Below are 114,321 nucleotides of genomic sequence, written 5' to 3' on the forward strand. Positions count from 1 at the left end.
TATTGGCAGGGGGCGGAGGTGGCTTGCTCCTCCGCAGCCTCAGTTTCCTCACCTGACAGGCTCCCCTAGGAGCCGCCGAGGCCCCGCCCCGCCCGGGTCCCGCCCCCCGCCCGCCCAGCGCCGGGAGTCTCAGCCCCGCCCGCACCGCGGCCCCGCACGCTCCAGCCAATCGGCGGCGACCGGCGTCGGGTGCACTCGGCCTCGCCCGCGGCCCTCCAGCCCCGGGTTGTCGCTCGCTGCGCTCTCAGTCTGCTGCAGCCTCCGCCGCCGGCGCCGCGCCTCCGCTCGCTGACTTGGTAAGGCTGGGCCGGGGCTGGCTGCGCGCGCGGGGAGGGCGGGCGAGCGGGCGCGGGCCTGCGGGCTGCAGCGGGCTCCCGGCTGGGGCGGCCGGGGACTGCCAGGGCCTGGACCCAGGCGGGAGCGGGGGCCGCGGGCCGCGGCGCGGACAGGGAACCCCTAGCATACCTCCCCCCCCCGGACGGCTGGGTTCGTCAGGAGCCCGAAATGGGAGCGCGGCAGGAACTCCCCACCTTCCGCCGTGGATTGGGTCGGGGGGGGGTGGGGTCCGCCCGGGAGCCGATCTGCTCGCGGGCCTCCCGTGCGGGTCTGGTGCGGCAGCGGGAGGGATGCTCAGCTTTCCGGACTTAGCAGGATGCGCCAAGTTCGGGACTCCCACTCCCCAGGAGTAGATTGGGTCTAGGGTACGTCCAAGGGTCGGTCGGCCCGCCCGCCGGCACAGTGCAGGAGCTGGAGGGATGCTTGGGTCTCTGATTTGGCAGGATGCCTTCGGCCTGGGGCTACTAGGGACGCGGGCTCCCTTTTCCTCTCATCCCACCCCTCTCTTAGGAATGGATTGTGGCTAGGGGTCCGTCCAAGGGTCGCTGAGGCTGCAAGGGGGATGCTCGGCCTCCCAGACTTGGCGGGGCGCCACCAACCCCCTTTTGATCCCTCCGCATCCCTTCCCCCTCTGGGGTGGATTGGGGCTGGGGGACCGTGCTGGGGTCGCGGACTGGTCCCAAGCGGGAGCCAGAGGGACTCTCGAGCCTCGGGACTGCCCGGTGCACCGTCCACCCACTTCCCCGGGGCTGCCCCCGCATTGCAGCCGTCGGGACACGCCCTTGATGCGGGGCTCCTGGCGCGGTCCGAGAGCCTGCCGGGAACGAGGTAGGGGCGCCTGGCCGGAGTTCCCGCTTGCGAGCGCCCTCCCCGTCCCCTGGTGCGGCGCTGGGTGCGAGGCAGGTGGGCGCGGACAGTCCGCCCAAGGTCGCGCCGGGCCCCCGAGACGCCGCGCGGGGCTGGGGGAGGGGCGTCACGTGACCAGGCCTGGGCTCCCTCTCTGCTCGCGAGCCCGGACGGCGCGGTCAGGGCGCCGGAGCGACCCGGGCTCCCCGGCCCCGACGGACGCAGCCCCTAGCCTCCACTCCCTCCGCGAGCCTACGGCCGGGCCACTTCCTTTCGTTTTGCTGGGAAAGGCCGTGGGTCAGCGTCTTTGTGATGTAAATTGGTGGTTGGCGTGCGTTCTGCTGCGGGAACGCAGGTGGGGGCCGGCCTTACTCCTTCCACGCCGAGCTGAACCCCGAGGAATCGGCCGGGTTCCGTACGGAACAGCCTCGGCACCCCGGACTCAGCACCAGGCTCTCGGTCCCTCTCGTGCTCCCTGTGTTGGAAAAATATTTTAAGGGCAGATTGTTGTGGGAAACTGGTAGCTTCGTAAGTTACCGGACAAAATGAAAATCCGTTTAACCTTTTGAGACGTGTATTGGGTTACACCACCTTCGGGCACCGGCGTCCGGTTTCTGGTCATTCCAGATATTCAGGCGCGTTTCTTCTCTTCCGAACCTCCAACCAAGTGACTAAAACATGGCCGAGCTCCCCGGTCTTTTGGTGCCAGCAAGCATCACACCCCCTTCCCGGAGCACTGAAGGTGACTCCGGGGAAGCGCGGCGTACGGAGGGGGACGGTAATGCAGATCGTGAGGCGAGGCAGTGCCCGGTAGTAAGTCATGTGGGGCCATCGTGTCTCATACGAGCTGGATGCAACCCTCAGACCGCGGGGTTGGGGGGGGGTGTGCCTCCGCGCGCCTCGGGGCTCCTCTTCGCCCAGAAACGACCGGTTTCCTTCCGGTGATGCACCGTTGGACCTGACCTTGCGCGCTGAACTCAGTCTGTTGGAAACCCAGCAAAGGGCCATCTTTGGGCGTGCACACACTTTGGATCAGAGTGGCAGAACTGGCATCACGCACAGGCCGAAATAACCTTTCGAGTTTGTACTGAAAACAAGTGGCCCAACCCAGAGGCCAAGGGAATAAACCTGGCGTCCCTGCTGCTGCCGCCCTTGGCCTGACCCTGGACCCGTGGTAAACCGGCGGTCAAGCCTGGGCCTCCAGGGAGCCCTGGGGGAGGGCCCGCGCTTATGCAACCCCGGCCCCTCGTGCCCATTCATAGAAACACTGTTACTGTTTCCTTGGGCTTCCCTGCGAGTCCCTTCCGGACACGCTTGGGGCGCGCGTGGGCGCGGTGCCGCGGTGCCTCCGTGGGACGGCATCGGGCGCGCTCAGCCCTTCCCTGTCCCCAGGGTTGGCCGTGCGGGGCTCGGCCTTCCCACGGAGAGGCGCTGCGTGTCGCCGGGGGAGGAGGTTGGCAGCGCCGGCGACGCGCGCCAGCTCGCTCCGGAAGGTCTCTCGGAGCGGGGCGGGTGGAACAGGATCTGAGTGCCTGGGACGCGCCAGGCCGGGGGCGGGGCTCGCGGTAACCTTTCCCCTACTTTTCGCAGCCGTCACGTGACGCCCGCGGTGGGGGCGGGGCGGGGCGCGCCCGCCGCAGCTGCCGGCCGTGCCCTCGAGGACGCGTTCCAGGCGAGCAGTTAAAGACGCAGCCGGAGCTCCGGGGGCGGTGGGGCTGTGGGGCGGTGGGAGGCGGAAGCGCGCGCGCGCGGCGGCGGCCCGGGGCTGCTTCTGCACTTTGATCCGGGCGGTGTTTCCTTTGTCGGCGAAAAGCGTTCGTCGTTCTGCGTGGCTGCGGCTCCGCGCCGGCGTTGGGCTGGTGGAAGCCCGACTGCGCTTCCGGAGGGACTGGTGCTTTCAGAGGTCCAAAGAAAACCGGCCTGGTCAGGCTGTGTTTCGGAGTCTCGGTCTTCTCCTTTAGCGAGGCCCCTCTTTTCCGAATGGCCTGAGCCTCTCCTGGGCTTCTGCTGCGGAGACTTTGCTGTTTTAAAGAGAAGTAATACAAGGCCACGTCCGAAGTGACATCAAGGCGCAGAGTTGGCCTCCCCGCCCCGGCCCCCGCTCCCCAAACTACCCCACCCCCCTGACAGTCCTTTTGATGCCTGTAGGAGGACTCTAGGCTGTACGGGGCCGGTTGTTTGTTTTTTAAAGTCTGTTAATTAACGCAGGTGAGAGTATGTTCTGTTGATTTCTGACTTTCTGTTGCCCCTTCTGAACTTCACCTTTTACCCCGTGCAAATACTGGGAAGACCTTGGGTTCTCAGCAGACTGGGCGGAAGCCAAATGACCTTTTCGTGTGAAAGTGATTCGGACCCTCAGTTCTCCAGAATGTCCATCTTTAATGTTGTCTGGGTTGTTTTTCTGCTGAGGAATGTTTTTGGAAGTTAATCATTGAAAGAAATGTTGCTGCTGCAATAGGCCAGGCTCTGGTGGTGTTTGCACGTGGGGGGCTGGGGCTGGGCCTGGGACGTAGGGTGGCTGCTGCTCTCCCTGGGAGAGATTATCCAGTAGTTGTCAGACACCAGGTTACTTAGGTAAAAAAGAGAGGATCCACAGTCCCAGGGTGGGGATCCCCCCACCCGTCCCAGGAACCCGAGTGTCACCCTCGATTCTTTCTGACTGTCCCCAAGTCCCACCTGTTACCTTTGCTTCCCATGTGGCTCTTAAACTCACCTTTGTCCTGATTCCTGTGAGCCAAAGTGGGTATTCAAATTTTATCTAAGGGAAGAAGGTGTGAGACCCTTTCTCGGAGGGATTGCTGCAGTGGTGGGGTCCTTTGGGCTGTGCAAGGGAAGCAGGGAGCAGAGGAAGGAAGCCTTTGGGTTCTTCTACTCAGGACCCTTGCTCTACAGTGTTACTATGGCTGGGGGCTTCTTGGCGGAGGTCTGAAAGCTCGCTCCTTCCCACCTCAAGGGACCAGTGACCCCCCCCCCCCAGTATACTGGCTTCTTCTGGGGTTCAGGGTTCTTGATCTCCAGCGCACACACCTCTGTTCTGTTAGGATGCCCTGCTGGGAAATCAGTCCCATGAGGACCGGGGATGTCCAGTTTCTGAGGAGTCAAGCTAGGGGTTAATTCCTTTAAAAGAAGTTCCTCCCTCCTGCTCCCACTGCCCCACTAAAAAGCAACACATGCTTATATTAAAAGCAAACAGAGAATTGCCTTTAAGAAATTGTCTTAGGCTAGAACCCAAACTCTACTTTTTATGAAAGCCTTCCTCATTTATGAGATAATGCATCTGTCTCTAATTTTTCTAAATGTCAGCTCCTCTACTGCCCTTAAAAAGATTTAACATGAAGAGTTTTGGTTTCTTTCTGCTTTTTCAAAAGTGCCCTGTTGCATCATGGGAGGTACAATAAGGTATCCTAGAGATGAACCAGGAGCACTGCTACAAGCTGAATGCCAAAGTTAGATGCTCCGGGAGGTATCAGATCCGGAGGGCGTGGGGGGAGCCAGGAGAGTGAGCGGGGTGCGGGGGGGTGGTGTCTGGTGGAAAGATCCCCACGGAAACCCACGTTCCTGGAGCATGGGACTGCCTTTGGGAAGGTACAGTGTGTTCCTGCCTTAAAGGCATCATGTGGCGTTGGGCCCATCACTTTGCGAGGGGTGGACATTCTGCATGCTTTATGTGCCAGGAAACAGTCTTACAATAAGGTGATGACATTTGCTCAAGGTCTCTCTCTCTCATACACACACAGGCCTGAGTAAGTGGCAGATCTGGAATTCGCATCCAGATCTGCGTTCTCCCAAGCTTGTGCTCCGTCCCTCTAACAGGCTTCCTCCCCAGACCCTGGTGCAGGCCAAGCCCTCACCCCCCCACCCCACCCTGGCCCTCGAGCAGGCTGGATGTGACACTGAATCAGCCATGTGTGTTTCTCGATTTTCAGTTCCTCATCTGTCCAGTGGTGCCTCTGACCCCGTCATTCTGTCTCACAGGAGGAAAGATCGGGTAAGAGAGGCTTCAAGCATGCAAAATGGGCGTGGGTTCTAGCAAATAATACTGTGGCCCCAGGCAGGTTTTATGGACCCGACTGAGCCCAGCAGTCCCTGGACTGGACCTGGGGCTTGACAAGTTCAGCTGCACTTCTGGGTGCAGAGGTGAAGGGCACACATGGGACATCCACCCTGCCTCTGGTTTTAGGAACATTTGTGGGAATGATGTCCTGGTGCGAGTTGCGGTTCAGGGGTTTCTCCTGGCCGTGGGACAATGGCCACTGGTGTGGCTGGAGGCAGGTGTTTCTGGGTATGCAACTGGAGAAAAAGATCTGAACATGTAGTGCAGGAAATGGGCCTGCCGAGGCGTCCTGTATGTTCTTTATAAAAATGTACCCTTGGCGGGGCTCCTGGGTGGCTCCGTCGGCTGAGCATCTACCTTTGTCTCCGGTCCTGATCTCAGGGTCCTAGGATCGGGAGCCACGTCGGGGCTTTGCGGGGAGTCTGCTTTTCCTTTTCCTCTGTCCCCCCACCCATCTGTGTTTTCTCTCTCTCTCTCAAATAAATAAAATGTTTTTAAAAAATGTGACCTCCAGTAACATTTCATGAATGCTTTGTTCTGGCTCAGCTCCTGTTTCTCAGTATTTATCTGATCAGCCCTGACTTACTGAAGTGGGGCAACAGCACGTGAAAATTTGAACTTGCTGGGGGCGCCTGGGGGGCTCCGAGGGTTAAGCCTCTGCTTTCGGCTCAGGTCATGATTCCAGGGTCTTGGGATCGAGCCCCGCATCGGGGCTCTCTGCTCTGCAGGGAGCCTGCTTCCTCATCTCTCTCTGCCTGTCTCTCTGCCTACTTGAGATCTCTATCTGTCAAATAAATTAAAAAAAAAAAAAAGAAAATTTGAACTTGCTGTATTTTTATAGTAGCTCAGTGGGCAGAAGCTGCGTTTTACCTGGAGCTGTAAAACAGAGTACAATGAATCAGAATTCCCTCTATAACCTGCCTTGACTCAGCATATTTGCCCCATAAATGTGAATGGTGTGTTATGGTAGAGTTCACCGCAATGCATGAACTGTATGCCCAGTTAATTAATGCAAATATTGAATGCTCTGTCACAAATTCAAGAGACAGCATTTCACAAGCACCTGGTAACTCAGTTGTTAAGCGTCTGCCTTTAGCTCAGGTCATGATCCCAAGGACCTGGGATCAAGCCCCCGCATCGGGCTCCCTGCTCAGAAGGAAGCCTGCTTCTCCCTCTCCCACTCCTCCTGCTTGTGTTCTCTCTCAGATAAATAAGCAAAGTCTTAAAAAATAAAGAGAGAGAGAGAGAGCATTTCCTTAATGACCGTTCCTGTACCTTTCTTGTCCATGAAGCCTTCCCAGAGACATCAAGTGAGTTTTGAGTCTCACATTCTTGGTTCTAAGATGCCTCCGTTGGGTTAGGGAAATGACGTGTATCTGTATAGCACTTACTGAGAAAACACAAGAGCACAGTTACGGAGAATCCCGTGTGGACACAGCTCAGGGCGTGTATGTGCCCACATATAGGTGGAGAGGGCCTCTTTTTTTGTATCTTTCTGTTAGTGCTAATTTGTGCCTGTACCTTACTTCTCACCCTAACTGTGAACCCGATAGCAGGAATGCTGAATACCAAAGGAGCAAGAAGGAACCTGAGCAAAGTCATGAGCCCTGCTCCACATGCAGGTCTGGGGAGACCCCTGGGATCTGCGATAAGCTTCTAGAACCTTCCAGGTATTTCCCTTGAAGTGCCGTGGGGAACAACACTGAGGTTGGCCTGGGTGCCCCCTCGGTAGCCCTACTTGGCAGGAACATTAGCCATCCTGGAGGCAGAAGCCCCTCTGTGCAGCTGGGCAGAACCCTCCCAGGCCCCGCTTGCTGGACTGCGGAAGAATAGGGCGTCGAGGACACCGGCTCTGTCCTCCAGGAAGGACCTGGCTGCAGGCTCTGCCCGCGGTGTCTCCTCCCGAGAGTTTTTCCGGGGGCGGTGGCCTCCGCATCCTCCCGTCCCAGCTTCCTCCCAGGTTGAGGGATCCAGGTTCTGCTCCGGGAGACCCTGCCTGGTGTTGATGCTGTGCTAAGCCGTTGCTTCCTGTGGGGCCCCTTTCCTCAGCGCAGTCCCCACGCGGCAGCTGCCGACTGCTAGAGGAGATGGGCCGCTCTTCCCCGGATTCTGGTAGCAGGCAGGGCCCACTCCCGCGTGCGAGTAAATTGTGCAATTCTCGTGGCGAGGCTGGTGCCTGTGAATAATTTTAGCATTGGCACCCATCACGTTTGTAGTTACTGTAGTTTTATTGCTGACTGCAAACACATCGTGTCGGTTACAAGAGAGTGACCTAATTTTGTATTTGTGTAGCTTTCGGATTCCTGCGTGGAATTTTTACCAGAGTCCCTACCATTGAACTCGGCGGGTTGAGCACGTGGGGTTTGGAGCTGGACGCGGGTCCGATCCCCAGCTCGGCGGTGTGCCGACTACGACCTTGGGCAGGTGTCTTGACACCCTCACGCTGGTCTGCTCCTTGGTAAACGAGTGCGCATCCCCTGGCTTCTAGCGGGAGTGACGTGGGTCACGGGGGTGAGATGCCTGTCACCTTGGTCACCTCGTCCAGCCTGTGCCAAACAGTTTGGTAGGAGGAATGTATTTTTACCTTCCTGGTGGAAAGCACAGAACACCACCTGTGTGCCGTTATCTGTCCATCTGCCTGCCTACCTTCCTCTCTCCTTATCTGTTGGTTTTGAGGCTGGTTTGAAAGACCTGGGACTGCCCGTAATTACATATTTCACTTGGGTGTCACATGCGGGCTTTATTGTTTGTTTATTACGGGGGTGATTTCCACATCTGAATTTTCCCCGGGCCTGTTCTAGAAGCTGGCTAAGCACTTCGCATCATGCCAACCTTTTACCCCAATCCTTAGCCTGCTGCCTGTGGCAGGATCGGAGGGGTGGGGGTGGCGCCGGGCCAGTCTTCTCCTGGAGGGGCAGGGGACCTAGCTCAGGGATGGCTGGTGTTACGGCTGGCAGGCCGCTGACCTTGTCGGCAAAGAGTCCTGGTGAGGAGGAGGATGGAAGGACAAAGCAGGCTCCTCTGGAAAACAGACCAATGTATTGGCCAAAGATTCAGTGAGTGGCCTTGGTCAGAGTTCTCAAAATTCATCTTCCTGAAAGGGAACAAGGTGGTGTAAGGTCGCCCCTTCCAGATCCTTCACACAGCATCTGGTGTTGGAGACTGACTGTCCGTGCTCCTCACTGGATTCGGGGTGGAAGAAGGCGTCGTGTCCTGGAGACGCCCCCCACTTCCGCTGGGAGATTCAGTGAAGGATGGATTGAAAGTCACCTGCCAGCCAGGTCCAGGAGAATCCCCCGAAGCAGCTGGTGGAAATCCGTTCTCTGGGTACATGGGCTCCAGCGGGAGAGGAGTTTGGAGCTCGGTGTGAAGCCGGGGGATGGGGATGGAAAAAGAGCAGAAGACATCCCTGCCCTGGGCTGGAGTTAGCAGGCCCTTTGGTCATGGTCAGGGTGGGGGAGGGGGTGGAGTGTGGGGCTGGCCCAAGGCGGGGAATGGGAACAGCCACGTAATAGACCAGCCGTGTGAATGCCTGAAGCTTGCGATAAATAGGTCGTTGCTCTGAACCAGAGCGCCTCGTGCTGGATCTTGGTGTCTGCCCGAGAGCGGATTAGGGTAAGGTGCTTAAACCTTCTGGGGCAGACCTTGGGGAACCTCTCCCCTGTAGTGGCCTTCGTGATTCCTAGAGTCGCAAGATCACAGGTCGCTGTGCTCAGCCTGGGGGTGGGTCGCCCAGGGGTGTTGCCGGCAAGGAGGTCTGTGGAAGCTCCCTTTGGCTGGGACTCCAGGGGGGCACGCAGCACCTGATGCGGCCCGAGGGGATGTCTGCAGGGCCCCTGAAAATCAGTAGGTCCACGGCCTGCCAGACCATGCAGACGGGGGGTTTCTGTCTTCTTCCCCACGTGCCGGCTGCTGGCGGTTGCTGCCTCAACCGGCCACTTCCAGTTTACCCCTCAGTGTGACTGGCAGGTGCAGAGTAAGCGGTGGCCTTCCATCCAGAACAGTCCCCCAGGAGCCTTCCCCGTGTCCCAGCAACCAGCCTGCACTCCCGGAACGTGCTTCTGCCGGCAGTCTGTTCCCTCCCACTCAGATTTCTTGTCCGAAAGCCTCTGATGCATCGATAGTTGCTCCTCGGTGATGATTCGAGGGAAGAAATGAGTGACCGAAGGGGGGGTTAAGCTCCCCTTGCAGATGTTTTCTTTGCCACCTCTGCCTCCCCCTTGTCTTCTCTGCTTCTCTTACCCATGTTCTCTTCAGCCGTCTGAGAACTCGGGGCACAGGTGGCTTGCAGCGGGGATGCCGTGTAGACTTGGTCCCCGGAGAAGCCGCTTCTGTCCGCCCAGGTAGCTGGGTGTTCTGCAGGGGTGGGGTGGTGTGGGGACAGCGTACCTTTCCAGATGACCGGGTTCTGCTGCTTACGCCCAGCACGGGGGAGAGGCGTGGAGCAAGGACATTCCAGCCTGTGTGTGTCGGGGCCTGGCAGCTGGTGGCGGTGTCACAGCAGGAGAAGCTGCGGCAGGGAGGGGTGTGAAGCATGACGGGATTCAGCAGTCCGTTCGCTTTGGTGTCAGTGGAGATGCCGTGTGTGTCGGTGGAGGTTAAAGCCCCAGCAGGGGCCTCTGGCGGGGGGGTTGACTCCTGGGGTGCAGAGGGGCTGCAGGAGGAGCTGGCGACCCCCTGCTCAGAATCCCGAGAATCCCGGCGTCGGGGGAGTGGCCGGAGCCGAGAAACTATGAGACTGTACGCGCCGGGTCACCTTATCCAGGAGGAAGAGGACAGGGAGGGAGGTCAGCACCCGGAGACTAACGGTTCAGCTCTGCCCCGCAGGCGAGACGTGGCCGAGCCCCCTGACAGCCCCAGGAGGCAGGGAGGGGGTGCTGCCTGCTCGCCGCCCCCCCCCCCCCCCCGGCACTGCTGTGCTGTGGCCTTCGCTGTGTCCTGGGAGGTTGAAGGGTTACAGAGAAGAGGCCGTCCCGTGTAAACGGCCTGCCAAGTGGCCCAGGGCCCTTCCTCTTCCTCCTCGGGCGCTGGGTTTCCCAGCGGCGCTGACAGAATGGCGGGACAGCCAGGCCTGGCCAGGGACTCCACCCGGGAACAGAGAGCTGGACACCAGGCAGCGTCCAGTCCGCGTGGCTGTCCACAGCTGCGGTTCTGTACTTAGCTGTGTGCCCGACCGTCTTAGGATTTAGAACTTGTGGGACAGAAAACAGCCCTGCTCCGTAGCCCAGTAAGGTTCCCTGGGGCTCTTTTGAGGTCCTCCGCCTTCCTGGTTGTCTGGCATGAATGAATGGCTTCCCTCCCTCCCCGCAGGGCAGGTGGCTTCTCCCCTCCCCCAGCCTCTGCGAGGTCAACCTGAGGGCAGCGACGGTCACTGTGTCTTCATCAGTTCCTCTGGCTGGCCTTTTGGGGAGACTCGGAGGTGGGGGAGGTGGCCCAGGGGGCAGGCTTCTCCCACACCCACCTGGGTGAAAGGGGAGGGCGTGCCCCGCATCCGGGGCTGAGGCCGCCCCGCCCGCCAGGGTGCGGTAGGTCCGCGGTGCTGTGATCCGACGGAGACGCTCTGCTGTTGCTTTTCTGGGTGTCGTTGGGTGGGTCGGGGAGACGCCTCCATGTTGCGGATGCCGAGGAATGCAAGGGCAGGCTGGGGGGCAGGCCGCGGCTCTGGAAACGGACCCCTCTCCTGATTTCACTTGGTCTCCGGGCGTGGGGCCGGGGGCCTCCCCTTGCTCTGTGGGGGCTGGCTTGTGGCTTGTGGGGCTCGCCGGGGGGCAGATGTGCCCAGAAAGGCGGTCACTGCCAAGCCTTGGAAGGGTTTGGAAGCTTTGGAAGTGAATCTCCGAGTGTCGGACGAAGCACTGAGCTACAGCGGACAGCTGTTTTATTTTGTTCAACATATTTTAAAGAAATGATTATGAGGGGGGCACCTGGGTGGCTCAGTGGTTTAAGCCTCTGCCTTGGGCTCAGGTCATGATCTCAGGGTCCTGGGATCAAGCCCCGTAGCGGGCTCTCTGCTCAGCAGGGAGCTTGCTTCCCCTGCTCCCCCTTCTCTGCCTTCCTCTCTGCCTGCAAATGAATAAACAAAAATGTTAAAAAGAAATGATTATGAGAGGATCACAAACCTACAGAAGAAAAGAGACCAGCATAACAGACCCCCCCCATATGGCCACGCCCGACTTCACCAGTTCCCACGCATGGCCAGACCGTCCCTCCGTCCCTCCACACCCAGGGGTTTGGAAGCAGACCCTGCACCGGACGAAGGATGAAATTGTGTTGATACGTTATTTCGGTGTGCATTGCTAAAAGATGGTGGCTCTTTTATTTTATTAAAGATTTTATTTACTTACTCGAGAGAGACTGAGTGAGCGAGACAGAGCGAGTGAGTGAGAGAGAGCACGAGCAGGGAGCGGGCAGAGGGAGAGGGAGAAGCAGACTCCCGCTGAGCAGGGAGCCCCCCACGGGGCTTGATCCCAAGACCCTGGGGTCATGACCTGAGCCGGAGGCAGACGCCCAACCGACTGAGCCACCAGGCACCCCTTTATGTGCAGGTCTTTTAGCAAGTAACCACCATATCCTACACCCCCTAAAAAATATTTAACGTCTTCCTCGGACGCCGCGAGCTGACAGTGGCTGGGAGCAGGGAGTCCTCACTGCGTGGGACACCGGTGGCCCCGCCCACCTGCATGATGTATTTGAGGAGAGAAGGTTTAGGTGCGTTGCTGTTCAATAGACAATACTTCAGTTTCAAGGCGGCCTTCTTTTTTAGTAACAGCTCTTATGGCGATGCGACTTACCGGGCCGTCCGATGCCCATCTTAAGTGCACGCATGCGAGGTCGTGAGTCTGTTCCCAGACGGGCACCCAGCACCGTGGTCGGGTTTCTTTTGAACATTTTCATCACCCCAGAAAGAAGCCATCCCTCCCCTCAGCCATCTGCCCCTCGCGGTGCCCGCCCCCCCCCACGCCCCGTGGGCCCCAGCCCCCTGTTCTGGACACTCCGCGTACATGGACGCATGCAGCAGGTGGCCTGTCCGTACTAGAAGGTTCTCGAGGCTCTAGTCGCCTGTGACATGCTTCGTTCCTTAGTTACAGTCAAAGAACACTCTGTTGCTCTGTCCGGTGGATTGTTACGTTTTATCGGCTGTTCGTCAGGGGAAGGACGTTTTGGCTGTCTTTGTGTTTTGGCTATTGTGTGTCATGGCATCTCATGGACCTCCACATGCGGGATTTTGAGCGGACACGTGTTGGGCAGCTGGGAGTGGAAGCGTGGGGCTGTGTGCTAACAGAAACTTTTGAGAAACTGCCAGACCATGGCCGGCCCATCGCACATCCCCACCCATGGTGTGTGGGGGTTCCGGGTTCTCCGCGGCCTCGCCAGCACCTGTTACTCTCAGTCTCATGGGTTCTGGCCGTCCTGGTGGGCTAGTGGTGGCATTTGGCCTTGGCTTTGATTTGCATTTCTCCTACGGCTACAGGAGGGCGCATCAGAAGCATAGATTGTTTCTTTTTTTTTTCTTAAGTAGGCTCCATGCCCAGAGGGAGCCTGGGGTGGGGCGTGAAGGCGTGACCCTGAGATCAAGACCCCCGCTGAGATCAGAGTCAGATGCTTAACCGGCTGAGCCATCCAGGTGCCCCTGTAACCGCTAATGTTTTTAAACGTGGGCTGTGGATGCTGGGAAAGGGGGTGGGATTTTCCCTCTGCTAGATTTGCAGGGGGAGTTTTTCAAACCTTTGTCAGGCGGTTCACTAGTGACTGCGATGGCTCGAAGCGGAAGGCCGATGCAGGGCAGTGGCTTGCCTACTGCAGAACTAGAGGAAGATTGTCCATTTAGGCCTCTTATCTTTGGTTTTTACTGTGAACCAATCCAAACGAGCAAATCCTTAGTAAAGTCAGGGTTCTGATAAGGCCACTGACTCCCGGAAGGGAGACTACACATCCTCCGCCCACCCACGGTCCCCAGCAGAGCGTAGATCCGTGAGCGAGCTCTGGACCCGTGCCTTCGGATCAAATCGCTGCAGACGCTCTGTTTAAGTTCTCTCTCCTGCTGTTAATAATCTCTCGTGTCTGGGACGCCTGGGTGGCTCAGTTGGTTAAGCGGCTGCCTTCCGCTCAGGTCATGATCCCAGCATTCTGGGATCGAGTCCCACATTGGGATTCTTGCTCGGCGGGGAGCCTGCTTCTCCCTCTGTCTCTGCCTGCCATTCTGTCTGCCTGTGCTTGCTCTCTCTCCCTCTCTCTCTCTGACAAATAAATAAATCTTTAAAAAAAAAAAATAATCTCTCGTGTCCATATAAAGCCCTTGCAAGATCTTACAGACCATCAAAAGGGTGGCCAGTCTGTAACTTTGCTCAGCTTCCTGCTCGGCAGAATCATCCCTGTGATGCCCAGCTCCTGCGGCACGTGGAGAGGGGTCCAGGGTGGACCTGGAGGCTCCGGCAGGATCCTCGAGCCACTTGGGTAGTTTTTCGAGAAAAGGATTCAGAGCTGTTGGGGTGCCCTCTTCCACATCCTGAGCTCTCCGCAGGAGGCATTTGCTTGGAGGTCTCCCTGCTTTCAGGCTCAGGATCCGTTTCCGCGACGCTGGCCGGGCTACAGCGACGGGCCCCGCATCTGCGGAGTCACACCTGGGTCACCGGGGGACACACTGCAGGTCCCGTTCAGCTGAGGTTATTCTCAGCGGATTGCGGTTTGGCTGACTTGCTCCTTCCCTTCGTAATAGTCGAAGTGGATTCCTAGGTTTGTGTGCGGACGCTGCCCAGGGCTGCCCACCCCAGCCTCTCCTTCTGCCCCCAACGACGTCAGATGTGGTGGGTCCACACGGCACCTCTCCCTTGCTACCCCCATGCAGCGACTCTCCTGTGGCGGGGAAGGGGCTCCCCTGAGCGGACAGTTCGAGCCAGAAGCCCCAGGGTGCTGCTAAATAAAGCCTGTCTGGGGTGGCTTGTCCTCCTCATGTCCCCACTCATGTCACTCTGGGCCACCGTCTCCTGGAGGACCGAAGCCTCTGCTTCTTACTGTCTTGCTTCCCTGCCCTGCCACCAGCCGTGCTGTAGCCAGAGAGCTCTTCTCTTCTTAAAGATTTATCTACGTGAGAGAGAGAGAGTGAGCGAGCAGGGGCAGGAGGGGCGGAGGGAAAGCACGCGAGAGAGAATCCAGGCAGACTCCCCGCCGAGCACGGAGCCGGCATGGAGTCTGATCTCACAACCCCGCCACCAAGAGCGGGATGCTTCACCGACGGAGCCCCCCGGGCGCCCCCAGAGGGGACTTCACGAGAGCAGAAATAGTAACTTAAAGCCCTTGGACGTTTCTCCTTTACCTTTGGTGTAAAACCCAGCAGCCTCCCCTGGCTGCCTCTGAGCTTTCGCTTGCGGTAGGAGCCCATGAATGTAGGCTGTGTGTGCCCCTCGGGGCCTCTGATGGGGCGTTTGTTCCAATCGGCCGAAGCGAAGCAGGTTTGGCTTTTTTACTGGGCGTGTCTGACCGCGGGGCCCCTGCTGGTGTGTGGGGGTCCTCCGCCCGGGCCCCAGCAGGCGTCGGCAGGTGGGAACGGGAGGCATAGCTGGAGATAAGAAAACACACACACATTGGGGCGCCTGGGTGGCTCAGTGGGTTAAGCCGCTGCCTTCGGCTCAGGTCATGATCTCAGGGTCCTGGGATCGAGTCCCGCATCGGGCTCTCTGCTCAGCGGGGAGCTTGCTTCCTCCTCTCTCTCTGCCTGCCTCTCTGCCTACTTGTGAACTCTCTCTGTCAAATAAATAAATAAAATCTTAAAAAAAAAGAAAACACACACACGATGGTGGACTTTTGTTATGGTTCTTGGAAGCTTCCACCCGCTCTGCTCGCTTCCTTGGAATGGCGGGTGGCTCCGGCACAGTTTAGGAAGAGACGGCTCGGTCCCACGGCTCCAGAAGGTGGCAGAGGCGCCGGCTTCGCGGGAGGGAGGCCATGAGGTGTTCGGGAGTCCCCAAGGAAGAAGACCCGGCTGTGAAGCTGTTGAAAGGAAACGGTTCTAGTCGTTGGGGCGGGACAGGAAGCCCAAGCGGGCCTGCTTGCAGGGGGTTAATGCCCCCCTAGTTAAGGTTCCACCCTATGGGTTGTTGACCCAAGTCAGTCACAGCCTCTGAGGAGGAGGAGGAGGAGGAGGAGGAGGAAGGGGACTTGGCTCCATCCGTAGACACCCTTAAACACCTATTCCCGAGGATTCCATGCCTCTCCTTTCCATGGAGTCTTGTGGTGCCTGAGATGGTTTCCAGAGAGCCCCACACGCACCCCAGAGTCCTGTGCTCCTGCCTGGAGATAAGGGGTTCAGGGCCATCGTGGACTCATCTGGGGACCCTCTGGGTTTGTTCTGCACCAGCCTCCAGATGGCTGGTGGGTGGGGATGAGATTGGCAGGCGATGAAATGGCCACCAGCTTCCAGCGTCGGCTGGGTGTGGCCAGGGCTGCTGGCCTGGACGGATGGTTCGGTAGGACGGCTGGGGCCGGGGATGGGGGTTTGCGTGGGCCTGGGGCCTGGAGCCCTGTGGTGGCCATGGGGGGTTCCACTCCTGGACTCCCAGCAGAGGCGACAGGGGGCTGTGTAGCGCTGGACGGGACGGGGAGGGGGCGGCGGGGCCCATCGTACCGGACCTGGGTCTGTGAGTGGAACATTAAGTTTGGGAAACGGCCGGGAAGGACGTCACGCGGGACGAACCCCAGGTCCGGGCGACGGGTTTCCTAGTGTCCCGTCATGTGCCGGCCCCGTCACACTCTCCCCCCCACCTCCTCCTAGGACGTTGCCGAAGATGGCAGAAGCCCACCAAGCCGTGGCCTTCCAGTTCACGGTCACCCCGGACGGGATCGACCTGCGGCTGAGCCACGAAGCCCTCAAGCAGATCTATCTGTCCGGACTGCATTCCTGGAAGAAGAAGTTCATCAGGTTCAAGGTGGGCCAGCCCTTGTCTCAGTCTGTGCGGGGCTCACGGGGGCAGGCGCTGGCGCGGTGGGCGGGTTTCGGAGAGCCGGTCCGGCGGTCCATACTCCCAGGGCGCTTAGGACACGCTTCCGCTTACACGCCCGCGGCCCGAGTTCTGGAAGAAGTGCTGTAAGGCGGGCCGGGGCTTCGGCACGCTCTGGGGGTGAGTGAGGGAGCAGAGAGGGCGAGTGACCTGCTCAGAGAAGCGCAGGAAGGACTAGAACCCATGTCTCTGAGTCCAGAACTCTTAACACCTTCTAGAAAGAGGACGGTCTCCCAGCCGGGGGAAGGCGGGGCCTTATCTAACAGGTGCCTCGCTGATAACACGGCCGGATGGCGAAATCCCAGCGTCCATCCGAACAGAGGCAACTTCCCTGTTCTCAGTTCTGTTTCCCTGAAAGACTGGAAAGGTTTTCACAGTTTTTAATCAAGCACGAGTCTCGTTTTTTCACTTGTTCGTTGTTGAATTGACTTCGAAAATCGCAGGAGGAGTAAGAGGCGCGTTTAGAAGGAATTCAGTGGGGGAGAGAGTTCAGCGTTACCTGCCTGGGGAATGAGGAAAACGGCAAACTGCAATTGTTCTCCAGTTTCCTCGTGGCTACGAGGAGGAGCCAGAATAGGTGGGAACAGTGAGTCAGAGAAGGGGGACAGGCCCTGGGCAACCGGCCCGGCTGGACAGGCGCTGCCCTCGCAGCTGGTGGCCCCCACAGCGGCCCCTGCGGTGGAGGAGTCGCCACCTACAGGAGGAAGCCCGCATTGCCACCTGACCTTGCCCAGAGCAAATCCTTTTTACCCTCCTATCCCGGAAAAGGGAGACTTGGGTGCAGAGCTGTGGCGTCAGTCCCTGTAAGCCACTGGAAATGTTCATTTAAAGACGTTGTCTCTATCTCTATCAAATAAATAAAATCTTAAAAAAAATTTTTTTTTTTTAAATCTACACTCAGCAACTTTCCTTTAAAAAGAAAAAAATTCGTTGGTAGGCTGAGGGGGCAAGAGCAGTAGGCTGGAAGAGAGAAGATAAACAGTTCACAGCCACGCCTGACCGAGTGGTTACAGAGCACCGCGTGGCTCATAGCTTAGAGCGGCTGCAGGGGGAGGCTGGGGTGAGCGGGAGACCTTTTATCTGGGCCCTTCCTGCCTCCACTTTAATGTAACGTCACAGAGTAGGTGTGTGTGTCTATCAGAGAACACCAGGAGAACTCCGACTTTTTAGAAGATGTTTTTTTTTTTTTTTTAAAGATTTTATTTATTTATTTGACAGAGAGAAATCACAAGTAGGCAGAGAGGCAGGCAGAGAGAGAGAGGGGGAAGCAGGCTCCCTGCTGAGCAGAGAGCCCGATGCGGGACTCGATCCCAGGACTCTGAGATCATGACCTGAGCCGAAGGCAGCGGCTTAACCCACTGAGCCACCCAGGCGCCCTAGAAGATGTTTTTATTACACTTCTAGACAATAGGAAATCCAGGGAAATGACATGTGAAGGTCCCCGTAGCTCCTAAAAGAATTCAAATAAGCTTTGAGAGTTTTAAAATCCATTGTCTTAGTCAAATTGATTGCTTATTTTTTTTTTAATTATTTATTTGAGAGAGAGACAGAGTGAAAGAGCATGAGAGGGGAGGTCAGAGGGAGAAGCAGACTCCCCATGGAGCTGGGAGCCTGATGTGGGACTCGATCCCGGGACTCCAGGATCATGACCTGAGCTGAAGGCAGTTGCCCAACCAACTGAGCCACCCAGGCGTCCAAATTGATTGCTTATTAAGATGGCTTTAGTAAGATATATTTTTGGGGGGTGCCTGGGTGGCTTGGTCATTTAAGCGACTGCCTTTGGCTCAGATCATGGTCCTGGAGTCCTAGGATCGAGTCCCTCATTGGGTTCCCTGCTCAGCATCCCTGCTTCTGCCTCTGACCCTACCCCTTCTCATGCTCATTTTCTCTCTCAAATAAATAAAAATCTTTTTTAAGAAAGGAATTTTTTTTTTAATTAGAGGTTTTAAAACACAGAAATAAAGAGAATAAGGAGCCCCAAGGCTCACCTGGGTTCCAGAATTTTGTTTCATATCTGCCTTCTGTTCCTGCCACTCCTTTGTGGTTTTTAGGGTTGGGAAGTAGGGGGGTTTGGCTGAGGGATCATACAGCAAATTCTTTTTTTTTTCTTTTTTTAAAGATTTTATTTATTTACTTGACAGAGAGAGATCAAAAGTAGGCAGAGCAGGAGGCGGGGGGGGGGCGAAGCAGGCTTCCCGCTGAGCAGAGAGCCTGATGCGGGGCTCGATCCCAGGACCCTGAGATCATGACCTGAGCCAAAGGCAGAAGCTTAACCCACTGAGGCATCCAAGCGCCCCCATACAGCAAATTCTTAATGTGGAGAGAGGTCTCCTCAAAATACTTGGGGATTGAGAAGCCTCTTGATTCAGGAGTGGCAGGAGGGGTGGTTTTGGGTGTAGCCGACTGGGGAGAGGACTTCATGGTTGACTTAGTGACATCCTTAACTCAAAGGTGTCATGAATTAGTCTGGGTGGAGCTCAGGAATCAATGTTAAACTCATGCCTCGGGTGATTCAAATGTCCTGGGGTCACTCTCAGGATATCTGCTTCAGGGAGGGATTTGGCTCAGAAGTAGAGGAAGAGAAGGGGCTGGAGGCTGCGGGGGCTTCTACAGTGGTCACTTAGCCATCGTGAGCTACAAAGGCCTCCCAGCCACTGCCGTCATGCCACTGCCCCCATCACCAGGGCCCAAGGACTTCGTGGGTGGGACAGTACTCACGGTCCGTGTTCTGTTTCTAGAATGGCATCATCACTGGTGTGTACCCGGCGAGCCCCTCCAGCTGGCTTATCGTGGTGGTGGGGGTGATGTCAACCATGTATGTCAAGGTCGACCCCTCGCTGGGGATAATTGCAAAAATCAATCGGACCCTGGACACGACGTAAGTACTCTTTTCAAATCTCCAATTGTCTAGGAAGTTAGCGATTTTTGTTGCTGGTATTTTTATGTCTTTTCAAATTATAAGGACCGTTACTGTGCTGATTCCATTTGAAGCTTGCTTGGCTGTTCTCCTGTAGGCTTTCTTCTGTGTATAAGGCCCTCAGGGAGTTTGGGATCCCTCCTGGCCCTCTCTCCGAAGATGGCCTTGGTCCTGACTGCTCTGGAATGTCGTGTCAGGACCCACGGTTGTGGTCAGAGCACCTTGCCTGGCTGGGGAATCCTCAAAAGGAATTTCTGCTCTAGGAGCTGGTCCTGGACATGATCAGCTCTTTGCACTGGCGTCTGTGACCCTGAGAACTGACTGCTCTGGGGGGACCTCAGCCCCTTCGCTCCCTGTCAGAGTGGCTCAGAACCCCAGTGGGAACCCCTGCGCTCCTGAGAATTTCCCATCCGACTGAGTCGCTCGTGACCTCCATGCTGCCTCGAGAGCACTGGCTTGTGCCTTTATAAGCGTCTGCAAGGCCTTGAATAAAAATTCCATCATTGCAGGGGAAGCGTGTCTGGGCTGGACCCCTGCCAGATTCCCTGCTCTGCCTGGAGGCCAGGGAGGCCGAGGCAGGGACCCTGACACTCCGGGGAAACCTTGCTCCTGCTGTCCTTGTGACCCCCGCAGACAGCTGGGTGGCCGTGCATTGGGTCGTGCTTTTCAGACTCTGGTGCATCTAACACAGTTTTAATTTACTCTTCACCGTGGGCTCTTAGCCCTGGATTATGCTTAGAAGTATTGGCTATTTAAAGCCCTTTATAATCTGGGTCTTTATACTATTTGTTTCTTTGTCTAAACCAACTGCGGTGAACTGGGCCATGCCTGGCCCAAATTTAGAAAGACCAGGTTAGGGGTCAGCGTCTTCCCAGGCTCAAGGGTCATTCTGGAACCGTCTCTCTGGAGAGCACCTGCCGACCGCCCCAGGTGGCTGTTTTCACGAATGCAGACGTACTTGGCTGGGTTTGCTCTGCGTCCGTCCAGGCTCTGCAGCCTCAGAAGGAACGTGTTCTTTAGCTTTTTCTTTTCTTTCTTTTTTTTTTTTTTTTTTTTGCTAATACTGTTCATTGATGTGCCCATGTGTCTATTACCAAAAAAGTCACAACACGGGATTTGACAAGTAAGTTCTGGAGCAAAAGTATTTTACTTTGAAGACCATTTGTTTCAGTGTTACTTAACTATCGGAAGGTATTAACTTGGTGGTTTTTAAATATGGGAGTTATCTCTAGGTTACGTCTGTTGGTCGTTTTCATAATTTGAAGCACGCCAAAATAATTTTTAAAAACGAGCTGTAATTGACATACCATATTATATTAGTTTTAGGCATATAACATAATAATCTGGTAGATGTACGGAGCTCACACTGATTACCACAAGTAATTAAGTGACGTCACCACATGTACATACAGATTTATTTTTCTTGTGATGAGAACTTTTAGGATCTCCTCTCCTAGCAGTTTTATTTTTTTATTTTTTTTTAAAGATTTTATTTATTTATTTGACAGACAGAGATCACAAGCAGGCAGAGGCAGGCAGAGAGAGAGGAGGAAGCAGGCTCCCTGCTGAGCAGAGAGCCCGATGTGGGGCTGGATCCCAGGACTCTGAGATCATGACCCGAGCTGAAGGCAGCGGCTTAACCCACTGAGCCACCCAGGCGCCCCTCTCCTAGCAGTTTTAAATATGCATTATGTTATTGCTAACTATAGTTAGCATGATCCCTAAATCTTTTTTTTTTTTTTTTGGTCTTATAATGGGAAGTTTATACCCTTTTATTTTTCTCAAGGTTTTATGTTTTCAGTAATCACCATGGGGCTTGAACTCACAGCCCTGAGATCAAGTGTCGGGCACACTCCTAACGGAGCCAGCCGGGCGGGCCTGGAAGTTTGTGCCTTTGGACCACCTGCCCCCGTTTTGCCCATCCCCCACTCTCTGGATCTAGGAATTTAGATTTTTGTTTCAGATTCGATATCTAAGTGAGATCCTACAGGATCCGTCTCTCTCCGTTGGACTTACTTCGCTTGGTGTAATGCCCTTTTGTCTGTGTGCCCGTCAGTGGGCACGTAGGAGGTTTTCGTGTCTCAGCTGTTGTGGATGTTGCCAGGTGGACTTGGGGATGCGGGTGTGTTTTCAAGAGACTGATTTCCTGGGGCACCTGGGTGGCTCAGTGGGGTAAAGCCTCTGCTTTCAGCTCAGGTCATGACCTCAGGGTCCTGGGGTCCAGCCCCACATTGGGCTCTCTGCTCAGCAGGGAACCTGCTTCCCCTGAATCCTGCCTGCCTCTCTGCCTACTTGTGATCTCTCTCTGTCAAATAAATAAACAAATAAATCTTCCAAAAAAAAAAAAAAAAAAGAGACTGATTTCCGATAAATACTCAGAAGTAGAGTTGCTGGATCTTAGGGCAGTTCTGTTTTTAGTTTTTTTGAGGAAGCTCTATCTTGTACTCCACGGCGGCTGCCCCAGCGGTACCCGAAGGTTCCCTATTTTCTGTGTCCTTGCCAACATTTGGTGTTTAAATCCCTTTTATTTTAAAACTAGCTTGTGGTTTCTAAAACAACTGGAACGAAAAACAAGACCACAGAGCTTTTGTACGGTCCCGTCTTTCCCATACGGCGTGTCTCTTTCCTTAGCAAGTGAAGAATTGTCTCGCTTGAAGTTTATTACTTACGTGACTGTTTTGCAGTTGGTGTCCGACTCTCGATTTCAGCTCAGGTCGTGATCTCAGGGTCCTGGGATTGAGCCTCAAATGGGGCTCTGCGTTGAGCAGGGGGGGTCTGCTTGAGATTCTCTCTCTCTCTCCCTCTCCCCCAACCCCTGCTCACGCTCTCTCTCTCAATAAATCAATAAAATCTTTTTTTTTCAATCAGTAGAGCATGCAACTCTTTTTTTTTTTTAAAGATTTTATTTATTTATTTGAGAGAGAGACAGTGAGAGAGAACATGAGCGAGGAGAAGGTCAGAAGGAGAAGCAGACTCCGCATGGAGCTGGGAGCCCGATGCGGGACTCGATCCCAGGACTCCGGGATCACGACCCGAGCCGAAGGCAGTCGCCCAACCAACTGAGCCACCCAGGCGTCCCTAAAATCTTTTTTTTTTTTTTTAAAGATTTTATTTATTATTTATTTGACAGGCAAAGATCACAAGTAGGCATAGAGGCAGGCAGAGAGAGAGGGGGAAGCAGGCTCCCTGCCGAGCAGAGAGCCCGATGTGGGGCTTGATCCCAGGACCCCGGGATCATGACCTGAGCCGAAGGCAGAGGCTTTAATCCACTGAGCCATCCAGGCACCCCAAATCAATAAAATCTTTTAAAAAAATAAATGGTCATTTTGTAGCATCAGTTTCTTTCCCACCTGGATCCAAATCAGGCTCTTTTGGTAGAAGCAGCCGCACCGGTTTTCCCCAGTGACCGGAGCATCTGCGAGTCCTGGCCATATCCGAAGTGATGCTGGAGGAAGGAGAGGGGCAGGAAGGGAACGGCCCAGAGGTGCGGTGGACACCCGGCTAAGGCAGTGTGCTGGTGGACCCGGGCCGTGCCGGTGGACCCGGGCCGTGGGTTTCGCTGTGGGTTTCACCGTGGACAGCCCACCACCTCACACGTCCCCTGTCCCCATCCCCAGACGCCGGAGGAAGTTGCGGGGAGGTTCCCCCCAAGGATGCAGGAGGCTTGGTTTGTCCCAACGACGGGAGAGCAGTGCCTGAGCCTTTGAGAGCCGGGTTGGCACTCAGGGGTTGTGGCGTCCTGTCTTGGACTCGGGGCCCTCGGTCCCCCTCGTGTGGAGGGAAGGCCGCTCTGGCTGGTGGCGTGCGGTGGCCCCGCTAACGTGTGCTCGGCTCGTGTCGTCTCCCCAGCAGCTGCATGTCCAGCCAGACGAAGCACGTGGTCAGCGGCCTCCTCTTCGGCACGGGCCTGTGGGTGGCCCTCATCGTCACCATGCGCTACTCCCTCAAGGTGCTGCTGTCCTACCACGGCTGGATGTTCGCCCAGCACGGCAAGATGAGCCGGGCCACCAAGATCTGGATGGTAAGGGATCCCCTCTGTGCTCATGGCACCCAGCTGCTGTGGATGGTTTCTTAGTGCTTTTTTGGGGTACGCCTGGTGCACGCCAGGCCGCCCAGCTGGTAGCGGCGTGCAGGGCTGGTTGGGCCTGGGGGTCAGTACGCACATGGGGAGCCACGGCCATTATCAGCGCTGCACACTTTGCTCTGCCCGCCCCCCCAGCTTCCTCGTGTCCCCCCCGCCTTTCCTTTGTGGTGAGAGCTCGTAAGTCAGATGTGCCGTCTTAGCGGAGGCTTAAGTGCGCCAGAGCAGCCCCGGGCCCCCGAGAGCCGCCAACCCCCTTGCCACCGTATTTGCCCTTCCAGGTCTGGATCCTCTCACTCAGCACTGGCTCGTAGGCAGGTGGCTTATACTTTGAAAGGGGGATCCTCAGGGACTTCTCTCCCCTTCCACACGGGATTGGTTGACCTGAGAGCTGCGGGGGTGGGGGTTGAGTCACCGTGACTGCAGGCCGAGGAGTGTTTTCCTTCCATGGCGCTGGGGAGTTTTGAATGCGGCATATGGGAGCCTGCTGGGTTTGCCGTCCAGGTTCTCCATCGAAGGAGGGTGGTGCCCGCCCCCGCCGCAGCTTTTCTGGCTGGCCCCAAGGCGGGGCTTCCGTGGTGTCCCTCGCTGTTCTGCGAGCTCGCCTCAGGGTCCCTTGGTTGCCGTGTGCGTGGAGGCTTGTCCCACTGTCCCCCGGTGACCACTCCTCCTCCGGGCTGACCACCACTCCTGGGGGCTGCTTGTGAGAGGCACCCGCACGCCTGGGGCCCACACGTACCCGTGGGCTTCGCAGACTCCCCGTGCTCGTCCGGGTGTCAGACGGGTGGTTTCCCGAGAAGCAGAATCAGTCCCCAGGGGGGTCTGCGGGGGCTCCCAGACCCCTTCTACAGAAGGTGCTAACATGTTCCCTGGAGGGCATATTCCTGGCTGAGTCCCCACCGCCCCCTGCGAGCCCGGGGAATTTCCCGGAGGTCTGGTCAGCAAGAGACGACCCGTGGTTAGCTCCAAGGCTCCATCCTTCGGGGTGAAAGCAAGGGCCGAGAGTAGGCACATGTGCACTGTCCCCTAGGCGGGACGGGCCCCACGGCTACTGCTCCTGGGGTTGGCTTGAGGTGCAGCCTCCCAGCTCGGCCCCCACGCTGCCCCCTGGCCAGGACTTGGAGCTGGTCCTCAAACCCGGAGCCTCGCAGAGGTGTGGGGGGGATCTTGGCCCGAGTGCGGGAGCGCAGTCAGCCGGCAACCTCCGGGGGCCCACCCTGGCCAGGGCATCTCAAAGCCTCCGCCAGCCTTGGGGTGGTTTTGGGTGGGGTCACCTGGTTGTTGGCAAAGGCCTGTGAGGTACGGGGTGGAAAACGGACTGGAGAGGGAGATGCGAAGCACAAATAATTGGGAAAGAGTCAGCAGGTCGAGAACGGGCTCTACGTCTTTAACATGGTCTCTCGTTTTCAAAAGTGCTTTTTTTTTTTAAGAGTATGGTCAAGATCTTTTCGGGCCGAAAACCCATGTTGTACAGCTTCCAGACGTCGCTGCCACGCCTGCCGGTCCCAGCCGTCAAGGACACCGTGAGCAGGGTAGGTGTGGCCTCGAGCTCCCTGGGACGCCCCCTCCAAGTCACCAGGTGTCTGGGGTTTAGAGTTGCTGACCCGATGGCGGCCGGTTGTTAGGTCTCAGCAGTGGACTCGTCTGGCCGTTGTCAGAGATCTCTTCCTTTCTGACGTATCGGCACACATGAGCTGTTTTTTCTTTTTAAAAGCATCACATTTGAGGGGCACCTGGGTGGCTCAGTGGGTTAAAAGCATCACATTTGATAGTTCTGCACAATTTTTTTACACTGCTTCATTGTAATATAATTCACGTATCATACAGTTCCTGGAAGCATCCGATTCAACGGTCTTTGGTATGTCACGTGACTAGTTTTAAATTGCGGCGTGTACTTATATAACACGAATATGACCGTTTTAACCACTTTAAACGGTGCCATTGTGTGGCACTGAATTCAGTCTCATAGTGCCATCTCCACCACCGTCTAGTTCTAGAACTTTCCATCACCTGAACCCCACCCCCGTCAGCATCACGCCCCACTTCACCCCCCTCAGCCCCGGCACCCACAGCTCTCTGTCTCTGGGGGTTCGCCTCTCCTGGATGTTTCCAGTACGTGGAATCCTGCGACATGTGGCTCTTAGATTGTTTTGAGGCTGTGTCTCTGCCGTAGTGTCTGTCCGTGTATCTTGCCTTTTAACGACTGAGTGATCTCCGACTGGGCGGTCGGACCCACCGCATTCATGCAGTCACCTGTTGCTGGACACCGCAGTTGTTTCCAGTCTCTGGCTGTTGCGAATGCTTTTGTTCAAGACCTGCTTGCCGTTCTGGGGGTGTGAGCCTGGAACTGCGGCCCTGGGGTCTGACGGGGCCTGTGCTTCACGCGTGGGAGGACCCGCCAGGCTGAGCCCCACAGCACACACGTACCCACTGCAGCCGGCGAGGGCGGCCGTTTCTGCCTGTCCTGTGGCCCCATTTTAAAACCTAAGTGGGACATATCTTGGCTTTTGAAACCCAGCCTTGTTATTTCGTCCCTCTTGACCTTTTCAAGGTCCCTCTCATGTCTGCTCACCTGTGGCCCCAGAGGCCAGGAGCCCCATCCCGCGGGAGGGCGGCCAAGCCACCTGCCGCTCTGCCTGCCGGAGCCCAGCGCTCAGCTTGACGTGCTTCGGAATGTGATTTCCAGTCCCACTCCTGTGCGTCTCACTTTGAGTCAACTTGAAAACCTGAGCAGTTGCTCTGTTTCAGGAATGGCGGCTACTTTTAAACATTCAAGGAGGGGTCCTGGAGATCTCCCTGCCACCCCAAAGCTGTGTTCATGGCAGACAAAACTTGGCTGTGTATGCATTTCCTGATAAGCCGGTGGCCTTACTTTCTAGATTGCTTGTGTGCGTGGCAGCAGCTGTTGACGATGGTCTCAAAAGCCCACCGCCCTAGCTGTGACCTGCCACCTGGGCTCTCTGACTTCAGGGCAGGGCTGGTCAAAGTCAGAGGCCCCCCCCAGCCCTGTCCCTGAAGACCTGGCCTTGACCCGGGGCTTGGCCTTCCCTGTCTCTGGCTCCTCATTCCTGCTCTGGTGTCCCAGGCTCGCCCCGCACACCTTCCCAGCCCTGTCTTGAGTCACTGTCGAGTAGGTGGGACAGGGCTTTCATTAACGGCCAAATGATGGGTAAAGACGAGTGAGACGTCCTTGCTGGACGAGCCGTGATCTTGTCCCTCCCGTGATCTTGGTGATGCTTGTCTGGAGAGCTGGAAGGACAGTAAGGGACAAAGGAGTGTGTTTGTGTCTTTGTTGCTGATATAAAGCCGTCTGGTTAACTTAGTTTAAGGACCTGCAAAACCAGCTTGGTGGAGTTGTTCCTTTTTTTTTAGACTTTATTTTTAAGGGGAGCCTGGTTGGCTCCGTCTGTTAAACGAGTGACTCTCAGTTTTGGCTCAGGATCGTGAGATCAAGCCCTGTATCATGCTGCCCCCGAGCGTGGAGCCTGCTTGGGATTCTCTCTCCCTTTATGCAACCCTCCAATTACTCATCCTCTCTCTCTAAAATAAATAAATCAACCTTTAAAAAAAATTATTTTTAGGGGCGCCTGGGTGGCTCAGTCGTTAAGCGGCTGCCTTTGGCTCAGATCAGGATTCCAGGTCCTGGGATCGAGCCCCTGCATCAGGCTCCCTGCTCAGTGGGAAGCCTGCTTCTCCCTCTCCCACTCCCCCTGCTGTGTTCCCTTTCTTGCTGTCTCTCTCTGTGTCAAATAAATTTAAAAACATTTTTTTAAAATTATTTTTGATTAATCTCCTTTCCCAACGTGGGACTTGAACTCACGACCCTGAGATCGAGAGTTGTGTGTTCCTCCGACTGAGCCGGCCAGGCATCCCTACTTGGGGAAGATTTTTAAATCTTGTAAAGATGTTTACATTCTTCCTAAGACACAGATAAGGGGCCTGTGTTTGAACTTGGCGGGTGTGCTCTGTGTCAACCCTAGTATCTGGAGTCCGTGAAGCCTCTGATGAAGGATTCCGACTTCAAACGGATGACGGTTCTGGCAGAAGAATTTGCGGTCACCCTTGGGCCCAAACTGCAGTGGTACCTGAAGTTAAAATCCTGGTGGGCCACTAACTACGTAAGTGCACCTGCTCGCCGTCTGTTGATGTGTTCGCGCGCCAGTTTGTGCCACGAACCCGCCGGGCCTCCCCACGTGGGGCGGGCGGGAGGAGCCACTTGGTGGGCCGTAGGAGGTGGGGTGCAGGAGGAGGTGTTCCGTGTGACTAGAGGGAGCCAGAAGCCGGGGCTGGAGGCGGGCTGGTGCGCGTGCCGTTTAAATCAGGCGCCGGCTGCGGGGGTGTGCTGAGCTCGCACTTGGGCTTAGGCTCCCACGCGGGCCGTGGTGCGTGTCCCCCATACACACTCGCGCTTGCGAGCCGTCCTGCACCCCGGGGGCCCCGCCAGCCCATGGGGCTCCCGCTGAGCTCGCCGGTGCTCTGTCCCCCCGCAGGTGAGCGACTGGTGGGAGGAGTACATCTACCTGCGAGGACGGGGGCCGCTGATGGTGAACAGCAACTACTACGCCATGGTGAGTGCCCTGGGCGGGCGTCGCGGGCGTCCCCAAGGGCCCGCGGGCCACCCCGGAAGCTCCTGCCCCGGCTCCCGCTGACCCAGGCTTTCTGCCCGGGGCCCAGCCCCTGCCTGCCGTGCCTGAAAGCTGCCTGTGGCTGTCCCTTTGTATTGGCCCCGAGCCACTGCCGAGAGATTAGGGCCGCAGAAATACTCCCGAGGCCATCAGGGGTCCCTCCGCCTGTCATCACAGCTGGCCGCTGCGTTGTGATGCCGCGGTGACATGTGGGCTGTGTCTGCGCCACTCCACAGAGCGTGGCGACAGGTGGCCGTGGCTCCCCCAGCCCTGGGACGCCAGGAGGTTCTTGTCTTCCGCGGCATTGATGGCCTGGGAGGGCTCTTCCCGTTGTCTCGTTGGAAGCCTCATAGCTGGGGTTCTGGTAACCGGCATTTACTAGCTTTAATAACCGGGCAGCCTCGTTCTTTGTCTTTTTTCTTCCTATTCGTCACTTTTATTTGCTTGTAAAGCACAAAACTGTCCAAGTGTAGGAAATGCGGTTCCAATTTCTTTTCTGTCAGAGCGGGGGTGATCTCACACCGATGGAAACATTTTAGCAGTGCGGAAATGCCCTCGGGTGTATGTAAGTGACCGTGGCTTTGCCCACGGACGTCCTCTGTGCCGACACGGGTTTCCCTTCTCAGGACTTGCTGTACATCCTGCCGACCCAGATCCAGGCAGCGAGAGCGGGCAACGCCATCCACGCCATCCTGCTCTACAGACGACGGCTGGACCGGGAGGAGATCAAGCCGGTACGCAAACTCACTGCTCTAGAAACTTCTTTTTTTGACGGCTTTGTTGACCTCGTGCACATGCCCGAGGCCTCCTTCGATAGGTCCTGTCCTTTCTATATAACATACCCCTGACATTGTCTCCATGGTCCAGGGCGTGAACACATCCGTCACCCCCAAAAGTTCGCTTCTGCCTTCTGTCTCTGGGTCACTTGTACTGTTCAAAGCTTTATGCAAATGAAACCGTGCAGTATGCTCGCTCTCTCTCTCTGGTCTCGCTTCTTTCACTCTCCGTAATTACCATGAGATTTAATGCTCCTGGTGTGTTCTAAATTCCTGCTGTATGTCACCCCATGATCTCAGCCGGAAGAAGCTCTTGTTTACCTTTGGAAGAAAACAATTGAGCTGGTGAATTAGTCAAGGAGAACAAGACATTTCTTTCTTTAGGTAGCCCTTTGGTTGAAGTGTGGGTTTGGAAGAGGTCTGTGGTGTAAGCGTCAGGTGACAAATGATCCATTAGCAGGTGTGACCTCTAGGTAGGAGGGGTGCGGGGGGGGGGGCAGAGCCCCGCCTGCGCCCCAAGCCCCAGCCGTGCCCGGCGGGTCTTAGCGGTCAAGGTCGGCGGCCCAGCAAGTTGCTGCCCTCACAGTTTGGAAGAGACGCGTCCGGCACTGTGTGCTCGGAAGACAGATCAGTGTTTCCTTTGCTCCTTCCCCCTTCCTCCCACCGCCCCCCTCAAGGAATGTTTGTTTGAAATGCATTTTTGTTGTAGATTCTTCTATTGGGATCCACGGTTCCGCTCTGCTCTGCTCAGTGGGAGCGAATGTTTAACACATCGCGGATCCCAGGCGAGGAGACGGGTGAGTGGGGACCCTTGGGGAAGCTCGTTCGCTCCGCACTCGCCGCATACGGGGTCTTGGACAGGCAGCACTCTGGTTCACGCTGACCCCTCCTGAGAGTGAAGTTTGAGGCTCAGGAATGTTCCTTCTGTTGAATTTCCCCGGTGTTTCTTAGGCCCGGGCATGTGACTTATCTTCAGAATCCGTTTCTCTTTGGCCGAAGGCTGTCTCCTGGGGTGTTCCTCCCAGGTCTGGCCAGGAATATTCTTTTTTTCATCTGGCTTCCTCGGGAGTGTCGCTCTGGCCCACACTCACGGTTCTGGTGTAACACATGCTGGCCTGTGCTCAGGAGGCCGGGCCTGGCCTGGGGCAGCTGATCCCCACCCCCGGCCGTCGCCCGCCAGGAGGCCACGTAATCTGAGCCAGGATGCCCGGGAGAACGAGAGGGAGAGACATGTCACCGCCTGGGACTGGGCCAGCCCAGCCAGGGCTCAGGCTGAGCCACCTGTGAGCCTCCGGGTGGCCAACACCGGTCACTCACCAAGAGACAAACCAGACGCCGTCTGAGCCCTACGGTGGGCATTAAAATGAACCCACAGCTGCTTTTTATTTTTTTATTTGTTTTAACCCACTGCCACTTTCGAAGCTGATTGTATAGAGTCCCGAGCTGATTCGGCTTTTGGGGCTGTCATTACAGTGGGTACCTCTGGACTATGAGCCCCAGGTGGGAACTTGTCCCGTGGTGGTAGGTGTGGGGGTCCTCAGACACCGAAACCGGCCTCTGGCTGAGCTTCTGGAAGCGGATTCAGCTTTCCTCGGATCCGGGACCCAGAGGCTTTCTGAAAACTCACTCCAGCCTGCGTGTTTCTGGCTCGAAAGTCAACCTTTGTCTCTCTCAGTCTGGGGTCTAGTGATCCGTGGCCAGATTTTTGTGAAAAGCAAATGAGTTGGCAAAAAACAGCTCGGGGACAGTTGGGACCATAATAGCATGCTTAAAACTTTTTTTTTAAAAGTTTTTAAAAGTACTTATTTCTTTTAGAGAGAGAGAGAGAGTGGGGGACGAGCAGAAGGGGTGAGAATCTCAAGCAGACTTTTTTTTTTTTTAATTTAACTTTATTTGTTTGTCAGAGAGAGAAGGGAACCCAATGTGGGGCTCGATCCCAGGACCCTGGGATCATGACCTGAGCTGAAGGCAGACACTTAACCAACTGAGCCACCCAGGGACCCCAGTAATAGCGTTTTAAAAAATTATTTTAATAAAGTGCCATACAGTTGTTCCTTTTATGCATGGTTTCATGTTCCGTGGTCTCAGTTACCCACCACCAGCCACGGCGTGGGAGCTGGTGATTCCCCGTGACCTCAGCCTAACCCTGTGTCATACCCGTGCGACTTGTCTCCCGTCATTACGAGAAGAAGGGCCAGGACAGGTGTTTTAGGAGAGAGACCATGTCCACATAAGCTCTGTCAGCACAGGATGTAATCGCTCTGGGTTTGCTGTTGTTAACATTGTACTGCACCTTGTTTGTAAGTCAGACGTGATCACAGGTCCGTAGACTGGAGAAAACAGGTGTGCGGCTGGGGTTCCATGTGCTCCCCGGCTTCCGGCATCTGCAGGGTCTCAGAACACCTCCCCTCGGATCACGGGGTGCTTCTGTACTTTTCTCTGCCCAGGTCCGTGCCTCATCTGTTAGTTACTCCTAACTCCTTTTCTGTTTTTGTTGTTTCAAGTGTATTTTTGAGTTGTTGGCTCCTGAATATATTAGTTTTGGGGGCCGTTGTAACAAAACCTCGCAGCCTGCGGGGCTGAAAGACATTCGCTGTCCCCACATCCTGGCGGCTGAAGCCCGAGACGCAGGTGCAGACAGGGAGTCCCCATGGGGCCTCTCACCTCCCGTGTGGACGGCCGTCCTCTCCCTGTGTCCTCACGGGGTCATCCCCCCATGCCTCTCTGGGTCCTGATCATTTCCTACAAGTGCCCCAGTCATGTGGGATTAAGGTCCATCTTAATCACAATGTGTTAATAGAATTACCTCTTTAAAGGCCCTGTTTCCAAATACAGTCGCATCCGAGGGGGGGGCGGGGGGGTCCAAGCATGTGAGTGGGAGGGGCTCAGCCGGGCCCAGAACTCTAGGGGAGAAGAAGGCAAATGTGGACCCTAAGTGGCTACCCAGCTGTGTTCTCAGTAATTTCAACAGCCGGTTGGGTTTTCTGGGATTTATCGCGGCTGCAAGAGGCCTGTGTTCCCATCCCTGTATCTTTCCCTGATCAGAGAATCCCTGATTCTCCTTTCTTAGTTTACCGTGCGCTGGGCAGGACCTGGTGTAGCGTCCGAGTGGAAGTGATCCTAGTGTGCAGCTTCTTATATCTAACTTTGAATGAAGGCTCGAAGGGCGTGTTTGCCGTAGTTTTCTGTAGAAAGCCTTGAGCAGACCGAAGTCATTGGCTCGAGATCATACGGGCAGTGAGTGGCTGAGCAGAGCTGAGACGGGGTCAAATCTCTCAGCTTTGATCTGTACCGAACCGTCTATAGACTCTTGAGGAATGGACGGTCGAGGCCCACCGAGGGACATGGGGGGGCGGGGTTGGGGCCGCAGGACGGTCGGGGGGCCAGGGCCATGCTCAGCTCTCCCTAACCCCCGCCTCTGGGTTCCGCGCCCCGCCGCAGACACCATCCAGCACGTCCGGGACAGCAAGCACATCGTGGTGTTCCACAAAGGGCGCTACTTCAAGGTCTGGCTGTACCACGACGGCAGGCTGCTGAAGCCCCGGGAGATCGAGCAGCAGATGCAGCGCATTTTGGACGACCCCTCCGAGCCTCAGCCGGGGGAGGCCAAGCTGGCGGCCCTCACGGCTGGAGAAAGGTGTGTGGCTCCTCCGTGACATGGGTCTGGCCAGTGGACTTGGGACGGCCAGAGGGGCGCATGGGGGCGGGGCTGGAGCGTGGAGTCCGAGTCCTGCCCCTGCTGGCCAGCCGCCCATCCAGGTGCCCGGGGTGCCAGGGCTCAAGACAGACAGGAGTGAGGCTCTGCGGCAGGACTGCAGGCCTGTTGAGCTCAGGACACAGGCTCTGCCGCAGGGGTGTGGACCGCATGTTCCATGCTGGGAACGGCAGAGAGGGTCCCGTGGGCCTGCCTACACTGGGGCTTGACTACCCGTTTAAAAGGCCCACCCAAGGACCCCGAGCGGGTGTATGAGAATCTTCTGGTCCAGGGGCTCCTCGAGCAGTGAAGGCTGGAACGGGCAGCGTGAGCTGGAGGGGAGGCCCTGTCCCAGAAGCCCGGGGGTGTTAGGCCATCGCCGCGCCCTCACCAAGGCTGGAAGGAACCGCGGAGGGCAGTGTGTCCGGGGGACGAGCTCCCTCCCCGTGTGCTCACGAGCGTCAGGGGCCCAGGGGGCAGGTGGGCACAAATTGCGGCTGAGGAGTGGGCTTGCCTGGGACCCCCTGCCCCAAGGGGCTCCTTGGGTGGCCGGCCCTGAGGCTCCTCTTCCCATAGACGCTGAGCGTATATGCTGGCCCTGTCACCTTCTTGTCCCTTCACACAGCACTAGTGACCGTCCTTGCTGTCACTGTGGCCCTGGCAGACAGTGGTCCCGGCCGGGTGGGTGTGGGGACCTGGTGTTTGTTGGGGGTGTTGGTACCATAGGCTACCTTGGCGAGCACTCGGGGAGAGAAGAGGGCAGGAGACAGGCCAGATGATGTGATCTGGAACGGTGGGTGGGTGAAGGACCAGAGGAGGGCCTGCGTGACGGTCCTAGCAGCCATGGAAGGAGCCGTGGCTGGGGTGATTCTCAGGAAGTGGGTGTCGCGTCAGCTCCTTGTATCCCACGAAAGGTGGGATGAAAAGAATCCCATTCCTTGGACTCCCAGGGGTGCCGCTTCTCCCCGAGGTGGCCTGTGGCTGTTAGTAGCCTGGACTTGAGTAGGACAGCTTGGGATGGAAGTTCTTCTTTGTACAAAGTAGCCGTGATCACGTCTGTGTGCCTCAGTTTCCCCCTCTGAAAGATGGGAATGTAGTGCTGGTCAGTGAGCTCATACGTGGACAAGGGCTGGAGGGGAGCCGGGCAGGAGGGACGTGCTCACAGCACCTGCCACAGCGTCGTCAGGACGGTCGCGGGCGTGGGCGCGGGGAACCCTGTCTCGGTCGCTGAGCTCAGAGCCTGCATTCTCGTGGCCCATCCAGCGTCCAGTGAGTGGAGGTATGCGCCGGGCTGGAGGCCTGCCGGCCGATGGTGCTGTCCGCTGCGGACAGAGTCATACACGTGCGATTTCCCTTAAATTCCTACAAAACTGAAAACCGCTATTTTGAACACCGCGCGTAAGGAGATGTCCCCACGTTCCTGTAGGTTTGACTCCAAGCCTTGTTTCAGAGTACCCTGGGCCAAGTGTCGCCAGGCCTATTTTGGACGTGGGAAAAACAAACAGTCCCTCGATGCCGTGGAAAAGGCAGCGTTCTTCGTGACGCTCGACGAAAGCGAGCAGGGGTACAGGAAGGAAGACCCGGACGCGTCCATGGACAGCTACGCCAAGTCTCTCCTCCATGGCAAGTGCTCTGACAGGTAACGTGGCCGCCCCCAGCCTCGGGTGTCTCTGCCCTGAAGGAATGAGGCTCGCATAAGAACACAGCTTTGGTTCTCTTTTTGCACGGCACACCGGTGCACACACACACGCACACACACAGTGGAAGACTTTTTTCCCTCTCTGTTCCCGCTGACCTCTGACTGCTGGTGCTGGCGAGGGGTGTCTGCGGATGCCCGGAACCAGGCAGGAGAAGGCAGTGGGTGGGGCTGAGCTGGGTATGGGGTCTGGCCTGCTCCCCGAGCTCATGACTCCTGTAGCCTCCTTTTCCTTGTCTGCGGATCTGTCCTGCCTGCCTTGCAGGTGGGGGTGAGGTTAGTCCCCATGGGGTGGGGGGACGTGGGGGGGAGGGGGAGGGTGTGTGCAGGGACATGGCCTCCCCGCACTTACCTCATGGGTCCCTTCATGTTAGAATAACGTAATTGCATTCTGCTGGTCGGCAGCTCACGAGGGCTTATCTTTGTCTCTGATAACAGAGAAGCGACTGATCTAAGCTCTGTGTGCCCCTCCCAGCACTCGGCAGAGATTTAAGAGTGTGGGCCAGCCTTTCGGGGGCTGGGGGCAGAGGAGCCTAACCCGAATAAAAGGAGTGCGTGACTTACGTTTGCTTTCGGTCTTTTTGAAATAGTTAAGTCCCGTGAACCTTTCTTTCTCACATAGGTGGTTCGATAAGTCTTTCACGTTCATTGTCTTCAAGAACGGGAAGATGGGCATGAACGCGGAGCACTCCTGGGCCGACGCGCCCATTGTCGCGCACCTGTGGGAGGTGAGTGAGCATAGCTGTCGCGCACCTGTGGGGGGCGAGTGCAGCTGTGACGCAGCTGTGGGGGGCGAGCGAGTACAGCTGTCGCGCACCTGTGGGGGGCGAGTGCAGCTGTGTGCGGCTGGGGCATGAGCGTGGCGCTTACTGTTGCCAGTTCCGACCCCAGACGACGTTTCATCGTGCGGTGCCCGTCTGCTTACAGAAGGCTTCGTAACACACACTGGCACTTCGTGTAACATGAATTAGCTAAACCAAAGGCCTTCGTGTCTTCATTTCCTACAACTAAGTTTCCTTAAATAGGAGACATTTAATGCCGTCTCTGGTGGAACCAAAGTGGCGGAATGGTGGCTGGCTCTCGTGCAGGGACTCCAGGCAGAGCTAAAGCAAAACCATCCCTTCTTTGCTGTGTTCTCGAGACTCTTTCCATGTGCCAGGTATTAGGCTGACTAGAAGCAAGTGCATTAAATCCTGGTTGATAAAAACTCAGCTGCATCATTTAATTCTTAAAATTACCAAGTTGTTTAAAAACTGCCAAACCCCTGCCACCTGGTCCCTCTGCCCAGCTTGTTAAAATGTGGCGTTGGATAGGCCTTGCCACTGCTTTAAACTTAAAAAAATTCATTTCTCCCTGAAGCGCTGGAACCTTTTTGCGTTTGGCACGAACCACTGAAGAAGGTTTTGCTTTCTTAACTTACCCTCCTGGGTTCTTGTTTGGAGAAATTTCTGAACTCCGGGATTGTCAACAGTGGACCTCATCCAGAAATTTCTGTATGATCCTGGTTTGATGAAGCTCAAGGTAGTTTTTTGTTAAGCAACAAGGCCCTCTGAAGTCACCCTGAAAGCCCAGCCTGTGCTTTGCAGTCCGCTGCCCTGGCAGGTGGAGCTGGACGACGGGACAGCGGGTCGAGGACCCCACCGTCCTTCCCGGGCCGTGGCGCTCACTCGGGGACCGGACGTGATGAAATCGTCATGAACTTGTGAAGATATCTGAATGCATGACCGCATTCTTTTCTTTACTTTTTATAATTCCTCTGAAGGCTTTGAATCTCAATCTTTATTTTTAAAATATTTTGAATCTCAATCTTTATTTTTAAAATATTTTATCTGTCCATGTTTTCCCCAGAGTCACAAATCCTAGGCCATGTCGTGCTGTCTCTTGCAAGGCCTATGCACGCGCTCCCTCCTCTGCCCAGAGCACTCTTCCCCTGGCCCCTGGCCCCGTCAGGCCTCAGCTTCACCGCACTCCCCCCAGGCCCCTCTGCCTTCTCCTGGGCCTGGGTTAGGAGCCCTGGATGCCCCCTCCAAGACTTCTCCTGACCGTCTTACCCCTGGCTGGGGTCTGGGCAAAACCTAACCTGCTCTTCCTTCAGCCAAGTGAGGTTCTCTGTGTGGGAAAGAAACAGTTACTGAACAGTCTCTCAGATAGCGGTCTGGTCCCAAGACTCGAACATACGATAAAAGCAGTCAAGTCTCAGAAGGGTCTTTGCCGCTGCCCGTCTGCTGATGCCAACAAATCTTAGCGATCCTTTCAACTGAAACTGCACGAAGACTCAGCCATCTTCGGCCCCTGGACGGAGCAGCCGGACTCCAGAGGGGTCCGTCAACACAGCGGACTGTCCAGACCTGCGGCACCTGTTCCAAGGACGCCCCGAGTAGGGACCGCGTGACAGCTGGTCCGTGAAGGAGACCGCACTCGAGCCGCGGGCAGTCTGGACGGCACAGGGTGACTTAGCCAGGTGGAGAAACCTGCGTGTCGACAAGGCCATCTTCTATTTTAAGTGCTCTTGGAGGAGAGAAGGGTAAAGACATTGCGTGGACAGCCCAAGGCGGTCATTCAGGTTCCTGCCAGCAGACGGAACGGCCTGGGGCTCCAGGGGCCAGATGTGGGCCCCAGGAGCTCCCCGCAGGGATGGGAACCGATGCACTCTCTTGTCCCGGAGGCCCGGGAGCCGGTCTGCCCGTGGCGAGGCGGTCAGGAGCAGATCTGGTCAGAGCTGGACCCTGCTTGCCGCCCACCTATTTCTAAAGCTTCCATGTGTTGGCCTCTCTGGGGTCTCTGATGTGGAGCGGCTCAGGTACAAGTAGGCTGGCCCCTTCACTTGCTCAGATCTGCGTGGACGCCGACCACACGCGCACACGTGGCCGCCTCCACACACCGCCCCCGTGCTGGAGCCCCGACCCCTCACACCCGGCAGCGCCCCCAGCCAGACTTGGGGTGGGGGTTTGGGGGTGTGTGTGTGTGTGTGTGTGTGTGTGTTTGCGTTTGCCTCCCCCACTAGGATGTAAGCTCCCCAAGTGCAGGGATTCTTTTTTTTAGAAAATCTTTTTATTATTATTTATGGAGACAAAATTGACCTACCATAAAATTCATCTTCTTTTTTTTTTTGGTTAAGATTTTATTTATTTATTTGAGAGAGAGACAGTGAGAGAGAGCATGAGTGAGGAGAAGGTCAGAGGGAGAAGCAGACTCCCCAAGGAGCCAGGAGCCTGATGCGGGACTCGATCCCGGGACTCCGGGATCATGACCTGAGCTGAAGGCAGTCGTCTAACCAACTGAGCCTCCCAGGCGTCCCAAAATTCATCTTCTTAAAGTACATAATTCGCTGGGTTTGGGGTATTTACAAGGTGGTCATACCACCAACACCGGCATCTACTTTTTTTTTTTTTTTTTTTTTATTTGACAGACAGCGATCACAAGCAGGCAGAGAGGCAGGAAGAGAGAGAGGAGGGAAGCAGGCTCCCTACTGAGCAGAGAGCCTGATGTGGGGCTCGATCCCAGGACCCTGGGATCATGACCTGAGCTGAAGGCAGAGGCTTAACCCACTGAGCCACCCAGGCGCCCCCCGGCATCTACTTTTAAGATGTTTCCCCACAAAGGGAACTCCTGCTCCTCTCCGCGCCCCCGCCAGGCAGCCACAGATCTACTTTCTATCTCTTGGACTATCTTTTCTGGCCGTTGCATGGGCTGTTTCCACGCTCCAACGACTGTAAGCACCGCCCCTGGGAAACGTTCACGCACACGTGTTAGGCGAATGCATGTTTTCATTTGTTGTGTGTGCACCCTGGAGGAGACTGGGGAGGTCAGATGGCCAGGTTTAACGTCTTGAGGAAAAGCAGAAATTCTGGTCTGTTTTGTTCCCCGTTCTCTCACTGGTGCTCAGAGGGTTGCTGGCTCATAGTAGCTGCTCAGTAAATACAACTGAACTCATCAGTGTGCGTGTCCTTGCCAGGGGCAAGAGAAGGCCCCAGCTGGGCCCGGAGCCTGACTCATGGGGAGTGTGGACTGGGGCGCATGGCTTCCTCCCTGGGTGGCTCGGCCTCCTCATTTTAAGCAGTTGGGAATAATGGGGCCTGCCTTCCGGGCTTTCTGTAAAGATTCGGGGGATGGGGGGTGGCCCCCAGCAGGCACCTGGGACCTGGAAGCGGGCTCTGCATGTGCTGGAGTCCTGGCTGAGCTGCTTGGCAGCCCACAAGCCGGGGAGCCTCCTTACGTCCATTTCTCTCCCCTCTGGAATGGAAATAACTTTCCCGATGGGTGGCTGCGTGGAGAGGGTCAGGTGCATCCCGCCGGCACACCCCGGGAGGCGCTCCTGCTGTCTTCATTACATCTCTGTGAAGAACGAGGGTCTGTCTCCCCTGGGGGTCATCTCCAGGATGCTCTAGGTAACAGGGTTCACCATACTCCTCTTCCCTGACCGACGTGTCTGTCTTTTCATTTGCGACAGTACGTCCTGGCCATGGACTGCTTTCAGCTTGGCTACGCAGAGGACGGGCACTGCAAGGGTGACACCAACCCGAACATTCCGTACCCCACCCGGCTGCAGTGGGACATCCCGGAGGAAGTGAGTCCCAACGACCTGGGATGGGGATGAACGGAAACGGCCACAGCCCGGGGGCCCCCCCGCGTCCTTGCTGAGTGGGCACCGGCTTGGCTGGAGGCCGCAGACAGACTTGTGTCCACACATGGGCCGTAGGGCTGCTTGCCACAGCTCCTACTGCCTCCGGCCCCGGGAAGTGGTTCTGTTTCACATTCTGGCAAAGACTGTTGGCGAGATTTCCAGCTCACATTTGGCTGGACAGCACAGTGAACAAGGAAAAAGCAAAGTCACTTCCTTTGGGGTAGAAATATTCTGAGATCACTAACTTAACTATTTCTGTTTTTCAAAGATTTTCATACAGAGGCCACTCAATAAAAGGAAGCATTTGGGGGAAGGAAGTTTAGGGGCGGAAATACCACATTTCTGCCCATCCGATCCAAGCAGGCATTCCTGGGGCCCGAGAAACACTTCTCGAAGTAGAAAATGCCACGCGTGAGGCTGCCGTCTCAGCCAGGCCTTCCGTCCTGCGTCCCCAGGGGCCGGCGTGAGCTCCTCAGAGCAGAGTCACCGCTGCCGAGATGCAGGGGCTCGGGGTCCTTGTACCTGACCAAGTCAGTCCCCGTGTATTTAAAATGTTTCTGTAGGTTTAACTTTCTCGAGCAGTTTCAGTTTTCCCAGCACAATGGATCAGGAAGTCCAGAGAAATCCCTCCTGCCCACCTCCCCTGACCCAGCACACACGCGCCCATCCCTGACACGGGGTCAGTGTCGGCCTAGTGCATTCTTGGCCTTTGCACGGATGTACGACCACCAGTGTCCGCGCACAGCCTCACGCTGAGCGGTTTCGCGGCCCAGATGTGGGCACTGCCGGTTCCTCCCTGTCCCCCGCCCCCGTGCCCCTGGCACCCAGAGGTCTTGTCACGGTCGCCACAGTTGGCCTCATCCACAGTGTCCCGTTCGTGGAATCCTGTCGAACTTGGCCTCTGCAGGCGGCTTCTTTGCCTTAGTCTCGTGCATTTAGGGCTCCTCCCGCGTCCTTCCGTGGCCTGGGAGCTCATCTCCATGGCGTGGTGGTATCATGGCCCATTCGTGTTTTATAATTGGTAGCTGGGTCGCCACAGTGGATTTCACAAAACTAAACTCTGGACTGTGCGGAATGCCCCGCAGGGGCGTGTGCAGACCAGGAAGCCACAGTCCCCCACGGGCCTTCCTCCTGCTCGGGTCCCCCCGGCCCTCCTGGGCGAGCGGGGGGCCTGTCACTCCCGGACTGCGGCTCCAGGATGACGCTTCCGGGGAGGACCGGGAGGAAGATGGGACGTGTGTCTGTTCAAGCAGCAGCTCTGCTGGCTGCGCGAACATCTCGTCTCTGCGAGGTATGTCAGCGGCCCGGGCTCACGTCTCTTTCTCCTTTTTCCTCTAGTGTCAAGAGGTGATAGAGACTTCCCTGAACAGCGCCAGCATCCTGGCAAACGACGTGGATTTCCACTCGTTCCCGTTCCACACCTTTGGTAAAGGGTTGATCAAGAAATGCAAGACCAGCCCGGATGCCTTCGTCCAGCTTGCGCTCCAGCTGGCTCATTACAAGGTACGAGCTGGGGCTCTGTGGCGAGCACTCGGGCTGCGCACCTGCCGGGAGCCGCGTGCCCCGGGGGTGGGGAAGGCCGGACGCCTTGCAGGCGTGGTGGGATGCGGTGAGCAGATCCCCTCTCGGTGGGTGTGGGGCGGGTCTAGAAAAGACTGCAGATGCAGGACAGCGGAAGAGGTTAACACTGAAATCAGAGAAAACCGGGAGAAGTTAGGCCAGAGTCAGAGTTCCAGCTGACTCTAGTTGTTCACAAAGACGATCAAGTCAAGCCACGAAGCTTCCTTTCCCTGAGGCACGTACTCACTTAAGTGTGTGCTTGCAGAGCCATCGGGCTGAAAGGGCCGTCGTCGAAGGGGCGCTTTGTCTGAAGGAGCGAGGGACTTACAGACCCAGTAGCCAGATAGAGGAGCTGAATCTTGGAATTAGCAAGCTTGACCTTAAAGACTGCTGAGCACAGAGATGCACCGCGTTTGGGCAATAAAAGGAGGCGCTGCCTCAAACACAGAGTTTCGTAAGGGGATGCCAGGCTCCACGGTAATACGTTTGCAGATCTCGCAACGAATTTGTGCAGCGACAGAAGTTAGTGAAGCTGACCCGAGACAAGGTAAAAAGCCAGGAGGAGGTCAGTCCCCGTGATGAAAGTCAGAAGTCGGAGGCCTGCCCGGCAGCGAGACCCTGCTCAGAAGTGGCTTCGTTGCTTGGATGAGCGTAGGGTTCCAGAGGCTCCTGAAAGTGAGGGGCAGGCTGCTCGCAACCAGCTTCACCCTGGGCGTGATCCGGAGCTGGATAGAGCCGCCCAGCGGGTGCGGAGTGCCTCGCGGGGGGCTCGTTAGTCCTCAGAGCCCCTGGGGAAGGCCTTGCTGATCTCTGCCTCTCCCACGAGCAGGAGAACTCCCTTGTCTGAGACCCGCCGCTCGCAGGGGCACGGCTGAGCTTGGATCCAGGCAGGCTGGTTCTGCAGCTCGTGTCTTAATTGGAGGGATGGCGAGAAAGAGCTGTAGAGCAGTTTTGCTCATGAACGAACGTGCAGAAAACCCAAGTAAGATCTTAGCAACGAGAATCCAGCAGTGCAGGAAACGTGTAAAAGCAGCAGCTTATGGGGCCAGCGGCCAGGGGCACGGTTTGGTATTAATAAGCCCAGACACAGATTAATAAACCCAGATCTAAATAATAATTTAGATCAGAGAAGAAAAAGGATAGTCCTCTCGACAAATGCTAGAAAGACATTAAAAACTTGGCGTGCATTCCCGATAACGGCTCTAAGTAAGGGGAGCTGTTTCCCTAATGTGATAAGTAGCGTCACGGATCAGTAGCCAACGTGTGGCTTGAAGGGTGAATGGGTGAGTAGCCCCATTAAGGAGAGGATGAGGCCGCCTCCACTCCAGCAGGTCCAGCATCCTCAAAGGCCTTCCCCTAAGTACAGTGGGCACAGCTGATGGGATTGATGACTGGGCAGGAGGGGGTCAGTACATCTTCTGATGGGAACGGAGGCGGCAGAGAAGCTTTCGAGATGAAGGAGTGTGCTCAGGAAGGAGCCTGGTGCAGAATTCTATGAAGACCAGTATCTTCCTTGTCCAGCACTTGGCCAAGTAGAAATTACAACAGGCCAGGGGAATGGGAACCAGGGACAGGAGTCTGGGGTCCAGGCACACGTTGGTAAAACAGCTGGGACTTTTGGGGAGGAAGGCAGAGACAGTCTCCAAAAGGAACAAGGCTGTGGTTTTGGCTGGAAAATCTCGACCCCGCAGAGGTGAGTGTGCCCAGTTCACACGTCCAGTGTCGACTCAGTCCGAGGTCTGGAGGTGATTGTCCGAAGGGAGCTCGAGTGATTGATTTTCAGGTTCATTTAGGAGATGTGACGTCTGAGAATAACCAGTAACATTCTGAAAAATAAAAGTAACGTGGTGGACATTGTTTCTTTTAACATGTAGAAATCGGAAGAGTTTAAGAATGAGTAAGGTGCCGTCCTCGGCACTTCTCTGGGATAGAGGCAGGATTTAACATCGCTGGGAGGGCATGGGTTGGTGATGAATGGGCTTGGAAAAATGGGCCAAGTGGCTCCTTTTGGGAAGCAAATAAACAGCCCAGTAGGCAAACCGAGTCAGCAGAGGGTAGTGGTTCACGAGAGCAGAAAACTACAAATTGTCAGGGAATGTACGTGGAAAATTTAGTCTTGCTAGGAAGCCCATAAATGCAGCGTAAGTAAGACTGCATGTTTGCGATTTGCGAAGGCCTTTCAAGTCCGTGCTTGTACAGGGGCAGTTTAGAGAGGGAAGCGCGCGTGTGGCAGGCTCTTCCAGCGTGAGGCTCTTCCAGAGGGAAACGGCGTGACCCTGACCTGGCAAATTCTTCCTGGAGAACCGTACTCTCTAAAGCCCGGTTCGCAGAGATGAGCTGAAACAGGCCCCTCAGTAAAAGTTTGAATCCGTCGAAAAGTTTATCAATGTGAAATGTTAGATTATCGTATTTTTGTACAACAGACGATTGTGTGTCCGTTAAATGTGTCTGTGGTGTGTTTTGTGAACACACTTGGCCATCGGCATCATGTGAAAGTTTTATTTCTTTACCATGGTGATCTGCAGACTGTGGCCCACGGCCCACTTCCCGCCCTTCACCTGTTTTCACGTGGCCCTTGAGCTAAGAATGGTGTTGTATTGTTAATAATTGAAAAAAAAACAACAAAAAACAGAAGAATGCTGTCTCGTACATCTGTATATCACATGTCATTTCAGTGTTCACAGAGGTCGTTTGCTTAGTGTTCAGTCGGACGGATGGTCCACGGGTGTTTCGAGTGGACTGAGCAGATGCCACGTACAATGAATGAAAAATATAAGGCAGATCTTTCCATGCAGAAGTTCTTCTGTGCAGGCCCTGTTGAGGACCAGCTGTGTTAGGGACACGACTCTGTGGAGCTGTGGTTCTGACCCTTCCTGGCTCAGCTCAGAGCTGCAGAGCCTTCCCTTGGCTCTGTGTAAATGCAGATGTCCTGTGTGTCCTGGGGGCTCTCCGTTCCAGGCTTCTGACCCTTCACTGTGCCCTGGACCCTGCAGGAAGTTTGGGAAAGCCTTGGGGATCCCATCTCAGCATAATGTGTATAAAGCATGAAAGGAACTACGTAGGGTTACGGAGATAATCAGTTAATAAAAATGCACATCAGAATATTAAATATAAATTTGCAGCACAGTGAGTGTAATTATGCACTAAATTTGGGGTGGCAGAGCTAATGACTACTGTAATTTTGAAGCCGTGATAAGCATAGATGGTATTTTGGGACATCTGCAGCAACCATAATTTGTTGTGCAAATAGCTATGATTTTCTCTTCAAAGTCACCGCACTGTTGGTAATTACTGTGGTTTGTTGGCTGTGCTTCTATATGCTGTATTTCAGTTTGAGGTTAGTAGAAATTAAAATGTATCTATTTTTCCCTTCCGAGTTAACATGTTCCAAAGGTTAGTGACCGTTGGTCTGATCCCTGTCTGCCCTTCCAACCTCCTCTCATAACACACCTGGTCTCATTCACTCAGCTTTGGCCACACTGGCCTTTTTGCTGTGCTCAGATATGTCTAGCTCTTTTCTACCTCAGGACCTTTGCACTTGCTCTCCATCAGTGGTTGCTGTGTCCCAGATTGAGGTGTGGTTGGTTAGGTCTCTGCTCAAGGCCCCCATCTCCTATTTAAAATGGCTCCCACCCCCTCGCTCTTCTGTCACCCTGCCTTGTTCCTGTTTGATGCTCCTGTCACTGTGTAATATCTTGTATCTCCACTTCTTCTGTTAGAACCTTTGCCCCTTGAGGGCAGAAACATGATCGGTCACCAGTGCCAGGAATGCGCTAGCCACAGAGGAGTAGATAGGCATTGGTAAATAAGCCACGACCAATTGAGTGAAGACACTTGGTAGAGGTCTTAATTTTAGTCCATAGCCATTCGCTTCCTGCTTTTGGGTCATGTTTGTTTTTCATTTAGAAACTAGAGGTGAAAAACTCCCCCAGGTGCCACCAGCCTGAACCCCGAGCCCCGGGGCAGCCATCCCCGGGTGTTGTGACAGGTTTGTGTTCTCACACCGTGCATGTCCGTATCCCCACCGACCGTGTCTTTTGATCCAGCTCGTTGGAAACTGGAGGTGACCTCCGGATGGCGGCTGGTTGCAGCAGGTGGAGTGGGGCTGCTTGGCTCTCGGGGGGCCCAGACACACTAACATGCAGTGCATTTGCCGAGAGGTTTCCAGACAATCGTTTACAAACCGTGGGTATCCTGCATGACCGTGCTGACTGCTGACACAGTTAAAGTTTGGTGTTGGAGAGTGGACCTCGCGTAAACCAGTGCGTCCGAGATCCCAAGCTAACGTTTACAGAATGCCTAAATGCCAGACTCCTACTTCTTCCTATAGCTCCTCCTCTCCCCCTCCCTCCCGCCTTGTCATGAGCCCCTGTGACTCCTCCCAGGCATATCTGATGACCGACCCGGGCCCTTGCTTACCTGCTCTGTTCTTACTCGTACTCTGCTTAGAGTAGAATGAGGAGGTAGAGCCCCTCTTGGAGCCCACTCCAGGCGAAAGTAATGACTGGTGTGGGGAAGGAGTGCGGTAAGTCGGCGGCTCCTGCGCCGGGTGTCGGGGCAGCGTGGAGGCTCCCGCGGGGGGCACCGCAGGTGGACGGCAGGGAGCGGCGGCTGGTCGCAGACCTCCTGGCCTGTGTTCCTCACCCCGTGGCCTGCTCGCCTCGTCACTTTACAGGCAGGACTGGGGAAGGGACAGAGCCCCGAAGGCCACTCACAGGCATGGCCCGCTCGCCAGGGACTTCAGCCTTGACTCTGGCGCTGGGTTTTGCTTCACAGTGTCCGCTGGTGGCAGGGTGTCCTCTGTCTCCTTGGGGTCAGTGGGGCCTGGACGCAGAGAGGCATCATCCGCAGGGACGACTGGGGTCCACAGACTGCCGTGGCCACTTTCCCGTCCAGATGGGGAACCTGGCATCTCGGGGTGGGCCTGGTGGCCAGGGGCGTCTGCAGGTGTTTCCCTCCCACAGCGCATGCACGGGACTCCGTGTGCTTCTCGGATCCTGTCCTCCTGCTCCTGCTGCTTCTCCCTGGAGCCCCCGCTGACCTGTCACCTGCAGGGTCTCAGCTTCAGGTGCTGCCTCTTCTGTCCTCCTGTCCCCCTTCTAGTCCCTAGACCCTACGGGGCCTCTGCCTGTCTGGTTCCCCACCCCTCACTGGGCATGGACTGCTCTGCCCTGTACCCAAGAGGCTGGTGTGGCTGGATTCAGACTGATTTCTCCACTTCAAAATACGGAGTGCTGGCTCTGGCAGCCCCTGGGGCAGCCCCCTCTGTGCCCCTCCATGCCTGTTCCCCACGCCTTCTCTCCGGCTCCCGGCCCCTCCCTGCTTCTCCAGCCTCAGCAGGCCGAGCCGCCTTCTTGGTTCAGCGGGAATACGAGAGCATTCCAAAGAGACCTCCTGACCGCTCCCCCCATGGCTAACCCTTCTGTATCATTTCCCTTCCTGTCCAGTGGGGCAGCTGGCCACCTGCCCTCCTGCCGGGGGACACTGCTCCTGACCTGTCTCTTCTCTCCCGGGTCATCCTCATTGTCATCCAAACACAGTGGAACATTTCCTGCCAACACCTTGTGTCTTTTAATAATTTCCAACTGTTGCATGGCCATCTCCTTGTCATGTCTTCCTTCCATAAGTGTGTCTGCACTCGGATAGGTGTGTGAAGCTCAGGAAATTGTGCTGTGGCATCTGTTGCATCTGGAAATGGACCCTGGGCTACCCAGAAACTGATCCCCCACCCCTGGGCCTTTCCAAAGCTAATGACGTCTCCATCTGCCTGTTGCACAACCCCGTGTGAAGACTGATAATGACTAAAAGCTAAAGCTGACCATAACCCATCCCTTCTTGTGCGTTAGAGTCCATCAGCGGGCCCTGCCTTGTATTAAAGTATTTTTCCTCTCCCAGGACATGGGCAAATTCTGCCTCACATATGAGGCCTCCATGACCCGGCTCTTCCGAGAGGGGAGGACGGAGACCGTGCGTTCCTGTACCATGGAGTCATGCAACTTCGTGCTCGCCATGGTGGACCCCACCCAGACGGTAAGGTGGTGCCAGGCCGCGGAGACCTCGCACACGCCTTCTCCGGGGGCGTCGTGTTCAGCTTCTCTCCCTGCTGCCTTTCAGGGATGCTGAACGTGGTCAGGACACGCACAGAGAGGTTAGCGTTAATCCGCATGGACTCCCTAGGAGTCTAGAACCTCACAGAGCACGGGGAGGCACGGGAGTTGGTGCAGTGGGACAATCCAAGGAGCTGGGGTGTGGGTGAGAAGCCTGGAACCGTGCCATAGAACCTTCTACTTGGGGTCAGCGGAGCCCGCTGCCCATACCCAAGATCCCCACACAGGCTCGGGGCTCTGGGTTTCCCTCGGGTGGCCCCATCGGCAGCATGAATCTGGGGAGGGGGCAGCCCCTCGGGGGGCTTCTGCTCTGGCACGTCCCTCCCTCTTGTTTAATGGTGTCATTGGACCCCTGGGGAGAAGGGCCCCTCATGTGCGTCTCAGAGCCTGTGGGGTCCGTCCTGCATGGCATGACTGTCTTGCCCCTTTACTCAGGTTGAGCAGAGGCTCAAGTTGTTCAAGATCGCCTCCGAGAAACACCAGCATCTGTACCGTCTGGCCATGACTGGCTCCGGGATCGACCGCCACCTCTTCTGTCTTTACGTGGTGTCCAAATACCTGGCCGTGGAGTCCCCTTTCCTGAAGGAGGTCAGTCGCCACGGCCGGCGGCAGCTCTCCCGGCTCGCTGGCTAAGCTGAGACAAAGTCAGGGCCACCTCGCCAGTGGGAAGTGGCCTCCCCCAAATGGGTCCTGGGGCTCCGCTGTCATCACAGTGTCCCATCCGAGCTGTGACCTTAGTGCCGTGTCCCTTCAGCCCCCGGGGAATGCTATGCGTCACACATACCCTCCCGACCTCCTTGATGTAAGTGACCTCGAGCTCGGACCATAGTAAGGTGCACGCTGGTGACTGGGACGTGAGGAGCCGGGTATTTATCAGTCTTGTTTTTATTTTTATTTATTTATTTATTTATTAAAGATTTTATTTATTTATTTGACAGAGAGAGATCACAAGTAGGCAGAGAGGCAGGCAGAGAGAGAGAGAGGAGGAAGCAGGCCCCCTGCTGAGCAGAGAGCCCGATGCGGGACTCGATCCCAGGACCCTGAGATCATGACCTGAGCCGAAGGCAGCGGCTTAACCCACTGAGCCACCCAGGCGCCCAGTCTTGTTTTTAATAGTTTATTTACTTTTAAAGGTGTGAAATTTAACTTATAATAATGCTGTGTTGAACAAGCAGCTTGAAAAAATTCCTGAAAATTAGCTTCAGCCCAGCACGGTCCCCTTCCCGAGTCTTAGTTCGTATGTCTGCCCCCTTTTTTTGGGGGGTGTCAGCCCCCCTGGTCCAGACGCCCTCTCTGCACACGGACTGGCCCGAGCCAGCAAGAGGCCTTCTGGGACGCAGACCTCCTGCGTCTGAGACCACCCGGGGTCCCGGCGAGACTTTCCCTGTCTCCCACCGGGGCTGCTGTGCAGGGACAGAGGAGGACGGTGCTGGGAAAGGTGTCATTAGAGAATGTCCTTGTTCGACGCCACAGGTCTTATCTGAGCCGTGGAGGTTATCGACCAGCCAGACTCCGCAGCAGCAGGTGGAGCTGTTTGATTTGGAGAGGAACCCGGAGTACGTGTGCAGCGGAGGGGGCTTCGGGCCGGTAAGTATCCGAGGGTAGGTGGGCACGGAGCTGCGTGCCCGGGGACCGGCCGTGCCCGCCCGCCTCCGCTTGGGGTCTTCCTGGACCCTGAGCACTCCCTGGTACCTTGTGGGTCCCTCCCTGCCCCACCAGGAATTCTGCAGATGATTAGTGCAGGGGCTTCTGCTGTCTTGTATGCAGAATGTGAGACAGTCCCGTTTCCTCATCGGCTCCTTACCCGAGGTTAAACATCGGCTTACCTGGTTCTGTAGGTCGCTGACGATGGTTATGGCGTGTCCTACATCCTCGTGGGAGAGAACCTCATCAATTTCCACATATCTTCCAAGTTCTCCAGCCCCGAGACCGTAAGTACAGAACCAAGTTGCTTTTCCTAAAGGCATATTTTTGCCATTTTCTTTTTAACTTGACAGACATGTTCTTCCTTAATTTGAACGGAGTAGCAGATTAACAACATGCTTTTTTACTCGGTTTGGACATTTTTTTTTTTTTAAAAGTACAATTTTTTTTTTTTAAGATTATTTATTTATTTATTTGACAGAGAAAGATCACAAGTAGGCAGAGAGGCAGGCAGAGAGAGAGAGGAGGAAGCAGGCTCCCTGCTGAGCAGAGAGCCCGATGCGGGACTCGATCCCAGGACCCTGAGATCATGACCTGAGCCGAAGGCAGTGGCTTAACCCACTGAGCCACCCAGGCGCCCTCGGTTTGGACATTTTGAGATAAAAGAATTTTTAAACTCTTTCACCTAATTTTATTTTATTATTATTATTTTTTAAGATTTTATTTGAGAGAGAATGAGCGAGGTTGTGTGCATGCATGAATGGAGGCAGTGGAGGGACAGTGGGAGAGGGGGAAGCAGGCTCCCCACTGAGCGGAGAGCTGGACGTGGGGCTCGATCCTAGGACCCTGAGATCGTGACCTGAGCTGAAGGCTGACACTTAACCACTGAGACACCCAGGCGCCCCTCTTTAATTTTAAAGAAATGATCTTTGGTTGCAAATATTTGTCTTTGCCTATAGCGCTGGCTTTAAATCCTAATATGGGAATGCTGGTGTGACTCTGACCCTAATATCAGAGGGTAGATGGAGGTCAGCGTGCATGTATAAAGGACGACGAGTACAAGATGATGGGGGGGGGCGCCTGGGCGGCTCAGTTGGGAAGCGGCTGCCTTCCGCTCAGGTCATGACCCTGGGGTCCCGGGATGGGGTCCCACACCCTGCTCCCTGCTCGGTGCGGAACTTGCTTCTTCCTGCGTCCATCCCCCTGCTTGAGCTCGCTCTCCCTTGCTGTCTCTCTCTCAAATAAATTAATGAAATCTTTAAATAATAATAATAATAAGATGAAGCAGGGTCTGCGGTGCTCTGTGGGAGTGGAACGTGTGACCTCCTTCCAAGCGTGGCACCCTGAATCCTGGTTTCTTTTCTGCCTTTCCACGTTGCGGATCACCTGAGAGCACGGCCAAGTTCGCCGTTAGCAGAGAGGATTGGAATTCATTTATTTGTCGCGCTTTGTGTAACGCGCTGACATTAGGGGAAGCCTTACATCAAGACCACATCCGCGCGAACTTAGAAACGGCTACACCTCTTTGATCCCGCAGCGTTTCTCCAGAACGTGTCACTTCATGATTCAGGCGCTCACCCACAGCTCAGAGAACTGGCCAAAGGGAACGTTCGTCCCCCGAGTCAGGTTCAAGGCTCCAGCCTAGGGATTTCGACGTTGTAACATGCGTTTTTGTTTTTTGTCTTTGCGCGGAAGGACTCGCATCGCTTTGGGAAGCACCTGAGACGGGCGATGACGGACATCATCGGTTTGTTTGGGTTGGGCGCCAACTCCAAAAAGTAACTCCATTAGAGCCGCCGCGAAGCAGAACGAGCTCAGCCGCCAAAACCAAATGAAGAGCAGCTGTCCGATCCGCGTGTAGCTCCCGATGCAGAATTGCCCCCACGAAACTCAGTTTTCCTTCCACCAAGGGTTTGGTGTTTTCCTTCCTATAGAACAGCAGGTCTCCACCAGGTGAAGTCTGACTCCACTACTTCCTGGCAGGTCCCGACTTCGGGGATCTTTTCATCAAGTGCCCCCCTGCCCTCCGCCCCCCAAAAGTGTTTGCATCTGCCTGTGGTGACTGAGGGATGAGATTGTGGTTGAGCTATTGAAGGGACTGGTGGGGTTGTGACTTCACGCATTGGGAGCGCAAATGGCACGTTTCCTCGGGGGGAGGGGGGGCAATCGGACCCCTGGTACTCACGGGCGTTTACTCCTACCGGAGCCCGTTTTGTTCAGAGAGGAACGCGTTCGAGTTTTGGAGATGTTAACCGTTTGTAGCTGACGCGCGTGTAGTGCACTAACGGAAACACTGTGCTTCTGGAAACCGCTCTTGTCACTGTGGGTCGCTCCGTCGCCATCCCGTCATCTGGTAGCCCGTATTTGCCTCTCCGTGTTGGAGGCGTGCCCTCCGCCTCATCTCTACTTTGACTCACCGTGCAAGTCTCCAAAACCCAGTGCCTTAAGAATGGAAGGCCCAGAGCGAGAGGGAGACCGTGGGAAAGATTTCCTGGGTCGGGTCGGTCTTCAGAGGGGAATTGTGTCTTACTGTTCTCAACTGAAACCCTAAATGTTTCCTGTGGTTTCCCTGCCCCTAGAAAGACCAGTTCCCTCCTGTGGGCAGCTGGGCTGGATGCCCCCGCATCCAACGGCCTTCCTTGCATCATTAAACAATGAAAGAAAGGGTGTGTGTGTGTGTGTGTGTGTGTGAGAGAGAGAGAGAGAGAGAAATGGGGAGCAAGAGATGTCACGGTCAAGTGTGATGTGTCTGGAGAAGAAAGCGTGAGCTGGGCCTCCGGGTAGCTGCTCACCCAAGCTGACAACAAAGGCAGGGTGTGACATTTACCACTGACAAAGGAACAAAGCTTGAGAAACAGGAAGAATAACCTCAAAATGGTCAGGAGAGTATAGGGCCAGTAGGCCCCACAGTGCTTGCCAGTCCCAGCTGGCAAGAGACAGAACCACTGTCCTTTCCAGAGGAGATGGAGGGCGATAGAGACCATAGGCCGCGTCATCTCAGTGACGGACGGAAGTGTCGCAGGTGCTGGGTCTGACACAGCCTGTACTTCCGGTGGGCGTGCCTTCATCTGGAAGTGTCCGATGGACCAAAAAGCAATTATGCACTGAGTCGTCTCCAGGATTTAATGTAAAAAATAAAGTATCATGGAACGGGAAAGCCCCACGGCCTCCACGGCCATAATGTCCAGCTTAGCTGTCCATTTTTAAAACTGTATTTATTTTTCTGACCACTTTGTTCTGGTGGGGCTTGCCTCTGTAAGAACCATGCACTGCCGGGATATGATGACCAGACTGGACTGTCGGAGGAGACGGGCGCTCGCTACAGGGCGAATGCATGTTTTGTTTATGTACATGTGATAATGTCAAAATTCCACCTAAATGGGCCAAAGATTTTTTTTTTCCTCTTAAAAGCAAAAATGAAAACACACACAAAAAAGCTAAAATGAAAACCAACATCTACAGTAACAAGCCCTACCCCCTCTTTCCTTCATGGTTCATAGTGAAGGAGGTATGGGGGGCAATCGCCCACTCTGCCCCCCGGGGTAGGCAGGCGTGGCTTCCAGTCAAAGCTGGCATCAGTCGCCATCAGAGCCACCCCAACCCTGCAATACTGACCACTGACCTTAGCATTCCCATGTGAATTCCAATGTCGCTGTGTAGCACTCAAACACATTTGGGCTCGTCTCTCAGGTTTAAATATTTCAAATGTAATTAATTGTTGTTAACCAGTGCAGTTATCAATGCAATTTTATATTTCCTAAAAGAAGGAAGAGTGGTTTTTATTGTACGTGTTGAAAGGAGGAGGGAAGAGTATTATGTATTTAATTTAATTTGGAATAAGCCATAGTCTTAAAAGGAGCTGTGGTTTGAATTTGTTATCTTGGACTGTCCATTACATGTAAATACAGATGCTCTTTTGGATGTAAATCTGAGAACTGCGGTATGAATGTTACCATTAATAAAACATTAATCCCAGCCTTTGGTCCTGGCTCTTTTGTAATATGAATAAGGAGGTTATAAGTCAGGGGTGGAAGTCCAGGAGCTGGAGACCTTTGGAGAGAGACCGCAGGTGGCTTGCAGGAGGCCCAGCCTGGGCAGGGTGGACCTCACAAGACTCACTGACCTGGCTGAGAAGGGCAGCTGCTGAGATGGGCTGTGGGCTTCCACTCTGTGTTTATGCATTCTCTCTCTGCTCCCACGCCCGGAACAGTGTCCGACAGGTAGTAGGTTCTCAAGTATCTGCTAAGTGGGTGCATGAATTCAGTTTTCTCGGTAGTCTTTCTGGAGCACCTACTGTGTGCTAAGCTCTGCTAGGTACAGCAGGGACCCCACGAGGTTCTGGCTGTGGTGGAGCTCAAATCTGGTGGGAGGAGGACAGAACCAAGACAGCCATTCCGGGGATCTCCAGTGTCCCAAGGCAGATGAGAGGATCACGTGTGGGCAGAGGTAGCTGGCTTCGAGAGGCGGCTGATTTGAGGGGAGACCTCAGTCATGACACAGCTGGCGTCAGCTGATCCTGGCTGGAAGAGCATTTTGGAGTGTCTCAGAGGTCCTGAGCCATTGAGTCTGGCTAGGTTGTGACTCGCCCAGGTGGCCGCGCGTCCGATGGCATGGGAGCTGCCTCTTGAAAATGCGGGAATGGTAAGAGTCTTGCCGGTTGATGTTCTTGCTCCGGCTGCTCAAGCTGGTCAGACGTTTTTCATGAGGGCCCTTCAGTGTGTGTCCGCTGCCTATGCACGCATCTGTAGGTGAGGCCGTGCGAGGGCTGGAAGGATCCACAGCTGACTGCAGTGTCCCCCTTGGCTGGCAGGACGACAGGAGGTGACCTGTTTCTTAAGGGAACTTTGGCTCTATCTGTAATGTTTAAATATTCCGGTATAGAGTTTATGAGCCAATGAAAGAAAAAAAATATTCTAATTTTCATCTGAAGAAGTCAGGCTGGTCTGGGGCCCTCAGTTTCCCCATGGGACGCTGGAGCTGAAGACCCTGGGAGCGTCCTTCCTGGCCCTTCTCCCCGCAGCAGCCCGTCTCCGCCCCCGCCGGGGTCACCTGGCTCTCCACGAGCCCCGCCCCCGCCACGCCCCAGCTCGGCCCCGCCCACCCCTGCCCCGCCCCCTCGGGCTCCGCCCCTAACCGCCAACGGCCGCCGGCACGTGAGGGGCCGCCTCGCTCCGCCCCCTGCTCCGCATCCTCGCTCTGCGCTCCGGCAGCCGCGGCGGCCGCAGGTGTGTGTCCCTGAGGAGGCCTGACCCCGCGCCCGTCCGGCCGCCGTCGGGTCTCCCCGCGGTCTCCGGGCGCGGCCTAGGGATCTGCAGGGGGGGAGGAGGACAGTGGGTCCCCCGGTCGGACCCTCGGGAGTGTCGGGACCCCCGCCCCGTCACGCCCTCAGGAATGGAGGGACCCCCGCCCCGGTCAGCCCCTCGAGGGCAGCGGGACCCCCCTTCCCTCCCCGGGTCAGCCCCTCGGGGATGGAGGGACGCCGGCCGCGGAGAGACCCTCGGGAGTGGAGGGACACCCCCCGCTTCCCGCGCGGGGGACCCCGGTGGAGCGCGGGGCGGGGCCGGGGCGGGGCCGGGGCGGGGCCGTGCCCGCCTCACCTGGCCGCGTCCTTGCAGGTGCTCGGCTCTGGGCCGGAATCCGCGTGGCGAGGGGTGCGTGGCGATGCCCGGCCCGAGGTCCCCTCAGCGGACATGGAAGAGGCGCCTCTGCTCGGAGGGATGTCCGGTCCCGAGGAGGAGATCGTGACCGACCTTTTCAGTGCAGAGAGTCCGTTCGTTTCGGAGAACCTTGCCCTGAAAACCCCGGTGGTGGTGAAGCACGAGGAGGACGAGTTCCACGTGTTTAAAGACGCGTATCTGAGCTCCGCGGACCCCAAGGAGCCCCTCCTGCACGCGTTCAACCCCCCGCTTCACGTGGACTGTGACAGCCAGGCGAAAGTGGAGCTCGCGGTGGACGGCAGCGACGCCGAGGAGATGCTCCCTGAGTACCCGAGTCTCCCCGAGCTCAGCCCCCTGGAGGACGCCGCGCTGCCGGTGGTGGCCCCGCAGCCGCAGGCCTACAACGTGCACTTCCTGTCCTCCCTGCTGGCCCCGCACCGGAGTCCTGCTGTCGTGCCCCTGGGCGCCTGGGCCAGGGAAGGAGGTGCCCACCCCGGGGTCCGGGTGATTCCAGTAAGATCCGTGTGGGAGACAGGCGCTGGACCTCGGTCACCCGGTGCGGAGCAGAGAAGTGAGACCGCTGGCCCGGGCCAAGATTTCCCTCACAAGCCTTTTGCCGGGGTCAGTAGCATCCTGGGTTGGAGTCACTCATTCCAACTGAGCACCTCCCTTTGTAAGCCCCCTGCGCCGACCCAGCCAGGCCATTCTCCCTGCAGGAGAATTAGGTCCTGGGGGGCTGACAGCAGAAGAGGGAAACAGCGAGGAAGTGGGTGGCCCTCGCCTGTTGCTATCACTGGCTTTAGGAGAGTCCCCCGCCCCCTTTATGTTAGAGTCGCTAATGTCCCGGGGGAAATGCAGTGTGATTGTTTTCACATAGTCCTGAAATCAAGACATTGAGCTTCTTGCTGGTAGTTCGGGCGTGTTCCTCCAGCATAAGTAACGTAAATCAGTCTACATAAATTCCTGCTGATTCTGGACTAACGGCCCTCTTCTGCTGTCGCCACTGGTGATTTTTCTGCTTTGTTCTTGCCAGAATGAAACAAATCAAATTTTAAAGGAAACAGGATCCCAAGGAAATGGGTACTGGCCCCCTAAGAGGATCGAGTTTGAAAAGCTAGAGCACTCAGCCCTTAAATCACTGTAGTAAGTTGTTAAGCGTCTGAGGAGCACTTTGGAGCTGGTATTGGGATGAGGGTGCCCTGACTTCGTGTGTCAGGAGTCATAGCTCCAGAGCTTGGATTTCTGCCTTTCTGGTTTCCCTTCGGCGCAGCTGCTGCTCCTTAGTGTAAAGGAAAGATGGGGAGGAGAGGCTGGGCCTCCACCACCCTCTCGCTTACACGCGGGAGCCCTAGAGCTCTCCTGGTCCTACCGGCCATCACCCGCGGTAGAGGTCTTCCTTGACTCTTCTTCGGATGGCTTGCAGTATCAGCCGCTCCATTTGGCTTCCGGGCCAGACTGGGTTCCTGGCACCTGTTGCCTGTTGGGCGTCTAGGACGACTGCTTTACAAAGTGGACTCAGTGAGAATTCACCAGAACAGGAACAGAACTGGCTCGTCTCAAAATCATAACATTCTCTCTCTCAATCTCTTTTAAGATTTTATTTATTTATTTGAGAGATCAGGTAAAAACATGAGAAGGTAGGAGGTCAGAGGGAGGAGCAGACGCCCTGTGGAGCTGGGAGCCTGATGCCGGGCTCAATCCCACGACTCCGGGATCGTGACCTGAGCTGAAGGCAGCAGTTTAACCAACTGAGTCACCCAGGCGCCCAACATTCTCTTCCAATATAATCTAATTTTAACAAAATGTAGGTTGGACAAAATAAAGGAGAGGCTACTTGGATGATATTTTTTTGCCTTTAGAAAATGTTATTGCCTATTTCCTAGTTAACTAGTAAAATGAAAAAGATCCAGCATGGACATGTTTATCGTTTAAACAGAATGGGATTATTTTAAAGTAAATATTGAGGATGAATTGCTACTTTCCTTTTTCTAGAAATTCATTCCCACATTGACCTTTGTTCATATCTCTTCTGTAAAAATGGGACTTCACTGAGTATAAGTAGTTCAGATCATAGTCGCCTGCAGCACTTGCTGTGCAAGTACGTGTTAATCATAGGGTGGGAAATTCAATCTAAACTCTGACGGCACCTGCCTGGCAAGTTCCTCAAAGCAGAAAGCAGAAGAAAATTTAAAATTTTCTCTTTCTATAAAATGTGAATTATCGAAATGAAGCCAAACTTGAAACACAGCTAAACCTTTCTTCTTTTTAAAGATTGATACCTTCATGACAGTCTGCTGTGCTAATAAGGAAACTGCCAGTAATTATTATCTGTGCGGGTCGCTGATTTCACTATTTGTTGGACATCTCCAAGTTTGTATCCACAGCCACACCTAGAAATATCATGATCTGTGCTGTGATTTTATTGTTTTTATTATTTTTTGAAGATTTTATTTATTTATTTGATAGAGATCACAAGTAGGCAGAGAGGCAGGCAGAGAGAAAAGGGAGGAAGCAGACTCCCTGCTGAGCAGAGAGCCTGATGTGGGGCTCGATCCCAGGACCCTGAGATCATGACCAGAGCTGAAGGCAGAGGCTTAACCCACTGAGCCAGCCAGGCGCCCCCGTGCTGTGATTTTAAATGAGGTCTTCAGAATGTTACCCTAGAATCACCGTCTTCTTGGAAGGACCTGCCTCCTGGGCTCTGGCAAGCGCCCCTGTACTCTGCAATGGGCATCCTAGGGCTGATGGAGGTGCAGGAGGGGTTGGCCGATGCCATCCCAATCCTCCTTGCATTCTTAGCAAATGTAGAAAGAATCCTCACAATTTTGGAACCCTCAAATCTGATGGTATTTTTTTAACCATTGAGTCTTTAGTTTTTAAATTTCACCAGTTTTCAGCAGCATCACTGGCCTTTTGCCCTCTTGCTGGTGACCTTTGCCGTGTGTCGGTGAGTTGGCAGCTGTTGCAGCTCTGATGGCTCAGAGACAAAGCTGGCTGTTCCCCAGGCCCTTAGCATTTGCTACAGTCCTGCCGTCCAGTCAGGACACCACTGTTATGTAATGGTGAGCTCTGCTCTAAATACACGATCGATATTAAATCTGATATGTCGGCAAGGATTGGAGGCTTCTTGAAAGAAGACAAATCAACTGGAGCATTTCATACAACTTAATGAGCACACTAAGAACGGTGAGAAAGGGCCAGCTTGGAGGCCCGGTTAAGGAAGATCCCTCAAGTCTGCCCGGTCCTAGAGAAGGGAGGGCTGTTGGGCCCCTTGAGGGGCACGCGGCCAGCTGGGGCATCTCCTCCGTTCCTTATGCCGTGTGCAGGAAGCAGCATGAGCACCGCGTGGCAAGTTCACCTGCATATTTCGTGGGCAGATGGGTTTGGTCCTCAGGGTCCTTCCTTCCCCGTGAGGCCGATCAGATAACTTCCCACTCCTCCTCGTTGCCCCCACATAGGGAGCATGGGAGGGAGAGAAGTAAAGCTAAGGGTGCTCTTTCCTTTGCAAACAGTATGCGACCGTGAAAACCGGTGTCCACTATGTGGTTTCTAAAATAACAATTGCTTTTTTTTTTTTAGATGGAAATAAAGGAAGCAGGTGGTACAATTATAAGTAACAATCCTGAGGAAGCAACTTTTCAGAACCCTCTTGGTCCAGAATCCTGTTGCAAGTTCCCCTCGTCGCAAGAAGCCGAGGACGCCTCTGGCTGCTCTCAAAAGAAGGACTCTAACCCAATGGTAATGATGCCAAAGAAAATGTGTCTTGACTGACATTATCTTAAATGTTTGATTCTGATCATTGCTAATTCAATAGGAATCGTCGATTTCAGTCACTGTTTTTCCATTCTGTTTCCTTGTTGAGTCCGCAGTTCTGATTGCCTCATCTATCAAAAGAGGAACATAATTAAAACCGTAATGCTCCATTCACCTCTGGAATTCCTAGTTCCTGGGTCTTAGCAAACCAAACAAAGATTAGGACATTGCGGTCCTTGCTAAGGAGGGTAGCCCCAAGTCCCCTTGGGCTGCGGCAGCCTTTAGAACTATGTGGTTTGGCAGGTGGGCAGGTAGAGGGAGCTGGGGTTCTGTGGCTGTTTCCCTTCCTGCCTGCCTCCAAATTCCTAATAATACCAAGTGACACTCGCGTGACATAGTCTGTAACCTGTGTGGTTCATTTAATCCTCCTGTCAACGCTGTAGGCTAGCCATTATTTTTATCTACATCTCATGGCTAAGAAAAGAGAGATGTCACATGGTCTGCTTGTAGGTGGTGCATCTGGGACCCCAGGTCTGAGCGTGGTGAGTGAGGACTAGGAAGGAGGCGAGCCGGAGAACCAGGCCCTGAGTCTTCCTCTAGCGAACAGTCCAAAGCACCAGAGGCCGCCTTTTCCCTGCAGCTCTTTATCCCAAGAAGGTGACCTAAGCTCTAAGGCACATCCTTTAACTAGGAGTTAACTTAAAAATGAGCTCATCACAAACTTTGGCTTAGCTGTGGCGTGTACCAGTACTGCCTGTCTGTCTGTGCTTCTGCTTGGGTGTGTGGGTTCTGAGAGCAGAGCTTGTCCGTGATGCCTGGAGCAGGTGAGCAGGATAATTCTGGTAGTTCCACCAGGCTACTGAGTAGCGTGCACACGCTCCTGCCGGAGAGGGCATGGCAGAGCCCAGGAGAACCCATTCTTTCTCCCAGTTTTGTGTACCTCTGTGTGTGTGTGTGACTATAACTTTATCCTCTGACTTCAAATAAAATGCCAACCAAACATGAATACTAGCCTCTTATCCAGCATCAGGGTGATGTGAAGGTTTGAGCCAGTGACTTTGTTAACACAGGTTCTACAGGTGTCATTCTGCTAACATCGATCCTGGGTGCTTACTTGGGATTTCCTGTCTGGGAAACCCAAAGGCAACCTAGAGTTGGAAACCGCAGTTTCTCTGGGTATCCGCGGTTTGACCGTCAGAATTAGAAGCTGTCTGGGCAGAAGCTCTGATTTCTCTTGCCTTCACATGCATGCTGCGTGGCCAGGGACGGGACTGCACCCCGGGAAGGTTCCATCTGTGCTTTGCTTGACTTGTGTCTTTGACTCACGGACCCACCTGGCTCACTGAGGAATCATTTATGGTCAGAATCCAACGAGGTGATCTGATGGCCAACGAGGTGATCCTGAGGCCCAGGATGACAGACATGGCTTCCTAGAACCTTCCAGTTCTTGGATTAACCTTTCTAAACTGTACTTGTAGGAAATATAATAAATGGACGTTTAATAAGAACCCCATATGTAAAATAATAATGTGTGGGAGCAGGAAAAATACCTCATAAAATATAAGATTATTCTAAGAATGTGACCAGCTCCAGAGGTGGAGTCGAGGACGAAGCCTTTTCCTCCAGTTGACCGGATCTAGTGGGGCTGGGGGTGGTAGATCACCGGACCCTTCGTTGAGGCAGACAGTGGAGCGTAAGGAAGGCGAAGGCAGCCTGGTGCAAGGTCACCGAGGCCTAAGCCTCCACGGGCAGACACCGGCAGAGGAAGGCATGAGCAGGAACTTGCATCCACACACAGAACACATCTCACAAAACAATTCCTGGGGGGTGGGGGTTGCTCTGTGGTTCCTCCAGAGAACATTACTGTGGAGTAAGAAATCGAGAACAGATTTTAGCTTGCCGTTTTGCGTTAAAACTGAAATTCTAGATTAAAGTTACTTTCTCAGATTTAATTTCATCTAGATTCATATTACTGGATATCTTTTAAAAATGAAACCTGATCATTATTTTTCATTTTAGGTGATATGTCAGTTGAAAGGGGGTACACAAATGCTGTGTATAGACAATTCTGGCACAAGAGAACTAAAAGCACTTCATTTGGTTCCTCAGTATCAAGACCAAAATAATTATCTACAGTCAGGTACAGAGTATATTAATAAAAACTTATGTCATATATCATATGTAAGCTGATAAGTGATTATGTTTGGCTTTGTATAAAGAGTAAAAGTGAAGTAGGTGGTTAGGTTGTTAACTAGGCAACTTGCTAGATCTGTTTGCCCTTATAAGTGAACTAAGAATAGAAATAAAAATCTTTATAGACTAATTTATGTACATTGTGTTGTTGGATACTTGTCCTCTACTTGGCTAGCTGCGGAGAGCGTGTGACCACAACAGGTGACTGCTGTTACGACATGTGCGTGTGTCGAAAGGAGACTGGGCTGGGACGTCAGCCTTTCCTAGGCGGGGCAGGGGGTTGGCGGTTCAGGTGTGGTCACACTGTATACAGTTTAGCATACAGTATTAATTACTATATTATTAATTAATTATTAATTGATATATTAATTATATTAATATACAATATATACAAGACATTTTCATGTCATCAGTGAGAACTGTGAGTACACTTTAATCATCACTGAGTTTTTAAATATATCAAGTGCTGATTTTTCTCTGCCATTCTCTCAGAAACATCTTTAAACTGACATAATAATAATATATGGCCTAGAAGTCCTTAATTATTTTCAAATTACTTTTAAATGATTAAAGAATAAATAACAGTCTTAGGATTGTATTTCAAAAGTTAGACCCTAATTCTTGAAAACTAGGTATGCCTGTGTGGATTGTATACATAATCATGTTAATCTAAATCTTGAGTTAATCAGAATATTTAAATTATCAGATGTTTTGTTGATCTTCTCAACGGTTTACTTATTTTTGTTTTTGTTGTTGTTGAAGTATAATCTACCTACCACATTATATTAGTTTCGTTTGTACAACAGTGATTTGAAGTTTGTGTACATGGGAACTGATCAGCACAGTAAGTCTAGTTACCATCTGCTGCTACACAAAGTTGATGCGATATTACTGACTGGGTTCCCCATGCTGTACTTGCCAGTAATTTAAATCAGTATTAAATACAGATGTCATTTCAGTGGCACTGCAGAGTTCAGGGCTAGAGGAAATACTGTAACTCCTGTTCCAAACTGATAGTCTCTTTATTTAGGGACAGATAAAATGCCTTCAAGACATTTGCTTTTCTGTGGTACGGAATCAGGGTTGGAGTTTAGTCTTCCAGAAGCCCTTTGTCCATGCCCACCACGGTCTTCTGGCTCCATCTCCTGTAGGTCAGAGCGACCTCTGATCCTCTGCACAAGCAGGGAAGGCTTCTTTCCTAATTCCCCTCCTTCTGGAACATGACCCAATCCTAATGCCTTTAGATCCACAAAAGGAAAGGCTTTATATGGTGTTCTTCAAACCTACTTCCTTGTCATAGAATCATAACCCCGTCACCATGGACGTATGAAATACCAGCATGAGATAAACGCATCCTGGTTACCGAAGTGTCAAGGTATCGTCGCTCAAAGGATGCGTGAGCCGGGAGCAGGGAATGTGTTCAGCTGATCAGTGACTAAAGACGCTAAGACACGTTTCTCCCTCCGCCTCTGCTCACGAGCACTGAGGTTTGCAGAGCCTTCCGTGTGTCAGGAATGTTTTCCATGGCACACTTACACCAAAGATATACAAATCCGTTCCATTAGTTAAATAGTTTGGTCCAAAGAGCCCAATAAGTATTTACATCCTAGCAAGTTAGTAACCATTCGAAAAAAAGACCACACATAAATTGAAAGTAGTTCACGCGATGTCCGACAGATGTCGCTGTGCCTTCCTTGAAAGTGGGACGGATCCAGGGCCTCCCTGGCGAGTTTGCTGGGGCTCCCAGGGGCCCCTGCACAGAGCCACAGCGTGGGAACTTGGCCACTAGCCACAGTTTTGTTTCGCTTCGTTTTGTTTTTAGCATAGTAGACTAACCCTGGAAGCTTAAATTAAGCAGCTTTAAGACCAAGAAAAAGATGTAATATGTAAAAATAATAATAATAATAATAATATTGACTCAAAAGTTTTTACAGAATAAAAAAAATAGGATCAAGGTAAGTTTAAATGATTTTGCACATGATAAATCACAATACATGATAATTTTTGTACTTTCTTCCATGTGCAGGTAGAAAAGGAACAATATATGGTATCGATTAATTTTAATTGTCTTCCTTACAGATGTCGCTAAACCAATGACTACTTTAGTAGGAAGATTTTTGCCAGTACCAGCAAAATTAAATCTCATTACACAACAAGTGAGTCTTTGTTTTAATAAAAAAAAAAAAATACAGTTGGGCACTATTTTCTCTTAAAATTTCAATTGTTGAAGTTGGAATTACTCAGGAAATATAATTTATCCTCTTTTAAAATCTACAGTGAAACCCTTACCATGTGTTCCATACCTTCGCTACTGGGTCAGACACTGGGGGTTGGGAGGCAGTGGCACAGGTTCAGGCAATTCTGGGCCAACCCTGTGGGCTTTCTTGCACTTTCCTACAGCCGTCAGACCAACCAACCTTCCGAAACCCCATTTGTTGGGCTCGTTTTTTGCAGCCCTTCTGTCCATCCAGCAGGACACCCCACCCATTTGGTGTAGAACATTCCTCACCTTCCTCGGTAGAATGGAAATGCTTTTTTAGAGTTTAAAATGCTTTTATGATTGTACCCCAACATGCACATACTAAATATAAGACAAATGTGTTATTTTCCCTAAGTCTTGATATGAAGTGTCACTACCCCAGAAGAGACTTCCGTGACTCCCCAGTGTGGACAGCCAGTTGCTGTCACTGCACCTGTCTGCTTCTCTGCCCAGCACTGTCACGGTCTTGCGTTTTCCTGGTTTGTCTATTTGTCTGCATCTCCCCACGGGTATGCCGGGTCCGCAGGAGTAGAGATCTTGTGAGCCTAGTTTGTCTCTGTAAACTGAGACCTGGAACGAAGCCTGGCACGTACGGGGCGGTCACACAGAGTGACTTTCCGTAGGGCCAGTGCCGGTCTGAGCACTCGGACCACATCAGCGAGCCAATGCTAAGTGATGTCCCCAAACAAAACAAAAGAAAACATGTGACTCTGCCCCCTGCAGCCTACATTTTAGTGTGGGAGACAGACAACATGGGCAAATGTAGTAAATTATATTGTGTGCCAGGAGAGCAGAGGACAGGCATCGGGTACAGAGCTTCCGCGGGGGCAAGGCAGGATGCCAGCCACGGGTCGCACCATTGAGAAGGTGACGGTTGAGCAAAATCTTGAGAGGAGAGGGTGAGCTGCGTGACCATCACGGGGGAGAACATTCCAGGCAAGCAGAAGAGCACAACACAGGGTCAACCTGCTGTAGAGACAGTGAGGAGGAGGCCAGGGGGCGGGGATGCAGTGAGCCAGAGGAAGGTAGCAGAGGGGGCGGAAGAGGAGCAAGCATGGGGCTGGGGGAAGGGTGGGGCCGAGGGGGTGCGGGGGACCTGCCACTGGGAGAGTCCCATAATGCGGGGGGCGGGGGCGGGGCAGAGATGACAGCAGCTCAGACCAAGCCGGGCCAGTGGAGCAGAAACAGCTTGTCCGGATCCCCTGCAGGCTGGCAGGGCTTGTGACGGACTGGATGTGGGTTGAGAGAGAGAGGAAGCATGGATGCCCCCACAGTTTCGGCCAGAACGAACAGAAAGATGGTGTTTCCATCAAGAGAGCGGAGGGTAGTACACGTCTTATGAGGGAGACTAGGAGTTCCCTGGCCTTGACGTGTTCCGTTTGAGACATCTGAGTGACATTGGCCGGCAGGAGTGGGACATGTGGGCCTGGAGATCAGTGTGAGGAAGGTCTGGGCTGGAGGGAAGAAGTCACCAGGGCGTAGATGGCATTTAAGGCCTTGAGAGCAGAGGAGACCCGTGAGGCAGCGGGTATAAGCAGAGTCGGATGTTTGTCGAGTGGGTCAATAACTGTTTCTCAATACTGTATTGGTCAGTGCGGGAGATCCCGAGCTGTACCCTGGGGGCGCCCGAGGCAGACTTTCGTGGGTCCTGCACACAAGCCTCCGGCCTCCACTCCTCCTGCCTTCCTTTCCCCACTGTGGCAGCCCCAACCAGGCAGGCGCACACTGGACTCGCTCTACCGCTAAGGTCATGCCCTAGAAGTGCTCCTTCGGACCGCAGCCTCCTTGCTTTCCACCTCCTCCCCATCTTTTCTTGGCTGTGTTATTCTTGTCCTGGTGTTGGCTGCCCCTGACCTCTACCCGGTGTGAACTTGAGGCAATCCCTTTAGCCATACGTTTGCTGCTTCCTTGCCAAACTCCCAATTCTGTATATTTTTAAAGATTTTATTTTTAAGTAATCTCTGTGCCCAACACGGGGCTTGAACTCACAGCTGTGAGATCAAGAGTCGCACTTTGCAACTCACAGTGTGGCGCACGGTCTAGGAGCCTGGGCGTTATCTGGGAACTTGACAGGAAGGCAGGATCTCAGGTCCTGGCCCAGACTCACTGACCCAGAATCTTCGTTTTAGCAAGAGCCCAGGTGATGTGACTGTGAAGACTGCCCGAGAGCTTCCGCCCCTGCTCCTAGGCGGCCAGGCTTGCTGAAGAAGGTCATGGGTTCCAGCATAAGGTCACTCTAGATTAACTGCCTATGCTGTCCTGAAGTCATCCCATTTTCTCTGCTTTACTTTGGGACTAAATTAGCAAAGGGGAAAGGAGAACTTGTACCCTGGTTTATGCGAAGGATTGCCTCAATCCTGAGAGCTGCGAAGTCCTTTCTCAAAAGGAATCCCAAACTTACGACCGCCTCTGAGAACATGGGCCCCACTGATGTGTGGGTGATGGGAAAGAGACGGTTTCATGTAACTTGTGGACACTGCCCTCCTTAAATTGAGTGAGGAGGACAGAGCCCCCAGCAGAAGAAAGGGGCTCCTGGGTGAGGCTCCCCAGAGGGATGGGGATCCCTGGAGGAATGGGGCCTAGTGCTCAAGGACGTGGACCCAGGGTGGCTTCTCAGGGTCTTCAAGTCCCACAGGCAGTGATGACACACAGTAAGAGGCAGAAGAGAGAAAATAAATGGAATGAATAAAATGTTTGTTTTTCTAAAACTGTAGTTTTTTTTTTTTTTTAAGTTTTACTTATTTAAGTAATCTCTACGCCCAACGTGGGGCTCAAACTCATGACTCTGAGTCACGTGCCCTTCCGACTCAGCAGGCCAGATGTCCCCCGAGACCACACTTTCTATATAAAACTGACTTTGAAATTTCAAGTGTTCGGGGGAGGAAGGGACAAGGATAGGGTATTGAAGTGTGATACCGGCAAATCATCTCAAAACCTGAATTTATGCAATTCTTTACATGTCTTCAGGCTTCCCATAAGAAGAGCATTAGGTCATTGCTGACTTTGCTACACTTCCCTTTTCTTGGGATGATCATCTGTGAGCCATGCTCATAGAAAGTAATAGAAAGATAAATGAGAGCCAGGAAAGCAAAGGACACGGAGGGGACAGAGGTTGTGACATGGCTTTTGGACTTGTTGAAACCGGCGACAAATTTTTTCTTTTTTTTTTTTGAGTAGATGAGACACCAATGGTTGACAAGACCTTAGATGTCCAGGGTTCTTACGTTATACCAGGAATGTCATCATAATTAAAGAACAGTTTCAGTGTACAGAAGTTTGTGATTTAATTTAACTCACAATTTGTAGTCATAAAAATGGAAAAAAACCTGTCCATTCCAGTGTCCACGGCCAGTGCCCCACAGCTGTGTGTGGCTGGCCGGGCCCCGAGTCCTTACCCCCCTACCCCTGGTCCACACAGGCAGGACTCTCCCCTCCCCCGGCCGGAGTGGCCAGGTGATTCTGGGACACCCTGGGCTGGGCTCAGCTCGCCCACTGCTGCAGAGAAGCCTGGGCCGGAGCCCACGCCAGGGGGAGGGGAACCGTCGTGGTGACAAGGCCATTGTGATATAAACCTCCAGAAGAAAACCAGTCATTTTTGTCTGGACCTAGATGTTGACTGGACAGAACTTATGAAACACGTTCTAATGAGAAATATGTCTGCTTTGACTTTCTACAGCTTGAAAACGGAGCCTTACCATCCCTAGTCAATGGGTCTGCTTTCCCTTCGGGATCTGCTCTTCCAGGACCACCGAAACTAACCTTGGCTGGGTAAGGATTAACAGCAATCAGTTGTCACTTTAGTAGAAGAGTTTAAGAGGCTTTTGGGTACTGTGGTGGTTTTTTCCTAAGTTTTAAAATCAGCTTTACCAGTAAACCTTCGTGACCTGTAAAAACTGTATTTTATATGAAGCAGTGGTACCAGCCGTGTCACTGTGTGTGTCTGGTTTATGGCTGGAAGGGCTTCCACACTGTCCGCTGTCCGCGCCGGTGGATGGCCCGCTGCCATCCAGAGCTCTGTCTTGGTCTCACATCAGTTTAAACAGAAATGCTCTGTTTCTTTCTCGCGATCATCAATATGAGTAATGATGTGGCAGCCACTTAACCTTGACCGTGGTCTGTGTGTGCCTTTACGGGCCGCCGCACCCTGCTGGGTCAGCCCGCATTTGGAGGCCAGTGCCGAGGCTCACGGTCTCCAGGAGGATGTGGGCTGCCCTTAGCTGGGGCCTTGTCTTAACATTTGAAAGTCGTATCTATAATTGTAACTAATTAAACTAACCAAGCTGGTTGGAACTCCTTGTTGAGTTGACTTTCACGTGCGAACAGTGGACGGGGCAGCCCTTTCCGCTCGTGGGTCCTTGAGGTGTTATGGAGATTGGTCTGCTGCCACCTCCGTGAGTTTGCGGCCCGCAGTGGCCGGATGCCCCCCTCGGGTCCAGCAGTCTGGGAAACGTCCACTGGGCTCTGCGCGCTCCAGGCCCCCGCGGTGCTGGTTGTGGCGTCGGTGAGGGGGAGGAGGGCTGTCAGGGGGCCGCGTGAAAGGCCCCGAGAACCACTTGGCAGGTGTCGATGCCTCCCCCCTGCGTTGCCGCGCGAGTGTGCTGGGGGCTCGCGTGGGTCGCGGCTGCGGCGGTTTTAGCCCGTCTTTCGGCGGTTGTCGCCCGGAGGCTCAGCGGGCGACTTTCGGTCCGTTTAACGGGATCGGGCATCCTCCCCGCCCACTCTCTTGGGCACGGATCAGGGAGGGCGGGTTGTTGCTGGTACTGTACTCGGTCCTGCCATCATGGCTCTTCCCACTTCTGGACCGAACAGACGCCACATAAGTCACTGCTAGATCCTGCTGGCAGGTCCTCCCCCGACCCCGTGTTTGGTTACACTGCGCGACCGACGATGCCACCATCCAGAAGACACCCCTTTTTCTTCCGTGGGATCTGGGAGCTTCGGGCCAGCAGTGCGGGATCGCTGTGTGCGTGAGCGTCCGGAGCAGCCGCGGGAAGCTGGCGCTTCTCACGCTTCATTCCAAGTGTGCGCTCTCGGAGCCCCGGCGCGACCTGCGGCTTCTCCGTGGCACGGCTGACCCGGTTCTCGTGGGCGAGCAGTAGGAGGGAGTGCCGTGTCGTGTCACTCCGCCTTGTCCCCAGGCTCGCCTCGGTTTTCTCGGTCACACAGTTTTCTTTATTTTGGTGTAATTACGCGGGTCATAAAACATTTTTCTCTTCTAAACGAAGCGCCAGGAACAACATGAGCCTGTGTTTGTGGGGTTTTGCTGCAAAGAATCACTTGAGTTGATGTCACTCCCTTGAGTCAGCCGCGTGCGTTTGATCTCGGCACCGCAGCACTGACGGTCAACGGACTCTGGCGGCGTGTGCCTCGTGCAAGGGCGCATGCAAAAGCCCGTTCGCTCTTGTGTCATCCTGTGTGACCTCCCACTGCGACTGACTGGCCGCCCCCCCTCGCCCCCCTCGGTGCTCCGTTAGCTGTCTTGTTGTCTGCCGCCAGAGAACAAGGTCAGATTAGGTCTGAAGACCTCAGAAAGGAAGCTCTGTCGGCCCAGTATGGCTCAAAGGTTTCTAACCGCGCGGGTGACACAGAAGCGGAGTGACGGTCAGCAGAGCCTCGGGGCCCGTAGTGCTCAGGTGTCACTCACCTTGTCGTCGCTCTCCAGAGCTGGGTGGGGAACTGGCTAACTTATTAACTAGCTTATCATATTCCTGAAAATGCCCTTTCAGTAAAAATTCATGTCCTGTCACTCCATATGGCTTTCGTCATCTTGTCGTCAGTCAGGTGTTACTGTGAGTTCTGACACAGCGCTGATGCTATTACTTTTGTAACGTAATGAACGTCATAATAAAGAACACTCACGAGTCTGCTTCTCTGAAAATTTTTTTTCATAAAGATGAGGTTATACCTTGTACGGTGGAGTTTATTTCTCATGCTTTCCTGAGGCGTAACTGTGAGGATCTCTCCCGAGCCCTTAGTTTTCGGACTGGCATAGGAGGGTGGACAGTGTCCGCAGAGCCGTGGGACAGTCCCCGGTTCAGTTCCCGTCCCTTCCCACCCTGGTGCCCTCTGCTCGCCCCTATGGCACCTTAGCTCATGCTCCTACCTCAGCTGAAACCCCCTTGGGGTGGACAGCGAGTCTCACAGCCCTAACCGGTGGTGGCGAGTTCTAGCTCCTTCGAAAGTAGTCTAACTTCTTCCATCCAGATTAAACTACCATTTCTGGATTTTATATCATTGCCAATCAGTATCAGATAATCTGAGAGCTGATTTTACCATATCTTCTGTCCTCCAATTTTTCAATCTCATTTATATTTATTTATTTATATATCTCATTCCCAAGTTCTTTGCAGGATTCCTCCTGGACTGACTATAAATTTTTATATGTATATTTTTTTATTTTCCCCTGAAGCTCTTATCACCGTCCTGACCACTTGATGATCTCTCAGGAAATGCCGATTGGTATCTTCCTGACACAGGACATTCATTGAACTGTCCTCTGCCCTCCCACAGTCGTGGCAGGTCATGCCTGGAATGTCTCCACGCACCCCACCCCCATTTTTTAGAGGAAAGAATTTTGGTTCCTCTGGATAGTCAGTGCCAGGCCACCCTGTGTCCCACTGTAGGGGGAGGTCTGAGAGGCCAAGGACAAGAGCAGAGACGTAGGTGAGCATGCGCCCTCCTCTGAAAGCCCACGTCTGCTCCAAGGCGCACCTCTGGCCACAAGAGGGGACAAAAAGCTGTCACTCTGCTAGGTATAAAGGGGAAAAGTAGACTAGACGAATAATAAATTAATACAGCATTCGGTGACATAGTTTGGGGATATTATATTGAAATGGGAGAATCTCCAGAAGTAAGAGTCAGCAGCTCATGCACGAGTCAGGTGCCAAGTGTGTTTGGGGGGGTGGGGGTGGAGATGTCACTAAACAGAAGCGCAGACAGTGGGGCTGGGCTGGAGGCTGCTAAGGCAGGTGCACCCACGCAGGAGGAACCCACCGTCCACGTACAGAGGACGACGGGCCGAGCTGGGACTTAGGGTTCCGCCAGTCTGGACTCCAGGGAGCTGAATGTGTGAGCGTGCAGCGCACAGGCAAAGGGGCTCGCCTGGCGCACCGTCTTCGGGGCATTTGTACCAGAACGACAGGACGGGGGCACGCAGTGCTTCTGCGCTCTGTGCCGCGACAGGAGACTGTTGGCAAACGTTACCTGTGTGCCAAGGTCCCTTGTGGTTTCTGTAGGGAACCCCAGACCAAGCGGCATCCCTGTGACCCAGCAGAGCCCTGTCACCGTCCCGTCATTGTCTTTGGGCACTTGCCCCTCCTTTCACCGTAGCGTAGTAAACGTCTCACAAAACGAGGATGCGGAGTTCGCTCCACAAGCGGCACTGGAAAGCAGCGCTTGGGAGCCTTCCCTGATTTTAATCCCCAGCTGCCCCTCATGTTTAGCCTCTGTGACTCGCTCGTCTGTCCCCCTCTGATGCCCCCACGATGGCTCCTGGGCTAATCCCAAGAGCAGTTAGGTCTCCACTGGAAACTTGCTTTGACGTTGCTGGTAGCTCTGCAGCGTGGACAGGTCTGATACTGCCCGAACGACATAAGAGGACGATTGGTCGATTTAAGTTCTATTATCCGTTAGTGTTTAGATCGGGGAAAATGCAAAAAGGTTGAACTAAAGGAGCTATTTGGCATGAGGGTCCCCACATAATAGGGGTTTAAACAGATCAAGGGAAGAACGTCCGGAAGGCTTCCTGGGGAGGGGACAGCAGTCGGGTCCTGTTGCGCACCCCGTGGGGACTGTGGGCGTGCTAGCTGGGCTCGGCCCGGCGCCTCCCACCGGGTGGTAAGACACGCAGCAAGTCCGTTTCATGATCGGGCGCCGATAAGTAGTACCTATGAGCGCCTGGTGCTGAGATTTTCAGTATTTGTTCAAAACACCAGATGCTTAGCTAATTCCCCTTTTAAAGAGTAACGATCTGAATATTTTCTTTTTTAATCTTTATAGAGTAACTCTTAGTTCATGGGACACAAAGTCTAAAAAGCCATGTAACTGTACCAAATCCCAGTGTCTGAAATTGTAAGTAATCACAAATCCTTCATTATTAAATAGAAATAAGGTTGTTTAGAAGTCAGTAAGTGGTACACAGTTGAGATGAGCGTCAGCGGCTAACAGCATGGGGCCGCAGCTGAGACCCGCCGGCCAGAGCAGCGAGACGCCGCGCCCTCTGCCCAAGCCTGGTTCGGGTCTCCTGGGATTCTCTTGACCGACTAACTTAGAAAAGGACCCTGCCTGCCCCTCGCGTGGTGTGACTTTCTTGGGTTTGGGTTTGCATCTCCGTCCCTGGGATGGGCGCTAACCGCGGCACCCTTCCAGGGCGTTCACTGGGACATTGCCGCATCCTAGTTTTTACCAGTTCGGAGGACTGGTAAAATTCACTCAGTAGTGAATTTTCTCAGGAAAGTCCTCCCCCAGGGATGGCAGCTCGCAGGAGGCTCGGTGGGGGGACGGTGGGGCCGGCCGTGTGGCAGAGCTGTGGGCGGGGGTGTGGGCAGTGTGGCTGACGCAGGAGGGGGCCCCCGTATCCCCTCCGGGCCTGCCACATGGGGACGCTGTTCGTGTCGTCTGCCCGGCTCTCGGCTTTGCCAGCTGTCTGCCCCGAGGGCCTGCCTAGCTTTAGAGGGAAAGTTGGAGGGGGCTCACGTCCCCGTCCTGATGGCTAACACTGTCTCCACGTGGTTTTTCCCTTGCAGAGTCCTGCTGAAGTCACTGAGGGCTCCACTGATGGGACAGGGACTTGGGGGTACACAAGTGGGTCCAAATCCAGAAACCTGAGAAACTCGGTTCACTGTGAAGACACAATCATTTTTAAAAAAGCAATGCTGGAAACTAGGGTTGGCTGTGTGAAAGCATTTGAGCGGTCGCTGGCTTCATGTGTGAGTGTGAGCCGCACGCCTCTGAACGCCGGGCGCGCCTGCACCACTAACACGCGGCTCCGAAGCCTGGACCGCGTGACCTTGCCGAGCCGGAGTGGCCCGCCCAGACGGAGACGACCGACGCGGCGGAGGACAAGGTGGTAGCGTGTAGGGAGGACAGAGCCAGGAGGGGAGCAGGTCCTGTCCAACGGGGCTGCCAAGGTGCAGCTGTGTTTCGGGACTGGGGAGACCAGAAGACCCGTGAGGCCTAGAGCAGGCAGGGTATATACAGTCACTGGGGGGTGGCGAGAGGTCCCCCCAAGGACTCAGAAGTAAGGTGGGGCTCCAAGAAGGGTCTCACTTATTGATGACCCCACAATGGAAGGCCACGGAGATAGCTACTGGCCTAGAAGCCGCTTTCCAGATGAGCAGGTGCCTGATGCACTCTTCAGTCATCCCAGGTGGGCTTGGTCAGCGTTGGAACAAAGGAAAAGGAGGTGCAGAGTGTGGCCCGTGCTGTCCGGAGGAAGGAGGCGCCGTCTCTGTGGGCCACGGGCTCCGCCTCAAGAGAAGCGCGCGGGCCGCAGTAGAGGCTTAGCGCCCTCGCGGCAGACCTGGGGACCCGCACCTCCGACTGCACGCTCAGCGCCGCACCATCGGCCCAGAGTTCTAGCTTCCTCGGTAGCTCTGTGCTGGGAAGCCAGGGGCCTGGAGCGCTGTGGGCACTGGAAGGATGTGAGTGCCCCCAGAAAGTCACCCGGGGCGTCCCGATCAGCCTGTCGTGGTTTGTTGGCATCAGCCAACCACTGAGGACCCAGTGATCTCCGGAAAGTTGTTTGCGGAAAAGCTGAGGAGGGGGTGATGTCACCCCACCCCACCCCCGCCCAAGCAGAGCCGGCCGCGAGGTCTCTCAGTGGCAGAGTGTGCTGGCAACGACACGGCCATCTGTGCGCGAGTGCCCGGGAGCTTCAGCGGAGAGCAGGTGTCGGGACTGGACTGTCCATCGCTTGCTCCGTGAGCACGTGCGTGACGACCAGGAGGAGCCTTCGGGTTTCTTTACTCTTCTTTTCCCCACAACTAAACTGTGTTCTTAAAGTGATGGAATATGGTTTTCTTAGGGTTCATTGTCCTGCTTGATTGGGGGTATCTATAGGATAAAGGTCAAGAGGGATGACTATTAATTGACCATCGACGAAGAGAGAAACACATTGTTGTGACGCGTGCACACGGGTAACACCAGTGAGGTAGCCACATTGAGTGCGACGTCCGAGCGCTGGCCCCGTTCTCTGGGCTCCTCCCTCGAAGCGACTGTTTTAATGACTTCTGTCTTCAGGCTTTCGGGGGATCATCTACCACCTTGTCACTGCCGTAGAGAGAGTGTTCACTCTGACCCGTGTCCCTCCCTCCCTCTCCAGACAGAGCTGGAGCCGCCCTTCCTGGCGGCTCCCCCCCCCCCACGTCCCACTTAAAGCATTAGATAACGGACTTCAGCTTTTCTGGTGGTGTCTTGAGTCAGCAGAAGCTGGGGATTATTTTGAAGCAATGAAATTAGTCTGTGTAATGACAATGGTATTGATGTAAACTTAATAAAAAAGTAGATAAGCATTTGTTATTATTTTATTGAAAACTTAGTATTTAAAAAGTTTTTAAAGATTTTTCAAGCAGTTCTGTCTTTCCGCTGCCACTACATAGGACGTTCTTAACATTTTTTTTTAAGATTTTGTTTATTTATTTGACAGAGATCACAAGCAGGCAGAGAGGCAGGCAGAGAGAGAGAGTCTTAACGTTTTTTATACACTTTAAACATGGATTTGCTTCATAATTAGTTTATGAAAGCACTGATTGTGACAGCCACTTTCATAACAGGATTTTCTTGTACAGGCCGTGACATAGGTATGGTACGCCAGACCTCTGGGCATAACTTCGCCGCGTGCGGAGGAGTGCTCGAGGCCGGAGGGAGGTCTCTTCCCCTGCCGTGGGCACACTCTGGGAGACTCTGGAGGAGGCACCGCCTCTACGAGCGTGATGTTTTCCAGGACCGTTTCACTTAGTTCTGCAATATGTTAGCAAATCCAAGCAAAGTTCTTTAAGTATCCGTTCCAATTCTGTTTTTGCTGAGATACTGGGCGGGACTTGTCGGGAGCCTTCTATTACCCACAGTGTTTTTACCCTAATCAAGTCTAAATCAAGATTTTAGTCATAGACCGGGCAGTCTCTAATACTGGTTTTTCAAATGGCCTTTTGTCTCTGATTAAACAGCTTAATTAACCAGAATCCTGGGGCTAGAAGGTCAAAGCTGGGTGATCATTTTGTCTAGTCTCCCGTTTCTTACTTCTGCTTTCGATTCCTTCTTTGATGTTTAAAAATATTAAATACTTAATTCATACCCAGTAGCGCATAATTCTAATTTTTAAAGTCTTTGCTTGTCTGATTCTGGTGTTTTCTTCTCTTGATTTTTCACTCATTATGTTTGTTCGTTACCTCATGTATTTTGTGAATTTTTAAAAATTGTAAGTTATAGTCACTGGGGCTTGCTATGCAGGAATTCCCAGGCTGACCCGAGGGCGCGTTCCTGCAGAGAAACTGTGTTTGCCGCTGCTTGGCCTTGATGGCACTTCCAATCTGGACAACTCAAAAGTTTTCCTAAGGTATTTTTTTAGGACCCACAGCATGAATTCAGATCTCTCAAACCCAAATGAGCACCCCACTCCCAGCCAGTGCCCAGATGGATGCATTCGCTTGCCTACGACGGGTTTTCCTAGAGCACTTACCATCGGGTAGGGACCGTCCACTGTTCTGCCTGACGTGCAGCTCTTGGAGCTGAGCCCCTGCCTGGCGGGCCCCAGGCTTCGGGTGGGTACACGGAAAGCTCTTAGAGCAATGGCTGGCACAGTCTACTTGTTCGAAGGGTTTGCCATCCCTGTGGGTGTCGCTCCCTCCGCTGCCCCCGTGCAGCCGCTAAAAGCAAAGCCGACGGTCGCTGGGGTCAACAGATGCCGAAGACGGCTGTCGGCCTCAGCTTCGATGTGGCTCACTCCTCTGACCTTCTGTTTCTCTTTTATTTCTTGGCCTTGAAGGGGTTTCCTTAAATATTTCACAGGCTCAAATATGCATCTGGAAAGGTCTTAAGTATTTCGTACCCGTGTTTCAAAGCGTTTTAAAGAAGCTGTCAGGATGGCCAATGAGTTAAGACTAAGATGAGAACACACGTCGTCGGAGGCCTTTTCAAACACAGTAGGACTCTAAAAATCGTAGGGCACAGCATGCCTGGGTCCAAGGCGTGCGCGTGGACAGTGGACAGTACGTTCACTTGCTGAGCCCCAGAGTGCGATTACCCGGAAGCTGGAAGGCTGCCAGCCCGCCAGCCCCGAAACACGCTCTACCTCGAGGACAGCGCCTTTAGCAGAGTCATGCTGCTTCAGTGTGTTTCCAGACAAAAGAGGGGCCACCAGACCTCACGTGGTGGCAGTGGCAGTGGTCCCCTAGGCAACGGCAGGAGTGGACTGTGGAAGGGGACAGTGCACGTCCCTTGAGCAAGAACACGTAGACTGCGTACAGTGGATCTAACCAAGCGTGGACTGTGGAGCATTCCCAGACGTCACCATCCACGCTGATCCCTCAGCCCGTTGGCAGTCAGACTTGCTGCGTCCAGAGACCTGGAACCCTGAGGTCTGTGTCCACCGAGTCCGTGGAGTATGGGATCCCGAGACGACAGAGGACGGTGCTCTGCGGGCTCTCTTGCTGCTGCCAGTGTGAACAGAGCAGTTGGGGCCTTTTCGGAGAGGAGGGCAATTTTACAGAGAGGGGCAAGTCCACATTAGTGGTAAGAAAGGGAGTGGGAGTTCGCTCAGGGACCAAGCTGTATGTCCTGCCCCAACACGGGGGTTTTCAACTTAGACAGCGCTCTGCCCCCGAGGAAAGGGCACAGACGGCTGGAATTGTCATGAAGATGAGGACCGCGCCCAGGATCTGATGTCTGCTGGGCACCCCGTACACACGGCTGACGGGGAGTGTGACTTTCGGTGGACAGAAGTCTTCAATTGAATACAGTCAGAATGATCACTTGTCTTTACCGTTACTGCCTTCTTGTTCAGGAAATCCAGCCGTTTCCCAAGTGCAAATGGTCGTGCTGTTCCAGTTTGTTCTGAAGTCTTAGAGTTTGCTTTTCTCCTTTGCGGCCTCTGTGCACCTGGGGTTGATTTCTATGAACGGCGTTAGGTAGGGATCTAATTTCATTTCCCCCGTGTCACAACTAATAGTCCGGCACGTTGATCGCAGAACACCAGGATCGTCCCAACCACGTGCAGCGCGTTTCCTGTCGCCTGTCAGGCTTTGATGTCTGTGCGGGTCTGGTTCTGGGTTCTTGATGCTGTTCCACCATGGATCCCACTTCTCAGTGGTTCGTCTGTGGATGTCCTGCACCGTCAGATTTAACAACCTGACTGCAAACGGGACCAGGACTTCTGTCTGCGTCTCCGTCCTCTTTTCCTTGTCGTGATAGTGAGGGCCCCTCCTGCAGCCTCTGCCATGCTGGGCACTCACTAGTCTGCTCCTGGTTTTCCTGGTAACACTTCTAACCTTCCCTTGCCCTGCCTGAAGTGAGATATTTGCAGTAGGTTTTTGAGAGACCCTCTGTGCTTAATGCTGTTAGAGGCTGTTGGACAAAGACTGTGACCGACAGTCATCTCCTTAGTGTGTCGGTCCCGTCGGCTGCTCTGCCATCCCCACCTCCCCCGGGGGGACGGATGCTTCCCCAGCTCCCGCCCTCGCCTTCGTTCCAGCCACTGAGGAAGAGAAAAGAGGGTGCAGGCCCATGTCTCCCCTTCCAGGGCATAACCAGAAACTGCCCGAATCACTTCCACTCACACTGCCCGGGCCAGAACCTCATGCTGTGCTCAGACCAGGCTAGGTGGGAGGCTGGGAAATGTCCCCCTAGTGGAGCCTCCCACATGCTCGGCTGGAATCCGGGGAGAGTAGCTACTGTCGAAGGGCTGCTTCTCTGCCACACACCTGCGTCCCGCTGAGGAGGCTTCCTTCCACGTCCTTCTGTTCCTAATCAGGCATTCTGCTTTATTCTTACTATAAGTGAGTGGTCAGTTTTATCAAAGTCTTTTTCCTGCATTTATGGAAATGATCGCTGTTATTTTTCTTTTAATCCTATAATATGTTCTATTACAATAAATATACTAATGCTAATCCACCCTGTGGGCTAGGGATTGAACCCAAATTGATCACGATGTACCAATTTTACTTTGTAAACACTGCAAGATCTGGTTCTGGTTTTCTAATATTCGGCCTAGGACTTTGCATCTTTTCTGGAGTGGGGTAGAGCTACGATTTCCCTTTCTCACACGTCTAGAATGTGGTCATGGTATCGAAACCAGCGTTTTGTGTTGCCCAATCCAGTGCGCTATCAGGCTTCCCTCCTCCCACCCCAGCCTCTTCTGTGGCGCTTCCGAGAAAGTCTGGGTAGGGTAGCCCGTGTTTGTTCTTTGAAGGGTGATTGCCCACTGCCTGTAAAACCACCAGGGCCGGGTGTCTTTGTGGGCTGGAGAAGAAGGGGATGGGCTACCCAGTCACTTTCTCTCTTTGCTATTGCTTTTTCTAAGTTTTTATTTATTCTGGAGTCCATGTATATTTTTTTAAGAGTCTCCTTGTTTACTTGAGAGAGAGCGAGAGCACAAGCAGGCTTAGGAGCAGAGGGAGAAGCAGACTTGAGCAGGGCAAGAGGCAAAGGGAGAGGGAGAAACAAACAGCTGAGCAGGGAGCCCAACGCGGGGCTCGATCCTGGGACCCTGAGATCATGACATGAGCCGAAGGCACACGCTTAACTGGCTAAGCCACCCAGGTGCCCCCCATGTTGATATTTTGCATTTCTCTTGAAGATTGTTGAATTCTCTTAAGTTTTTAAATCTACTTATATATTCCTGTTTATATATTCATATGTTGCTTTAAAAAATTGTCTCTATCAGTGGTTACAGCCTTGTACATTTTCTAAGCTTCTGTTGTCATTGCTTGTCTCTTTTTTCTTTCTTGATCTTTTCCATGGGAAGTCTGTCTATTCTGTCCGTCTTTTCAGGGCATCCGCTTTTGGTTTTCTGGATTTCTTGCTTGGGATTTCTGGCTCCCATTTCAGAGGTTATTAAGGTTTGCCCTTTACTATTTCCCCAGCACACCTGTTTTATTTTACTCTATTGCCTTGCTCGCTTTTTGTGCTAATGATTATTTATTCTCTTTTTTATTTTTTAGGAAATGCCTGTAAAGCTTTAGATTAGCCCCCTGCACTGCTTTAATGCACCTACAAGTGTTGGTATGAGACACTTTTGCTGTCACTCACTTGAAATCTTTTTAAATTGCCATCGTAATGTTCTCTTCACCCACGGGTTGCTCAGGTCACACTTCCCAGTATCAGATATGTTTGTAGATATATGTTTGAAATGACATTTTAATTGTTAATTTTTTACTTTGATTATACCGTGATTAGACAATATGGTCTATAGGATATTGATGCTTCAAAATTAATGAAGGACTTCTTTTTTATGACTTAATGTTCAATAGATTTTTAAGATATATTAACTTAAACATGTATATTCTCTATGTGTTGGATATATTTACTGTGCATTAGGTCAGATTTGTTCATTTTGTTTCTTAAATCTCATAAATGCTCTTTTGATGTTGTGTGATTTATCCGTTTTTGACAAAAGTGTGTTCAGACCGCTCACTCATTGGGATTTGCCTGTGTCTCCCTGTACTTCCGTTTTGGTTCACATGTTTCGGGTCTGTGGTGCAGGGCACGCAGACCCATGCTTGTTGTGTCTTGGTGGTGAACGCTTCCATCAGCCGTGACATACACCTGTGTCTCCTGTTGCTTTTGGCCTCGAGTTCTTCCCTTGCTGATACTCCCGTTGCCGCCGTGTTTTCTCGGGTTGGGGTTAGCAGGTGCGCTCCCTCTCGCCCCTTTCTGCACAAACGTTCTGTGTGGTGCTTTTAGTTCCGGTGTGTCCTCCGTAAGCTGACTGTGGGTGGCTTTTTAAAAAGCAAATCTAATAATCCAAGTCTTTTAATAGACATCTTTCATCCATTTGCATACCTTTTGTCATTATTGATATATGTGGACTTGTTTGTACCACCTTATCTTTTTGAGGTTTTAAAATTTATTTAAGTTCTTTTTTTTTTTTGAGTCAGATGGTGGCATTCTATACATACTTTGTACACCTCATGTTTGGTTTGTTTTTGGTTTTTTTGTAACATGTACATAACAAAAAATTTACAGTCGTAACGGTTTTTAAATGTACAATTCAGTGGCATTAATTACACCCACCAGGCTGCGTAGCCATCACCATCCATTCCCAGGACTTCCTCATCATCCCAGTTAGAAACTCTGTACCCAGGAAGTAGCGATTGTCCCCTCTCTCCAATCCCTGGCAACCTCTGTCCTACTTTCTGTCTCTGAATTTGCCTACTTCTAGGGACGTGCTATGAGAAAACCTGTACAACATGTGTCCTTTCTTGTCTGGCATCTTTCACCCAGCATCCTGGTTTCTCCGTGCTGTAGCAAAATGGGTCAAAATTTCATTCCTTTTCAAGCCTGAATATACGCCTTGGTACATATAGGCCACATTTGTTTAGCCCTTTCTCTGGTAATGGACTTGTGGGTTGCTTCCACCTTTTGGCTCCTGTGAATAACGCCGCTATGAGCACTGGTGAACAAGCATCTCTTCGAGTCCCTGCTTTCAATCCTTCTGGGTAGAGATGCCCAGAAATGGAACCCCTGGATCATATAGTGAGTTCGTGTTTTAACTTTTAGGGGAACTTCCATTCTGTTTTCCACAGAAGCTATGCCATTTTACATTCTCACCAGGAATGCACAGTCTTATTTTGTGGTTTTTTTTTTTTCAAAATTTTAAAAAGATTATTTATTTATTTATTTGACAGAGAAAGAGATCACAAGTAGACAGAGAGGCAGGTGGGGGTCGGGGGTGGGAAGCAGGCTCCCTACTGAGCAGAGAGCCCAATGCAGGGCTCAATCCCAGGACCCTGAGACCATGACCTGAGCCAAAGGCAGACACTTAACCCACTGAGCCACCCAGGAATCACTATTTTGTGTTTTCTGTTTCTAGTTTTTTCTTTGCTTCTTTTTGCTAATATATGTTTTAGCAATGATGGCAAGGTAGAGGAAGTTGAAAGTGAGATGAGTTAGGAGGCTATCACAAGAGTATAGAAGAGGCGAGAAAGACCTGAACTGAGGCAGGGATGGTAGAACAAAACAGAGACTTAAGAGATATTTCAGATATACATTTACTCATTCATTCCTCAAATATTTCTTAATTTCTGTGGTTTCAGGAATGAGAAAGACTGAAATGAACAAGATAGTCATGGTCTCTGCCTTCTTGGCACTCACAGTCTAAGTGGGAGATGGACATGAATAAAATAATCATATAGGTAAAGATCAGAGTGGAGATATGGAAAATGTGGTAAAGGAGTGATAGTGGGTGTGTGGGGGTGGGGGAGGGGTAGATGATCAAGTGTGAAAGCCAGGGAAGACCTCCCTAAGGAGGAGAGTTTGGATGCAGAGAGTTAGTCAGGTGGAGGTAGATTGTAAGTGGGTGGCTAACGATGTTCTAGACAGGGGAAACGGCCCATGTAAAGGCCCTGTGGCAAGAGAGGGAAGGTACAGTCTTCTGGGAACAGAAAGGAGGCCAATGTCACTGGTGTAATATTGTTTACATTCCAAGATATATTAAATAATCTAAATGTTCAGTGTGAAGAGAATTATTAACTGAATTATGCTGCTTCTGTAAAAGGGGACACTGTGCAGTCACTGAAACAGTGTCTAAATCTATGTACATTGGAAACACTCGTAATAGTGATAAGTAATAAAAACCAGTTGTTAGAGTGATTACTAATACTGATAAGTAATAAAAACACATTGAAACAATGTTTAGAATATGATCTTGTTTTTGTTTGTATATAATATATAATCAACATATGTTTATTTCAGTATGTATAGTTTTAGAGAAAAAATCTGAAGTATGTTCATCAACTGATCATTTCTAGGGAGTGGAAATCTGAGTGATTGTAGTTTTTTTTGCTTTTTGCTAATTTATATCTAAAACTTTTATTCAACAAATGTGATTTACTTGTATAAAGCTATAATTGAAAAAAAAAAAGACATTTCTGAGCCAGAATTGGTAAACTTGATAACTTCTCGGGTATGGGGGAGGAGAGAATGGTGGTAACAGTCAGAAGGGACTTGGGATTCTGTTAGTGGTGGATGGCACCACGGACGCAGAGAGGGAGCACGGCTTGAGCAAAGTGGAGTGGGAGAAGATCACAAGTTAAGGCCAGACACGCTGAGTTGGAGGTAGAAATGTCTGACAGGAAGCTGGGAATGCAGTTCTGGAACAGGAGAGAGTCACAGCTACTGAGACAAACGTGCAGTGAAGATGTCCTTGCATCTCCAGCAAGGAGGTCATTGGTTGCCTCTGAGAGCTGGTAGGGCAGAGAAGAAGGTCGGGGTGCAGTAGGACGAAGGGTGATGGGTGACAAGGAAGGATAAGCAGCCAATGTAGATCATCTTTCCCGGCATTGGTGGAAGAAGAAAATGAGCATTTTAGGGTAGAAGACAGACTAGATTTGGCAATCGAGATTTAAAAATTTTCAACATAAAATTTAAAAAAGCAGAGGGGCAAGTGTGAATCAATCAAACCAATCACCAAAGTATGTAGAACAAGAGAAGAAATGTGCCTGGAGTGGACCTCGGTAAATAAGCATAGTTTGGGTATAAAATTCTAGATTGTTGGTTTCCTCTCAGAGCTTTGAAGATACTGTTTTTACTATATCCCTTTCTTTCTCTTTTTCTTTCTTTCTTTTTTCCTTTCTTCCTTTCTTTCTCCTTCTTTCTTTTTTAAAAGATCTTATTTATTTATTTGTCAGAGAGAGAGGGAGAGAAAGAGCACAAGCGGGAAGAGAGGCAGGCAGAGTTAGAAGCAGGCTCCCCACTGAGCTAGGAGTCCGATGCAGGGCTCGATCCCAGGACTCTGGGATCATGACACAAGCCAAAGGCAGACACTTAACAACTGAGCCACCCAGGCATCCCTCCCATTATTTCTAGCAGGAAGTAAGCTGTCAGTCTAGATAAGCTGTCTTTCCTCTCTGGGGCTTTTAAGATTTTCCTTCTGTCTTTTTTCCTTGTATTTATCTTTTTGGGGCTCATTATGCTTCTGAAGTCAGAGGGCCCACAACTTTCAACACTCACAGGTATCTTCATTCCACAGCCTCTTCCCTTTTCTCTCTTCTGTCCCGTAATGCCGATCTGCCGTGTGCTAGCCCCTCTAGCTGTGCGCCGCTCCTCTTAACCTCTTTTCTGTGTTTTTAATCTCTTCATCTTTTTATGATGTGCCTTGATCTGATTTCTTTGTCTTTCAGTTTATCCTTTCTCACTTTTAATTTAGTTATTTTTATCCAGATAATACACGCAAGGGGAGGACCTGGGGCTTGCTCCCTCCTCATTAGAATTTCAACCAATTCTCTTCTCTTCCCACCCTCTCCCACTCCACTCCAGAGCAGCCTGGAACCACTGAGTCCGGAGTCTTCCGAGCTGCTTCCTTGCTCTCTCCCACTGGCCCAGGGTTCAGGGTCCTTCAGTCTGCTGTCCATAACTCTCCCCTCTGCTTTCCAGCCTCTGAACCTCTGTTGTCTCTTCCCGCTTCTGCCCACCCCACTGTCCATCCCAGTGCTCCGGAAGCCCTATGAGATGCTCTCCTGTCTCCCCTGTGCCTGGGAGGGGCATGTAGCCCCAGTGCTTCTACAAAGGGGATTTGTGGGGAAGTTGTCTTTTGGGATCCTTGCTTTATGGGGTGCAACTCTCACCTTCTGTAGCCCAGACTTGGTCTTCTGCTCTCGCAGGAGCAGGCTCTGGTCACCGGGAACGGCGGGCGCCCCAGGATGACACTGGCAGCTACAGAACTCTCCCCTTTGGATTCACGGTTTCTTCTTTATTTCATCTCTGACAATCTCCTTTGCTTTCCTATTGGCTTGACATGTATTTTACTCTATTATTTAAAAGAATTCAGACAATAAATATTGAAAGAAAAATGTTTAGGAATTCTGTAACAGTGAGGTTTGTGCAAACGTGCAGTCTACCGTGTTGCCGGCCCTGGGCCCTCCTGGCGTCACAGGACGCTTGTACCGGAGACACATCCGTGTGATGTCCCGAGCTCCCCTGGGTGATCCCTTGAGACGGGCAGGTTAGATGCCACGACTTCCATGTTCCAGCTCAGGACGCTGACACGTCGCCTCTGTCAGGTAACACGGGGGCCTGGTTTGAAGCTCCCTTCAGGGACTCATGCCCTCCCGAGAGAGCGGCGCGGGTCTTGTTCTGTCACAAGGAGGAGTGTGGAGTGGCCGATGAACTCCCGAAGCCTCTCTGGGGTGCAGGTTATAGGGAAAGTACTGGGAATCCTTGTCTCAACGTTGAAGTTTCACATGAGTTGAGGAAAGTGTCTTATCCTCGCCCATGCTGAACCCGCGTAAGCCACAGGTCTCCGCGCGCCCCTCCTGGACAGTCCGAGGGCAGGTGTCGTAGCCACAAACTCTGACAGGTCTTCCGGGAAAACCCATTCTGTGCCTTTAGGACCTCCGGAAGCCCAGGGCACAGTGGACACGTCTGGGGAGAGACTGGGCTAAAATCTGTTCTGTAGACTCCGAATTCACGAACAACCCTTTCACGATGAGAGAGTCCGAGTGCAGTGGCCTCGCACGCGGTCCCTCCCATGCGTCTCCTCCTCCGCACGCCAACGGGGAGTGGAAGGAAGATCGAACCCAAGCCAGGTTCGGCCTCCAGGCCCCATTCGCTTCCACGGACAGTCACGGTCTGGCCAAGAAGAGGGCTCGGCTGGGCGCGTGTGGGTGGCCAGGGCCGGCGGGGCGCTCCGGGGAGAGGGTCCGTGGGCACGAGGCGCAGGGGACAGTGGACGGCCGCGGCTGGGGCTTGCCCTGGTTTCTCATTCTCCCCGCCAGTCCCAGGACAGCATCTACCCAGGTGCTCTAGCTTTCACACAGAAGGAGTCAGAGGCTCTAAATAAGAGTTGCGGCGGCCTCCAGCGCACTGGCCGGCTGAGTCCCCACGCGTGTTGCTGTCCCCACGCACCGCGCCTCTTGACACGCTGTGCTGTCGCTTCCCAGGTACTGTGACTGCTTCGCCAGTGGGGACGTCTGCAACAACTGCAACTGCAACAATTGTTGCAACAACCTGCGCCATGAGATCCAGCGGGTCAAGGCCATTCAGGTAATGTTTTTTCCACCGAATCCATGCATCTAAAAGTGTCTAAAAGTGCTTGAGATACGGGGTGCCTGGGAGCTCGGTTGGCTAAGCGTCCGACTCTTGGTTTCGGCTCAGGTCACAATCTGAGGGTCGTGAGATCGAGCCCCGCATCAGGCTCTGTGGGGGTCTGCTACAGCTTCTCCCACTCATGCTTTCTCTCTCTCTTTTTGCTTTCCCTCTGTTTCTTTACTTAACAAATAATGTGTTACTAGTTTCAGAGGTGGAGGTCAGGGATTCGCCAGTTGCATATAGTACCCAGTGCTCATCACTTCTCGTGTCCTCCCTCATGCCTGTCACCCAGTGACCCCAGCCCCCACCAGCCTCCCCTCCAGCAGCGCCCAGTCTCTCTCCTAGGGCTCAGAGTCTCTTATGGTTTACCTCCTCCTCTGATTTTATTTTATTTTTAAAGATTTTATTTATTTATTTGACAGAGAGACAGTGAGAGAGAGCATGAGTGAGGAGAAGGGCAGAGAGAGAAGCAGACTCCCCATGGAGCTGGGAGCCCGATGCGGGACTCAATCCCAGGACTCGGATCATGACCCGAGCCGAAGGCAGTCGCCCAACCAACTGAGCCACCCAGGCGCCCCCTCTGATTTTATTTTATTTTATTTTTCCCTCTCTTCCCCTATGCTCCTCTGTTCTGTTTCTTAAATTCCACATAGGAGTGAGAGCATATGATCATTGCATTTGACTTATTTCGCTTAGCAGAACACCCTCTCTTTCCATCCAAATGGTTGCAAAAGGTGAGATGTCGTCCTTTTTGATGGCTGTGTATTAGTCCTTTGTGTCCTGTGACTAATCCTAAAGCAACAGATGGATTAACGTAGCAGACAACTGGGATACCTTTCACGGAACATGATTTTTACATAGTAAAGTACATTTTGATGGAGTTTCGTGTTTTCTGTCTTATAGGCGTGTCTTGATAGGAATCCGGAAGCTTTCCAACCAAAAATCGGGAAAGGGAGGTTGGGAGGCGTGAAGCCTCGGCACAACAAGGGCTGTAACTGCCGGCGCTCCGGCTGCCTGAAGAACTACTGTGAGTGCTACGAGGTGAGACGCCCCGGCCCGGGTGCAGGGGGACCCGCCGATGACCCCGGGGCCCCTTCGGGAGCCCGTTGCCCGCCTCGAGCCCACCATGAGCGCCCAGCAGAGGCTCCTGCCCCGTGGCCCGGCCCGCTCTGTGGCAGCAGGTCAGGGGCTCCCAGAGGCGGGCCTTGCCTCCTCCGCGTGGAGTCTCATCCCCGGGCCGGCGCCCCGAGACCACAGTGGACCGCAGGGCCGCCAGGCTGAGCGCACAGCGGGGCAGAGCAGTTCCCAGGCCGGAGTTTCTCGGGGACTCACTGGCCGTGCAGGGGCTCACTCTCTCCCTTCAGCTTCCGCCTCCATTCCTGGTGTTGGAGGAGAGGGAGGGACAGAGGAAAGAGCCCGCAGGCCCCAGCAGTGAAGGAGCCGGGAGGGCCCTTCCTTGAAAGGCTCTCCCTTGGTGTGCTTGCGGTCTTCGGGGGCAATCTGTGAATTTTATTTGTACAAGGTTGTCCCAGACGGTCAGGCTTGAGAAGAGTCCTCGTGATTCTGGGGACACGTGCTGGAAGCTCTGAGTGAGCAGGCCCAGCCTCCCCCCCAGCTAGGGTTTTGGAAATGCGGCCCAAGTCATGCCGAGATACAGGATTCAAGCTGTGAGTGCCAACCACCCCCCCCCCCACCGCGCAGCAGGCTTCGGATGTTCTTACAGCGTCTCTGCCTGATCTTCACCCACTTTCCGGAGGCTGAGCCTCTGCCAGGCAGCAGCCCACGTGAGCCCACGCGGGTGTCCTGTGCTCTTGAGAGTCGACTGGAAATCCCGAAGGGCTTCTTGCTCAAAAAATCCAGGGGGCAGAGTATTTGATGTGCATCTCTGAGGAACCCCCCCCCAGCAGCTGAGACAAAGAGGGAGGCCAGCCTGAGCCAGGGGGAGGCCCTGGCTTCCAGACATGCTGTCTTGTGCCAAGAAGCCGAGTTCCCCCCACAAGCAAGTGGCCAGGGCCTCCCTTAGGACAGCCACGCAAGGCAGGCCCTCGGTGGGTCTCCGACTCTCCCCAGCCACACGTTCCCTGCAACAGCAGAGCCAGCAGGACACAGGCCCCCCTTGGGACATGACATGGGCTTGGGTCCAGGGCACCGCAAGAAAGCAAACACTGCATTCAAGCCGGTCCAGTGCAGGTGCGTGGATGCTGGACTCCGCTGGGCGTGCAGTGGCACAAAGTCTAAGAGACAAGACGCGTTCCCTCGTCAGAAATACCGAGCGTCCTCTGATGACCTTAGTTGCCATCGCTGGGCACAGATCTCAGAACAAACATAAGAGTAATGAAAAGTTTGAAATATTGAGAGCGATACCAAAATGAGACACAGAGCCACGAAGTGAGCAAAGACCATTGGAAAACCTGTGCCAACAGGCTTATTGGATGCGGCGGGGTAGGGGGAGCCACAAACCCCCCATGTGTGGAAACGCAGTATCTGTGAAACGCGGTAAAGGGGGGGTGAGCTGAGAGCTGGGGGCCGGGACCCTAGGACCCGTGTTCCAGCCCGGGCAGCGCGCGGACCCCCGCTCGGGACTCACGCCCACACTCACACGCCAGCCTTCCAACCCCCCTCCCCGCGTCTGTATGAAAACTGCAGATTAAATACACACATGCACGCACACACACACACATGCACACACACACGCACGCACACACACACATGCGCACACACACACACACACACACACACAGAGTTATTTAAGGTCCAAATAGAATGTGTTGTTTTTTGGTGACTTATAGGGCAGTCTAATTTTATTGAAGCATTTTATGTTACCAGGCCAAAATTATGTGTTCTTCTATTTGCAAATGCATTGGTTGCAAAAATTATGAAGAAAGCCCAGAACGGAAAACCCTAATGAACATGCCCAACTCTATGGAGGTTGGAGGGTCTGAAGGCGGCCACCAGTTGTCACCAGCTGAATTCTCAGGACCAGCAAAATTCAGACAAGATCGGTAGGTACTGTGAACCCAGCCTCCGAAGAGGGGAAAATGAGGTTAATTTGAGAAAGTCAGTCTATATACTGGAAAGAGCATGTGTGTGTGTGTGTGTGTGTGTGTGTGTGTCTGTCTGTCTGTGAGGGGGGGAGGGGTGGGGATGAGGTGGCAACTCCCCTGCTGGACCAGCCTGAGATTCTATTCGCTCTTTCCGCGGGGGCCCCCACTACGGAGACCGCTCTGTGCTGTCTGTCCTCACGGACAGAGCTACCCACGTTGTGGACAAGCAGAGGGGCCCGGTGGGGATCGCCGACGGGCCAGCGCTCCCGGGCAGCGAGGGCAGGATCTCTGGACCGCAGGCACCTAACCGGCTGCTGGCCGTGTGGGGAGACAGCCTGCCCGCCGCGCTCCTTCCTACGGGGCGGTAAAGTGCCTCACACTAGGTGGGTAGCGCCCCACTGAGCTGGGCTGAGGCCACGTTATAAGCCCAGCGGGTCTCAAAGCTTGGGCGATAATTTCACTATGTATTAGACTTGGTTTATCCACTTGAAAAAGTTCCTTTCAATTCAATGCCTTGAGTGCGCTCATGATAACGTACCAGATGTCTCGAATTCATATCATTTTGCCAAGCCGAGTTCGTGCTTATTTGGTCAGAGACACCAGAGGTACTCGTCCCTGGGCGTGCAGGGGTCTTCACCAGTAAAAGGCCACCAAACACGGCCTCACTGTCTGTGAACGGGGGAGCGGAGATGTTCTCTCCGGAGCTGCGGGTCCCAGCCGGTGTGATGGAGACTTCGGAGGTCGGAGTCTGGCCTCCAGGCATTACGGGTCTTCCCGGTCGGCCCTGTTCCTTCGTCTTGAACAAGTCATCGCGTGTCGTCGGCACGGAGAGATTCTAACCCGTCCCAACCCCATGTCTGTTCTCGCCCTCCGACTCTTGCCAGCACTGGGGGACGTTTTCCTGAGTTCCTGCAGTCTGAGCGCGATGTGGGCAGCCGTGCAGCGAAGCCTCGTTGCCCCTCGAGCTCAGAGGGGCCCCGGCCAGTCCTGTACGACAGAGTCCTGCTGTTCAGGGCTCCCGAGGGGGGCCTTCGGAGCGGGGGGGGGGCCGTGCCAACAGCACCCCTCCACGGGGATGAGTCCTCAGGGCGGTTGGCCTCTGGGAGCTCAGGTGCCCCCGGGGCCGGAGCTGGGAGCAGGCTGCCCGGCGCTTCTCTAGGACCTTGTCTTACCCAAGAGACCTGCCTCTACCCCTGCCCGGACCCCGAGCTGGATACTGTCACCCCACAGCCCCTGCAGGTTGCAAGTGATCTCCTCCGGACCGTCCTCAGACCCTGCGGTGACGGGGGAGTCGAGAGGTGGACGGGTCACTCCTAAAGGCAAAATGCTGCGTATGGTCACGGTTTCCGGTACGAGGAAGCTGGCATTAGACTTCACCGGTGACCCGCTGTAAATCCCGTGACCAGGACATCCCCTTACCCTTAAGGTACTTAAGGCGTGGCACGGGGGCCCGGCCTGTAACTGCTCTGTTCCCGCCAGGCGCTCGCCCTCGTGCATCTCCTGGGAGGTGGTGGAGGCCGCGTGCGCCTGCCTGCTGGCCCAGGGCGAAGAGGCGGAGAAGGCGCGCTGCCCCGATGGCCTGGCGGAGCAGATGATCCTGGAGGAGTTCGGGAGGTGCCTGTCGCAGATTCTCCGCATCGAGTTCAAGTCCAAAGGCCTGAAGCTTGAGTAGAGTTAGTGTGGGGATGGCGGAATGCGCGCAGGCCTTGTTTCGATGTTCTGAGGGAAACGGATGCGTAGTTTAGAAAGGTTGTTGGAGGGACACGAGGCCAGGCCTGGTCAGCGGCCGTGTCACTAAGGTCAGGCTTTCCCTCTGCATCCGGGGGCCGGGAGGATCTACTCAGAGGTCTCGGTGAGGGTTTCGGTGAGGGTCTCAGTGATCACAGACCCCCTTTTGGAGGAAGCGTGGGACACAGCTCACGGTGGCCGTCTGGCCCCGGGGACAGAGCGGCTCCCGGCGACTCTGGGAGCACCGTCCGCACTGCCGGTGCCGGCAGGCTCTGGGGAAGCAACGGCCCATTCCCTCGCCTTCACCCTGTCTTGGAAATTTTCCTCTGGAGGCTTCTCTGCCTAAAAAGCCGTAATGATTTTTCACTAAAAGAATTTTGAAATAAATTCTCCAGATGGACTGCTAAGATACAACTTAAAATCTCCAGACAAGTAGAGAAAACCTTGAGGAATTCCCAAGTGCGGACATTTTCCCAGAGTCACACAAAATCTCCGCTCCCCTCGGGCCACCCTGCAACACGGGCAGCGGCTCGTGCTTGTGCCTGCCAATGACCTAGGTTCTTATGTGTTTTCATTTGAGTGTGGGAAAGCTTTACTGTCCAATTAATTTTTCCCTAATTACTGTTCTAATATTATTATTGTTTGTTAAAATATGGTTAAAATAACGAGTTTACAGAAACCAGCAGGTAAGATTAGTTATTAAGTTGACTCTCTTTTGGTTCTATTGGAAAAGCAAAGAGGATTAAAAACTTCAAATGTCTTCCATTGTTGTAATTAACTTAGTAGCTGGAACGGATCGGTCATGTTTCCGTGTTTATGAATCGCCCCTGTCCCTTAGAGCCCGTGTCGAACGCTCACTCAGGAGCATAGCGGGGTCAGCACGGAGCCCCGCGGCCGCTGGCGTTTCCTAGAGCTGTGTTTGGAACAGCAAATTCTGCCGGGGAACCACGGAGGGGAAGAAAAACACTTAATTCTTCACCATTTCAATCCCCCTTTGGCTCCTTTGGATAGAGATTCGTGGCGGCAAGCCGGAGGCAGAGCCCCGCACTGGATGGGGAGGGAGGGTCTGCCAGGCTGGGTGCCCCGTTGCCCGGAGTGCTTTGGGTCCCACGTGCACCTGCCAGAGGAGCCGCGTCCACATCACCCCTGGGGCGGGGGGTGGGGGTCCTGAAACAGGGCTTCGTGACCCTTTCCTGGGAGGCGGCCTTCCCTCTGCATCTCTCCTGAGAGCTGCCAGCGGCAATGTCTGCAGATCATGCAGGAAATTTAACATTTTCTGGGAGCCACATTTTAAAAAGTGAGAAGGAGTAGGGGAAATTTATTTTGATTATCCTTTAGCTACTGTCATTTCAACACGCAATCAAACAAACACGATGGATCGTCTGCGTTCTTTGGTATGCCCACCTGCAGAGCCCGGAGAATGTCCTGGCCAGAGAGGAAGGTGAGCATCCGCCTGGGGTCGGGGACTGGCATGACCCCGGAGCTGCCTGGAGCCCAGGCTCACGTGGAGCGAGGGACCTGCACGGCTGGGCCGGGAGACTCTGGCTGCAGCCAGGGATACCGAGCCGAAGCCTGAAAATTAGGGAAAGCACACGACCCCTGGAGAGTCTCTCGCCAGCCCATACAGCTTGCAGGAAATTCAGTATGAGAAGGGAAAGCCAAGTAGGGCTGTGTATCAAGCCAGTGTGTATTGCCCAGAGGTGACAGCTACAGAGACAACTAAAAAGAGAGAAAACAGCTCTTCTGTTGCTGGTGAAGAGCCAAAGCCGTTTGAAAACTACATAAAACTAAACACAGCGTGTCCCCGCCTCGGGCTGTAGCTGTGCAAAGTGACTCTCTCTCTCTCTCTCTGTGCTCGACCACCTCTGTGATTGGGGCGAGACAGTTGGGTTTTCGGGGCTGGGGTTTGGTTTGGTTTTTCCCCAAACACAGCTTAGCCTAAACCTTGCCCTTTCAAGAATCTGAGAGAAAGTCCTAACACATGACGTGCTGAAAGCAAGCCGCTTGTCCCCTCAGGACACTTTGACATCACACGCGGCATTTCCCGTCCGCCCAGCATTCTCGTTTCTCGGACACCGGCGGGATGTCCTGTTACTCCTTCCGTCGGTCCCGACACCGAATGTCTGGAGTCAGCGTCGAGTCCCCAGGGGAGGGCTCAGTCCCCCCAGACCGCCCCCAGCCTCGCACGCCAGTTGCCAGTTCTGGGCCCCCGGGGGAACCCGCACACTTCCGTCTGACTTGGCTGCCCCTGGAGGTCCCCAGGGCCCGTCTTCGAGTCTGCGGCTTTGCTCTAACCGCTCACAGAGCTCAGGGGGACACTTGGCCTACTATTACCGACGGACCGTAAAGGCCGTTAGGGGACGATAGGAAGAGCGGGATGAAGGAGGCTACAGGGCAAGGTTCGGGAGCACACTCTGTCCCCGGGAAGCTGGGTGCCACCGTCCTGGCAGGTGGTCGTCAGCAGCCCGGAGACTTGGAACCCTGTGTTGTCGGTGTCGGGCTGTGCGTGGTCGCTTCACGTCCGAGGCCCAAACGAGTATCAGCTCGATCTCCGCCCCCCCCCCCGAGCATGTGGCTCGGTCTCTCTGGTGACCAGCCCCCAGCCAGGAGCCCACCCAGAGTCCCCTCATTAGAACAAAAGACACTGTGGCCACCCAAGAAATTACAAGTGTTTTAGGAGCCCGGTCAGGGACCAGTGTGGAGACCAAATCCGTATTTCTGCGTCCCCCAGGCTGAAGTGTTCTCCTCCGTTAACCACGAGCTTGTAAACAATGCAGAAGGCCTGGGAACCGGGGAATCACCCTGCAGAGAGAACCTTCTGCTGCCCGGCCAGCATCAGCAGGAGCCTGTCGGTCGTCCTCCTCGGGGCCCCGAAGCTCTTCCTCCCTCACACAGCCCCGCGCTGGTCACCTCAAGTCCTGCCAGCCCCGCGGGGTGCGGCTGAAAACCGCAACAGACACGCAGGGTTTAGGGAACGGAAGATGGAAGTTTCTTCTAAGATAAAGGTGGAGCCCGGGCCATCAGTCTGGGGAAAAGAGGAACCACCGGAGGCAGGGGCCGCCCTCTGCGGGACGCTCGCCCTACAGAGGCCCGTGGGTGGAGTTCAGAGGGACACGAGCGTCGCTGTCGGTGGCCTGAAGCTCGGCCCTTCCCTGACGGCGTCCAACGTCATTTTCAGGTGGTGGCTCGCCTTCTGGGCTCCCTTCCTAGTGAGGTGTCTGTCCGGGCCTTTCTTTTAACTGGGTTGTTCACTTTCCCTTGGCTGAGCTTCAGGAGTCCTTGGTGCATTTTGGATAACTGTCCTTTATCAGATCTGTGTTTTGCAAATATTTTCTCTCAGGACCTTTTCTTCTCATCCTCTCCATAGTGGCTTTCGCGGAGCAGAAGTCTCAAATTTTAATGACGTCCCGCTCATCCGTCATCCTCTTACGGATCGTGACTTTGGTGTATCTAAAAACTCACTGCCGTGCTCAGTCGTCTAGATTTTCTATGTTATAGGAGTTTTATAGTGTTGGATTTTACATTTGTGTAGATGGTCTATTTTGAGTTAATTTCTGTGAAGTGTGTAAGGTCTGTGTCGGGATTCCTTTTTTTTTTTTTTTTTTTTGGTCATATGTGGATGTCCAGCTGTTCTAGCAGCTTTTCTTGGAAAAAACTATTTTTGCTCCATTGTGTTGCCTTTGTTCCTTTGGCAAAGATCAGTTAACAGTATTTATGTAGGTCTATTTCTGGGCTGCTGTGTTTCATTCCATTGATCTGTTCATCTATTCTTTTGCCAAGACCACGCCCCTAATTAGAGCTTTACGGTAAGTCTTAAACTCAGGAAGCTGTCGGTCCCTCAGCTTTGCTCTTTTTTTGCAATATTGTGTTGGATATTCTAAGTCTTTTGCCTCTCCATAGAAGCCTTGGAAACTGTTTCACCCACAAAATAACTCTTAGAGGTTTTAGTTGGGGTTGCATTGATTCTATAGATCAAGCTGGGAAGAATGGACATTTTGAAAATACTGAGTTTTCATATCCATGAACATGGGGTATTTCTATTTTTAGCTCTTCTTTGATTTCTTTCACCAGAGTTTGTGGTTTTCCCATGTGGATCTTATACAGATTTTGTATGTATTTCATTTTTTTGGGTGCTAACATAAATGATATCATTTTTAATTTCAAACGTCACTTGTCCTTGGTGTTATATAGAAACTCAATCAACTTTTGGGTTTTTCTTAAAATATTAACTTATTATTTGAGAGAGAGAGAGCAGGGGGGGAAGGGCTGCGATGGGCGTGGGGAGAGACTCTCAAGCAGGCTCCCCACTGAGCAGGGAGCCCATCACAGGGCTTGATCCCAGGACCTTGAGATCATGACCTGAGCTGAAACCAAGAGTCGGTCACCGAGGGCATCTGGGTGGCTCAGTGGGTTAAGCCTCTCCCTTTGGCTCAGGTCATGGTCTCAGGGTCCTGAGATCCAGCCCTGCAGCATCTAGCATCGGGCTCTCTACTCAGTGGGGAGCCTGCTTCCCTCTCTCCTCTCTCTCTCTCTGTCTGCCTCTCTGCCTACTTGTGATCTCTCTCTGTCAAATAAATAAATAAGATCTTAAAAAGGAAGGGGGTGGTCACCCAACCAACTGAGCCACCCAGGCTCCGTAAAACAATTAGCTTTTGTATATTGACCTTACATCCTGCAACCTCACTATGATTGCTTTTTGGTTCCAGGAGTTTTTATTGTTGTTGTTATTAGGGTTTTTTTGGTTTTTGTTTTTTGTTTTTTTAAAGATTTTATTTATCTGTTTGATAGAGATCACAAGTAGGCAGAGAGGCAGGCAGAGAGAGAGGGGAATGCAGGCTCCCCGCCGAGCAGAGAGCCCGATGCGGGGCTCAATCCCAGGACCCTGAGATCATGACCCGAGCCGAAGTTAGAGGCTTTAACCCACTGAGCCCCCCAGGCGCCCTGTTGTTATTGTTGATTTTCTGTTTCCTTACAGACAGTCATGTCATCTGCAAACAAAGTTTTATTTCTTCCTTCCCAATCCATATGCCTTTTTTTTCCTTGTCTTCTGGCATTAGCTAGGACTACAAGGTCCCCAAGGACGAGAGAAGACATCCTTGCTTTGCTCCTGATCTTAGCAGGAAAGCTTTTGTTTTTGTATTATTAAGTATGATGTTAGCTGTAAGGTTTTTTGGTAGATGTTCCATTTCAAGCTGAGGAAGCTGCCCTCTACCCCTGGTTTGCTAAAAATTACCATCAATGTTTGATTTTGCCAAATGCCTTTTCTGGATACAGAAAGAGCTCAGTTAGATACACTGACTGATAGGATTATGTGATTTTTCCTCTTTAGCCTGTTGACGTGATGATTCCATTAAATGATTTTTGAATATTGAACCAGACTTGCATACCTGGGTTAAATTCCACTTGGTCATGGTGTGTAATTCTTTTTATATGCTGTTGGATTTGATTTGCTAATATTTTATGTCCATGTTTATGAGAGATATTGGTCTGTGATTTTCTTATAATGTCTCTGGTTTTGGTATTAGGATAATGGTAGCCTCCTAGAATGAGTTAGTATGTCCCCACTGCTTCTGTCTTTGGGAAGGGATTATAGAGTTGGAATAATGTTTTCCTTAAATATTTGGTAGAATTCACTTGTGTACATATCAAAGCCCTAAAATATATTTTAATAGCTTAAAAAACTAAACTTTTCATTTTGAGATAATTGTAGATTCACAGGTACTTGTAATCAATGATACAGAGGGAGGCTGCGTACCCTTCATCCGGTTCCCCCTAATGGTAACATCTTGCAAAACTTTAGTACAATATCACGACCAGGATCCTGACATTGATATGGTCAAGAGGCAGAACATTTCTATCAGTTCGAGGAACCCCGAGCCACACCCATCGTCCTCCTTGCCCTGTTCCTTTCTAGCCCTTGGGAGCCACTGTCCTAGTCTCCATTTCTATACTTCCGTCATTTCCGGAATGCTGTATAAATGGATTCCTAGTATGCAACGTTCTAGGATTTTGTACACTCAGAAGAATTCTCTGGCCATTCACCTGGGTTGGTGCACGTCTGAGGAGTCCGGAACTCTTCCTTGCTGGGTGGTGGGTGCGTGGTGTGGATGCGTGGCCGCTTAGCCATTCCCCCACTGAAGGGCATCGGGCTGTTTCCAGTGTTTTGCTTTTATAAAGCTTCTGTGAACATCCGTGCGCAGGATGTTGTGTGAAGGTGAGTTTTCATTTTTCATCTGGGTTAGATGCCCAGGAGTGTAATTGCTGGGCTGAATGGTAGCTACATGTTTCATTTTTAAAGAACCCGCCGATCAAACGCAGCCACGACAGGGGGAATCCGTCACCAGCACAAGCAAAACAGAGATCACACCCAAAGACCCAGAGAGGAAACAGGCCCGTGGCTGCGTCTGACTCACTGAGGACTGAGTTACGCCCGCAGATGGCGTCTGGGGCCTGCTCTGGAGGACGGGATGCGGGTTGAAGACTTCCGTCTGCCGCACACGATTTTAATCAAGCTGCACCTGCTAACTGGCACGGGGGACAGTGGGACAGACAGACGCATGGAAGGAAGGACAACCGAAAGCCATTGCTATTTTTTTATTCTGCTGCTCAAAAGAATGACCAAAGGGGGAGAAAGTCTTAACAACAAAACCCTAACAACACAGCATCAGAGCAGAAGGGACAGGACTGGTCACTCTACGTAAGCTGGCACACGATTTTCCATCAGGTCCAAGTCTGACCGCAGGCGCCGGGGCACAGAGGAGCCGCGAGCGTCGTCAGGGCTGCTCGTCCTCTGCAGGAACCGTGGGTAGCAGGTCGGGCAGGTCGGGCAGGTCCTCCAGGGCTCCGGCCTCTGCAACGGAGAAATGCTCTTAGCAGAGCCCTGACGTCTGCACCAGCGATGGTGACAGCCCCCGGCACTCACGCCGGAGCCCCTGAGCTCGCCCCCCTGAGGGTCTCCCCGAGGATCAGCCCCAAAATCGAGAGCAACCCTTCCTGTGTCTCACTCCTGAGGACTCAAGTCTCCCACTAACGACGCGTTTGAAACTACCAGAAGTGTAATTCCTGCTGGAGTGATAGAGATCGGAATCTCCGAGTGAAAGAAGTTCCATGTTACAAAGTTGAACACCGAGCAAACCAAAGAGCAAGAACCGGGGGAGTCGGTCTCCCCGTTGGGGGAAGCGTCCGCAGCGCATCTCCCCCGCAGAGAGCTGGCCGCAGGCTCGGCTCCGGCCCAGGGAACCTGCATATGGGCTTTGAGATCTCTCAGCCCCGCACAGTCTCTGTCCCCACCGATGGCTCCAGGGAAGAAGCCACAGGCCTCCGGTCTCCTCCCTCCCACACACCCTCAGCTCCTTTCCCCAAGGCGGCAGGTCGAGCCAGCAGAACGCGGGGATCAGAACCGAACCCGGGGGACGCCTGGGTGGCTCAGTTGGTTAAGCAGCTGCCTTCGGCTCGGGTCATGATCCCAGCGTCCTGGGATCGAGTCCCATCGGGCTCCTTGCTCAGCAGGGAGCCTGCTTCTCCCTCTGCCTCTGCCTGCCTCTCTGTCTGCCTGTGCTCGCTCTCTCTCCCTCTCTCTCTGACAAATAAATAAAGAAAATCTTAAAAAAAAAAAAAAAAAAAAAACGAACCCGGGAATTAGTCTCGGCTCTGCCAAAGTCACACAAAAATTGTAAAGTGCAAAACTCGTGGAACAGAGGTGTCTCCTGGAGAATCCCAGCGCCCCTCCCCCGCTGTCCCCTGTGCTCCGTTCCCAGGCACTGCGGCCTCCGTCCCGACCTCTCTCCCTCCGTTGCCCAGATGACAAGCACCGGGCAGAGGTGCTGGGTGGCAACGGGCCGCGGGCGGCCTCGCCGTCTACGCCACGGAAGACACCAGGTCTAGGATAGAGGCTTGTGGGACAGGCGTGCGGCCCGCTCTCCGGGAAGGCTCCAGCAACCCGTGTGTAGTACGGGCTAGCGGACGGGCTTTCGAGTCATGGTGTACGATGGCCTACGGGGAACGTGGTCCGAAAACGCCCAGCACTTGTTACCCTGCCAGGAGGAAGGGCTCCAGCGGAGGGAGTGGGACAGAGGCCCTCTCTCTCCCCAGTTCCCCTGCGGCTCTGAAGACCCTTTCCAGGGCCAGTGCTGGGGCCCGCCACGACCGCCGCCCCTCGGCCACTCCCCCACCCAGCAGTGGTGACTTGAGGAATCGGAGTGGAGGGCTGGTTACTTCCCAGGAGAATCCAGAGAATTCTACGGAATCCTTCTTTGACAGGCTTTTTACGTGGGCAGGGTTCTAAGAAGTGGAATTTAAAATTGGTAACATTTCACGTACCTTTGAGATGCAAGAAAGTCAGAAACTCTATGATCGTGCGCATGGCAGCGTTCTCTGCCGGCGACCCGGCAAAGCCTCCTAGGAAACAGAATGGGCGTCTGTCGCCTGCCGCACCGCGCTCTGGGTCTCTCAGCCTCATCGGCGGCCGGGGCATCTGGAAGCCAGGGGACTGGCCAGGACCCCTCCCCAGGGCCCTGTTTAGCACAGCGGGGGGTGGGGGGTACCTGGGCAGACCAGACTCTTCTGAGGCCCTGAGTCTAGTGACTGTGCCTCTGCGGCCGCCCTGGGCCCCGACACTGGGCCTTCCAGCAGACGGCGGATGTGGCCGGGCCAGGCTCAGGCCGGGAGGTGGGAGATGTGCAGAGGCCTGATACCCCACCACCTGGAGGTGACGGGCAGGGAGGTGACCCAGGCACGCTCACCTGGCCTTGTCTCGTCTTCAGGAGGGAGTTCCCGCTTGCCAGCGAGGCCAGGCTTTTCGTGAAGCGATCTGTGGTTGTCAATGGCATCTGTTTGCAGATGGAATGAGAGGGAAGCACCTGACTGTCCTCCTCCTCCTACTGGGACACCCTCCCCTCTCCCAAAGAGAGACACCCCGGCTGGTGATAATCAGAGCACATGCACAACTGGACTGTAAGAAGAAGAATAATTATTATTATATTATTAATATAATAAGAATAAGAATAAGAGTTTCACCACAGGGAAACCAGAGAAGCAGAAAAATCGTTCTCTGTGGAACCACGAACTTGTGTCAGGGCCAGAGGCGTGGATCCCCACCGCTGCTGGGCCTCTGCCAGAGGAAGGAAGCAGAGGAAGCAGAAGAAGGCCTCTGCTCTCCCTCTGCGAGAGGGAGCACGGCGCGCAGCAGAGCTGCCCGGGCCCCGGGGAGTGTGGGCGGGTGCAGCGCGGGGAGTGGCACGGAGGTCCCAGAGGTGCTGGCGTCTGAGCGGGGCCTCTCACGGGGACCACAGGGGGTGGGGTCCTGTGTCCCCACAAACAAGGCCACTGAAGAATGAAGTTCGGACTAATCAGACTTCCTCTTCCAAGACCCCTCTGGCAGCCGTGTGGGAGGTGGCCTGGAGCCAGCCGGAGACAGACCAAGACAGCGGGACAGGGGGGGACAGGAAGGGAGGCAAGCAGGGGGCTAAGTGCGTGTGCACCTACCTGTGCGTGCGTGTGCTCATGCGTGTGTCAGCTGGCGCGAAAGGAGGGAATCGTGACTGCTAGCTGAGCGGTCCCTCGAGAAACCCAGCCTGAAGGCATGAGGCCCTAACCCAGTGGCCCAGCAGGGAGAGAAGCGGCCAATTTGGGGTGTTTCGGGGATGAAGCAAATGAGGCCACAAGGACAGGGTCAGGGTGACTCGGGGCTTGTGGCCGCTCCCCTGGGGAACTGGCACCTGCAAGGCTAAGCCAAAGAACGCTGACTCCCTCTCCCCAGAGCCGGAGTTCGGGGGGACGCACGGCCCCCGGGGAGAACCGCGGTCCTTGCCATGGCTCGAGCGCAGTCACACTCCCGCAGCCGCCGTCGGACCGTGTCCCGCACCGACGGACCCCGGCACCTCGCAAAGCACGCCCATGCCCTCGTCTACACGTACAGCCTCTGCTGACCCAGCCTGAAGGACGGAAAGCTGAGAGTAAACGAGAGCCTGTTTTCTAACTCGGGATCCCTGTCTTCCCGAGGACTGTGTGTGTCTTCAGTATTCCGAAGTCACCGAAGTGTCTCTGCTAAAGGTTCCTTCTTTCTTTGGGGTCAGAAGCAGAGAGGAGGGGCGCCTGGGTGGCTCAGTGGGTTAATGCCTCTGCCTTCGGCTCGGGTCATGATCCTAGGGTTCTGGGATCGAGCCCCGCGTCGGGCTCTCTGCTCCGCAGGGAACCTGCTTTCTCCCCTCTCTCTCTCTGCCTGCCTCTCTGCCTACTTGTGATTTCTCTCTGTCAAATAAATAAAATCTTAAAAAAAAAAAAAAAAAAAAAAAAGAAGCACAGAGGAGATGCCTTCCGAGGGACGGAGCTCAGGGTTCCAAGGCCTCGGAAACACGTGTGCCTTTGGAGCGCATCTGTCCCTCCTGCGGGCGAGGCCACTCCACTCACGGTGACAGCACTGCGTGGGGCCCGCCTTGCCTTTGACCTGAGACCAGAGCACCCCGACGCCCTGCTGGTGGGAAGGGAACATGCCCTACACGTTTGCCTCCTTTCCTGGTGCAGGAGGCAGTAAATACATAGGGGAGGGTTTGTTTTGTTTCGTTTTAGGGTGGATGACTGTCCCCAAACCAACCATGCCTGCAAATTTGAAAGCTGCGAGTGTGAAAGCGATTGGAAGGGAAAGTAAACGGTCCCCCTTCCCCCCCAGGGGCCTCCTTTAGGACAATTAAAATCTGCAGGGGCCAGGACAGAGCGAGCGCGAGTAGGAAGCCGAGTGCCGGCAAGGAGCGTGGAGGGGGGGCACCCACACACAGCCCACGGGGCCCCAGACCGTCCCCTTCAGGGCCTGGGCCACCTGGAGGCGTCACCGGGCTGCACACCGTGTCCCTATTTCCGGCTGCCTCCCGCCCTTACTAAGAATTGCAGCCGGTCTCCGTGCCGCCGCCAGCCTGGGGATCGCTCGGCCCATGGGGTTCTCCGCGCGTGAAAGCCCTAAAGTCACACTGTGTCCAGACAGTGTCAAATCAGGGACAGGGCGCCGAGTCCCAGTCCACCCACAGGCTGGCAAGGTCTGGGAACTGACGGCAGCGGCGAAACCCCACACTCCGGTTCTGCACGCCGGCACACTCGCATGTGCAAACGTGCACATGCACACGCACACACACCCCCCGCTACACTTCCCAGCTGGTAGATTCATGGCACAAAGGTAAGGCCCAGGGGGTCTGGGACCCCGAGGGACTATGACAAGTCAGCGACAGCGTCCTCCCATTCCACACCGCCCAGATCTGAACTTCTGAAGTGGAGAAAGTGCTAATGAGGCTGACGGCGGCACACAGGTCCCTTCTGGAAACATCCCAGGACTCGGCCATCTGACCCGTGTCCGCATAAGGCCCTGGTGAGGGGTGTGGACTCCTAATGACGCTCCGCGGGGTCAGATGCAAGTCCCTGCCCCCAGCCCCGGACCCAGACTCAGTCATGCCCAGTGGGACTGTCCCATGTTCGTCACCTGACCCCACTGATCCACGTCCCGCAGACCTTTCCCTCTCGCTGCTCTCCCCCTACGCTGGGCATTTGGGTCCTGCTCTCTGCCAAACAGATCCCTGAGCAAGAAGGAGCAAGGCTAGGAGGGACAGATGGCGGGGGGGTGGGGGTTAGAGGACCCAGGAATCTGCCCATGTGCTGCGAGTGAGGGGTAAGGGCTTGGAGGAGGCTGGGGGCAGGGCACGGGAAAGGGCCCCATGGACCAATGTGCAAGGATTTGAATCCACTGGTCCCCAACCTGCATGGAAATCCATCCTGCCTGAGTCTCATGGTGCCCCCCCTCCCATCGCCCTTGTCCTAACTAAACCCGGACGATCAGCGTGTCCGCGTGGGGACTGGCGGCTTGGACGTCGTGAGAGCAGGATTCGCACAAACGCTCAGCGCAACGAGCAGGGGCGGCTCTGAGGGCCCGTGTGTCACTCACGTGGACCGAGAAGGTAGCCGGCACTGTTCAGGGTCCAGCCTCTCTTCTCCTTCACCTTAAAAGGGAGAAAAGGGTCATTTCCCGGGGCTCCAAGAAGCCTCGAAGACCGCCTCTGCACAGCCCACCCCGGTGGTCTGGGAAGCTGCTGCCCAGCTCAGATCCTCACAGAATCTCCATCACAGAGCTTGAATACTCTTGTCACATAATGGGCCAAGTGACGTAAACCGGAGAGCAAGATGGGACTGGAGGCTCACCAGGCTTCCCAGGCATGACACGGGCATTCGCACGCCCGGGCCCACTTGAATTTCAGCTTTGCCCCCAGATAAGCTATATTCCACAGGAAAACAGGACGCTTGCTTTCCCAAAGAATTCACACTAGAGCTCAACCCCCAAACACGTGGGGCGCCCACATGCTTCTGAGCCCTGGTGAGGACGCTGGGGCGTTGAGGGCACCGGCGGGTACCGCGGCTCCCTCCCGGGGTCACTGACCAGCTGCGGATGGAATGAAACGGGATTTGCGGGTAACGCGTCTGGTTTTCCTGGTTTAGATCCGGAGCTGGTCATGTGCGGGCAGAGGGGCCAGGCCAGGAGGATCCGGGAGCGTCTGAGCGCGACCCCCCCACCCGGGGCTGCAGGACCCCGCCCCCCCCCGCGCCCCCTGTCCCCCGCACCCGCGTTCGCGCCCCTCCCCCGCCCGTCCGCGTCTGTGCGACCCCCCCCCCCTTAGCGGGGACACGCGCCGCGCACTCACCGGTGACCCGAGCCCGGGGGAGGCCGAAAGGGCCGCGGCGAGGAGCAGCCCGGCGAGCAGGAGGGCGCGGCCGCCGGACATCTGCGGGGGAAGGCGGGGAGCGGCCGTGGGGCGGCGTCGTCGTCCCCGGGGCGCGCTCGGGCGGGGGCTCGGACGCCGGCGCTGCCCGGGGCTGGAGCGGCGGCAGGGGCCGGGGCGACGCCGACCGAGCGCCGTGCGACGCCCCCGCAACCGAGCAGGGACGGGGGTGAGGGACCCCCGGGAACGTCCAGGGGCGGGCGAGGCGCGGAGCGGCGGGAGGAAGGGGTCCGCCGCCCGCCGGGGGCCCCCCGGGGCGCGCCGTACCTTGAGCGGCGACGGGGGTCGCGGGGCGGCGGGGGTCCCGAGGTGGCGGCGGGTCCGGGCGTCCGGTCGGGTCCGTCGGGTCTGGCCGGGGCCGGGGCGCTCACCGCATGGCGCGGCCGCAGGACCACGGGGAGGAAGCGAGGCGGCGGGGCTCCCTCGACGTGTCCGCGGCCCGGAGCTGCGGCCGCTATTTATGCGGATCGGCGGGGAGCGCGCGCCGCGTCACCGTCCCCGGGCTCAGCGCCCGCCCCCCGCGCCCCCGCCGCGCAGAGCCCCGAGGCCGGCAGGAGGGACCGTAGCGCGGCTCCGGCGGGGGCTGCTGCGCGGTGGTGGTGAGCACCGGGGGAGGGGCGGGGGCGGCGGAGAGACCCCAAACCCCGCGGGGGAGCCCCCCGGCACCCCTGCAGAGAGTTCTTATCACCCCTGCAGATAGCCCCCCACCACCCCACAGAGAGCGCCTGTCACTCCACAGAACCCCCATCACCGCTGCAGAGTGCTCGTCACCCCTGTAGAGAATTCTCATCACCCCTGAAGGTAGGGCCCCGCCCCCCATCACCCATACACTGAATAGGGAGCCCCCATCGGCCCACACAGGGAAATGCCAAAAGCTGTGGGGGGGGGCCCAAGTCATTACTAAGTCAGTGAACCCCACGCCCATCACCCCCAACCCAGGTCCTGGCCGGGGAGAGGCCCCCACCCACACTGCATTCTCTTACTGCAAAAGCTGAGAGCAGGGTCCTCCCCTGCCACACCTCCCTGGAGCATGAGCCCACAGTCCAAAGTGGCCCCCTGGGGTGGTCCTGAAGGGGGGGGTATGGAGCAGGCGCCCCCTGCCCTCACAGGTGCGCCCTGGCTGGAGCGTGGGTTCAGCCTCGGAAGCCATTCATGGCTGGAAGGCAGGAGTCCTCACCTTCCTGCCTCCGGGGCCCAGTGGCCTGCTCTGTTTTGCCAAGAAGCGGCAAACCAGCCAGGGCCGTTGGGCTGTCTCCTGGGGGGGAGACATCTCAGACATCTCAGAAAGAGCCCCTGGCGATGTTCCCCGTGTCTCCCTGGTCCTGGACACAGAGCTGTTTTGAGCGGGGTCGGGTAGTGGTGGAGCCCTTGTTTGGGGGGCGGGGTGTTGGTCTGGGGAACCCAGAGGGAGACAAGCCCCAGCTCCTAGAGGCAGCCGAGGGTCGGGCAGGCAGCAGAGCAGCCGGAGGAGACTGTCCTGTGGCAGGGGGCACAGAAAGCACGCAGGAGCCAGGACCTTCGAGGCGTAGTCCGTGAATCTTTCCTTAGCTTGGGCCAGGCCCGGACTGTCCTTTCCCTGCTCACAGACATCAAGGCGCGCACACACGAGAGAGGAACCTCCAGGCTCCCAAGGAAGGATGACGGCACCTGCTGAAAACCAGCCGGAGCTACTCCCGCCACCTGGCAGGACCTCACTGGCCACTGAAATCCTTGGCAGTGGCCGATCCGGGGGGGGCCCCCTGCCTGTAGGTGCCTGGAGGCCCCAGTTACTTACCAGGGAGCTGCAACCCTCTCCCCACCCACCAAGCTGGACATTAGGTCGGTTGACGTCACTGGGGACCCTGGAGTGAACAACACACAGGACAGATGACCGTGACGATCCCACCCGGCGGGTGTCCTACTTTTAGTCTTAGAACCTTCCTACACACAGCGGGAGGGCCGTTTGCCTCTGCCTGGACGGGGAAGGACGCAGGGGCATTGGAGGACCGGGTTCAGGGCCAGCTGGCTGGCAAGGAAGGACCAGGACCCTAACCTGGGGTGCTCAGTGCCCGCCCTGGTTGACCGGAGGGCGAGGAGGGGCGCTGTCTCGGAGACCTGACTTGGCGAGGGGTCCCCTGACAGACCCCTGGCTGTGATGGGGATCCTAGGGGGGTCTCAAGGGCACACCTGACTTCCTGTCAGTCCTATTTCAGCAGACTGGGGTGAGAAGAAGATTAAGGGGCAGGAGGCCTGACCCGGGGAGGGGCGAGGGGTGCCGGCTGCCGCCCTGGCTGCCTGGGTCAGGGCCCGTCGGACATCCTCGTGCGCCCTGTGCGCTCGGAAGTTGAGGGTTTTGGGGAGTGGGCACGTGCCAGGCCACGGGTGTCCCTGGGTACCTGAGAGGTGCCACCACCTTCGGACGACTGCTGGAGAGACTTCTTTCCTTCTGGAACACTCCGTCTGCTTCGGAGGAGCACGTCCCGGCGCATGGTACACCTTGGCTGATTCCCGCCTTCCCGCATCTTCCTTGGTGACGAGAGCCCGAGGGCCCTTCTGTTCTCGACTTGCTTTGTCCGTCTGAAGAAGCAGAAATTATAAACCAAAGTCCTGGGCCCTAATTAAAAAAACGGACGCCAAGCCCATCCCCCCATGGGCTGGCAGGTGAGGCCTGTTTGGTTCAGCTTCCCACTGCTTTCCTTTGAGTTGGTGTGCTCTTTTTGTCCCTTTTTTACTTAACTTTTTAAAAGATTTTATCTATTTGACAGAGAAAGAGTGAGAGAGAGAGAGAGAGAGCACAAGCAGGGGGAGCAGCAGGCAGAGGGAGAGGAAGGAGCAGTCATCCACTGGGCAGAGAGCCTGACGGGGGACTCGATCCCAGGACCCTGGGGTCCTGACCTGAGCTGAAGGCAGACGATTAACCCACTGAGCCACCCAGGCACCCCACTGCTTTTACTTTAAAAGAAACTTTACAGGGGCGCCTGGGTGGCTCAGTGGGTTGAAACCTCTGCTTTGGGCTCGGGTCGTGATCCCAGAGTCCTGGGATCGAGCCCCGCATCGGGCTCTCTGCTCAGCAGGGAGCCTGCTTTCCCCTCTCTCTCTGCCTGCTAGTGATCTCTGTCTGTCAAATAAATAAATAAAATCTTTAAAAAAAAAAAAAAGAAAGAAACTTTAAGTAGTTTTCCTGACAAGAAAGCCTTTATTAATAAGACATTTTGCCTCTAAATCATTGTTCTCGCGACTCCCCGGCATGCGACTCGTACGTCTGCCCAGACCCTAAAGGAAATGTGGCCACAGGCGAATTGGGGACCAAAACGCCCCGGCCAGGGAGCCAGCACTCAGGTCGCAAAGTGGGGAGAAGGCGGCCCTGCAGGCACATGGGACACCCGTGTCACCCTTGTGAAGCCATGTGCCCGGGGGGGGCGTTAGAATGTACATCCACGTAACAGCCCCCGGACCTTCCTGGAGGCGGAAGCCTGGGGCTGCAGGGGCGCAGGGCAGCCCGGGGATGCAGCGGGGATGCCGGCCCCCCCCAAGGGGGTGCAGACCCTATCATTGATTGAGAACACGAACATTCAAAAAAAAAAATCTGTCCTTTGGCCACTTTTCCTGGATCTCTTGGAAAACTCAGCAGGGAACGTAAGCAGGCTTCACCAACGGCTCATTTGGAGACGTGAGCTCAGAGCAAATGAGCTTCCTCGAAGCTGGTCAGGACTTTCACCAGAGGGCCTGTGGGGGGACACCCCCCCCACCGTTGCTGCTCCTCCCTTACCCCTCCCGGGGGAGGGGATTCTGCCCCCATCCTGGCAGGGGGCCGGTGACCCTGGCCCGGGAGACCTCGGTGCGCCCAGGGAGGCTGCGGGCGGAGCAGGGCTGTGGCGTGAAGATGCTGTGTCTTCCCGAGGCCGGCGGATGCGTTCAGACGGAGACACAGCACCCCTGAGAGGACAGGTGCCAGCTCGCTGGCACAGGCTGTGCTGGAACCCACAGCCAGCGATGTAATGGGCTCCGTGTGCTCAGCAGTGACCCAGTGGGAGTCGTCGTCAACTTGTCATCTTGAGGACGGCCCAGTGTGTGGCAGACAAAATGGATCACCATTAGGGTAATGGAAATCCATCCGAAAGCATAATTTTACCTCCGCCTTGTGAGCGGGCTCATCTTCCCCCAGAAGCCCTGCTCACCACCACCACCAAAAACCGGCCCAAGTCTGACAAGCAAAAAGAGCAAGGGTCCAGAAAAAGCTCGGCCGTGGCCCGCACCAGAGCCCCGCTTGCACCCCCAGGAAGGGAAGCTGCCTACCCAGGGGCCCGGCCTGCCCTCCTGGAGATCACAGTCCAGTGGAGACCCACACGCAAAACAGTCCTATATGCGACCACCTCGTTATCGTGAGAAGGAAGTGGTCTGTGGGCTCGGGGAGCCTGACCTGACGGGCTGGCAGGATTGTCTGGGGAGGGCCCAGCCCATTCCAGGTGGAGGGGGCCCAGGGTCAGCCCACATTCAGGTCCTTTTCCCTTGGTCCTTCTGTTGCCTGGAATGTGGACGCAAGGGCTAAAGTCAAGCAGCCGTTCTGTACCATGAGGTGATGAGCTTGGACAGCAGCGAGGCTGGAAGAGCACAGGTCCTCGGGCCACCATCCTTCATGCCCACTGCACAACAAGGAGAAATGAACTTCTCTCCTATTTAAGCCAACATTATTTGGGGGTTTTCTCTTATAGGCAGCTGGAATGACTCCTCACTAATTCAGTGTCTTACACGAAGCAGTCAACAGATGTTTGATGAATGAATTAATGAATGCAAACCAACGAAGGGCTGTGCCCCCTCCAGTGCTGGTAGGGAGCAAACACTGGCAAGAGGGACTCCTGAAAAGGACAGGCTTGGAAGACAAGATGGCAAAAGGACACAGGGTCACCACCTACAGACACCACCACGACCTTGCCACTTCCCTGAACATCCTGCTGGCTGGCGGTGCCCAGCTGTGATGGAGGGGGTGACGTGGTCTCGGCGTGGGGGATGCCGGTGTCCGACAGAAAGTGGGGTTCTGTGGCCACAGGGAAGAGGGCAGGGGTTAGTGATTAGCAGGCTTTACCTTGAGCGGGTCCAAGACAGGTGTTTCCATGATGGGACATGTTTGCAAAATTCAAAACAAGCTAAGAGCACAATTGGTCCAGAACTTTCCACGTCACCTTCCCGTGCTGTGGTTGCCCTGACACAAAGTGGTGTTGGGGAGGCTGCCGGGACATCTGGGAGCTCTTAGGGCAAGCTGGGTCGGGGATGCAATTCTTTGGGGTTCAGTACGGTGACTCTGTCGGGCTCACGGGGAGGACACTACAGTGTGCACTCGGGCTGCTGCAGGCGGTCCTGGGGGGAACGGCTTCCAGGGACGCCCCTGCCCCCAGGGCCCCTCCACTGGCATCGAGACTGCCAAGCCCGGGCCGCTGGCAGGATGCAGACTACAGCTTTGAGGGATCAGCTGACCCCCCCCGCAGGGGCCTTGGGGACCACCGGGCCTCCACTAAGTCCACAACGACACACCAGCCGTGCCCCACCCCCATCCACGCCCAAACACGCCCATGGGGGTTGGTCTGGAGGGTCCCACATCTCTCAAGTCCTAGGCTCTTTGGCCGGAGCCACCCTTGGCTCCCCACTCGGAGACTTCTCTCCCCTAATCCCCCTCCCCGGCATCTCCCGTCCTCCACCTCCCCTCCTGCGGCCGGTTCCACCACTGCCCTGGACGCGCAGGCCCTTGCTCCCCTGGCCAGTCCCCCCTCTCGGGGTTTGGGGGCACCTGCCCGGCCTCGTCCACCTCGTGGCTCATCCACGGCCAGCCCGTCTAGGGAGATTCTGGTATCCAGGACGTAGCTGCTGGTCAGAGGCTCGGCTCCGAGAATCCATCTGGGCCCTGGGGTGACTCACTCCCTCGGGTGCTCACCCTGGAGGAAGGGGAGAGCTGGTTTTCTGCCCTCCGGGGGCTGGAGCGTGGTGACTCAGCCCCAGGCAGCTGCACCTGTTTCCTGGTCCTTCGGCCCCCGGGCAGCACCCCCAGGGCCATGTGGGAGCCCATCTGGCTCACAGGATGGGGATGCCGAGGGAGACGGCAGGCCGCTGGGGGCCGAAGGGGAGGACGGCCTCGGAAGCGAGGTGGCATCTCCCCCTGGGGGCCTGAGCTACGCGGACAAGCCGCCTCGGGACCCAAAATACTGTAAGAGACTTCGAAGCGGTGAGTATTTTTAAAACCTTAGTTGTAAGCCACCTACAAAAAGAGACGCACATGAGTGTCCAGCCGGCTGAGGGTCGGCCCAAACCCGCAGCGTCACAGCCCCCAGCTGAGGGGGGACAAGCCCAGGTCCCCGGCCGCCCAGCCCCTGCTGCCGCCGCCCGCCACCCTCCTTCCCGGGGTCCCCCGCCAGACTCCCAGCGGCAGGGACTCCCTGGATGACCACGGACTCCGTGGGCTCTACCACCTCCCCCAGCCCGTCTGTGGGAACTTGCCCTGTGCTGCTTCGTGTCCCGGAAAACCCCAAATCAGGGGCGTGAGGCAGCCGCTGCCCTGAGCCGGTCGGGGGGTGACAGAGTCCAGTTGGTGGCCAGCTCATAGGTGGATAGGAGTCCACTCGGTGGCTTGAAAGGCACTGGGCACTGAGAGTCACCACCGATGTCTGTCCCTGGGAGACCGTCGGCAGCAGTCGCCTCCGTCACGCCTTCATCCAGTCACTCAGGGATGGATGGCGCCCTCCCCGAGGGCGGGTCCCTGCCGCGGGCGGGGTCAGCTGTCCCCACCCTGGGCAGGCTCACTGGCCAAAGTGGTTTGAGGCTGGGGTGCTGGGGACACTTCCAGTCACCCGGTGGCAGCCGGGTTCAAATTTTATCTCAACATTCGCGAGCGCTGGTGGCTCTGACTCTGTCACCAGCCGTCCCGGTGCCCCGGGTCCCTCACCTGTAACCATTTTGCTTTCTTTTCTTTAAAAGAGAAAGCAAAATGGAATTTCGCGATGTTAATTTTTTTCAGAGCGCTGGCCGGCCCGGCAAGAGGGAGCCGTTTGCTGCCGCTGCCGGGAGAAGCTGGCGGCCCGAGGGCGAGGTGCTGGGCGGGCTGCTTCCTCCTGAGAGCCGAGAGGGGAGACCGTCCCGTGGGCCTGGTCGGCACGTATCACGCCGCCGTGATGCACGGCCTGGTCGGTCTGTCCGTCTGTCTGCTTTCACCGACAGAATGTTTGTAAGTTTCCTCCACGGGGCAGCAGGTGTCAGCGTCCCGGGCCTTTCACGGCCGAGCGTTATCTCATCCTACGGCGAGCCCAGAGCCCCCGTTTTCACGCACTCGTCCGTGGATGGACGCTGGGTCGTTCCCACCTTTTTGGCAATTGCCAGCAACGCTGCCGTGAACACTGGTGGGTCATACGGTAATTCATTATTGAAGTTTTTTGAGGAACTTTATTTGAATGTTTGATATTTTGTTCGTCGTGGGTGTTTTGACGCTTACTTTGTGTTTAAGTTTTGCGTGGAAATATGTCTCCCAGGGCGCCTGGGGGACTCAGTGTTAAGCCTCTGCCTTCGGCTCAGGTCATGATCTCGGGGTCCTGGGATCGAGCCCCGCATCGGGCTCTCTGCTCAGCAGGGAGCCTGCTTCCCCCTCTCTCTCTGCCTGCCTCTCTGCCTACTTGTGATCTCTGTCAAGTAAATAAATAAAATCTTTAAAAAGAAATATATATCTTGACCGTTGTGTTAGTGGTGTCCCTGCCATTTTGTACCCACGGCCCACCCTGTCCCCGTGCTGGTCCTGTAGGGTGGGGGTAGACGGGGAAAGAGGGTGGACAGAGGCCATTTATGGGAGGCAAACCCACCTCCGTGATTTTGCAAGTCCTGCTTCCTTGGTCTAGGACGTGCGTCCTGCTGAGAGCGAACAACCGTCTCACTTTGCATGACCCTGAAGGGCTTCTGGGGAGTCCTGGGCAAAGGGGGACCACTGGCCACCCGATCCCCACCATTTCTCGGCTTCCTCTCCCTCCTTGAAAATCGGGATTAGCTGGCGGGGATTCTGCGCGTCTTCCGCCACGCCTCCCCTCCCCCTTACTGGTTCCCACCACACCGAGCCCCCTGGCCTCTGTACTTGGGCCCCTCATTGACTCAGGTGTGACCAACAGATACAAACCCAGGACCCACAGTTGAATTTGAATTTTAGATGAGCAACGAATATATTTTGTGTGTTAGCCCGTCCTATGCGCTATGTGGGACATGTTAGGCTAAAAAGTTACTTGCTGTTGTCTGAAATTCAAATTTTACCAGGCTTCCCTAGCGGCTGGGGTTAGTCCTTCAGATCGGAGACCCTCGGTCACCGGGACGAGCTGTTCAAGACTGACAGCTCCCTCATTTCCACGGACAAGTAGCTTGGGGTCACGTTTGGCTCTGAGGAAAACAAAAAGGCCTCTGTGAATTCTGTATTTTTTAAAAAAGACATAGATCGGATAGGATAGCAGGCATGAACGGTAATTAAGAGGAAATCAGGCTGACAGGTCCTTCGTGGGAAGAGCTTTCCTCCCCTGCAATGCCCTGAAAATGGAACAGATCATGAGTACGGGGAAAAAAATTGAATTCTGAAACCCTGTTATTATATTTCAAGAGTCAGGCTGACTTACCAAAGGAAGGACATTGCCAATTACCATCACCAGGGCCATCGTTTTCCGGGGAGCACAGCTGTCCTGCCAGGTGCCCAGAGAGCAGCCCCCCTGCCTGATAGCTGACTCCCCAGCCTGCTGGCGGCATTGCCAGGAAGACCACGGACTGCTGGCTCGGGGGTGAGGGCGGGGAGGGGGTGGCTGTGATCTTCCCGGGAAACGACCCTTGGGAGCCGTTGTAGAACCTGCCCCAGGCTTTTGCTGCCCACTGCACTGGTCCCAGCCAAGGCCCACCAAGCTCCACGGAGTCCAGCCAAGCCCTTCATCCCAGCCTCCCAGTGGCCCGCGTTTCAGGTATTCATGACCGTGTACCAAACTGCCTCCAAAGCTTGGGTCTAAAACATTCATCTGGTCGCTGCCTTGCGGTAGGGGCAGGATCTGGCGGGAACAGCTCATTTCTGGTGCGAACAGCACCACCTAGTGGCTTCCCCGGGGCTGCGCACCCACGGTTGGAGCCCGGGGCCCCGCCACGTGGCTACTTGGGCTCCCTGACACTGTGGCAGCTGAGCTCCCGCAGGCAGGAGAGGCCTGGACCTTCTGCCGCGTCCCAGGGGTCAGAGAAGTCACAGCATCGGCCCAGATGCAAGAGTGGGGCGGGACACAGACCGCCGCTCCGTGGGCCAAGGGTCCGGGTGTCTACGGCTAGTCCCATTGCACTGCCCACTGCCACGTGTGTCCTTCCCTGTCCCGGCCGCTCTGTGGCCGCCCCTGGGAGCTTCGATCCGACCACACCTCTCTCCTTCTGGGGCACCTGATGGCCCTTTCCTGACTGAGGAGTCAGGTTCCAACATTCTGTCCTGCAACTGGGGCTCTCCCACGTCTGACCTGTACTGTCTTGGCATCCCTCACCAAACATCCGGTCCACACGCCTGAGTCCGATGTTTTCCAGGATTACGTTGTCCTTACGTTGTTCTGGAAACCTGACATTTTAGACACTCAGGATGCGTTCTTGCTGGGCTCAGCTCCTTAAGGCTAGCAGTGCTGGGTCGTAAGAACCACGTTCTGTTTTCAGGTTTGGGTCAAAAATAACCTCCCAGCCTCTGCGCAAACCCCCCCCCCCGCCCGGCCAGCTCTCCTTCGGTGTACGTCCGGGAAATGACATGCCGGGGTTTGTGGGTTCCCCCAGTCTAGTTTTGTTTGTCTGTTTTAAGTTCTCGGCCTACGCACAGTCTGAACACACACACGGGAAGAGGACTGTGTATTTGTGAGCAAAAACGAAAGGAAACGCTGTCTACGTTGGTTTGTGCGCTGCCGTTGGTCCCCCGTCCGGAGGACCTGGGGCGTTTCTCGGTGAGCAGAGGGCGGCTCGTCCATCCCTCGCTCTGGCCGTGTCGGGAGGACCCGGCCCGCCCCCAGCGGACGGCATCCGTCTCGGGTCTGGCCCGAGTGAGGCTGCCCGGCATCCTGGCCCGTGGTCGCCACACACCCCTGCGGAATTCGTAGAAGATTCTCAGGAATGGAGTGGCAGGGTCCACGGGTGAGGGCCCTTGGCATTTTGATAGATTTTGCTAAAATACCCACCTCCGGGCCGCACCATCTGCTCCCGCCCAGTTTCCCCGGGGGAGTGCGGGCAAGCCGGTGCCCGGCGAGAGGCCGAACTCAGGACAGGCTTGAGGTGTGCTTGCTTTCTTGCTTGCTTGCTTTCCTTCCTTCCTTCTTAAAGATTTTATTTTATTTAAGATTTATTTACTTATTGGAGAGGGAGAGAGCAGGAGGAGGGGCAGACGGAGAGGAAGAGAATCTCACGCAGCCTCCCGCTCAGTGCAGAGCCCACACGGGGCTCGATCCCACGACCCTGAGATCATGACCTGAGCCGAAACCAAGAGTTGCGCGCTTAACTGACTGTGCCACCCAAGCGCCCCTTTAAACATTTTGAAATAATCTCTGCCCTCAATGTGGGGCTCGATCCCGGGACCCCAGATCAAGAGTCTCCTGCTCCAGCCGAGCTAGCCGGGCGCCCCATGCGTTCCTTCACTGTGAGCGAGGAAGGGCGTCTTCTGCACGCGTACGGGCCGTTCCCACTCGGCTCCATTTCCACTCTGTTCTGTCCTTTGCCCGCCTGTTTCCCTCTTATTTTAATGCTGGTATTTTTCTCCCTCGGGAAATTCTTTCTGTAGGAGGAAGGGGAGTCTGGCCCGTCCTGTGAGTGACCAGTGTTTTCTGTTTTCCGGCTGTCTTTGGACTCTGCTGATGGAAGCTTCTCTTGTCTGTTTTGCATGCAGAGACTTGGTTTTCTTCCATGTGGTAGAATTTATCCATCTTTCATGACTTTCAGATTCTGAATCCATTAGAAAGTCCTTTCTCGCCCCAGGGATGTTAAGGACACTTTCCGTGTTTTCCTCCAAAAACGTTTTGTGCTTTCTTTTTTTATAGTTGACTGTATCTAATAGTGGCCTTGCTCTTTCTGAGAAGGTCAGATTATCCCAACGATCTGAGATGCACCTGCCGCATCCACTAGCTCTCTGGGTGTACTTGGGCTTTTTTCTAGACTCTCAGTCCTGTGCTACAGGCTGGCCAGCTGCTCGTGAACCAGTAACTGCACTCTTATTATTGAGGCTAATAATGTGTTTTTCAAAGTTTTGTATTATGGAAAATTTCCAAATATTGCAAAAAGCAGTGCGTGAGTTTCCCATGGCTGCCGTCCACGCCCTGAGACTGAGCTGTTTACCGCAGAGGGACAGTCCCACGGCTCCGGAGGCCGGGGCTCTGGAGGCCAGTGGTCGGCAGGCCTGGGTCCTTCTGGAGGCCCTAGGGGAGGATCGGTTGCTTGCCTTTTCCAGCCCCTACAGGCGTGCCTTCTGCACGTCACCCGCACCTCTGCCTCCACGGCCACACTCCCTGCCTCCGTCTTGCAGGACCCGGGTGCTGTCCAGGCCCACCTTGGCACGCCAGGACCATCTCTCCCTTCAGGGTCCGTGACTTTATCATATCAGCCAAGTCCGACGGGTCAGGCGACACGGCGTATTCCTGGGTTGGGGCGTTAGGCCCTTGGGCATCTTTGGAGGCCACTCTACCCGGCCACGGCGGAGAAAACCGTCCAATGAGCCCCTAAGTCCCCAACACCCAACTTCCATCACTGTCCACGCCCAGCCCCTCTGCCCCTCCCCGCTCCCCACCAAGACATTCTGAAGAACATTTGGAAGAGAATTCCAGACATCGTGTCATTTTCTCGCTCACTTCTGTAGGCGCTGTGCAAATCTGGGTAAGGCAAGGACTCTTGTTCGGAGCACAGCCGCGACACCGTCGAACACCGTCACGTCTCCTGCGAACTGCCCGAAGTTCTGCTCATTTTTCCCTCTCCCTTTAGAGTTTTCACAGTTTATTTGTTCGTAGAAACTTTTAACTTAGCTTTTCTAGGAGAAAACCTTTTGGTATTTTACCGGGATTTCGCACCCACGTAAATGAACGCGGGCACGTGGCCGACGTCTTCGTGACACGGATCCCGCCACTCTGGGCCGTGGCGGGAACTTCCCTGTGGACGTGCACGCGCTCCCCACACGGCTTTTACCCATTTCTTGCTGCGTGTAATCCCGATTGTTCCGCCTCTGCTCCATTAGTGACGGGGTCTTCTCCCGTAAACTTTTCTATCTGGATGTTGTTTAAAGGCGTGAAGTTTTATGGTTTTACACATTAATAAATACCGCATCCCCGGCTGAAGAGTCTTGCTGTGTGGCATTTGGTTTTGTCCTGGTTTATGTTGTTGACTGTGTTTGTTTTCATCTGTTGATTCTTTGCCTTGAGGCCCCGGGGGATGAGATGCCCTTACCTGGAAGTGCAGAAACGCCCAGGGCTTTCCCCGGGTCTCTTCCTGTGGTCCCTCGTGTGCCTTCTGTTTAGGAATCAGCACACAAGCTCCCGAATTTGCGAGTGTATCTGGACTGTCACATGACGCACCTTCAGCGAAATCCCCCGTCATCCCCAACCCCCCAACACACACGGACAGGGCTGATCCCATGGAGCCACGTGGACAGGGCAGGGGTGACATGTCACACTCTCAGCCCTGAGCAGGTCAGAGGGCTGGTGTGGGTCAAGGCGTGGCAAGGGGCCTCAGGCTTGCTCCTAACTCCCTTTGTCCCCACTCCAGTGGGGTTGGTGCTGCTGGACCCCTCCGGACGCCTGGCAAGGCGATGCCACCCCCGGTGCAGTGTGTGACCTCTTCGGGCTCTGCACCTGCTACGGGAGAAAGCGGACAGCACCAGCAGTTACACGGATCAGGGCCACTGAGGGGGGAACAGGTGGGACCGCGCAGCCAGGCCTGGGCGTGGCGGGGTCCCCGGAAGCCCCCAGCCCCAGCCAGCTCCGGAGCCCCCGTCCGGTCCAAACGTGGCGAGGTTCACGGGACCGAGGGTCGTTACGCTCACTCGCTGTTACGGTGTTGATCAGTGGAAGGACAGGTCATAAGGATGGTGAGACAGTCACCAGGTCTCCTACTGTGACAAGGGAGAAAACAGCTTTATTCTTTCCTTTCGAAACTCGTTCCTCCGGGAAAATGACTGTTTGTGTTACAGGCAGTTCGCTGAGAAGGTATTTGGAAACTGTCTTAAAATGTTCCCTTCTCAAGGAACAGTATAGAGAAATAAAGACGTACTTTCACCAAGAATAAAATGTCCAGAAAGGAAAGTTCTTAAAAGCAGAACGAATGACAATGAAACTTGTCGCTTCCCAGGGCAGCCAGCAGCCTCCGAGGGGTGGGGGCAGGGGTGGGGGTGGCGGTGGGGACAGGAGGGGAGGGGGGCCTGCAGGGGGCCCATTAGGAGAGCGGCAGTTCCCAGGCGAACCGTTGAGCCTGGGGACAGATGAAAGCCACTGTCCTGCTTGAAGTCGGAAGGGCTGACCCACTTCCCGCTCGGGGGCCGTTGCCCCAGTCGCATTAGAGGCCGCTTCTCGCCTGTGTCTGTGTCTGAAATACAGTAATTTGCTTCCTTTGGTCACTTTCCCCGCCTCCGTGGAGCATGACAGGGTCCATTACAGGGACTTTCATCTGGGGCTCGCTTGCTGGTTCTGAGCCCCCCTCCATGGCCGCGCTGGCTGGCCCTGCCCCTGGAGTGGGGCTGGGGGGCCGGGTGCCCCGGGGAGGACACGGAGGCCGGGAGCC

At 54.6% G+C, this 114,321-nt stretch overlaps 3 protein-coding genes across 5 annotated transcripts; 2 read left to right on the plus strand and 1 right to left on the minus strand.

Annotated features, from left to right (window-relative positions):
• The first annotated feature begins 221 nt into the window (after positions 1 to 221).
• Positions 222 to 51,929, plus strand: CPT1A (carnitine palmitoyltransferase 1A). Of its 3 annotated transcripts, none has more exons than XM_044260030.1 (20): positions 224 to 296; positions 5,109 to 5,170; positions 16,005 to 16,158; positions 18,969 to 19,108; positions 23,000 to 23,168; positions 24,659 to 24,760; positions 27,209 to 27,346; positions 27,719 to 27,796; positions 28,480 to 28,587; positions 29,339 to 29,426; positions 32,071 to 32,266; positions 33,774 to 33,962; positions 34,642 to 34,747; positions 38,470 to 38,586; positions 39,982 to 40,146; positions 46,099 to 46,233; positions 46,746 to 46,898; positions 47,784 to 47,897; positions 48,149 to 48,241; positions 49,650 to 51,929. In XM_044260030.1, exons 3-20 carry the CDS (start codon positions 16,018 to 16,020, stop codon positions 49,734 to 49,736), a joined length of 2,319 nt encoding a protein of 772 aa, XP_044115965.1. In that variant the 5' UTR covers positions 224 to 296; positions 5,109 to 5,170; positions 16,005 to 16,017; the 3' UTR covers positions 49,737 to 51,929. The 3 variants fall into 3 exon arrangements, with proteins under 3 accessions (XP_044115963.1, XP_044115965.1, XP_044115964.1); XM_044260029.1 differs by having other exon boundaries at positions 225 to 296; positions 22,997 to 23,168; XM_044260028.1 differs by lacking the exon at positions 5,109 to 5,170 and having other exon boundaries at positions 222 to 296; positions 22,997 to 23,168.
• Positions 51,930 to 53,644: 1,715 nt separating this feature from the next.
• TESMIN (testis expressed metallothionein like protein) lies at positions 53,645 to 87,773 on the plus strand. The gene is made up of 9 exons (XM_044261240.1): positions 53,645 to 54,124; positions 57,191 to 57,349; positions 59,384 to 59,504; positions 61,637 to 61,713; positions 65,494 to 65,585; positions 82,910 to 83,012; positions 83,961 to 84,098; positions 85,884 to 86,059; positions 87,581 to 87,773. The coding sequence occupies exons 1-9, from the start codon at positions 53,645 to 53,647 to the stop codon at positions 87,771 to 87,773; spliced, it is 1,539 nt and encodes a 512-aa protein (XP_044117175.1).
• A 6,793-nt stretch (positions 87,774 to 94,566) lies between these two features.
• Positions 94,567 to 100,584, minus strand: GAL (galanin and GMAP prepropeptide). Its single transcript, XM_044261241.1, has 5 exons — positions 100,504 to 100,584; positions 99,753 to 99,807; positions 96,571 to 96,657; positions 96,149 to 96,226; positions 94,567 to 94,679 (listed from the first exon to the last, which is right to left on the minus strand). Exons 1-5 carry the CDS (start codon positions 100,582 to 100,584, stop codon positions 94,603 to 94,605), a joined length of 378 nt encoding a protein of 125 aa, XP_044117176.1. The 3' UTR covers positions 94,567 to 94,602.
• Between the last annotated feature and the right edge of the window lie 13,737 nt (positions 100,585 to 114,321).

Source organism: Neovison vison, chromosome 7 (assembly GCF_020171115.1).
Source record: "Neovison vison isolate M4711 chromosome 7, ASM_NN_V1, whole genome shotgun sequence".
Taxonomy (NCBI): domain Eukaryota; kingdom Metazoa; phylum Chordata; class Mammalia; order Carnivora; family Mustelidae; genus Neogale; species Neogale vison.

Bases quoted from the DNA above. Each gene is read 5' to 3' on its own strand.
- CPT1A (XM_044260028.1), top strand. From the start codon at position 16,018: ATGGCAGAAGCCCACCAAGCCGTGGCCTTCCAGTTCACGGTCACCCCG. The intron at 28,588-29,338 runs GTACGCAAACTC...TTTTTGTTGTAG, and splicing joins ACCGGGAGGAGATCAAGCCG to ATTCTTCTATTGGGATCCAC. The intron at 33,963-34,641 runs GTAACGTGGCCG...TTTCTCACATAG, and splicing joins CATGGCAAGTGCTCTGACAG to GTGGTTCGATAAGTCTTTCA.
- TESMIN (XM_044261240.1), top strand. From the start codon at position 53,645: ATGGAAGAGGCGCCTCTGCTCGGAGGGATGTCCGGTCCCGAGGAGGAG. The intron at 57,350-59,383 runs GTAATGATGCCA...TTTTCATTTTAG, and splicing joins AGAAGGACTCTAACCCAATG to GTGATATGTCAGTTGAAAGG. The intron at 83,013-83,960 runs GTAATGTTTTTT...TCTGTCTTATAG, and splicing joins AGCGGGTCAAGGCCATTCAG to GCGTGTCTTGATAGGAATCC.
- GAL (XM_044261241.1), bottom strand. From the start codon at position 100,584: ATGTCCGGCGGCCGCGCCCTCCTGCTCGCCGGGCTGCTCCTCGCCGCG. The intron at 96,658-99,752 runs GTGAGTGACACA...ATCTGCAAACAG, and splicing joins CGGCTACCTTCTCGGTCCAC to ATGCCATTGACAACCACAGA. The intron at 94,680-96,148 runs GTACGTGAAATG...TCTCCGTTGCAG, and splicing joins GACTTTCTTGCATCTCAAAG to AGGCCGGAGCCCTGGAGGAC.